Below are 144,179 nucleotides of genomic sequence, written 5' to 3'. Positions count from 1 at the left end.
TTGGGAGCTAGTCTCACACAAAATGAGTCGAAAGCATATGGGATGTTGATTTTAATCACTGGAGAAAAGGGTTTAAGTATTGAATGGGGCTTATCAATTACACTTGGACTTAAAAACTCTGAAGGAGGAATAATGACAGAAACACAACCCAACGAAACAGTGCAGGAATTAAGCTGCCCGATTTAGTTCCCTATAAAGATTTGTGCACCCTTCTTGATCAGATCAGTACAACGGATAATATTCAACTCAAAAGTCCTTCAACTCTACTGAGAGCTATTCCAGTCAAAGATGAAAAATACAATAGCGGGAGAACGGAATCTTTCTCAACATTACAATATAAAAAATAAAACAGGGTTATTATTTCAGGCCTCAAAATTTCTGTACTAGATTTAAAACATCAACCTGTACATACAGGATACTTGAGTGTAACACTCCATATTATAAATAATGGTTGATTCATCAGGCCATGGAACAATCAGACAATGTAATACAATTGCGCTTTCCGATCTCGGAGAAACAGAAGGCTTCAGTAAACCTGGTACCAATGGCAAGTTATACGCTTTACACTTACAAGATAATGTATACAAGCAGAAAGAAGTTGCATTCACAGGTAATCTAGGAGATTTAAGCGATGTCGACGTTAGCACACTCAATAAAAACACTTCATACAATCTTACTCGCAACGATGATAATAAATGTACTATGATTGAAGCAAAAATCGAGTGGCTACTGAATATCGTCATTACCCCACCATATGTGATGATGGGTAAGGCACATAATTTAACTAAGATAATAAATAGTGGGATTGTACTCGCGGCTTATATCCCCTCAAAAAGAAAAAGTGTGTTAGTCTCTCCCCTGCCAGAAAACCCAGGTCATATGTTATTTAGTCGACCGGCAGTGAAAAACGTTAGTTTAAATTTGGTTACTGAATTCAATGATATTAAAGATAAATTGAGTGCAATACCTAATTTCTCTACACTTATTATTGAAGTCTTGTTTGGAGATGCACCAGAAGATGCCTTCGAAATATTACCAGGTCTATCGATTAAAGCATGAAGTATCTGAAAAGATGGATACTGTTGATGGATTTCGATTACATCAAATAAGCAACATAAAACATTGAATAGAGAAGGAGAGGGAGTTGAGACTTGGATTGTATAAAAAGTACTGCAGAGCCGTGAATGCTCTCGACGGAGTTGACACTGCGCTTGTAACGGCTAGCATGGAACTCGGTGTAGCCGGTGTTGGTTTATTATCAACTATAATCGCGGCGCCTATCGTACTTGGCATGGAAATAGCTGCCGGAGTCTCAGGACTGGCAGGAATAGCGATAAAATTTATTTGTCGTAAGTTGCAAAAGAAAGCATTAAAACATGATAATATTCGGATACTCGCCGAAGCAAAGTTGAACAGCATTGAGGATCATATTTCACTGGCTGATTGTAAGATATCCGAGGATGAGTTTCGTTTAGTGCTGTCAGAACTCACCAAATACAACGCGATGAAGCAGAAAATTCGATCAAATTCTCATAACACCAGTGGTATTTGCAAAGACGAGAAAAAAAAGTTCATAGAGCGGGGGAGACAACAAGCGCGTCAATTATTCCATGCCAAAACCAAAGAACTGGTTGGATATTAAAAATAGATTGCTTACTATCGTTGGATCAAATTCAAACGAATGCTTACATAAGTATATAATAATGGAGAATTACAAACCAAAAAAGGAAGAACTCGATAAAGCTATCAAAGCATTTATGCTCAGGGACAAAATTATCAAATGGAGAAAATTACCACAAGGTATATATTATATCAGTGATATCAAACCAACCAAATACGGTCATCAATTGTTTCTTTCCAATTACCAAGAAGAGTATATAGTCTGGTCTCCTAGTAAAATGAACGAAGAACTTAGTAAAAATGTTGAATATCACTTTGTTGAAAATAATGGTATACGTATGAGTAAAAATAATAGAGAATATTTTTATTACAATTTAGTTTAATGTCATGACGATCGTTGAATCGCATCATCGCTTGTGCATAAAAAAATCCATCTGTGGTAGCAGTATAGATATATAAATCTGGCTCCAGTGGACGTGGTCCAGAACCCCTATTACCTATACTACTTGCGAGAAATAACTCGTGGCGCATGCATTGGAATTGTAAGTGAGTGAATATTTGACTGCGTGGCTGTTTGTACTAGTCCAGACTGATGCCGATTTATAGTGAGTGAGTATGGTTTTACGCCGCTTTTAACAATATTCCAACTATATCACGGTGGGGAACACCAGAAATTGGGGTTCACACATTGTACCCATGTCGTGATTCGAACGTGGGTCTTCGGTGTGACGGGCGAACGCTTCAACCACTGGGCTACCCGACCGCCCCTCCGATTTACAATGCCCACTGAGATACCATGCTGCAGTTTAACATAAATACCTCACTCAGCCACAGTATTTTAATTCCGAGCCGACCAGTCCTTGTTTAGCTCCTTAATGCCGAGCGGCAGGCAGGGTTACAACAAGCACCCTTTTGGTATGACGAGCCCCGGACCTTCCGCTCATCGGGCGGACGCTCTACCACTAGACCAAGGAGGCGGTGTTACAATTTTATGATCTATGGATATGTTCTTGCCACTTCATTCCATATCAATATTCATCTCCTCCACACGTTGCACAGAAGTGATAAATAGTTCATATCTGTATCTCTTTCCTCCAACATTGAGCTCGCGCGCCAGAATCTAACTAATAAACTAAGAAACAGTTTCAAATCGACTCTAACCCACACTGACCCACTCGCTTCCTTTGAATATTTCATCACGATTTCAACAAGACTTTCGAGATGTTTATTCATCATCAGTTATTCTGAAAAGAAATAATCAATTCAATGTAATTGCTTCCCGAATGAATAAATGCATCTTTTTTAATGCATACACTTTTTTAATATACCAATATCATTTGCGTGATAGAAGCTGTTTGCTCATAGAGTGGCGACGTACATGCGGCCCACTGATTGCAAGGGCCAGCTTAACTTGGGTTCACGTACGCTTGCGTGTTAAATACCATAACCTCCTGTGTGATTTACTGTGACATTGATGAAGGTGAAACTTGACGGATCAGTCAAAAAAAGAAGAAGTTTGATACAATTCCCTATTTTCATGTCCCCGTGTCATTTTTCAGGTGTACAAATAACATGGATTTGCATTCGGATTCGCTGAACTGTTTGCGAACACACGGTTCATGGCATAGTCAGAATCGTACAACCGACTCTGTTTTAATATATATTTCTTGTGAAGATGGAAAGGATAAGTCGTTTCTATTGTTTTGAGGACTGTTGACTTTGGACTGTGGTCTGATGATATTCACAGTAATGAGTTTGGGTAAACTATGATGTGTCAACAGTTTCCACCAGGAAATGAAGACGCTAATGTTTTAGCTATAGTGAATCTGTCACATGTGGCGACGAAAAATAATATTGAAAAAAATAGTTAAAAATGTAAATCCATGTTGTACTTGACACATTGATTGTGTGTAGACCTGCATTCCTTTGTATCAACACACAAATGAGGGTATACGTATTCTGACCATTAAAGCCGAGCGCCGGATAGGGAAACACGAAGTACTCTCTTTTTACGTCTTTTGGAATGACGCTCTCATTTCCGGTCTCGTTTTATAACCACGGAAACAGAAAGAACTATTCGTGAGCAATTTAACCCCAATAGCAGTTTCTTCGAGGGCGTTGCTAATGCTAATGCCCCTCTATAATATTCCAGCATGGCGATCCAATCCTGGTTTCCCAACAACCGAAGCCTGATGGGGCAACATAGCGGGTTGGGTGATGAGGCTCGGTGACGTGGTTCATTGCGTGCCATCATGTCCAAAAGTCGTGGGGCGTTCCTCAACATCTCAGTCACTGGTTTGTCTGATCAAGACTCAGCTATTTGTAAATATTGATAAGTGCAGAGCTAAACAACAAAACGAAATCCAACTGTTATGTTAGTTAGTTGGTATTGTAATGTACAGGGGCTGGGCCTTCGTTGGGAATGGGTTGGCTCCTCATGTTGAACGCCCGTGTTCGTTTTACCACATGGGTAAAGTGTGTGAAGCCTCTTCTGGTTTGCCCCGCCGTGGTAATGCTGGCATGTTGCCAAAGGTGTGGTATGTTGTATACAATGGAACAAATATATGTCAGATACACTTCATTGGTATTGTGCGTTATAAGAGTTGGGTTAAACGCCGCTTTTAACAGTATTACAGTTATATCGCGGCGTGTCAGTTTGGTGTCGGAGGAAAGCCCAAAGTGATGCAGGTCTCATAATCAGGCGTTTACCATTTCGGTGAAACCCACGAGCACGGGTATAGAAACATAATCGGGGGTTGCAGCGAGTGAGTGCGTTAAAATATAACGTCGCATCGGCATTGTTTCAGCCATATAGTTTATATATTCACAAGTTAGTTATTTAAAAAACAAATTTGATCAACCATATTTGGGCATAACAATATGGGCAATAACCAAATGGTGTTTGTTTGTAACATATGGGTAATATTATGTGAGGAATAGATACGTTGTAAAGATACAAGTCCAGCACATGTGTTGAGTGCCATCTTCTTCATAGAGACACACCATTCGTCATCACTCGCCCCTTACCGTAACCTGCAACAAGACTCGTCCACTATCGTTGATTGTTATGTGCGAAAATATGACAAATCAGTCAGATTCCGCGTATGACTTCAAGTACTTCGGTCAAAGAATCCCTCATGAATAATTTTTCATTTTACACGTCTTGCATTTAAGTATATACCAACGATACAGTTATATGTGTTCAATCATTCTGTAGAATACTGTAAGTCCCGATGTGTTTTCAATAGCATCTGGATATATAGGGAAATATACATGAATCATTAGTTGACAATTCTTTTAGCTATACCCGTTTGCGCTTCGGCTCTACCCAGTCGCAAAATGGCCACGAGAGGTTCACGAGTCGCTATTCGCTTGTCTCGGAAAAACACCAGTCGGTCACGAATGAGAGACACACTAAGAGCCACGTGATCATAACAGTTTACCCTAGATGAAGCCCAGATCCTCTTTATTTCCTTGTTTCGACCTCGAAACAAGGACATATAATGATCACAAATTACGCTTCTTCTCAATAGACCAAGTGAAAGCTGATCCACCACACACAGGGAAAGGACATTGTGAGTAATGGTTCATCAGTTGTATCAGCCTTTCAATGCAACTCAAGTTATGGACTTCGCTCACCTTCTTGCGAAAACCTGGTATTATCACTAATTGACAGTGATTCGGTGCCGCACAATGGAATATCTCTAAATTACCATCTCAGTGAATTAACGCAATTTGTAGTTTGCACCCTGGGGTGAGTTTGTGAATTTTAACATGTTTTTGTTTCTTGTAACACACTGAAAATGTCTCTTGTTAAATATGTTAAGAATATCATTCTTGTATTTATTCTCTCGTCATCTTGTAGGGTGAATGTCGTGTACATCAATTGCAAATATACGTTCTAAGCCATTTCTTTAATCAAAACGTCCATTTTACCATTTTGACTATTTTATGAGCATGTGTCTATCACTATCCATCTTTTCGTGAAACCAAGCATCGACACTTTTTAATAGTGATTCACAAATACATGCTTTCACTATATATTTGGCTAAGAAATGTTTTACTAGATATTTCTTAAAAGTATAAGTGGGTTTTCTTGCTTTTATGCAATGCTGCTATTATTTAAAAATGTTCATTCCAAACCATTTCAATAAATTAATGCAATCTCTTGGATTTCCAAAATAAAATGGGTTTTATTGCTTTTATGCAATGCTCCTATTTTTTAATAATCATTCCAAACAGTTTTCGGAATACATGATGTGATTCAGTGCTTTACTTCTAAAATACCATTTCAAGAAATTAATGCAATCTCTTGGGTTTCCAAAATAAAATGGGTTTTATTGCTTTTATGCAATGCTGCTTTTTTTAAATGAACATTCCAAACAGTTTTCGGAATATATTATGTGATTCAGTGCTTTATTACTAAAGTACCATTTCAATAAATTATTGCAATCTCTTGGGTTTCCAAAATAAAATGGGTTTTACTGCTTTACTCCTATTTTTTAAATGAACATTCCAAACAGTTTTCGGAATACATGATGTGATTCAGTGCTTTACTACTAAAATGCCGTTTCAATAAATTAATGCAATCTCATAGGCCCTGGGTTTGATTTCCTAAAACAGATGTCCTGTGGCACATGTTTCAATCTTTGAGTTTAGCATTTGTTTGTTTCACAGTAACACACTAGAATGTTCTCTTTTTAGATATGTTAAGAATCGCATTCTCTTGTTTATTCTCTATTCATCATTAAAGGTTTATATAGGGTACTTCAATTTTAAATAAAAACAGATTTTTACAGGTTTTACTGCCTTTATGCAAAGCTCCTATTTTTTAAAATGAACATTCCAAACAGTTTTCGGAATATATGATATGACTCAGTGCTTTACTACTAAAATACCATTTCAATGAATTAATGCTATCTCTTGGGTTTCGAAAATAAAATGGGTTTTACTGCTTTACGCCTATTTTTTAATGATCATTCAAAATAATTTCGGAATATATGATGTGATTCAGTGCTTTAATACTAAAATACCGTTTCAAGAAATTAATGCAATCTCTTGGGTTTCCAAAATAAAATGGGTTTTACTGCTTTACTCCTATTTTTTAAATGAACATTCCAAACAGTTTTCGGAATATATGATGTGATTCAGTGCTTTACTTCTAAAACACCACTTCAATAAATTAATGCAATCTCTTAGGCCCTGGGTTTGATTTCCTAAAACTGGTGTCCTGTGGCACATGTTTCAATCTTTGAGTTTAGCATTTGTTTGTTTCACAGTAACACACTAGAATGTTCTCTTTTTAGATATGTTAAGAATCGCATTCTCTTGTTTATTCTCTATTCCTCATTAAAGGTTTATATAGGGTACTTCAATTTTAAATAAAAACAGATTTTTTACAGGTTTTACTGCTTTTATATGCAATGCTCCTATTTTTTAATGATCATTCCAAACAGTTTGCGGAATATATGATGTGATTCAGTGCTTTACTTCTAAAATACCATTTCAAGAAATTAATGCAATCCCTTTGGTTTTCAAAATAAAATGGGTTTTATTGCTTTTATGCATATGCTGTTTTTTCTAAATGAACATTCCAAACAGTTTTCGGAATATATGATGTGATTCAGTGCTTTACTTCTAAAATACCATTTCAAGAAATTAATGCAATCCCTTTGGTTTTCAAAATAAAATGGGTTTTATTGCTTTTATGCATATGCTGCTTTTTCTAAATGAACATTCCAAACAGTTTTCGGAATATATGATGTGATTCAGTGCTTTACTACTAAATACCATTTCAAGAAATTAATGCAATCTCTTAGGCCCTGTGTTAGATTTCCTAAAACAGGTGTCCTGTGGCACATGTTTCAATCTTTGAGTTTAGCATATGTTTGTTTCACAGTAAACCACTAGAATTTTCTCTTTTTAGATATGTTAAGAATTGAATTCTTTTGTTTATTCTCTATTCATTATTAAAGGTTTATGTAGGATACTTCAATTTTAAATAAAAACAGATTTCTTACAGGTTTTATTGCTTTTATATGCAATGCTGTTTTTTTTCTAAATTATATTCCAAACAGTTTTCGGAATACATGATGTGATTCAGTGCTTTACTACTTAAATACCATTTCAATAAACTATTGCAATCTCTTGGGTTTCCAAAATAAAACGGGTTTTATTGCAATTATGCAATGCTGCTTTTTTAAATGAACATTCCAAACAGTTTTCGGAATATATGATGTGATTCAGTGCTTTATTACTAAAATACCATTTCAATAAATTAATGCAATCTCTTAGGCCCCGGGTTAGATTTCCTAAAACAGGTGTCCTGTGGCACATGTTTCAATCTTTGAGTTTAAGCATTTGTTTGTTTCACAGTAACACACTAGAATTTTCTCTTTTTAGATATGTTAAGAATTGAATTCTTTTGTTTATTCTTTATTCATTATTAAAGGTTTATGCGGGATACTTCAATTGTAAATAAAAACAGATTCTTTTCCATAAACAAAAGAATCAACTCTCCAAAGTCCATTGTACGATTCCGACTCTATCATAAGCACGTGTCTATAAATCTCTAGCAAATAAACTGACGTCCAAAAGAAACTTTACCAGAGTTTGAAATCACTCTTGCTCAAAATCAACAAAACATACATGCATGAAGTAAAGTGTATTGAGAAGATCAATATATCAACATAATCAACACTGAAAATGACAATCATACCGCGACCGAGAATGACGTCAGAGCCCCACAAAGTTGGGTGTGGTACAAAACTCGAGCTTTCAGGCAGGGTACATAAACAATCAATCACGTTAAATAACAAGTCATTAGTAGCGTGTGTGGCCACCAAATGCCTCAATACATGCAAAAAACTCTTTGACGCACAGAAAAAGTCAGTCGTCTGATGAGGTCACGTGGGATTTAACGTCATTCTTCTTGGAGGGCCAAGATCAGTTCTTACCGGTTGGCTGGAGAGTGTGGTCGTTGTCGAACACGACGATCCATCAAGTCCCAGAGGTGTTCTATGGGGGACATGTCGGGTGAGCATGCAGGCCACGGCAGGGCGTTGACGTTGTTGACTGCGACAATTCTGGCTGTATTGGCTCTAGCGTTGTCATGCTGATAAATGACAACACGTGGCTGTTGTTGGAAAAATGGTAGGACAACTGGACGAAGTCAAGTTTCCGTCAACGATGACCAGCGGTGTCCTCTCCTGCCCACAGATCCCTCCCCACACCATGACACTCCCTCCACCATATGGTACGACCTCCTGCACGCAACACGCCGCCGTTCGTTCACCCCTTCGGCGGTAAACACGTTGTCTTCCATCAGCCCTAAACATACAGAATCGACTTTCGTCAGTGAAGACAACCCTCTGCCAGTCACGTCGTTGCCAACGTCGTACAGTCCGGGCCCATCTCAATCGCAGACGACGATGTTGCGCTGTCAATAGCTGTCCTCTGTATGGTCTAAAAGCCCTGATTCCATGAGCCCTGAGTCTCCTGGCCACTGTCTGTCGACTAACCCTGTGACCTAAGGCATTTGTCGCCGATGACGTCACTGTCAGGAAGCGATTTCGGAGGTGCAAGGTACGCAAGAACCGGTCATCATGGGGCGTGGTCACCCTGGGTCTGCCTGTTCTTGGCCTGTAAGCGGTCCGCCCTGTCTGTCTGTAACGTTGCATCAAGTTGGAAACGGCAACACGGGAGCAACCGAAGGTTCGTGCAATATGGGCGTGGGTGGCACAAGTCTGTACCATACCCAAGGCTCGTTCGAGTTGTTCGACTGTGAGTCGTGGCATTTCTTTTGTGTTTTTTTATCACTGTGGATGTCTGACTTGCCGTTGCAATCGTTTTATACCCTTACCCGCACGTGCATTTGCAGTTGTCCGTGGTGCACGTGTTTTTCACTTTTACGCGTGTTATCTCGCAAAAATGTAACAGACGATTAACATTTTCTGCATACACTATTGTTGTATTTAGGTTATGTGTTTTAGATAGACTTCATCGAAAAAAAATTTATACTTTGTCTGAAATTTATATTTTCAGTTGGTAAACTTTCTTTTTTGACGTCAGTTTAGTTACGATGCAAGGTGTTTGCAAAACGGTGAGCGTTTCCTGCCCCAACGGTTCCACCCGTCACAAAGAAATGGAAGTAGATTGTTCGCCGGGAAAAAACCACGGGGACATATGGCACAAGTATAATTGGGAATTGCATCCGACATCAATAGTTTTTCACTGACAGCACTACTGAGGCTTTGGATGATGTAAACCTGTTTAAACAACAGTAAACATTGCTAAATCATTGATGAAAGTGTTTCAGACATTAACCTGCAATAGCTCATTCACGCTGCATGATTTACTTGAACATTTCATACATAAAAACAATCAACGTCTTAAGACATTTTACGTTTTGACTCTTGTACCCCAACTGAGTGACCGAATTGAACATAATTTAAGTTTTTTTTCGGTGATACAGACTACTGTTGTGGGAGAACCCAACTGAAGCAAGTCGGAACCATGTATATGGTAACGAACCAAGAAATGCGATTCAGCTTACATTTCATTTGTCATTGTTATGATAGTGGTGTCAATAGTTTCAGGTAAAGATCGTTTGTCTATTGAAGATTGCATACTGGTATGGAGACATTTATCCCTTTTCACAATAAATGTGTGCTTAAGAAGGAGGGAAATTATATATTTACAGGAGACACTTTAATTCGATCTCATACAGTTCTCTTTGTTTTCACCAGACGATGGTACCTCTCAGGCAAATTTCTGAATGGACTCTACTTCTTCTGATGACGATTTATGAATCTGTCGGTATGTTATTTCGGTGTTTTGTTTATACACATAACAATGTTCTGATTCAGCTAGTATGTTATATCTGTGTTATATCCATACTCCAAATCATATACTGATTCATAGATCAACTGGCATGTTAATTTATCAGTATCAATTAAATCAATACTAATGTATTATGTTACACAATTACAGTTAGTACAATTAATAATGAACCTACACATCTTTATGAAGATCATATTTACGCCAAAAGGTTCGCCAGAACTGATCTGTCCGGATGTCGGATATCTTGGTTCTCCTGCTCATCTGACGTGCATCTCACCAAGAAATATAACTTCACATGGCTATGTGGCATCGCAAGGTGAAGTTGCCGCTATCTGCAGTGTATCAAGCTCATCATGTACAACAATAGGCAACTACATGGCGTCTACCATCAACCAGACACACAGTCGCCTCACCATACCTGCAGTACAGCAAACACATGCAGGGCAGTGGAAGTGTACTATCCTACCTTCGTCTCCACTCTCCTGCAACTTAAATGTTGTGAGTAAGTACCCTAAGATAAGACACATGGATGTGAAGTCAACACCCGTAACTATAGACCCTATTCCATCACTCAGTGTGGGGGCGGTCGGGTAGCCTAGTGGTTAAAGCGTTCGCTCGTCACGCCGAAGACCCGGGTTCGATTCCCGACATGGGTACAATGTGTGAAGCCCATTTCTGGTGTCCCCCGCCGTGATATTGCTGGAATATTGCTAAAAGCGGCGTAAAACCATACTCACTCACTCACTCACTCACTCAGTGTGGATGTATGCTGTTCAACAATGGCGAACACTATCCCGTAACATGTTGCTGGTACATGTAGAGATAGCAAAATGAATGTTATTCACATGGGCGTATTGCAAGGGAGTCTGTATTGTGCTATCAACATTATAAGTGTTAACAACAGCAATTAAGGTTGTACTTGGACACACGTGAACTAGTACAGAAAGAACAGTTATGTTTTTCAAGAAATTTACAAGTTTGACGTATCAGTAACCAACAACATGTTTGATGCGATTCCCTGTTTTCACAGTGTTTGTACAGGAGAACAATTGACGTGCCTTTGTATGTATTTGGGACGGGTGTAACCGGGGAGACACGCTTACTTTTTTCCAAACACCTGGCACCATTACTGTTTGATAGTGCTTCGTATACACAAGCTCATGACATAGTCCGAACCATGCAATAAACACGGTTTAAGGTTTCTTATGATCATGGAAAGAGATTTGCCAACTTGCCTCAACATCATATTGTCATGCCACTAAATGAAGGAGTACTATCAAGTGGGGACATGGTTGACAAGATGTCATATATACTTTATACTGATAATTCCATTGTACTTGATATTTACTTATGATATATATTGAAACTATTCTTGTCAGTGATGAAAGGAAAACATCTCACGTTGAAGGTCCTTTCGGCTGAATGTCGGATCTAAATTGTGGAGACTATTTGTAATGCGACTTTGTGTTTCAGAACTCCCGACCTGCTTCATAACAAGCGATGCCGACATCACGACGCTCGACGTTGGCGAGGAGCGGTCTCTGACAGTACACATCAAGGGGTATTACTGTTCTGAGCTGGTTCAGCTGAACGTATCCACGGGAAGAACTGATCACGAATACCCCAATGAAACAGTCACTAATATAACAGATAAAACAGTTAACATCACAATCAACAAGACCAACTCCACCTTCGAGGCGGAACTGGTCTTCACCTGCGGCGGCCATAGCTCGACTCAACCTTGTAATGTAACCAACGGTGAGTACAATGGGAAAGAGGCAGTATTCAAATGTTTAAAGCATATTTCTCAGCATAAACAACGCATGTAAAGAGTTCCGTTTCAAGTAAAGTGACTTCAATGTTTGAAAAAACTTATGAATTAAAACCATGTGTAAATCTGGGTTGTGGAGTACGCCAAGCGTTTCCCTTTTTGTAAGTTTTATAATGTCAATAACAACACGACAACATATAAAAGAACAACATTTATTAAAAAATTTTGCATATGGGGATTCTCGGTATATACATATATACATGACACATAAACATAGTACATGGAAGACTTACTTCAGCCAAGTCTCTAATATCGGAGTAGCGCACTCCATACTGTTTGAGCGTACTGAGACTTGGCTGAGTATACGAACAATGGACGGTGAAGAAATATACCCGATCGGCGGGCTGTACCTCTGCCAAGTAATACAAGTAGGAGTCGCGCACCCCAAGACTTGCTCCCGAGCGCCAGGAGTACCTGGCAGAGTAGACGAATGATGAAAAAACAAAAAAGAGATGAATGTTAAATTACTTGCAGGGGGAATAGTATCCGCCTGAATTGCCCTCTGATAGAGCGGATAGATTGCCCATATTATTATTAATGATAATTGTGAAATTGAGTTGATGAGAATCCCGGATTACTTAATCGCTTCAAAGCTCCAGGATTGCTCATGAGATCTGTCAGAATATAAATGAGAAGGTAGTGATGAGTCAATGCTAAAACAAAAGGTGTATGAATCTATGTAGTGATTGCAGCTTATATTGCAGAAATACACTAAGGTGGTGGTGAGGGAGGTGGTGGGTTCAGTCAAGATCCGACCATTACGAAACGCGCTTGATTGAACCATGTGTTGTGAGCTGAACAAAGGAATTGCTGACAGCTGACTGCGCATGCGCTAAGGCATGATTAAGTTTGGGCGTGTGAGAGAAACGGAATATGATTGTGAATTGCTCGGGTTCCCAAGCCGACTTAACTACAAATAAACACCCATTGGAGTATATTACCTGATGACTAACAGTCACATCTGTATAGCACAGGTTAGCTTGTTGAATTAAACATTCGTAATGGACAATAAAAAATATAGAAAATTATCATATGGTATGGTGCATGTAATGCATAACATTCGATGACGTAACCCTTGCTATTGCCATTATAAACTCAACTCAATACCTAAGTAATAATTTATAATGTCAATAACAACACGACAACATATAAAAGAACAACATTTATTACATTTTTTGGCATATGGGGATTCTCGGTATATACATATATACATGACACATAAACATAGTACATGGAAGACTTACTTCAGCCAACTCTCTAATATCGGAGTAGCGCACTCCATACTGTTTGAGCGTACTGAGACTTCTGATAGAGCGGATAGATTGCCCATATTATTATTAATGATAATTGTGAAATTGAGTTGATGAGAATCCCGGATTACTTAATCGCTTCAAAGCTCCAGGATTGCTCATGAGATCTGTCAGAATATAAATGAGAAGGTAGTGATGAGTCAATGCTAAAACAAAAGGTGTATGAATCTATGTAGTGATTGCAGCTTATATTGCAGAAATACACTAAGGTGGTGGTGAGGGAGGTGGTGGGTTCAGTCAAGATCCGACCATTACGAAACGCGCTTGATTGAACCATGTGTTGTGAGCTGAACAAAGGAATTGCTGACAGCTGACTGCGCATGCGCTAAGGCATGATTAAGTTTGGGCGTGTGAGAGAAACGGAATATGATTGTGAATTGCTCGGGTTCCCAAGCCGACTTAACTACAAATAAACACCCATTGGAGTATATTACCTGATGACTAACAGTCACATCTGTATAGCACAGGTTAGCTTGTTGAATTAAACATTCGTAATGGACAATAAAAATTATAGAAAATTATCATATGGTATGGTGCATGTAATGCATAACATTCGATGACGTAACCCTTGCTATTGCCATTATAAACTCAACTCAATACCTAAGTAATAATTTATAATGTCAATAACAACACGACAACATATAAAAGAACAACATTTATTACATTTTTTGGCATATGGGGATTCTCGGTATATACATATATACATGACACATAAACATAGTACATGGAAGACTTACTTCAGCCAAGTCTCTAATATCGGAGTAGCGCACTCCATACTGTTTGAGCGTACTGAGACTTGGCTGAGTATACGAACAATGGACGGTGAAGAAATATACCCGATCGGCGGGCTGTACCTCTGCCAAGTAATACAAGTAGGAGTCGCGCACCCCAAGACTTGCTCCCGAGCGCCAGGAGTACCTGGCAGAGTAGACGAATGATGAAAAAACAAAAAAGAGATGAATGTTAAATTACTTGCAGGGGGAATAGTATCCGCCTGAATTGCCCTCTGATAGAGCGGATAGATTGCCCATATTATTATTAATGATAATTGTGAAATTGAGTTGATGAGAATCCCCAAAAGTAATTAGGCCGTAAGACATAAACAAGAGAACATGATAAAAAGTTACAGAGTTCCAGTTTTGTTTAATCCTATTGGAGCTGGTCACTTCTGTGCCATCGCTATCTGAGCTTTACGTATGGAGACTTGGGACGTTCTGATATAACGAGTGTAACACGCTGAGGTCCATCTACCCAATGTCTGAATCATGTGATCGGGCACGCCTTTACTTGCAGCTGATGTTGCTGCTCCTATTCTGAATGAATGTCCGTTGTAGGCTTTGTCATCGTATCCAGCCATACTTAATAAGGTTTTGAGGCACTGAATAAAGAACTTCCTGGATAAGGCACTACCACTGGGTGACACAAACAAAGGGTCATGAGGGGAAGTTCCAGATTGTTTCCTGTGATACATGTAGGTCAGCATATTGTGTACTGGACAGATGGCAGTATTCATCCGATGTAGCACAATGTTCACACCTTTGCGAAATGGATCAGTTTTCCAAGATTATAAGGTGAGGGTAAGGGATGACAAATCGTTAGCAAACACCACTGAATTGAAACACAAATTGACATGCGGGCTGAATCTATCACACGTAAATTCCCCGCATCTGAGGAATGCGAAAAAGGCCAGGCAACACACTGCTTTCAGCATAATATTGAGTGAGGAGGTGAAGACACCTTGGTCTAAAAGGTGACACAACTTGGTAAGTATAGAGCTTGTTATGGGCAACCGAACATATACTGTACAGCCTTGCTGTCTCTTCACAGCACCTACTATGGTATGCAGCCTTGTCAGGTTGCCCAGAGTCCAAGGGTTCGGCACTCCCGCTTTGAGATACATAAACCTCACACCGCATAGGTATGTCTTTATTGTTGCATACCTGAGGTTTTGATGTTTATGACAGTGTGCCACGAATCTGAGTAGCAATTCTTCCGATATGGGAGGAAGTGATGAACTCCATATACTGCTACATGTTGCGATGAAGAGGGCATAGGCCTTGAACCCTGCTTGGTAGACTTCATATGTACGATGGGAGACTGCTGATGCCCACAGGTTGTCTAACTCGTTGTCTGCCATGCTGTAGTTGGTAGTGTTCTCGGAACATCAATTCTTCCATAGGAGGACACGCAGTTGGGTGGCGACATGCTTGAGGAGCTAGGCGTCTGAATCTGGCTATCTGTAATCGAGACAAAGCATCACTGATATGGTTGTGTTTCCCTGGGACATGCCTCGCGCTGCACATGAAATTGAATTTAGCTGAGGTGAGCGTTAACTTCCTCAGGAACCTCATGATACCCGGAGATTTGGATCTGCCCTTATTGATGATGTCCACTGTGGCTTTGTTATCACAATAAAATCTAACTGATTTCTCAGCCCATTCTTTTCCCCAGACCTCTGCTGCCATAACAATCGGGTATAACTCCATCAGGGCTATAGACATGTCGTCTGCTACCAGTGTGAACAGACGCCCAGGCCACTTAGAGGCAAACCACTTTCGCTGATAATATGCGCCATAACCTATGGCTCCTGCTGCGTCTGTGTATAGCAGGAAGTCTGGAGCATCGATCCTGTCAGCTGTGAAAAGGGACACTCCATTCCATTGTTCGAGGAAACAAATCCACATGGTGAAGTCGAATCGACATTCTTGATTTAACTGTACCCTGTTCTTTAGGTCTGGAACTGAATGTGCCAATTGCAGAAGGTAGCCGATAAAGGTACGTCCTGGTTTCACCACTTGCATTGCGAAGTTCATGTGTCCCAGTACTACCAGCAAGTCTCGTTTGGTGACTTCACTCTGTTGTAGTAAGGAGTGGATGATGGTCGTCAATCTGTCTATCTTCTCCATGGGCAGTCTAGCTTCCATCTTGATGGAGTCTAGGGTGATACCGAGGTACACCAAGCAAGTCGTGGGGCCAACTGTTTTTGGTTGAGAGAGAGGGATGCCTAGGTCACCAAACATTTTCAAAAGAGACGACATGGTTCTTTGTCCTTGTTCCAAAGTCTTATTGAAGCAGATAAAGTCATCTAGCAGGTGTAATATATAGTCGATATGATAACACTGTTTGGCTATCCAACACACTGCTGCAGCGAGGGTATCAAAGATTTTGGGACTGGATCTGCAGCCAAACACCAATCGTGTGTAGTAAAAATATTCTCCTTGCCATTTGATACCGTGCAGATGCCACAATGAGGGGTGAATTGGGATAAGTTTGAAGGCATCTGTAACATCCGTTTTGCACATGAATGTTCCTCTACCTAGCTGTCTAATGCATGATATGGCATCATCGACTTTAACGTACTTCAAGGAATATTCTTCTTTATCAATCAAAGAGTTGAGACTTGGATTACCTTGGTCTTCATGTGGAGCTGACATATCTACTATAAGTCGTAATTTTTTTGAATATTTGCCCTCAACCAATCCTATGGGACTAACTCGCTGCAGAGGAAAGGGACTTGTGTGGAATGGACCCATAAGGTAACCTTTGTCCTTCTCTTCATGTATCAGTTTCGTCACCATTTTTACGTTGAGGGGTCCTCGGGTTGATAGCAAGTTTCGACATACTCGTGTGACGGTTGGTGGGTTCTTAATTCCTGTGTAGAAACCTTCTTGGAAGCCGAGGATGAGATATGCTGTCATGTTTTGGTCTGGATGCTTGGCTAAAGAAGCTCTCAGTGTCTCAATATTAACAGGAGATGGTCTGGCTTCAAGTCATTTGTCCGACTTCCCATTCTTGGACGTCTTGTCTGTGCGACATTGAAATTTCGGATGGGTCCTCTTGCATATTAAGCACACGTGCATGAACCTGAAATGTTGATGGCTGCATCCTCTGTCATTGTAATTATTGCAGATGGATTGTCCCTGATGGAAGATGATGGCTCGTCCATGGGCGTCTGTACCGTCGAAATTGTTCGTCCGTATCTGCTGCGGCTTCCTGGGTACCAGGGATGATTTCAGTTGGTCATTAAGTGACAACGGGCAGAATGCTGATGTGTGATTTAATTCGCCGCACCACTGGCATGCATTGGCTTTCCTGGACGTAAAAATCTTTATATAGAGTTCTCTGTCCAGTCTGCCCCAGTATACTGGTCGATTTAATAGTTCAATGGCTGCTGCCGCTTGTGCAGAGAACATCTTGTGGTAAGTGTAGAACGCATTGTCGTCCGTCTCGTTACTTAGTCCAATAATGATGCCTTGATATTCGTCCAACTCTGCTGACCTGTTGGGGAATTTCTCCAACATTATCTTTTTGAACCTTTCAAATGCTTTGAGGAAGTCTCTGATACCCAACACTTTCTGAAGTCTCTTGTCATTGGTAGTTTTGAGATGTAATTGACCATCGCCTATCTGAATGCTACGTGGGCCACAATGAACATCATCCGGAATTAGTAACAGAGCCAAATTAATGTCCCTACCCTCGTGAATCTGTTGCCTGAGATGTGCAGACGCTGTCTCCAGTCTTGGCAGTGTGTTGGGGTCCAGTGGTTGCGTAGCGGTGGCGGCATGGTTGGCAATTGCAGTTGACAGGGTGAATTTCCCGTTTATTCTAATTTCATCTCTGGCGGTTGATTGCTGCGGCAGAATGGAGGGACTTGTCGTTGTGTCGGTGGCGGAAGGTGACGACTGAGTATGGTGAGGCAGCAAAACTCTTGTGATAGTTTCCACTGACTGTTGAAGCGCTTGAACAGTCGCGACTAAACTCTGCAAGTCAGGCTGTGTGGGCGCCGCCATGACACTTGGTGACGTCATAGGCGGAGTCGTTCTCGGTGCTTCGTTTGGAATTTCGTTAGGTTCTCCGACATCGCGAATATCCACTGAATTAGGAATGTTTCGAAACTCTTGTCTGACTTGGCTTGTAGCTGAAGTCCGGGAGGCAGGTAGTGGCCGTATGTTCGCTGGCACATTCTTTGAGTAGAACTGAATGAGTTGACCTCGTGACATAGAATTTGGCAGGTGTAAAATTCCGATGTCCCTGGCGATGCGCTCTCGGAGTTCTGCAACGTACCAGTTGGAAGGGTCGTGAGAATGTTCGGTAGCCGCCGAGTCTGGATTAATTGACTGGTATCTCCTGCGGACGTTCGAAGAATTAGACCGAAGTCGTGTCGATACGGCCAGTCGGCCATCTTGGTTGTTTACATCGATGGCAGCTTCGCAAGTCGAATTACGTTTTCGACGAGGGGCCATAGTACTGTTACGAGACGTTACTGTATGTGACGGTTACTTTGTTACTGCGTAGGTACTTCGTTGAGAAACCGGAAATATGGCATAAAGTTCAGTCAAGATCCGACCATTACGAAACGCGCTTGATTGAACCATGTGTTGTGAGCTGAACAAAGGAATTGCTGACAGCTGACTGCGCATGCGCTAAGGCATGATTAAGTTTGGGCGTGTGAGAGAAACGGAATATGATTGTGAATTGCTCGGGTTCCCAAGCCGACTTAACTACAAATAAACACCCATTGGAGTATATTACCTGATGCCTAACAGTCACATCTGTATAGCACAGGTTAGCTTGTTGAATTAAACATTCGTAATGGACAATAAAAATTATAGAAAATTATCATATGGTATGGTGCATGTAATGCATAACATTCGATGACGTAACCCTTGCTATTGCCATTATAAACTCAACTCAATACCTGAGTAATAAATTAAGGTGAATACCGATGTGCACGTGTGACAACGCACGTGGCCTGTTATTGTTAGTATTGGAAACACAAACGCGAACCAAATCATATGTCAGGGAGACACCTATTTCCTCATAGTTGAAATTTGAAGGATACGCCATTATAACTGTTCTTATCACTAATTCCTTTATTCATTCAATGACATTTAATGGTAAATAAATTGAATTCCCTTCAGCAAGAAAGTATGATCAATGGCAGGTCTTTTTGAAGCATGTTCATTTGCAGATTTGTTATAATAACTGAAAGCAATTCACATGATCTATGAATACCTGCAGTAAAAGAGTGAAAGTAATAGCGCTCATCGGGTCCACAGAGCACTACATTTCAACAGAAAAGGCTACTGATACATCAGCGACAAGTTGCATCTTAATGGGTATTGACATCCGTTGTATATATAATATTTATTTACAGGGACGCCGTCAAGCACACTTGACCAAAATATAACACCAGGGACGCCAAACGACATCGACATAATTGAAGTAGATGAACCCGTCGTCTTAGTCATCGGGACCGTCACCGTCACCGTCACCATCATCATCATCGTCACCTATGTCTGCTTCAAAAGAAGGACCATACAGCAGAAAGCACCACCAGTGTTGGAATGCCCCGACCCGCCGTACATGGAGTTAAGGGAACCCCTTCATAACACGTACGACAGCGTGGAGGATCTCGGGGCACAGGGGTCAGGATCCAAGAAGGACACTTCACCACCTTGTACAGAAGCGCCTGCAGACACAGGGAACTATGCAGCCGTTGGCGACACCAGTGTCCCAGACACTAAAACAAGGAATGACCCGCCTGTATTGAGGGACGCGGGGGGATATTCAACTGTTGCTGACAGACGTGTTACGGACAAAGGCACACAGGGAGATGTCACAGCTAAATCTTTAGACACGGACTACTATAAAACTGTTGAGGATCAAAATGCAGCAGCACTTAGTGTAATGCAAGGAGACCTACCTCTCCCAATTGAGGCTGCAGGATATTTAACTGTCGCTTACAGACAAGCTGCAGAAACTAACCCACAGAGAGAAGACACAGCTAACCCTTTAGACACGGGCTACTATGAAATTGTTGAGGACCAAAGTGCAGCAGCACTTAGTGTAATGCAAGAAGACCTACCTCTCCCAATTGACGCTGCAGGATATTTAACTGTCGCTTACAGACAAGCTGCAGAAACTAGCCCACAGAGAGAAGATACAGCTAACCCTTTAGACACGGACTACTATGAAATAGTTGAGGACCAAAGTGCAGCAGCACCTAGTGTAATACAAGGGGACCTACCTGTCCCAATTGACGCTGCAGGATATTTAACTGTCGCTTACAGACAAGCTGCAGAAACTAGCCCACAGAGAGAAGACACAGCTAACAGTTTAGACACGGACTACTATGAAATAGTTGAGGACCAAAGTGCAGCAGCACCTAGTGTAATGCAAGGAGACCTACCTGTCCCAATTGACGATGCAGGATATTTAACTGTTGCTTACAGACAAGCTGCAGAAACTAGCCCACAGAGGGAAGACACAGCTAACCCTTTAGATACGGACTACTATGAAATTGTTGAGGGCCAAAGTGCACCAGCACCTAGTGTAATGCAAGGAGACCTACCTCTCCCAATTGATGCTGCAGGATATTCAACTGTTGCTGTCAGACATGCTGCGGACAAATGCAAAGAGGGAGATGACACAGCTAAACCTTTCGACACAGGACTCTATGTAAATGTTGATGTCAAAAGTGATGCACAACCTAATCTCCGACAAGGAGGCCTACCTGCCCTCACTGATGCTGTGGGGTATTCAACAGTTGACGATTTCAAACCATGCCCCGGTGCCGCGTCATTCAGTCACACGGGGAAGCCTGAAAGTGTCCCGAATCAGATAGGACAGAAAACCAACAGACCCCCCTGTGAACTTTATGCAGCTGTTAAAAAAAAGAGGGGCACACCTAGGTTGGCCAGTGCTGATGTAACTACCACCAGTGTTATGTGAAATATACGGCTGACATTGGTTTTAGATGATTTCCATCACTTTGGGTCATCATTAGGATGCAATTTAATAATGACTAACCTGTCCATAAAATTGATTGTTGGAAAAAGTAACTTAGATAGTGTATATAACAGTCAGACGTAATGAACATGAAAATATGTGTTATGTAAATATACTTATCATATAATGAGTAGGTTTCTCGGCAGGATAAAGCCAACGGATAAAAATGATATCCGTTGGGGTCATATGCGGATAGAGATGCAAATATCAAAGGTCAAGTAGGGACTACTTTCACTGTTCATAAACAATCATGGCGTCGCCCTCGTCATTCGGCGATCGAGTCAGAGTTAACCATCGGGAATCTGGATAAACTACAGGGATAATTGCTATATCATTATCAAAAGCACAGTCTAATATACTGAAAATATGTGTCTAACGGTGACGTAGATAAGGCATTTTATAAGTTTTGGCAACTTTGGAGATATAAATTTCGAAACAATTTTGCGAGGGCACGAGGCCTAGCCAAGCGGGATCAGTAGCCATATCTGTGCTTGGAGATCTCTGCGGCTTGAAACCTTCTTCACACACAAAAATAGTTAGATTTAGCCGAAATATATTTGAATTGTTACCTTGTTTCGTTTTGTCGCTGTGTGTACATCTGACTACACTTCTTAACGTTATGACAGGACAGACCGACTGTCAACAACGTCTGACCGTGGCCGTGACGTCTCCTAGACTAGGGTTAGAGTAGCTTCCCTTTGACAAAGGGCAGTTACTCTAGCGGACAGACCGATGGATTGCCGCGAAAGGCAATTAAAACAATTGTTGTTTTGCGTTTATGCTGCTTCGCCACTGCATAAGAAATAGATTTCAGTTGGAACTATATTGGCTACTGTCACTGTCCGACTGACACATCACTTACCCTCTGACGTAATAAATATTAATGCGCGCATTCCAGGAAAACTCGCAATGTTTCGGTAATGTTTGTGAGAGAGGGAAAGCGATTTTGAAGTACAGAATTAAAGAATGACATTATATGATAAAGAGGTTATCACCCCTGTGTGTTTGGGGGTGGTAAATATCCTGTATTAGGAATAAACACTATGTATTTAGCTCGCCAAGGCTCGCTAAATACAATGTTTATTCCTAATGCAGGATATTTACCATCCCCAAACACACTCGCGTGATAACCTCTATGTATTTATATAAGTACCGTATCTTAGCTATAATAGTTACTGAGTAAGGTTTAACGCCGAGTTTAACAGTATTCCAGTTATTTCATGGCGTGTCAGCTTAATGTGGTAGGAAAGCCTGAATTGATGTAGGAACGTTTACCACTTTTGGTGATGCCAAACCTAGAAATATAATTGGAGCGAACTCAGGCGTGCCCAAGTGCGCAATTTTACACAGCGCATAGAAGCGCCTTAGACGACTGGGCCACCCGTGCCCCCACCTGTCATAGTGGTATGTTTTCGGTTGATCTATATTCCTAGCATCTGTATATACCCTGTAATTATACCTACTTGGACGTTTTATATTTGTTTATTTTCCTTTATCTTTCTAGAATGAATTTTGTCCTTATAATAAAAAATATACATTTACAATTCCCTTTGGGTTTTATGTGTCAGAAACGATCCCCAGCTCCCTGCTGGTAGTAAGAGGCGACCAAATGGTGGTCAGGCTAGGCAACATTCATTCATTGCTTGTCATTGTAACGATGTGGATCGTTGCTCACAATATCAATCTGATTCAGACTCTGTATTTAAAGACCGTCGTCATACAGATGGAATATTGTTGAGTGCTGCATTTAACAACAAACACATTGATGTGTAATTTGCATATAAATATCTTCATAAATATTACATTTTATCCTTCACGTTCACTTCTTTCTAAATATTAATTACACATGAATTTTCGGTATGATGAAAGTGTGTGACTCTTGAATGGCCATTTTGACCAAATACTGGTTCAAGTGATATATGAAGCAGATCTTTTTTAGAAAGTTACTCGTTGCGCAGTGTGTTGGGGTGATGGGGTGGCCAAATGGTCAAAGCTTTCGCTCGTCATGCCGCAGATCCGGGTTCGATTCCCTGCATGTGTACAATGTGTGAAGTCCATTTCTGGTGTCCCCGGCCGTGATATTGCTGGAATTTTGGTAAAAGCGGCGTAAAACCTGACACCCTCACTGTGAATCACTTGTGGACATTATACATTTTCCTGTTAAGGAAACCTACACTTTTTAGCGCTAGTGCAAAACCGTTACATCACCGACATTTATGTATTCATGCCAGCCAACAGAGTAAACCCAATATCACAAAGTTCAAACAGGAAAAAAACCGACTTGTGAAACCACATGCAATGAATATGTATACAATAAAATGGTCTTTATTTGAATGTTAAGTTCGTATAAAGTTTTAAACGAAGACAGCTCACGTGGTGGAGTTTCTGTAACGTCTGAAACAGCAAGCAGATGACAGAGCAACGTACCCTATCGTGCTTTTATCAGTTTCATGTGTTAATATTAAATTTGACACATATTATAACATGTGGGGAGCAGTGTTTTTCATCTTGACTTTGAAGAGCTTAACGTATTTTATCTTTAGCGCTATACATTGCATAAATGATGTGACCAAATGGAAAATTCGACACAAGCGGGCATTCGTTATACCCGAGTTCGAGACAAAGGAGTTCAAATGTATGTTCAAATGGAACAAAATAGCATGAACTTTAATATCATATCAACCAGTGAAATCTTAGTGAAAATGAAAATGTTCATTTATTTGTAATGATATGGTTGATTAAAAAACAATTATGCATACAATATTTCTTTAATTCTTCAGTATTTTATGAATGAAAAAAAGGAACAACATACCCATGCTTGACTTCAGAGTCGACGATTACATACCGCAGGTATCCAGTTGCTAGTTTCTGCTCAAATGCGGTTTTATGTGTTCCCCAGTGGAACCGTTTTCATTTCAGTAATCATTCTCAACTCCCTGGGGAGTATGCAAACAAATTAAATTTGCCCTCATGCGCAAGAAGGTTTTTACATCCACCTCACATATCGGGTACCCATTCCCTGCTGGGTGAGCAGAGGCACATTTGAACCAAGGTTTGACACTTGTGTTTCGGGTGTATGTACGTATTCGTTTTTCCCCAATCTGGTCACCAGCCGTCGGACGAGTGGGTTCTTTTGAGTGCAGAGGGTGAATGTACTATACACTAGGGGTAGTGACAACGCTGTAAAGACCTGGAAACATTGTTGGTCCCAAGGCTGAATAACAACCCGGTCACTAGCGGGATACGATATCAGCATCTGGCTCCTGCTTGCCTGTCCATTTGGTCATCTGCCCACTCCATAGCTGGGATATTGCTGAGAGCGGCGTCACGCAACAAACCCCCATCAAACGAAGGCATTCAATAGAAGTTGCGTTATCTCCACCAGTTGATATATTCCGTGCTCTAGATGCAGACAAGCCGAAGACACGAGTTTCGACTCCAGATGGGTACAAAGTGCAAAGCCCATTTCTAGTCATGCTACAGCTGGTATGTTGTTATAAGCGGTGTAAACTCCGTTTCACACAAAACTAGACAAATCTAGAAACAAAACGAACCGGGATTCGAATCAACAATCATAGGTTTCTGGCATGCCCAAGAGACGCAACTCTGCACAGCGAATCCGGCGCACCCCGGATGGATCGGGTGATCCGACTGTGATTTAGTTGATTGCGCGTCATCGTACCTTGACTGCTTGGAGCGATACTCGCAGTATCAATCTCGTCTAGTTCTCTTTAGGTCTACCGTCATTTCGCTGGACTAATTCAAGCAACAAACAAATAAACAAAACGACGTGAAACAGATTGGACAACCGGATTGAAAACAGTTCTGATTAACATATTTGATTTTTGAAAATATGCGACAAGGTCAAGGTGTCGTCATATATTTATTATTCAAACTTGTAACTGAAATCAGTTGACTCGTTTCCGGCAAAAATCATCAACTTAAACACGGTGTTAAAGATTACACTATTCATCGCACTTCAAAATCACCATAGACACAGAATCGCTGTTGTAGATTTTGGTGCTTTCATTAATATAAAATAAGGCTTGTTACGTGTGTGAATAATTAAGTAATTAAAGCAATAATTGAATTATATGTTTTGTCTCTTTTTAACACAAAGCCGTGTCAAGATGTGGTACATGTTAAAATTTGTTTGTTTGTTTGTTTGTAGTTTACCGCCTCACTCATCGATGTTCCAGCTATATGACGGCGGTCTGTAAATAATCGAGTCTGGACTAAACAATCCAGTGATGGACATCATGAGCATCGATCCATACAAATGGGATACGATGACATGCATCAAGCAAGTCAACGAGCCTGACCCCCCGATCCATACCATACCTGCAGAACAACACCTGTCATCCACCAGACACACAACAGTCTCACCATACCTGCAGTACAACACCTGGTATCCACCAGACACACAGCAGTCTCACCCTACCTGCAGTACAACACCTGGTATCCACCAGACACACAACAGCCTCACCATACCTGCAGTACAACACCTGTCATCCACCAGACACACAACAGCCTCACCATACCTGCAGTACAACACCTGGTATCCACCAGACACACAACAGTCTCACCCTACCTGCAGTACAACACCTGGTATCCACCAGACACACCACAGCCTCACCATACCTGCAGTACAACACCTGTCATCCACCAGACACACAACAGCCTCACCTACCTGCAGTACAACATCGACCATCATCCAAACACACAGTAGCATCACTATATCTACAATACAACACCTGCCATCAACCAGACACACAACAGCCTCACCATACCTGCAGTACAACACCTGGTATCCACCAGACACACAGCAGTCTCACCATACCTGCAGTACATCGACCATCATCCAGACACACAGTACCATCACCATATCTACAATACAACACCTGCCATCAACCAGACACACAACAGTCTCACTATACCTGCAGTACAACACCTGGTATCCACCAGACACACAGCAGTCTCACCATACCTGCAGTACAACACCTGGTATCCACCAGACACACAGCAGTCTCACCCTACCCGCAGTACATCGACCATCATCCAGACACACAGTACCATCACCATATCTACAGTACAACACCTGCCATCAACCAGACACACAACAGTCTCACCCTACCTGCAGTACAACATGTAACATGAAACAGACACACAACAGTCTCACCATACCTGCAGTACAACATCAACCATCAACAAGACACACAGTACCATCACCATACCTGCAGTACAACATCTACCATCAACCCGACAGACAGTGGCCTCACCATACCTGCAGTACAACACCTGCCATCCACCGAACAGACAGCAGTCTCATCAAACCCGCAGTACAACATCTACCATAACCCAGACACACAGCAGTCTCGCCATATCCTCAGTACAACATCTACCACCAATGAGACACACAACAATATCACTGTACCTGCTTAACAACATCTACCATCAACCCAAAAAATAGTTAAAAATGAAAACCCATGTTGCACTTGATACATTGATTGTGTGTAGACCTGTATTCATTTGTATGAACACACAAGGAAGGGTATACGTATTGTGACGGACCAGGACTGGGCCGGACTGATGCCGGTTTTGTAACAGCGAAACTCTGACTCCAACATAACTACTCCCCTCCCCCTACTACCCCCCAACACACACACACACACACACACACACACACACACACACACACACACACACACACACACACACACACACACACACACACACACACACACACACACACACACACACACACACACACTCACACACACACTCACACACTCACACACACACTCACACACTCACACACCTACAAACACAATATACTGAACAGTCCTTGTTTTATACCAGTAAAGCCGAGCGCGGGATAGGGAAATACGAAGTACTCTCTTTTTACGTCTTTTGGAATGACGCTCACATTTCCGGTCAAACCACATATAGTACATCACAATGGCGGTCTCGTTTTATAACCACGGAAACAGAAAGAACTATACGTGAGCAATTTAACCTCCATTGCAGTTTCTTCGAGGGCGTTGAGAGGAATGCTGACAGTTGCTAATGCCCCTCTATAATATTCTAGCATGGCGATCCAATCCTCGTTTCCCAACAACCGAAGCCTGATGGGGCAACATAGCGGGTTGGGTGATGAGGCTCGGTGACGTGGTTCATTGCGTGCCATCATGCCTCAAAGACGTGGGGCGTTCCTCAACATCTCAGTCACTGGTTTGTCTGATCCAGACTCAGCTATTTGAAAATATTGATAAGTGCAGAGCTAAACAACTCTAAACAAAACGAAATCCAACTGTAATGTTAGTTAGTTGGTATTGTAATGTACAGGGGCTGGGGCTTCGTTGGAAATGGGTTGGCTCCTCATGTTGAACGCCCGTGTTCGTTTTACCACATGGGTAAAGTGTGTGAAGCCCCTTCTTGTTTCCCCCGCCGTAATAATGCTGGCATGTTGCTAAAGGTGTGGTATGTTGTATACAATGGAACAAATATATGTCAGATATACTTCATTGGTATTGTGCGTTATAAAAAACGGGGCGGTTGGGTAACCTGGTGGTTTAAATCGTTTTCTCGTCACGCCGAAGGCCTGGGTTCGACTGCCCACATGAGTACAATGTGTGAAGCCCAGATATTGTGTCCCCGCCGTGATATTTCAGAAATGCTGCTTAATTCGACGTAGCACTCATTCGCTCGCTCGCTCATTACCCCCATGCAGATTTCTCACTCACTCACTCACTCACTCACTCACACACACACACACACACACACACACACACACACACACACACACACACACACACACACACACACACACACACACACACACACACACACACTCACCCACCTACAAACACAGTATACTGACTGAACTGACCTTGTTTTATACACTTAAAGCTGAGCGTCGGATGGGGAAACACGAAGTAATCTCTTTTTACGTCTTTTTGAATGACGCTCTCATTTCCGGTCAAACCACATACAGTAAATCACAATGGCGGTCTCGTTTTATAACCACGGAAACAGAAAGAACTATTCGTGAGCAATTTAACCCCCATTGCAGTTTCTTCGAGGGCGTTGAGAGGAATGCTGACAGTTGCTAATGCCCCTCTATAATATTCCAGCATGGCGATCCAATCCTGGTTTCCCAACAACCGAAGCCTGATGGGGCAACATAGCGGATTGGGTGATGAGGCTCGGTGACGTGGTTCACTGCGTGCCATCATATCCCAAAGTCGTGGGGCGTTCCTCAAAATCTCAGTCACTGGTTTGTCTGATCCAGACTCAACTATTTGAAAAATATTGATAAGTGCAGAGCTAAACAACTCTAAACAAAACGAAATCCAACTGTTATGTTAGTTAGTTGGTATTGTAATGTACAGGGGCTGGGGCTTCGTGGGAAGTCGGTTGGCTCCTCATGTTGAACGCCCGTGTTCGTTTTACCACATGGGTAAAGTGTGTGAAGCCCCTTCTTGTTTCCCCCGCCGTAATAATGCTGCCATGTTGCTAAAGGTGTGGTATGTTGTATACAATGGAACAAATATATGTCAGATATACTTCATTGGTATTGTGCGTTATAAAAAACGGGGCGGTTGGGTAACCTGGTGGTTTAAATCGTTTTCTCGTCACGCCGAAGGCCTGGGTTCGACTGCCCACATGAGTACAATGTGTGAAGCCCAGATATTGTGTCCCCGCCGTGATATTTTAGAAATGCTACTTAATTCGACGTAGCACTCATTCGCTCGCTCGCTCATTACCCCAATGCAGATTTCTCACTCACTCACTCACTCACTCACTCACTCACTCACTCACTGTTATGGTGCTGACACACCTAGAAACATAATCGCCGGTTGCAGTGAGTGAGTTAAAACATAATGTCGCAACGTTTATATATTCACAAGTTAGTCATTTAAACAACAAATTTCATCAAACATATTTGGGCATAACAATATGGGCAATAACCAACTGGTGTTCGTTTGTAACATATGGGTTTTATTATGTGAGGAATAGATACGTTGTAAAGATACAAGTCCAGCACATGTAATGAGCACCATCGCCTTCATAGAGACACACCATTCGTCATCACTCGCCCCTTTCCGTAACCTGCAACAAGACTCGTCCCCTTTCGATGAATGTTACGTGAGAAAATACGACAAATCAGTCAGATTGCGCGTATGACTTCAAGTACTTCGGTCAAAGAATCCCTCATGAATAAATTTTCATTTTACACGTATTACATTTAAGTATATACCAACGATACGGTTATATGCTTTCAATCATTCTGTAGAATACTGTACGTCCCGATGTGTTTTCAATAGCATCTGGTTATATAGGGAAATATACATGAATCATTAGTTGACACTTCTTTTTTATCTATACCCGTTTGCGCTTCGGCTCTACCCAGTCGCAAAATGGCCACGAGAGGTTCACGAGTCGCTATTCGCTTGTCCCGGAATAACATGAGTCGGTCACGAATGATAGACACACTAAGAGCAACGTGATCATAACAGCTTACCCTAGATAAAGCCCAGATCCTTTTTATTTCCTTGTTTCGACCTTGAAACAAGGACATATAGTGATCACATATTACGCTCCTTCTCAATAGACCAAGTGAAAGCTGATCCACCACACACAGGGAAAGGACGTTTTGAGCGATGGTTCAATAGTTGCATTATCCTTTCAATGCAACTCAAGTTATGGACTTCGCTCACCTTCTTGCGGAAACCTGGTATTATCACTCAGTGAAAGTGATTCGGTAGCGCACAATGGAATATCTCTAAATTACCATTTCAGTGAATTAATGCAATTTGTAGTTTACACCCTGGGGTAAGTTTGTGAATTTTAACATGTTTTTGTTTCCTGGTTACACACTGAAAATGTCTCTTGTTACATATGTTAAGAATATCATTCTTGTATTTATACTCTCGTCAACTTGTAGGGTGAATGACGTGTACATCAATTGCAAATATAAGTTGTAAGGCATTTCTTTAATCAAAAAGTCCATTTTACCATTTTGACTATTTTATGAGCATGTGTCTATCACTATCTATCTTTTCAGGAAACCCAAGCATCGACACTATTTGATAGTGCTTCACAAACACATACTTTCAGTATATATTTGGCAACGTACAATGTTTCACTAGATATTTTTTTTAAATATAAGTTGGTTTTATTGCTTTTTTACCATGCTGCTATTTTTTTTTAAAATGAACTTTCCAAACAGTTTTCGGAATACATGATGTGATTCAGTGCTTTACTACTAAAATATCATTTTAATAAATGAATGCAATCTCTTAGGCCCAGGGGGAGGTTTCTTAAACAGGTGTCCTGTGGCACACGTTTCAATCTTTGAGTTTAGCATTTGTTTGTTTCACAGTAACACACTAGAATTTTCTCTTTTTAGATATGTAAAGAATCGCATTCTTTTGTTTATTCTCTATTCATCATTAAAGGTTTATGTAGGATACTTCAATCGTAAATAAAAACAGATTCTTTTCCATAACCAAAAGAGACAACTGTCCAAAGTCCATTGTACGATTCCGACTCTATCATAGGCACCTGTCTATAAATCTCTAGCAAATAGTTTCGATGCAAGGTGTTTGCAAGAATGGTGAGCGTATCCTGCCCCGACGGTCCCACCCGTCACAAAGAAATGGAAGTCAATTGTTCTCTGGGAAAAAAAACACGGGGACATATGGCACAAGTACAATCGGGAATTGCATCCGACATCAATAGTTTTACACTGAAAGCACTACTGAGGCATTGGATGATGTAACCTGTTTAAACAACAGTAAACATTGCTAAATCATTTATGAAAGTGTTTCAGACATTAACATGCAATAGCTCATTCACGCTGCATGATTTCCTCGAACATTTCGTACATAAAAACAATCAACGTCTTAAGACATTTTACGTTTTGACTCTATTACTCTAACTGAGTGACCGAATTGAACATAATTTCATAGAACAGTGTTACGGAGTACTGTTGTGGAAAAACCCAACTGAAGCAAGTCGGAACAATATATATGGTAACGAACCAAGAAATGTGATTCAGCAAACGTTTCATTTGTCATTGTTATGATAGTGGTGTCAAAATTGTTTCGGGGAAAGATCCTTTGTGTGTTGAAGATTGCACACTGGTATGGAGACATGTATCCCGTTTCACAATAAATGTGTGCTTAAGAAGGGTGGAAATTATATATTTACAGGAGACACATTAATTCGATTTCATACAGTTTCTGTTTGTGTTCCGCAGACGATGGTTCCCCTTACGCAGATTTCTGAATGGACGCTTCTTCTTCTTCTGATGATTTATGAATCTGTCGGTAAGTTATTTCGGTGCTATGTCTATACACATAACATTGTACTGATTCAGCTAGTATGTTATATCTGTGTTATGTCCATACACCAAATCATATACTGATTCATAGATCAATGTTAATTTATCAGTATCAATTAAATCAATACTTATGTATTATGTTTCACAATTACAATTAGTACAATTAATAATGAACATACACATGTTGATGAAGATCATATTTACGCCAAAAGGTTCGTCGGAACTGATCTGTCCGGATGTCGGATATCTTGGTTCTCCTGCTCAGCTGATGTGCATCCCGCCAAGTAATACAACTTCACATGGCTATGCAACACCGCAAGGTGAAGTTGCCGCTATCTGCAATGTATCAAGCTCATCATGTACACCTATAGGCAACTACATGGCGTCTACCATCAACCAGACACACAGTAGCCTCACCATACCTGCAGTACAACAAACACATGCAGGGCAGTGGAAGTGTACTATCCCACATTCGTCTCCACTATCCTGCAACATTACTGTTGTGAGTAAGTACACCAAGATAAGATACATGAATGTGAAGCCAACACTCGTAACTATAGACCCTATTCCATCGATATCACTCAGTGTGGATGTATGCTGTTCAACAATGGCGAACACTATCCCGTAACATGTACATGTTGAAATAGCAAAATGAATGTTATTCACATTGGCGTATTGCAAGGGAATCTGTATTGTGTTATCAACATTGTAAGTGTTAACAACAGTAATTTAGGTTGTACTTCGACACACGTGAACTAGTACAGGAAGAACAGTTATATTTTCCAAGCCATTGTGACATTTACAAATTTAACGTATCAGTAACCAACAACATGTTTGATGCGATTCCCTGTTTTCACAGTGTTTGTACAGGTGAACAATTGACGTGCCTTTGTATGTATTTGTGACGGGTGTTACCGGGGAGACACGCTTACATTTTCGCAAACACCTGGCACCATTACTGTTTGATAGTGCTTCGTATACACAAGCTTATGACATAGTCCGAACCATGCAATAGACAAGGTTTAAGGTTTCTTATGATCAGGGAAAGAGATTTGCCAACTTGCCTCCACATCGTACTGTCATGCCACTAAATGAAGGAGTACAAGGTTGACATGATGTCATATAGGCATTACTTTGTGCTGAGAATTTGCATTGTACTTGATGTTCTTGTCACTTATGATATATATTGAAACTATTCTTGTCAATGATGAAAGGAAAACATCTCACGTTGAAGGTCCTTCCGGATGAATGTCCTATCTAACTTGTGGAGACTATTTGTAATGCGACTTTGTGTTTCAGAACTCCCGACCTGCTTCACAACAAGTGATGTAAGCACCACGACGCTCGACGTTGGCGAGGAGCTGTTCCTGACAGTGCACATCAAGGGGTATTACTGTTCTGAGCTGGTTCAGCTGAACGTTTCCACGGGAAGAACTGATCACGAATACCTAAATGAAACAGTCACTAATATAACAGATAAAACAGTTAACATCAAAATCAACAAGATCAACACCATCTTCGAGGCAGAACTGGTCTTCACCTGCGGTGGCCATAGCACGACTCAACCTTGTAATGTAACCAACGGTGAGTACAAGGGGAAAGAGGCAGTACTAGTAGTCAAATGTTTAAAGCATATTTCTCAGCATAAACAGCGCATGTAAAGAGTTCGGTTTCAAGTAAAGTGACTTCAATGTATGAAAAAACATTGAAATAAAACCATGTGTGCACACTGTGTAAATCTGGGCTGTGGAGTATGCCAAGCGTTTCCCTTTATGTAAGTATTAAGGTGAATACCGATGTGCACATGTGACAATACACGTGGCCTGTTATTGTTAGTATTGGAAACGCAAACGCGAACCAAATTAAATGCCAGGAAACACTTGTTTCCTCAAAGTTAACATAATAAACGAAATTTATATTTCTTTATTCATTCAATGACATTCAATGGTAAATAAGTTGACTTCCGTTCAGCAGGAAAGTATGATCAATGGCAAGTCTTTTTGAAGCATGTTCATTTGTAGATTTGGGTTAATAACTGAAACCCAATTGCATGATCTATGAATCCCTGCAGTAAAAGAGCCAAATGTAAAAGCGCTTATCGGGTCCACAGAGCACCACATTTCAACAGAAAAAGCTACTGATACATCAGCGAGAAGTTGCATCTTGATGGGTATTGACATACGTTGTATATATAATATTTATTTACAGGGACGCCGTCAAGCACACTTGACCAAAATAGAAAACCACGGACGCCAAACGCCATTGGAGCCGTATTAGTCACCGTCACCGTCCCCATCACTATCACCATCATCATCATCGTCACCTGTGTTTGCTTCAAAAGGAGGACCATACAGAAGAAGGTACCACCAGTGTTGGAATGCCCCGACCCGCCGTACATGGAGTTTAAGGAACCCCTTCATAACACGTACGCCAGCGTAGAGGACCTCGGTGCACTGGGGTCAGGATCCAAGAAGGACACTTCACCACCTTGTACAGAAGCGCCTGCAGACACAGTGAACTATGCAGCCGTTGGCGACACCAGTGTCTCAGACACTAAAACAAGGAAAGATGACCTGCCTGCATTGATGGACGCGGGGGGATATTCAACTGTTGCTGACAGACGTGTTACGGGCAAAGGCACACAGGGAGATGTCACAGATAAATCCTTAGACACGGGCTACTATGAAATAGTTGAGGACCAAAGTGCAGCAGCACCTAGTGTAATGCAAGGAGACCTACCTCTCCCAATTGATGCTGCAGTATATTCAACTGTTGCTGACAGACAAACTGCAGAAACTAGCCAACAGAGAGAAGACACAGCTAAATCTTTAGACACGGGCTATTATGAAACTGTTGAGGCCCAAAGTGCAGCAGCACTTAGTGTAAGACAAGGTGACCTACCTCTCCCAATTGATGCTGCAGGATATTCAACTGTTGCTGTCAGACATGCTGCGGACAAAGGCAAACGGGGAAATGTCACAGATAAATCTTTAGACACGGGCTACTATGAAACTGTTGATGTGAAAAGTGATGCACAACCTAATCTCCGACAAGGAGACCTACCTGGCCTAACTGATGCTGTGGGGTATTCAACAGTTGACGATTTCAAACCATGCCCCGGTGCCGCGTCATTCAGTCACACGGGGAAGCCTGAAAGTGTCCCGAATCAGATAGAAGGACAGAAATCCAACAGACCTCCCTGTGAACTTTATGCAACTGTTAACAAGAAGAGGGGCACGCCTAGGTTGGCCAGTGCTGATGCAACTACCACCAGTGTAATGTGAAATATACTGAAAGTCTGACATTGGTTTTAGATGATTTCCATAACTTTGGGCTTATCATTAAGACGCAATTTTATTATGGCCAACCTGTCCATAAAATTGATTGTTGAAAAAAAGTAACTTAGATAGTGTATATAACAGTCAGACGTAATGAACATTAAAATATGTGTTATGTAAATATACGTATCTATATAAGTACCGTATCTTACCTATAATAGTTACTGAGTAAGGTTTAACGCCGAGTTTAACAGTATTCCAGTTATTTCATGGCGTGTCAGCTTAATGTGGTAGTAAAGCCCGAATTGATGTAGGAACTTTTACCACTTTTGATGATGCCAAACCTAGAAACATAATTGGAGCGAATCGGGATTCGAACCCATGCTTGCCCAAGTGACGCATTTTTACACAGTGCATAGAAGCGCCTTAGACGACAGGGCCACCCGTGCCCCCACCTGTCATAGTGGTATGTTTTTGTTGATCTATATTTCTAGCATCTGTATATACCCTGTAATTATACCTACTTGGACGTTTTATATTTGTTTATTTTCCTTTATTTCCATGAATGTATTTGTGTCCTTTTAATATATATATACATGTACAATTCCCTGTGGGTATTATGTGTCAGAAATGTTTCCCAGCTCCCTGCTGGTAGTAAGAGGAGATCCACATGGCTGTCAGGCTAGGCAACGGTCATTCATTGCTTGTCATCGTACCCCGACGATGTGGATCATTGCTCACAATATCAATCAATGGATCCAGACTCTGTATTTAAAGGATGTCGTCATACAGATGGAATATTGTTGAATGCTGCATTTAACAACATTTATGTATAATTGGCATATAAATATCTCCAATATTACATCTTATCCTTCACGTTGTTCTTCTTTCTAAATATTAATAACACATGCATTTTCGGTATGATGAAAGTGTGTGACTCTTGAATGGTCATTTTGACCAAATACTGGTTCAAGTGATATATGAAGCAGATCTTCTTTAGAAAGTTACTCGTTGCGCAGTGTGTTGGGGTGATGGGGTGGCCAAATAGTCAAAGCTTTCGCTCGTCATGCCGAAGACCCGGGTTCGATTTCCTGCATGGGTACAATGTGTAAAGTCCATTTCTGGTGTCCCCCGCCGTGATATTGCTGGAATTTTGGTAAAAACGGCGTAAAACCCAACACACTCACCGTGCGTCCCTTATAGACATTATCAATTTTCCTGTTAAGGAAACCTACACTTTTAGCGCTCGTGGCAAACAGCCATATCACGGACATTTATGTATTCATGCCAGCCAACAGAGTAAGCCCAATATCACGGAGTTGAAACAGGAAAAAAACTGACTTGTGAAACAACATGCAATCAAACGTTTACATTTAACTGGTCTTTGCTTTAATGTTAAGTTTGCATAAAGTTTAAAACGTGACAGGAAGAAGACAGCTCACGTGGTGGAGTTCCTGTAACGTCTGAAACAGCCAGCAGATGACAGAGCAACGTACCCCAACGTGCTTTTATCAGTTTCATGTGTTAATGTTTGACACACATTGTAACTTGTGGGGAGCGGTGTTTTTCATCTTGACTTTTAAGAGCCTAACCTATTTTATCTTTAGCGCTATACATTGCGTTCAAGACAACCGCGAAATACACACACCAAGTTCCGCACATCTGGATAAAAATAGTTATAAATGAAGTAAATGATGTGACCAAACGGAAAATTCGACACAAGCGGACATTCGACATACCCGAGTTCGAGACAAAGGAGTTCAAATGTATGTTCAAATGGAAAAAATAGCATGAACTTTAATATCATATCAACCAGTGAAATCTTAGTGAAAATGTAAATGTTCATTTATTTGTAATCTACAACAGCCATGATATGGTTGAGTAAAAAACAATTAGGCATACAATATTTCTTTAATTCTTCAGTATTTTATTAATGAAAAAACGGAACAACCATTTCAGTAATCATTCTCAACTCCCTGGGGAGTATACAAACAGATTAAAGTTGCCTACAGACGCAAGAAGGTTTTTACATCCACCTCACATATCGGGTACCCATTCCCTGCTGGGTGAGCAGAGGCACATTTGAACCTTAGGTGTATGTACGGCTTAACGCCGCCTTTAAGAGTATTCCAGTTATATCACGGCGTGTCAGCTTAATGTGGGAGGAAAGCCCGAAGTGATACAGGTCTCAGACGTTTACCGCTTCGGTGAAACCCACGAGCACGGGTATGGTGCTAACAAAACTAGAAACATAATCGGGGAGAACCGGGATTCGAACCAACAATCATAGGTTTCTGGCGTGCCCATGGGACGCAACTCTGCACAGCGAATCCGGCGCATCCCGGATGGATCGGGTGATCTGACTGTGATTTAGTTGATTGCGCGTCATCGAACCTTGACTGCTTGGAGCGATACTCGCAGTCCAGATTTATTTACGTCCGCCGTCATTTCGCTTGACTATAGCAAGCAAACAAACAAATAAACAAAGCGACGTGACACAGATTGGACAACCGGAATGAAAACAGTTCTGATTAACATATTTGAGTTTAAAAATATGCGACAAGGTCAGGATGTCAGATATTTATTATTCAAACTTGTAACTGAAACCAGTTGACTCGTTTCCGGCCACAAACATCAACTTACACACCGTGTTAAAGATTGCACTATTCATTGCACTTCAAAATCAAAATAGAAACAGAATTGAAATCGCTATTGAAGATTTTGGTGTTATAATTAATAATTAATTAGACTGGTTACGTGCGTGAATAATTTAGTAATTAATGCAATAATTGAATTATGTGTATTTGTCTCTTTTTAACACAAAGCTGTGTCAAGATGTGGTACATGTGAAGTTTGTTTGTTTGTAGTTTAACGCCGCACTCAGCGATGTTCCAGCTATATGACGGCGGTCTGTAAATAACCGAGTCTGGACCAGACAATCCATTGATGGACAACATGAGCATCGATCCACACAATTGTTGGTTGGTTTGTTGTTTAACGCCGGGCTCTGCAATAATCCAGCTTTATGACGGCGGTCTGTAAATAGACGAGTCCGGACCAGACAATCCAGTGATTGACATCATGAGCATCGATCCAGGTAATTGGGATACGATGACATGCATCAACCAAGTCAGCTAGCCTGACCATCCGATCCCGTTAGTCGCCTCTTACGACAAGCATACTCGCCACCAGACCAAACCAACCAACTATAAGACTAAAGTTTTATTTAGTCATGATCGTGTAATACTAATTGTTCAAGAGACATATTACAGGTGTAGGCCCTCAGTTCTCATGCCCCCCCCCCCCCCCCCCCCCTATCTAAGCTTGCCGAGGTTATTCACTCGAGGTTATGCCGTTAATTAACTTCCATGGTAATTGGTCCCAGTCGGCCTAATTTGCTGTCTTAGCATCTAACTCTTCTGTCTTGGCATAGTGTTGTTTTCAATGTCTATTGGGTCCTGATCATTTGAGTTTGCCTCTCGTTCGTTACATTTAGATCATAAAAATAATACTGTGGACTTTTATCGCCTTTTTTTAATTATTACTTCATTTTTTATTCAGTGACAGCTCCGTGTCAGTCAGGCACATACCCGTGCTCGTGGGTTTCCCCTCAGTTGCAGACGTTCTTAATTCAATTTAGCGCCGTTAAATCTACAGGTTAGCTAACTCTACATTGATAAGGGGGCACGGGTGGCCCAGTCGTCTAAGTCGCCGCGATTCGTTGTGCAGAGTTGCGTTCCTTGGGCACGCCAGAAACCTATGATTGTGGGTTCGAGTCCCGGTTCGCCCCGATTATGTTTCTAGGCTTGTCAGCACCATACCCGTGCTCGTGGGTTTCACCGAAGTGGTAAACGTCTGAGGCCTGCATCACTTCGGGCTTTCCTCCCATATTTAGCTGACACGCCGCGATATAACTGGAATACTGTTTTAAGCGGCGTTAAACACAACTCACTCACTCACTACATTGATAACACAGTATGTTCATCTCCTTCTACCATGACTAAATAAAACGCTGACACTTTGATGTCATGGGTTGAGTCCTGTGTTTTGAGTGGAGAATCACCGACAACAGACTTTAAATAGAATGCGGCGCTCTATATAGTCAAACAGGTTGTTTACACCGTACACGTCACACGAACGCATGACAGACGGGCTCGGAAAGCATGTAGAAGGGCAACTTCATTACCTAGCATGAGGTAGGTTCCCCCCCCAAAAAAATAAAATATTAATAATAATAATAAAAAAAAAAAAAAATAAAATAAATAAATAAAAAAAATAAAAAATAATGAAAAAATAAGCAAGCCTTCCAAAGTTTTCATTCTACACCGCACTTCTGATCAAACCGGCGTTAAACCTAACTCGACCACTCACTCACTACACTGTGAGCCATCTGGTCATTGTTACTCCGAGAAACACATTATATACAGTTTATGATATGCAGAAAGCTCAAACGTAAACCAACTAATTGTAATAGAGGTTTATATGTTTTTTATTCAGCTATTCCTTCATAGTGTTGCTTTAGTAATCTGAACATGTCGTAGTATGCGTTAGAAATGTACAATCAGCTATTAACATAATATGGGTCATCAAAATAATATACAGAAAGTGACGGCTCACTATATTTCTGTTTCAGCTTCCGTGATGGGGCACCTGATGACTACATGTGTGTTAAACAGGACAGAGTTGTGATGACTTTATTATGAGCCATTTCGACAAATCGACACAGGATACTTCCTGGTGACCGTTCTCCCTGTTGCTCACACATATCTGCTTTGTGTATTTTTTAAAACTGGCTTGTTTGACTGAAAATATCATCAACACATGATAGAGAAATCAATACAATCTATGTTTTCTAAATGCGCATATATATACATACAGTAAAGTACGTTTATAAGGAACACGCTTATAACGAACTGACGGATATAACGAACTGATTTTTTTGTCACGACTATTTGCTATTGTTATACTGTATATATGCTTATAACGAACTACGAACTCAAATGGACCACTAATTTTAATTCGTAATAACCGTACTTCGTTACTAGCATATACACAGCATATATACAACAAATGGCCGGGACTATAACTAAGCTCGTTATATCAATCAGTTCGTTATAAGCGTGTTCGTTATAAACGTAGTTTTACTGTATATTACACACACACATACAACACACACAACAGCACACACACAAGACACGCACACAAGACACACACACACGCGCACGCGCGCGCGCACACACACACACACACACACACACACACACACACACACACACACACACACACACACACACACACACACACACACACACACACACACACACACACACACACACACACACACACACACACACACCTCCCTGCCAGGCTGCGAAACAATAAAGATCCCTGTTTTGTAAATGTAACCTTTATTTCGGTTCCGGGGTCATGATCAGGTGGGTAGGCATGATAAGTTTGCATCATGTTTGCTTTTCATTAAAAGGGAGATAACCCCGTGTTACTTACTGGTTAACTCCACATGATACAAAGCTAATATGAACTGGTCTCATGATCAAGGACGCACGACGTGGACGAGGCCGCCATAATACCCCATTTCCCTACACACCTGTGGGTGAGAAACACATTTCAGATAACTGGTATGAACCATATGGTTGAGATCGAATTCCGCACCTGTGATTAGTTACTCCATGATGCATATGATGACTTAAGGTCATATTGTGACGGACTACTTTCCTGATCATAAGCCATTGATAAGTTACGCGCGCTCCAGTCGAATGTTCGCCTTCGTGTGTCCTGAACGTTATGGTTTTAGAGCCTCACCCCCTAGATGCAACAATGACATATTTGTCAATCCCCCTCAACTATTCAAAGTCGAGCAAGATTCAAAATATATCGCGACAACTAATACACTTCAAAGTTTTAAAATGTTCTGTGATAACATCCTCTGTCATATCAGACAAAGCAAATTATCGACATTTGTGATAAACAATTAAATCACCATTCATAGCGTTATTTAATATGTGTTTAGAATATCGGATATTTACTCGAAGAACTGAATTTCAAAAACAGCATTTTAGTGATCACAGGTATCAGTTTTTTTTATCAAATCACAAATGACAATTCGGAAACGCCAAGAATAGTTTAGAATGTTTTGGAAATACGCAAACACAAACGCCGAAGTGTACCTTCCGTCATATTGGATAGTGTTTACAAAATCACGTTTCAAGTCTGCCGGTTAGGAGACTTCTATTAGATCACATATATTTCAAACATTTTTTGAAGTTTAAACAAAGCAAAATTCAGATTTTACACTGTGTAAAATGTGCTCCTATTTTGAGAGACTAATTCGTCTTATTGTTGCACACAATGGCTCACACTTTTGAGAATGTTCCTATGAAGAGTATCGTAGCCCGAATTATGGAATTACAAATGTATACATAACAGTGATCAGGTAAATTCAACGGAAATCGAAATCGTAAAAAGCTTCCGTCCTGTGTGACGCCATGACTATCGCAAAATCACGTACAACGACGGTAGTTAGCTGCATTTCTGACTCATTATCTTGGTAACATTGAAAACATAAAACAAATAACATTACGAAGATTTTCTGATACATTTCTGTATATACGATCCCGCAGTCAACGAACATCCTCCTCTGAATAGCCCGTGTACTGTTGTCAGTGAACCCGCAATTTTGTAAAAGTGGGTCACCGTTACAAACAAATAAATGAACAAAAATGTTCTCAACATAGTGTTTTATTTCAATCCCTAAGTCAAACTAAATCTTTAAAAACGTAAGAAAATGCGAGCGTGTGTGTGGATATTGTTTATCGCAATCAGCAATATTCCAAATATATCCAGGTTAGCAGAGTGAGTGAGTGAGTGAGTTGGGTTTAACGCCGCTTTTAACAGTATTCCAGTTATATCACAGCGTGTCAGCTTAATGTGGGACGAAAGCCCGAAGTGATGCAGGTCTCAGACATTTGCCACTTCGGTGAAACCCACGAGCACGGGTATGGTGCTGACAAACCTAGAACAATAATCGGGGCGAACCGGGATTCGAACCCACAATCATAGGTTTCTGGCGTTCCCAAAGGACGCAACTCTGCACTGCGCATCGCGGCGCCTTAGACGACTGGGCCACCCGTGCCCCCGTTTTACCAACGAACACATTTTATGGTTTGCTGGCTTAAACATTTCAAGTTGGAATTCCGGAATGTCACCGTATATAATTACTCGATGCTATAGCAATATTTTGCTTGTATACTTTGCGTGCGTCACTCGCTCATTCATTTAACAACCCATGATTATAGGGGCCGTCTCAAAAGCAAGAGCACTGAGTTAACGGTGGCGAACCTGTCTGACAAGTGAACAAAGTTCAATTTCATGAATGAAACGGGTTCGGTCGTAACGTAGACTTTGAAGGAAATGACACTGTCTATCCTATTCCAACGCTTCACCGCGTCCATTCGACCAACCCTTTCACAACCACGTCGTCAGGCTGCCGTCCTAGTTTTAATAAGCAGGATCCAAGCTAACAAGACGTGTTTAAATTTAAAGGTAGGTGAAAAATAGAACGAAATGCGACAGAAACTGTGGTCATGCAGCTGAATACCGGAGGTCACCTGCAAACTGGGAAGTAAGATATATAGGCCGCTTTAGCCATGCCAGCAACCACCCAGCCCTGATATGTCACTGTGTCAGAGCAGGTTGGCCTAACCCGTAAACGTTCTTATTGAAGACACATATGCACATTTTTAGTGTCACATTCTTCATAGTATTTCATAACTTATGCTGTTTTGTGATTTCTCTTTTGTGAATTGTGTATCTTGATTGATGATTTGAAAAGAAGAAGATAGATGCACATTTATAGTGTCATTTTCTATATAGTATTTCATAAATTATATTGTTCTTTTCCCGTGATTTCTATTTTGGGAATTGTGTAGTTTGATTGAAGCAGTTTTAGCATTTGTGTGTGTGTGTGTGTGTGTGTGTGTGTGTGTGTGTGTGTGTGTGTGTGTGTGTGTGTGTGTGTGTGTGTGTGTGAGAGATTGTGTGTGTGTGTGTGTGTGAGAGAGAGATTGTGTGTGTGTGTGTGTGTGTGTGATTTTGTTTGTGTGTGTGTGTGTGTGTGTGTGTGTGTGTGTGTGTGTGTGTGTGTGTGTGTGTGTGTGTGTGTGTGTGTGTGTGTGTGTGTGTGTGTGTGTGTGTGTGTGTGTGTGTGTGTGTGTGTGTGTGTGTGTGTGTGTGTGTGTGTGTGTGCTGGATCCCCTTACCACGGGGTCACAGTTTCCGAATTCGCCATATGTGTGAATATGTAGAATGTTATTGTTAGCTGTATACAAAGCACTGTTTAGAACATCAACAACATCTATGTTAGGTTACAAGGTGTGTCCGTTTACCCAGTCTCCTGCGACACAATACATCACGCCCGATGATCAGATATTGGCTTTAATCTTATCGTTAGTTGCAGGTTTTCCTGACACGAACGTGCTCATTTCCTGTGTGTATTGAATGCAGACACTCCAATAAAAGTACAAATTCCAACTATCCGCTATTAAAAGGCTTGTATGAAAGGCTCTGTGTTAAATAAGCAAATAAGCAAGCAAACATCTTGCGACTGACGGAAGCAGAGTCATATTGATTTTACATGTCTAAATGACATTTGTGTTTGGGAAATTGGGCAACAATGTCTGGATATTATTACACAATGGTTATACAAATGTGAGTTACAGGTTGCAAGAAATTATAATTATTTCAAACCCAAAGTCAGATTGAAGGAAGGTTGAAGGGATAATCAACATCAGTGATGACACCAGGTGTTCACGAAAAAGGCAAGCACGAAAAGGCAGTATCGAGTTTGGACCGAATTCGTACTATGATCAATGATCCATGTCGTAGGGATGTGTGGTGGGTACGTGTTAGAGATGGACTGAAGAAGGTGTGTATTTTGTGTGTGTATTTTGTGTTTTGTGTGTGTATTTTGTGTGTGTATTTTGTGTGTGTGTGCGTGCGTGCGTGCATGCGTGCGTGCGTGCGTGTGCGTGCGTGTGCGTGTGTGTGTGTGTGTGTGTGTGTGTGTGTGTGTGTGTGTGTGTGTGTGTGTGTGTGTGTGTGTGTGTGTGTGTGTGTGTGTGTGTGTGTGCTGGAGATTGTGTGTGTGCCGAAGATGGTGTGTGTGTAGATGTTGGGAATGGTATGTGTATGTGTTGGCGATGAGGTGGGTGTATGTGTTGGAGATGGTGTGCGTTTATGTTTTGGCGATGAGGTGGGTGTATGTGTTGGGGATTGGGTGTGTGTATTTGCTGAAGATGGTGTGTGTGTACGGGTTGGGATGTGTGTGTGTGTATGATGGGGATGGTGTGTGTGTGTATATGTTGGGGATGATGTGTGTGTATGTGTTGGGATGGGGCGTGTGTATGTGTCGGGGATGGGGCGTGTGCATGTGTCGGGATGGGGCCGGTGTATGTGTGTGTGTTTTGGAGATCGGGTGTATGTTTTGGGGATGGTGTGTGTGTTTGTCGGGGATGGGGCGTGTGTATGTGTTGGCGATGGGGTGTGTGTATGTGTGTGTGTGTGTGTGTTTTGGGGATAGGTTGTGTAATTGTCGGGGATGGGGCGTATGTGCGTTTTGGGGATGGGGTGTGTATATGTGTTGGGGATTGGGCGTGTATATGTGTTGGGGATTGGGTGTGTGTTGGGCATGGGGCGTGTGTGTATATATGTGTTAAGGGTGGGGTGTGCATGTGTTTTTGGGATGGGGTGTGTGTATGTGTGTGTGTGTGTTTTGGGGATAGGTTGTGTAATTGTCGGGGATGGGGCGTGTGTATGTTTTGGGGATGGGATGTGTGTATGTGTGTGTTTTGGGGATATGTTGTGTGTTTGTAGGGGGTGGTGTGTGTGTATGTTTTGGGGATGTGGTGTGTGTATGTGTTGGGGATTTGGTGTGTGTGTGTGTGTGTGTAAATGATAAATATATCGAAATAATATTTTGTTAATATATGACTGTTGAACATGACTGATTGGGCACCTGTGACAAGGCCAATATGAAAACACAAACGTAATGACATATTTATCAATTGTCTGCCTGACAATATATTTCCACATAGTATCAGTATCAGTATCAGTCATGGAGATCCCGAAAAAAGGTAAAAGATGTCACGTTTATAAAAAAAAAGGTCATTACGTGCAAAATTCCTATTAGCCCGACAAATCCCTTTTGGTCCTTTCAAATCCCGTATTTCAAATCGGCTGCTTCGATGTGAAGCGCCGATTTCAGTGATCACGTATTTCGATTAATAAAAGATAAATATGACATGACAAATGCATGATCAAATTCTATAGCTTGATACAAATCTGATAAAATGTTGCCTTCAGAGGAGATATACGTATCACAGTAAACAAAAACATAACAAAAAAACAACCCTCACCAAATAACACATGGCCGTAAAAATTATCATTTTACTTCCTACTTCCTCCAAGGTGACAACGATAGCGTTAAATTGGTGTTTGATGTAAACTGTGTCTGCTTCATGTGTCAGTGATTATCATGGGGTAAACTTTTGTCTTGCCTCAACACGTTTCTGTTGTTTCTGTGAAAAATAATCTACCACAACACCATTACTTTAAGGAAGTATAATCGCATATGTATTATTCAAGGGGAGCATTTGCAATATCATTCATGTTAATACAGCTCATCTGACTGCAGATCTACTACTGTGGGTGCGGAGTATTCAGGAAAGGAGCAAGACTGGTTGACTACCTGCAACAACAGTAAGTTTATATACGCTGTAGACATGATTGCTTAATTGTCATTGACTGAAACATAAGGTACACACATCCTCATATCAAAGCCACCTTTTATAAAGGCGGAAATGATCCGACGAATATTACGTTCAGTAAATAGATCAGCAAGTGTTGTTCATGTTCTATCCACGACCTGAACGCATGTTGTTTTACGATGAATAATTAGCATTAGTCCAAACATTTAACTCTGCTTTGACAGACAGAGAAACTAGCCTATTGTGTGTCATTGAGTTTTTTTACCATAGGTCACATTGTGTGGCATTGTTGTACCTCAGAATCAGTTAAGGTTATACAGGACGTGAGGAAAGTAACATAAGTAATCACAATATGTATTGGTAACAAATGCCGTTATCATTTTTGTGTAATTCGACTTTTCACATCAGTTATGTTAACTACACAAAAGAAGTGAGGAAAATACATGAATTTCATAACAGAAAGTAAGATTCAATATATTATTCCCTTTGACGTTATGAAAAAATATTGTTATCTTTATTGGAGACGTTATCATGGTATACGTCATTGTTAAACAGGTATACGATGTGACGTCATTAACTTTTGGACGTGATTACTTACTAAGTCAACCCTGTTGTCTATATGACAACAATCACTGGTCCACACTCAATTATTTAGAGGTTGGCATCATAAAGCTAGAATATTGTGCGGCGTTAAGCAACAAACAAACCAAACGCTGTTGATCGCGTGTCTTGAATGGATTTTTAGGATATTTCTGACCTTGGCCCATGTGCATAAACAAAAAAACCTTCATTCTACAGATGGGGGTCACTGGAAAAAGTGATAGTCTCGGATTATACATCCTCCTTGGTACCCTTTTACCTCAGTTGTCCCAAGGTACGTAGAAAAGGAAAACACTTTTATTTCGAATGACTGCGACAATACTCGTACGTAGAACCGATTGCGTGTAACACATGCTCAAACTAATGTGATTTTGCTGATTGTTATGTTACTTGCAGTTAACCATATTCAAGTTACATCACTGTAAATATGTTTCTCTTGCACTGTGCAAGTACCGTGTCGTCGGGATACGATGACACGCAATCAGTACGGTCTCCGAGATTCCCCGTTGTCGCCGGTTAAAACATAATGACACTTTATTTATACATCCCAGGTGCAGCAGAGCTTGTGTGTCCAGAGGTAGGATTCTTGGACTCGCCCGCAAACCTGAGCTGCAGTGGCACAGGAAGAACACACTCCTACATCCAGCCATCAGGGGGCATTGTGACCACATGTAACATGACCACTGCAACATGTATACCTGACGTGATGGTGACAATACCTAACTCTTCCTACAGTGTCCTCACACTACCAAGGGTAAACCAGTCACACGCAGGACGCTGGACTTGCTCCATTTGGGATTATGTGACAGGTTGTTTCATGACAGTTGCAAGTAAGTATGTTACTTCAGCTCAGACCATCACCCGGTGACTGGTGACTGTCACCTCGTTGTAGCAACGGTGCCCGATCATGACAAAGCTGACAGTGCATAATTAGAATTCAACATTTCTCAGTTATTGGTATGACATCACACACACACACACACACACACACACACACACACACACACACACACACACACACACACACACACACACACACACACACACACACACACACACACACACACACACACACTGCTCTTCTCGTATGCTTTGTGTAAAAAACAAGAACAACGTTACTTTAGTTGTGTATTTCGTATTTCAGAACTCCCATCATGTGCCATATTGAGTAACCGGTCTGCAGAAGAAGTGACAGTACGTGTACAAGACTACCATTGTTCTGACTCCACTGAGCTGTATTTGAAGACTGGAAACGTCCCTGGAAGACTGTTGAATACATCACGTATTAATACCATTGTTGACATGATTGAGATCACAGTAAATGTAACAACATCCCTTGTAGAGTCAAAGACATTGGCCTTTGTCTGTGGCAATACGAGTTGGGAAATTGCTTGTCAAGGTACTGAACCTTCATATATGATGTCCTTTTTAAGTCCTGTTATTGTTTGTTTCGTGTGTCTACATCCATGCTCGTGGGTTTTACCCAAATGGTTAGAGTGTAACATTCCTTTCACTATTATTTCATTTAGGAGTTAAATATTTCGTTTCGTAAGATTTGAGTGATGTTATGCTGAATGGATGTACGGAAATGTCATTTGAACATGACGCCGTAAGGTGACGTGATGGTGACCATACCAAACTCTTCCTGCAGTGTTCTCACACTGCCAGGTATATAACTATCATACGCAGGGAAGTGGACGTAATGTGTCACGTTGTTTCATGACAGTTGCAAGTAAGTGTGTCATTTTAGTATAGACAATCACCTGGTGATCATGACTGTATACATCACGTCGTTGTAGCAACGTTGCCCGATCATGACAAGTTGTTAGTGCAACATTAGGGGTTGTATACAATTTTGCTTGCCACGTTTATAACTGAGACAATACCTATCTGAGTTATTGGTATGACGTGATACAAATGTACATATGTTACAGTCCATATGTGGGGCGGTCGGGTAGCCTACAGATTAAAGCGTTTGCTCGTCACGCCGAAGACCCGGGTTCGATTCCCGACATTGATACAATGTGTGAAGCCCATTTCTGATGTCCCCCGCCGTGATATTGCTGGAATATTGCTAGAAGCGGCGTAAAACCATATTCACTCACTACATATGTAAAATGACTGAAATGTTTAGTCTGGCATTTGCAAAACGCCACAACATTTAAACCATTTTACATTGAGTTTTCCATTTATTAGTTTGTTTGTTGTTTAACGTCGCATCTAGCAATATTCCAGCTTTATGACGGTTGTCTGTAAATAATCGTATCTGGACCGGACAATTTAGTGATTGATATCATGAGCATCAATTTGGACACGATGTCATGCATATACCAAGTCTTTCGAGCCTGGCCACCCGATCCCGTTAGTCACCTCTTAATGACAAGCATGGGTTGTTGAAGACCAATTCTAATCCGGAATCTTTCCATTTATCTTATTATGATAATTAATTCCACATATGTTTAGGATCTGTATCATCACCCAGTGATGGAAAAAAAACGAAAGTAAATGTATATTGTTGTTTTTTTGGCTCCTGATCCCAGCATATTTAGACTTTTGTGATGTTTTTAAGCCCTTTTGAACTTCTAATTAACTTTTAGTCAATCTCACGGGATAATAATTGTAAAATGACTGAAATATTTTGGCGTTTTGTATTTTGCCTAAGTGAACATTTTACACATTAATTGTAATATATATACATAGATCAGTAGGTGTAACATCGACATATAGGATATAGTAACTGTTCTCCTCGTATGTTATAAAAAACAAACAACAACAACGTTACATTAATTGTGAATTATGTATTTCAGAACCCCCATCATGTGACATATTGAGCAACCGGTCTGCAGAGGAAGTGACAGTACGTGTACAAGACTACCATTGTTCTGACTCCATTGAGCTGTATTTAAAGACTGGAAACTTTACAGGAAGACTGTTGAATACATCACGTATTAATACTACTGGTGGCATGTTTGAGATCACAGTCAATGTAACAACATCCCTTGTAGAGACAAAGACATTGGTCTTTGTCTGTGGCAATACGAGTTGGGAAATTGCTTGTCAAGGTACTGAACCTTTAATTCTGCTCTAGTTTTGATTTGAGTTGAGGATAGATGATGGATGTGTAATAAAGAGACGGGTTAATCAAGTTTAGAGAACTTTTAAATAAGTTAAGATAGGAATTGTTTTGTTTGTATTGTTATTCACAGTGGGAGAACCGACTGTTTTGTGTAGCGTGTGAAAATCCTGTGATCGTATGTTTGGTGTGTCTACAATCCTGCCGGGTTTTACCCAAACAGTTAGCGTTTAACATCCCTTTCACTATTATCATATTTTATAATTTCTTCCAAGGTATTGGGGGCGGTCGGGTAGCTTAGTGGTTAAAGCGTTCGCTCGTCACGCCGAAGACCCGGGTTCGATTCCCGACATGGGTACAATGTGTGAAGCCCATTTCTGGTGTTCGCCGCCGTGATATTGCTGGAAAATTGCTAAAAGCGGCGTAAAACCATACTCACTCACTCACTTCAAGGTATTGATATCGTAAATAATTTAATCAACTGTTTTCATACACATTTTACACTTATTTTCAGTGAAGGCGGCGAAAGAAAGTAACGGAAGCAATAGCTCTGTTGTCATCATAGCGGCTGTCGTTGCCGGAAGCGTTGTTGTCATCATCATCGTCATGCTGGTAGTGATTCTGGTGAAGATGAAGCGATCAAAACGGAAACAACAGCCAGAAACACAGACTGATAATTGTGTGAACGATTCCACTTATGACGTCATGGGACATAATACGAAATCCAATGAAGAAGTACACAAACCATCTGCTTGCTACGACAGGGTATATATAGTGCACGCTGGGTGCACAGCTTCTCCAGAAGGAGACACTTCCATCTATGATGTCGCTTCCCGTTAAGACAATTATGTAACTGCACACATATCCAATCACCATGACGGCATTGTGCAGAAAATTCCAGGTGATACATAGGGTGTTGGGTTAGCTTTGGGCCTAAAACGGTCGCGTGTCATATAAAAAACTGAGTTCGTTTAACCAAGATGAGTGTAACCTGTTTGTTCCTCCCTTCCCTCCCGGGCAAAATGTCTTGAACATAGCTTAGAGCGGCGTTATCCCTTGCTCCCTCACTCACGCACCCCATTTCTACAATGCCACACCAGCAGACAGTTGCGCTCATTACCCTCTTATATATATCACTTTGCCAGATTTTACAATTTATGTGGGTTTTTTTTGCAAATAAATGTGGGTTTTGTCAAACTCGTCATACATTTCTTTTCACGAAGGCAACAAATGTAAAAATTACAGTAAATAAGAATTTGATATTAAATCTTTTGGTATCTGTACATTTAAACATCTCCTTGGGAAACATCTGCGTGTAAAACTTGTACACTCAAAGACCCCCACTGTAAGGAGATTCTTCCTCTTTTGTGTAGATGTGGTAGATACGCTCGTATCATATTCCCTTAATTCTTACCCATCATGAACCATTAATGCCATGACATGGCATGGTGTGAAAGAATGAAAGAGCCACTTCAATCGAACACCGCAAGTTGATTTATCGAACATCATTCAACAGTCAGCATCTTGAGTTTGTATCAGTGAATTTTAAAATCGACAGAGAGTAACGCTGAACATGTGTTGTCATATTAACAGTTACATGAACATAACGGCGGCTTTACCATTTCAAGTTCAAATGTTGAAATAGTTTAAAAAGTACAAGGGCACATTCATACTGAACAATAGCTTCTTTCAGGTTGTTCGTTATTCAGGTGTCGAGCTCGAGGTTGCTATCAGGTGTTATTTGTGGAAAACAGCTCTGTCATGGAGGAAACACATGATATATTCTGCAGTTGTATTTAAGTTTGTGGTAAACTATATTCATTGAGGGAGAGTACAGACTAGACGATGTATTACCTAAGTGCACAGACACGTTCACGTATATTAACACACGCTTATTATCCAGTATCGTCATGATGTATCAAACCATTAACCCATGTCAGAGTTAATAACATTATCACCTATCCTTTTTTATATAAATGCAAGTGGTATACTGATAAAGGCTAATGCAAGATACACTGAAACATTAATGTTAAAAGTGATGCCTTTCATGTGTCCATGGTCCTTCGTTCAATAAATCAAGATATGTGCTATAATATATTCCAACACAGTGGCATCCCGTGTTGGTCTAATTACCACTTCATATTTCCTTTTGTATTCTAGATGTAAATCAAGATTAGTGCTATATGTAAATCAAGATAAGTGCTATAATATATTCCAACACAGTGGCATCCTGTGTTGGTCTAATTGCCACTTCATAGTTCCTTAGTGCTATAATATATTCCAACACAGTGGCATCCTGTGTTGGTCTAATTACCACTTCATATTTCCCTTTGTATTCTAGATGTTGTTGTGTCTTTGGTCCTTCTTTCACTAAAAAACAGAATTATCTTGAGACTGTCTAGTTATGTATTAAATTATGATCATTCCTGGCATGACTGACATGGTCGTGTACTCAAAACTCAATGCATATCTGTATACATGTACCTATATCTAAGCCTTGTCATGGTTATATGCTCGTTTGTTCTCATCACATACCATTATCACTGATTTGTCACTACCATACTGTTTTGTGGGTTTTGCAAAAGTGACACACACGTTTAAGACGTGTATTTTTCCTTCACCCCGTGATAACGTAAAACTAAAGTCTGAATAAATCAAATTTACGGCTCGACTGGGAAGCTTGGTGCCAGACGTAGACAGAGCCTATTTGATATGATCTCAGGATCTCCTCAGCACTGAATACGTCTCTCAATTGTTTCAAGAGGTACGACCATGCTTTGATAATGGTTTGGGAATAATGGATCAAAAAGATTTGCTTTCAACGTAATTAATTTCTTTAGTCTTTGTTTCACTAATACTGAAGGATAATTTAACACGTGTTATCGCGTATGATCTTTAAATAACTTGGCCTAGTCATGCATACTTTCATACCTAATCCTTGTCATGATCATATGAACGTTTGTTTAATCTCCTTATGATTATTTAAGGGGGCGGGCGGGTAGCCTATTGGATAAAGCGTTCTCTCGTCACGCCGAAGACCCGGGTTCGATTACCGACATGGGTACAATGTGTGAAGCCCATTTCTGGTGTCCCCCGCCGTGATATTTCTGGAATTATGCTAAAAGCCGGGTAAAACCATACTCACCCACACACTCACTATGATTATTTAAATAGTTTTGTCGCCTTTACTTATTATTATAATCCCGTATTATCATCACTTGTTTGCCATCACAATTGTGTGATTGACGGTTTTGCAAAAGCGACACGCACACCACACTGAAACCTTATTTCCGTATTATGCCTGTGTATGTGTTGCTGAGGTTGGCCTGACATAAATCGACATAAATCTAGTAAGCAGCTTGCAGGGCGGACCGAGGAGACTATTAGCTAAGGTCTGGGGATCTGCTCAGCATGAAAACGTCTCTCAATAAGAGGTAAGACAATGGCTTGGAATAAACTGAACTGAACTGAGAATAATTAATGTAAACGGTTCAGTTTCAGACTGTGTGGGCATACGTATAACCTGCATATCCGTAACGACACACAACATGGCGACATGGTGAAAATAATGAAAATCGATTGGTAGGGAAATTGCGTTGTTTCGAAACAATCAGTGGGCCGTAAAGGACCATAGGTATAGGTACATCTCCACATTCAAAGGTTCAGATAATTGTACCAGATATATCTTATGATTATCGAAAGGGTTTTGTCGCTTTTCGGTACAGAATAAAGTAAAACACACTGGTGATTTTGAACCTGGTTGATGTGACTCACGTTTCTCCTTTTCCACAGCTGTTGACAATATGGCGTAATAACGAATGATGCTTGGGATTAGATATAACCTGCTCACAAAATCATGCCAGTATATGGATCACACATAATCATTTCTCTGCTGGCTTAAGGTGCCATAGATTGCCAGCGGTCTTCTTTTAAATATTAATTATCATGATAAATAATATAAATATTTCTTCCTTGTTGTAATAGGTGAGATCGCATGAGAGGAGGGCCATGTATGCTGCGTATGCGCCGACGCTTCTTCTTATTACTCATCTATCACACAGTATGTACACTACACCGTCCAGGGTAGCTTGAGTTTGCTCTGTTGTTTGTATGCAGCTGTTGTACCATGGGGTACTCTATCAGCGTTTTCAAGTGTTTTTGTGTTATCTGCATTGTGTAAAGTATAACACGTTACAATTACCGACATCAGACATATATCGATTCAAAATGACTTTCAACACTAGATGTCATTAACGTCCAATAAATTCTCTTCAGTTATAATCGATAATGACTATTCTTTGGCGTTTATAGTGAATGACATTTTGCGAACATTAGGAGGTATATAAGGTTGTATCTTCAAGCCGTGTTTCTACAAGAATGTATTGTCTGTAATTGTCAGGAATTCGGACATTTACCTCTTTAACAACCGATTTGAAGAGATATTTCCCGGAAACCCTTTTGATATAGACATGACTGTATGAGTACCCATTAAGTTTGATAGTCGGTTACTTTTGAAAATATAATATCAGACCCCAAAGTCATCAAAGTATCTACAAATATAAATGTTTTTTATTTGCATGGCTTGCCGGTTGTTTAAAAAAACACACAAGTGACATCAGTTGCCAAATGATGGTAAAGGAGAAGTACAGTTAAAGTATGGGATTAATCATTTATATTGAAACAAGTATTTTGAATAAGAATCTAAATAATGTCATTATGCCAACAAAAAACTCTTAATATTTCGTTGCAATTTCGCTCAATTAGCTATCATCCAACATGATTTGTGAATAAATTAAGAGAAGCCTTTCCTGCAGATGCTAACACATACAAGCGTTTCAAATGTGAAGACTATGACGTGATTATGTGAATGTATAGGCGCCAGAACTGTGCCAAATACAAGCATGTAGATTGGTCAATTTGGATAGCCCTTGGTAATTCGTGTACATAGGTAGTTAGTTAATCTTAACACTGAATGCAAAATATATCTTCGTAACCAAGTTCTTTGAACCTGGATCTCTCTCACAGACAGATGCCTCAAATTGCAAGGAACCCAAGACGGCATGTCCTGCCAGTTTGCACTTCCTCTCTGAACGCAGACATGCTAAAACGTCGTGGTATCCAAACTTTCCTCCTCGCAAAATCGTTCTTTTCGCTTGAAAAATTGACCAAAAAAACACTTCTGTTTGGTGTACCGTGCCGTACCCAATTTCACGTCTTCAATACGTCGTGAAAAACGGAAAATCATGTCATTGTCAGCGTCAACTCGAAAGGACAGTCTCAATCTTCTGCCGAAACATACCATAATGACTGTGTTGAAGATAGTTGATGGATGTCCCATCACAACTGCATAACGGCTAATGGTATTTGACACATATAGTAAACTACGTTTATAGCGAACACCCTTATAACGAACTCAGTGAGTGTGTATGGTTTTACGCCGCTTTTAGCAATATTCCAGCAATATCACGGCGAGGGACATCAGAACCCGGGTCTTCGGCGTGACGGGCGAACGCTTTAACCACTAGGCTACCCGACCGCCCCTATAACGAACTGACGGATATTACGAATTAATAGTTTTCTCCCCGGCCATTTGCTGTATATATGCTGTACATAATTGAAAACGAACTACGGTTAAAACGAACTAAAATTGGTGGTCCTCTGGTTTCGTTATAACCGTAGTTTACTGTATGTACATTTCTGGACACACATAGTCATTAACCACTCTTGGGTGCAATTTTAACTCAAAACTTATCTTAAAATGACATTACATTAGGGATTGAATTAACTGTCTGCCATCATTCCTTCTCTGCAGGTGCTGCTGAACTGAAATGTCCAGAGTTGGGTTACATTGGCTCTGAAGCAAGCCTCACCTGCATTGGTGCAAGTACCACACATGCCTATTCCAAGCCCGGTGGAAGTACCGCTTCCACTTGCCATGTGACCAACCAACAATGTATAAATACTGGCGTGGACACTGGGACAGTCATTAATGCAACTAACACTGTTCTCACGATATCCAGTGTCAAGAAGTCAGATGCAGGCGAATGGGGGTGTACGCTCGGTTCAGAACCTATTCCGTCAAAGTGCTCCATGACCATTGCAAGTGTGTATCTATGATTCTACAGTTAAACTTATTGTGGCACAATGTATCTTGTTTGTTATGCTGGCTCGCATGAGGCTCGCATGACTTTGTTGATTCATTATGGTTCGCTGACTTGGTTGATGCATGTCATCGTATCCAAATTACGTGGATCGATGATCATGATGTCAATGGATTGTCTGGTCCATTACTCGATTATCTACAGACCACTGTCATATAACTGGAATACTGCTGAGTACGGATTTAAACAACAAACAAACGAGTACGATATTGGCAAGGTCCAACAAAACTTAATTTAATTACTGATTATGCTAATCTATTTTCAGCATTTTAGCAAAAAAATGTATCACTTTTCTATAAAGTGCAGATCAATATATATTTAAGCAGATATGGTTGAGGTTTTGAGCAGACATGTCATTTGTGACCAAGCAGTGAAACAAACTTTCCCTTTGTTTCAGAGTTGCCATCATGCAATATAACGAGTGTTCCAAGCCCTGATGACCTCCATGTGAACACGAGTGTGTCTCTGTCAGTAAACGCAACCGGGTACTACTGTTCCACGGGGATGAAACTGCAGTTAAGAACAGGGAGTAACGTAACCGAACTCAAACTGGGTAACCTGGATGCCATCACTGATGACTCATTTCAACTTCAGCTCAACTTAACTGAATCTTACTTCGGAAACGTGACGTTAGAATTCACCTGTGACAGTAAACAGAAGGATATTTCTTGCAGTGGAATTCAAAGTCTAATGCCGAGTAAGTATGCCAATTTTACCATCCCTTAACTGACTGATATCGTGCACCTTCTACAACAACAAGCTGACAGCCATTTTAATACTGTTCAACGTTGATTAAGCCGTTATCACTTCCTCATTCACTGTAAGGCTGGGAGATGATTACATGTGCGGCGCATGATAGGTCTTCTGATACCGACGTAAGCAAGGGTGACGAGTGAGGGTAGTGCTTGATTAAAAAATCCTTTGAAAGTTCGTATCCAAATAAGAAAATCACAAGATGAAAATCTACACTCGAGTTGTGGAATGCTGAGCAGATTAATCCAAACCCTTGACATTATTTTGTTAATATCTAAAACAATTTGACTTTCCTCACATACGTCAGTGTTAATATAACTGATAAATCATTCCAACAGTCAACCAATATATCAAGTGGACTTGATGTGACTTTACAAAAACAAATGGCATTTCTTCTAAGATATTCTTATCCTAGGTATGGCGATATTGCAACTGGTTACCTACATGCTTGAACCCGTGAAGATCAGGGGTAAGAATATAGGTCTTCAGCAACCCATGCTTGCCATAAAAGGCGAATATGCTTGTCGTAAGAGGACACTAACGGGATCGGGTTGTCAGGCCCGCTGACTTGGTTGATGCATGTCACCGATCCCAATTGCATGAAGCGATGCTCATGATATTAATCACTGGATTGTCTGGACCAGACTCGATTATTTACAGACCGCCGTCATATAGCTGGAATATTGCTGAGTGCGGCGTTAAACAAAAAAAACAATCCAAAACCAAAACCAAAAGCTAATTACACTTTACACTTTTTCAGATACAAGTAGCAGCACAAACATGACAAGTAGCAGCACAAACATGAGCACGGCGGTCATCATAGGCGCTGTCGTTGCGTGGCTGTTTCAATCATCGTCGTGCTGGTGGTAGTTCTTGTGAAGATGAAACACCCAAAACGGACACAACAGCCAGAACTTGAAAAGAATAATCATGTGAACGACTCCACGTATGAGGGTGATGGACAAACTATTAAAACAAATGGACATAACTGCAACCCTGTCATATCCCTCTCTGCAAGTGAATGTCGTATCCTTACTAGTCACTGCAAAGTATACGTCATGTCAATATTACGATGTAGGCTCAAGTTTTATGTGTGTTAATTAATATTGTTCATGTATATGTTTTAGAGCACATATTCTTATATGAAAAGTTTCAGATATAAGCATGCAGATATGTAAACGTGTTTATTTACAATTTAATTAATTAGCTTCGTATTTCGGATAATATATAGTAAATTATATAATTGATTTTTTCGTGAGTTCGATTTTGTAAATTGTGTATCTTGATTGATGAATGTTGTACATCTGAAGCTGGAAATAATAAACTGAATAGAAAATGTCTGCACTTGAAATTATTATTTGAATTATCGCTTCTGTTGTGGCATGGTAAGGCTACCGTTACATGCGGGTAAACCGTTAAAACACAGCGATTTGTTGTCTCGACTCTGTGTTGTTTTAATATTTCTACACGTTACAGGACCTCCATCCCTTAGTCACTGTGTAACATAGCTGGGATAGTTTCCTTTATGTGTGTCCTCCTCTGTTTCGAACACGGAAGTTGTTCTTCTAGTGACACAGCAAGGCAGGCAGGCCATTGATATCGAAAGGAAATTGAAACTAGGATAAATATGTTATTGACACATAAAATAATAATGACCTAACTATTTTCCCTTGTGGTTTCAGTGGTCCCGATAAACATGTGTCAGTTGTACTGACGTTACAGCGTTCTTCAAATCAATTCCCAAAATATATACATTGCGTTTATTTTCGTCTCATCATAATCACACATGCATGTAAATGGATATATGGTAGAACCGGATCCAGTTGTCATTTTCCTGATCACACAATGTCACAAGTTCAGTGGTCGCCATACATATTACAGAATGGTATATATGCATATAAATACACTGTTTAGTCCAGAGAGTTAGTTTTCACATTTTGCAATCCCGAAACACGAGATAAGTGCAATAGTAGATAACGTTTTGAGTATAGCACGCTGTAAGGTGTAGTGTACAATGTAGTAATCAGTGAGTGAGTGAGTGAGTTACAATGTCACTGTAGTACTGAGACACAAGTGGGGCCATAACATGAAAGAGATCTGTGCCTAATCTGATTAGCACTGGACTAAGTTTTCATGATATAATGTTCCAAATTTAAGAGAAACGATGGCCATGCTCGTTGGATTTTGCTCGAAATTTATTATCTATTTTATACTACATGTGTGAGGCAGATTTGATTTGATAGAAATACACCAGGCAATTTCCCCTTTTCAAAAGTTTGAAGCATGTTATTGTTTAATTGTTCTTAAGTGATATCAGATCACCGATCCACCAGAAACTTAAGTTAAACTTCTTGGTCAAATTACCTGTTTTGGCTTTGCCAGTCCGAGCTGAAATTCCGATTCATATGCATTAAGAAACAGAACCACAAGAAGGGGAGCACTTTGGTGCCCATAACGATGCCTTCTTCTTGCCTAAATACCTGAGAGGATGTCTTTAGGTTTTAGAGTCAAGCAAAAAGCATAGGTGAGCAGTGATCGGCCAAGACACCACTGCCCCAGACACCCCTCCCACCACACCACTACCCCAGACACCCCTCCTCCCACACCATTACCCAAGTCATCCCCCCAACCATACCATAAACACCCATGCCTCACTACCAAGCCACTACATCAGACTCCCCTCCCACGACAACACTACCCAGACACCCCTCCCACCACACCACTACCCCAGACACTCCTCCCACCTCACCATTACCCCAGACGCCCATCCAATCGCACCAATATCCCAGGCCCCCCATCACACCACACCCGTACCCCAGACACCCATCCAATCGCACAACTATCCCAGACACCCCTCCCACCACACCACTACCCCAGACACTCCTCCCACCTCACCATCACCCCAGACACCCATCCAATCGCACCAATATCCCAGGCCACCATCCCACCACACCCGTACCCCAGACACCCATCCAATCGCACAACTATCCCAGACACCCCTCTCAACACACCACTATCCCAGACACCCATACAATCGCATAACTATCCCAGACACCCCTCCCACCACACCACTATCCCAGACACCAATCTAATCGCACAACTATCCCAAACATCCCTCCCACCACACCACTACCCTAGCCACCCTTTCCACCAAACAACTACTCCAGACACCCCTCCAACAGCACCACATCCCTAGACGTCCCTTCAACCACACCACTACTCCAGACACCCCTCCAACCACACCACATCCCTAGGCGCCGCTTCCACCACACCACTACTCCAGACACCACTACTCCAGACACTCCTCCAACCACACCACATCTCTGGACGTCCCTTCAACCACACCACTACTCCAGACACCCCTCCAACCACACCACATCCCTAGGCGCCGCTTCCACCACACCACTACTCCAGACACCACTACTCCAGACACTCCTCCAACCACACCACATCTCTAGACGCCGCTTCCACCACACCACTACTCCAGACACCCCTCCAGCCACACCACATCCCTAGACGCCGCTTCCAGCACACCAATACTCCAGACATCCCTCCAACCACACGACATCCCTAGACGCCGCTTCCAGCACACCACTACTCCAGACACCCCTCCAACCACACCACATCCCTAGACGCCGCTTCCACCACACCACTACTCCAGACACTCCTCCAACCACACCACATCCCTATACACCGCTTCCACCACACCACTACTCCAGACACCCCTCCAACCACACCACATCCCTAGACACCGCCTCCACCACACCACTACTCCAGACACTCCTCCAACCACACCACATCCCTCGACGCCGCTTCCACCACACCACTACTCCAGACACCCCTCCAACCACACCACATCCCTAGATGCCGCTTCCACCACACCACTACTCCAGAAACCCCTCCAACCACACCACATCCCTAGACGCCGCTTCCACCACACCACTACTCCAGACACCCCTCCAACCACACCACATCCCTAGGCGTCCCTTCCACCACACCACTACTCCAGACACCCCTCCAACCACACCACATCCCTAGACGCCGCTTCCACCACACCACTACTCCAGACACCCCTCCAACCACACCACATCCCTAGGCGTCCCTTCCACCACACCACTACTCCAGACACTCCTCCAACCACACCACATCCCTAGACGTCCCTTCCACCACAGCACTACTCCAGACACTCCTCCAACCACACCACATCCCTAGGCGTCCCTTCCACCACACCACTACTCCAGACACCCCTCCAACCACACCACATCCCTAGGCGTCCCTTCCACCACACCACTACTCCAGACACCCCTCCAACCACACCACATCCCTAGACGCCGCTTCCACCACACCACTACTCCAGACACCCCTCCAACCACACCACATCCCTAGGCGTCCCTTCCACCACACCACTACTCCAGACACTCCTCCAACCACACCACATCCCTAGACGTCCCTTCCACCACACCACTATTCCAGACACTCCTCCAACCACACCACATCCCTAGGCGTCCCTTCCACCACACCACTACTCCAGACACCCCTCCAACCACACAACATCCCTAGACGCCGCTTCCACCACACCACTACTCCAGACACTCCTCCAACCACACCACATCCCTAGACGCCGCTTCCACCACACCACTACTCCAGACACCCCGCCACCCACACCACATCCCTAGACGCCGCTTCCACCACACCACTACTCCAGACACTCCTCCAACCACACCAAATCCCTAGACGCCGCTTCCACAGCACCACTACTCCAGACACTCCTCCAACCACACCACATCCCTATACACCGCTTCCACCACACCACTACTCCAGACACTCCTCCATCCACACCACATCCCTAGACGTCCTTTCCACCACTATCCCAGACACCCCTCCAACCACACCACATCCCTAGACGTCCCTTCCACCACACCACTACTCCAGACACCCCTCCAACCACACCACATCCCTAGACGTCCCTTCCACCTCTATCCCAGACACCTCTACCTCCACATCACTCCCCAGACACCCCCTACCCACCACATCACTACCTCAGACACCTTCCCACCACACATCCGCAGATGCATCACCCACCACCCACTACCCTACACGCCTTTCCCACCAAACCACACTCGCCGACGCCCCTCACAACACCACTACCTCTCCTACCACACCAAAGACACCCGACACCTCTCGCACCACACCAACACCCAAGACGCCTCTGCCACCACCCATAGCACCGCCGTGCTACTGTAGACGAATCAATATAATTCACTGAATATATTCAGTCCAATCGACTTTAGCTGCTGTCAACTGCCACCATCATCGATAATACACGAAGGGCAATGTGACATTGCAGCACAATCAATATATGATATTTATATGAACACGTGAATATAAATCTATGCTCATATATGAATTCTGTATTGATCCTCCGTAACGCACTGTATACTATAAGCTGTGGTAAAATTGGTTCGTGTTTTGTTAAGAATCAGGACGTCAAACAATGTGCACCTGTCGATGTGTTTTTGCATGACCTGGTTTATTTTCGTCATGGTCTGTTTATACCGCCAAGAGTGAGTTTCACTGAAACCAGACGTAAACATAGCAACAAATGAATTGATGAATAATTCATTAACGATATCTAGGCAACCAGCGTTCATCACACATGAGGCATGTAAAGGACTGCTACTGTTCGTATGGTCTTCCTTTGTACAGTTCGATGGCTGGGTGTCAGTCAGTCAGTCAGTCAGTCAGTGTGACATTCTCGCTGTATGATACAATGGACTTTATGTGCGTGAATTAAACGTAATACCCAACACACGTATGCCGCAACGAACAGGTGTTGTCTGTAAATCAATACCCATTCACAACGTAGCATAGCAACGACATCCACACGAGGTGAACTTCATTCATTTTAATGGGCCACTCCCAGCGGTCTGTCGTCGCAATTACTTCTAATGATATAGTTTAAAGATAAATAATTTGTTTTTGAACTTCTTGGCTCAAACTTGCTTGGTCTGCCATTGTCCAGCGCTCGTGTCCCTTTAATCAGATGCAAGTGATTATTGTTAGCAGTTGGTTCCCTCCCATCAGACAGACAGGCCATTTGCCATACACCTTGTTATTGCCAATCGTCATACAGTTGAGTAGGGGGTAATTAAAGCACTCACCTTAAGCTGCAATGGTATGACCCAACACTCTGAGTTAAGATCTTTGTTACTACAACAACAATGTTAAATTCATAAAGAGTGAGTTGTTGTGAACTGGTTATCGTGTGATTACTCACAAATAATTTATATGTTGTTTTAATAAATACTTTGCCCTTTGGGGTTAAAAAATATAATTCATGAATCCTATGAATGGAGACTAGAGATGTTTGAGATGACAAACTGTTTAACTGATGAGATGTATTTTGTGATCACACACATATGTATAATAATGTATCAATTGCTTTTACATCATCTGCCATCCGCTATATGTCATAGATCTCCTAAAGCCAAGATATGCAATGGCGAAGGCCAAACTAACTCTATTTCTGAGAGATGGACAGCTACTCGAACGTATATAAACAGAGCAGCCAAGGATAGAAATGAAATCATATCAATATAAGACAATAGAAATCATATCAATACAAAAACAGAAATTATGTGAACACCAAACTCACAATAGATATGTGTACCCTACTCACACACAGGAGTCCCAAAGAGGGACAGGTCAGCCGAAATTGCCTAGGCAGAAGGCGACCTCTTGAACACTTAATGCAACAACAATTTTACATCATTCACAATCATGGCTCTGCGACTTGTAGAATACTTTACGTCAGCCCGCGGTACCCGGCAGGTTCTCTTTGAAGGATACTTGTTCAACAAGAATGCAACACGACAGACAGTTTGAGAGTAATGTTTATGTCAGGTTTCTTCACATGGCCGCTCTCACTGTTATATTGATAACCCAGGCTTATATCACAGGATCACGGGCTATTAATGGTGTATGCATAACTTCCTTATGTACAGTTAGACATGCAATGTCGTTATTCATGTATGTATATGGGTGCCTTGAATGGGAATATATTTTCATTACAAATTGGTTGGAATACACTTATTGTTTATCTAATTACAGCACAATGTAATATTTGTAATAATATAAATAAAACGAAATAGGCAGTGTGTAATCATGTTACCTTTTCACCTCAAACTCCGTCTTGGACATCTTCAAACGATTGTTTTTCCCAAACCGCCTCTGTCAGGTGTGGGGGCGGTCGGGTAGCATAGTGGTCAAAGCGTTCGCTCGTCACGCCGAAGATCCGAGTTCGATTCCCACTATGGGTACAATGTGTGAGGTCCATTTCTGGTGTCCCCCGCCGTGATATTGCTGGAATATTGCTAGAAGCGGCATAAAACCACATTCACTCACTCACTCACTGTTAGGTGTGTCTGATTTGTAGCTTTTCAAAAGGCTATCATACACCAATTTTTTTTTCATTCAGTGTGAGGCCAGAAAACGTGTAATATAACAGAACAAACTAGTCAGGAACACTTGTCACTATATTTCCTTTGAAAAAACACACACACGAATTTACGCACTTTGCAGTGAACTAAAACATTTGTATCCGGATTGTGAGAAAACGAGTTGGTGCTTTCAAAGAAATTCAGTTCACACGGCTCACTGACATATCGACCCGTGAAGATCTGGGGTAGAATAGGTCTTCAGCAACCTATGCTTGCCGTAAAAGGCGACTAACGGGATCGGTTCTTCAGGCTCACTGACTTGCTTGATGCATGTCATCGCATCCCAATTACGTGGATTGATGCTCATGATGTCAATCACTGGATTGTCTGGTCCAGACGCGATCATTTACAGACTGCTGTCTTATAGCTGGACTATTACTGAGTGCGACGTTAAACAAAAACAAACAAACACTGACTTATCGATTGAGTCTGTTCGGTGTAGTGCAGCTTTATAAAACTCTACAGTATTTCAGTTATATCAAAGCTCTTTATACACGCAGGACTATAGCCCGATCTGATGCATCAGTTACAGTTTTATCGTTCAGTGTGCAGGTGTGTGAGTGCTGTCAATCTAGCATCTCGATCAGTGTGAATCATACGCCTGTATTGTCTGTGTCGCCTGCTTCCCTGAATATAAACATACACCACCGGAGTAATATATACTCATTTCCTCATGGGCGAGTGTGTATGGCTGCGTGAATGTGTTCCGTCTCTTTGTGTTCATGATAAAGTAGGGCACTTTCATACGTATTTCCGTCTCATGTGCTGTTGTCGGGCAGAACGAACATGTCATAAGGAAAATGATATCAGATTGAATATTTTATTCACATGTTAATTGCAATTGTATGAGTCTTTCTTATCATGTTCCTTTTCAAGTGATGTCAATATAAAAAGTCTTCATAGTGAATAAATTAACGTAAATCCCTTTTGACCAATTTCAAAATAAATATTATGGGGCTCGCGACTTCAGTGTGGAGATAACATGTTTAGTTCAGTGCAATTTGAATTATCAGTTTACTTGTACAGTTGGTAAGTGTTTTTAAAACATGAGTGACATATCAATGGCCTTGACCTTGACCTCAACATGACATAGGTCAACCGAATGTCCTATATATGATATAGTCATAGACTTTGAGGTAAATGAGTTATTCCCAAATAAACTGCGGAGGCGGGTAAATCATAACAAAAGCCATAAGCAGCCCCGCATTGCCTTCCGACCTTGCGTTGTATGGTCGGAAGCTCTGTCCACTGGACCAAGGAGGCGGTCACACGGGGAAAAGAAGGGTATGATGTTACAACGATTTGAATGAAATGCACATGATGAATAGTAGGTTTGATTTACATATCATGCAGTGCAACTTTTTCCTCATATGAGTGAGTCAGCGTATATCTGATACCAGGAAAATAAATAGTTAGGAATCTATATTTCTTTTTTTGAAGCGAAAGGATATAATTGATCTGTGCAAATGCAGCGCATTAAAACGCTTTGTCTTCTGTGCACGAGTCATTCAATGTACACACAGGGTCGGACAGACATTTTACCTGTTAGTAGTGACAAGAAACCTGTGTTCATTTTCATAGCGAAATAGTGTAAACATTCTGCCCGATAGAACCCTCATTTTGATTGGCATGTTCTTGCCTTTTATTCCCAAAGTAACATGTAAATCATAAAAATGCAAGCCTATTGTCTTTGGAAAACACGAAAAAGTGGACAAGCGGTTAACATTATATATTTGTCTACACTGTATTGCGTAAAAGCTCGTGAACGAATAACTAAATAATAAATCAATATAATAAGATTTATGATCATACACAAATTCGCTGGCTTTGTAATAAAATGTGCTAAAATGTTGCCTTGAAGTAAAAGATATGCATCAAAGCAAACAAAGCAAACCGACCATCTCACCAAGTAACACATTGTCCAAAAGTTAACAATTTTCCTCATTACTTCCTCCATGGTGACCACGTATCATGGTGTTATGTGTTGTTTTGTAAACTGTGTCTGCTTTGTGAGTCGATGATTATCGTGATATAAACATTGGTATTGCCTCAACACGTTTCTGTCGTTTCAATGAAACGTTGACAAACGTAATCACAACACCATTACATTAAGGACATATAACCAGCATTATCATTTAGGGGTAAAGTATTAACAGTATCGCTTGATGTAAATCTACCTCAGTGAGGCGTGGTGTTCAAGGAAGAAGCAGGACTGATTGACTACCTGCAACAACGGTAAGTTTACAAACAAGTAGACATATTTGCTTAATTGTACACAGACCCATGGGATATGATAATGATGTTCTAGATTAAAGCCAACTGTTAACAAAACCCAAAATAATCCGAAGAATATGACATTCAGTAATTAGCTAAGAGAATGAGGTTGAGGTTCTCTCCACGACCGGAGACCGAGCGCATGTTGTTTTACGATAATAAACAGCAATAGTCCAAACAAATAACGGTGTCTTTGACAGAGAAACTAGCCTATTTTGCGTCATTGTGTGTATTATCATAGTTGACATTGTGTGGCAGTATTGTAATTCTATTAGATTTTACAGGAAGTGTGGAAAGAAACAATATATAATTACAACATGTATTGGTAACAAATACCGTTATCTATCACATTTGCACATCAGTAATGTTAACTACACAATGTAAGCGAGGAAAATACATGATCCTTTAGTCCCTTATAGAATCAATAGATCATTGAAGACGGAGTTAACATGACTTTAATAGGTATTCGATGTGACATCCTTAACTTTTGAACGTCATTAAATACTACGTCAACAATACTGTCTATATGATATCAATCACTGGGTTTTCTAGTCCGGTCTCAATAATTTACACGTTGGCCTCTTAAAGCTAGGATATTGTGCAGCGTTAAACAACACACACAACGCTGTTGCTGGTGTGTCTTGAATGGATTTCTATTATTTTTCTTAACTTGACCTACATTGTATATGCATAAACAGGAACCCCTTCATTTTTACAGATGGAGTTCACTGGAAGAACGAATAGTCTCGGATTACACATCCTCCTTGGTATAATTTTGTCTAATGTTTTCCAAGGTACGTAAAAAAAAGAAAAAACACCTATATTTCGACTGATTATGACAATACTCGTACGTATGGCAAGCCGTTTTCACATTTATTACGGAATTACAGATATCTTCAATTGTTTTAAAGATATCGGTATTTTATTTAAAGATATCAATAATGTTTTTAAGATATCAAAAAATAATTAAAGATATCTTAAATTCATTTCTGATATCCATAATACAATTACTGATATCTTAAAATGTTACGGTGATATCAACAAATTAGTATGTGATATATCTAAATGTATTTAAGATATCATTAAACAATTACCATCCTAAAGTACATAAATATACTAGAAATAAATTCAAGATATCTTAAATTCAATTAAGTTTCAAGATATCAGGAATTGGATTAATGACATCATAACAAAACATGACATTTTGATATCTTTAAATCATATTTTGATATCAATAATCAAATTTAAGATTTCAGCAATTCATTTCAAGATATCTTTAAATCAATTGAAGATATCTTAAATTTTATTGCAGATATCTACAATTATCGGCATTTAAGATATCTTCAATTCCATTCAAGATATCTTCAATTCCATTCAAGATATCTTCAATTCAATTCAAGATATCTTTAAAACAATTTATTGAAGATATCTGTAATTCCGTAATAAATGTGAAAACGGCTTGCCATACGTACGTACGTTGTGAAGGAAAACATGTTTTTTTACCGACTGAGTATAATATGTATTCAAAATAATGTGTGTTTTTTTTATGGTTAGTTGGAACTGCAGTAAGCAATAGTCCATCTGGAACACTGTAAATATGGTTTTCGTGTGCAAGTACCGTGTCGTCGGGATACGATAACACATCATCAGTAAGGTCGCTGAGATTCTCCAGTGTCGCCGGTGTCAACATAATGACACTTTATTTATACATCCAAGGTGCAGCAGAGCTTGTGTGTCCAGAGATAGGATTCTTGGACTCGCCAGCAAACCTGAGCTGCATTGGCACAGGACGCACACACTCCTACATCCAGCCATCAGGTGGCCCTGTGACCACATGTGACATGAACACATCAAGATGTCTACCTGACGCGATGGTGACCATACCTAACTCTTCCTACAGTGTCCTCACACTACCAAGGGTAAACCAGTCACACGCAGGACGCTGGGCTTGCTCCATTGGGGATTATGAGTCACACTGTCTCATGACAGTTGCAAGTAAGTATGCTACTTTAGCTCAGACCATCACCTGGTGACTGTATACATCACATCGTTGTAGCAACGTTGCCCGACTTGCTTGCCACGGTTATAATTGAGACAACACCTTTCTGAGTTATTGGTATGACGTGATACAAATGTATCATGTGTATTTAGTATGTATATGTTACAGTCAATGTGCCAAATGATGGAAATTTTAGTTGAGCCATATACAAAACGACATAACATGTCATATTACAATTACTTTTCCATTTATTATTTAGTTTGTTTGTTTGTTGTTTAACCCCGCACTCAGCAATATTCCAGCTATGTGACGGCGGTCTGTAAATAATCGAGTCGGGACCCAACAATCCAGGAAGGGATCCGATGACATGCATCAACCATTCCAGCGAGCCTGACCACCCAATCCCGTTAGTCACCTCCTAACGAAAAGCATGGGTTTCTGATGACTTTCCATTGATTATATTATCATAACGAATTCCACACATATTTATGATCTATATCATCACCCAGTGTGGGAAAGCGTAATAAAATGTATATTGTATAATTGTTTTATTTGGGTGACTCATATTCCCTGTATAATTAATCTTGTGGGATTTGTAAGCCCTATCGAATTTTTTAGTAACATTCAGTCTGTCTGAATGTTAAATGACTTTATTTATACATCCAAGGTGCAGCAGAGATTGTGTGTCCAGAGATAGGATTCTTGGACTCACCAGCAAAACTGAGCTGCATTGGCACAGGACGCACACACTCCTACATCCAGCCATCAGGGGGCATTGTGACCACATGTGACATGAACACATCAAGATGTCTACCTGACGCGATGGTGACCATACCTAACTCTTCCTACAGTGTCCTCACACTACCAAGGATAAAACAGTCACATGCAGGAAACTGGACTTGCTCCATTTGGGATTATGAGTCCCACTGTCTCATGACAGTTGCAAGTAAGTATGCTACTTTAGCTCAGACCATCACCTGGTGACTGTATACATCACATCGTTGTAGCAACGTTGCCCGACTTGCTTGCCACGGTTATAATTGAGACAACACCTTTCTGAGTTATTGGTATGACGTGATACAAATGTATCATGTGTATTTAGTATGTATATGTTACAGTCAATGTGCCAAATGATGGAAATTTTAGTTGAGCCATATACAAAACGACATAACATGTCATATTACAATTACTTTTCCATTTATTATTTAGTTTGTTTGTTTGTTGTTTAACCCCGCACTCAGCAATATTCCAGCTATGTGACGGCGGTCTGTAAATAATCGAGTCGGGACCCAACAATCCAGGAGGGGATCCGATGACATGCATCAACCATTCCAGCGAGCCTGGCCACCCAATCCCGTTAGTCACCTCTTAACGAAAAGCATGGGTTTCTGATGACTTTCCATTGATTATATTATCATAACGAATTCCACACATATTTATGATCTATATCATCACCCAGTGTGGGAAAGCGAAATAAAATGTATATTGTATAATTGTTTAATTTGTGTGACTCATATTCCCAGCATAACTAATCTCTTGTGGGATTTGTAAGCCCTTTGGAATTTTTTTAGTAACATTTAGTCAGTCTGATTGTGAAATGACTTTTTGTTCCTGATGCCAGTGATTTTACACATTGCCTATAACATATACATAGATTAGTTGGTGTAACGTCGACATGTAGCATATATTCGTATGTTGTTTTTAAAAACAAAAACAAATGTTACAGTTGTTGTTCGTTGTATTTCAGAACTTCCGTCATGTGACATATTGAGCAACCGGTCTGCAGAGGAAGTGACAGTACGTGTACAAGACTACCATTGTTCTGACTCCATTGAGCTGTATTTGAAGACTGGACACTTGACAGGAAGACTGTTGAACGTACAACGTACTGCTACACCTGTTGGCATGTTTGAGATTACAGTCAATGTAGCTACATCTCTTGCAGAGACAAAGAAATTGGTCTTTGTCTGTGGCAATACGAGTTGGGACATTGCTTGTCAAGGTACTTTACCTGTATTTATGCTTGTGCATTGATTGGACTTTAGGATGTAGGTTGTTATATAATGAAGAGACACGTTAATTAAGTTTATATCACTTTAAAACAGTTAAGTAGATAGGAATTGTTTTGTTTGTAATGTTACTCACAGTGAGAGAATGGACTGTGTTATACTCTCTATGTAGCGCGTACAAGTCCTGTGATCGTTTGTTTGGTGTCTTTGCATCCTTGCTCGTGTGTTTTTCCCTCATGATTAGTGTTTAACATTACAACTATATTTTGTAATTTGATCCAAGAAGTTCGTATCCTTATTATCTTTACAATTCTTGGCTCATTGCCCATATGATATGCTTCTTATTTTTAACATGTTTGAGGTCTGAACATGTTTAACGTGTATACATTATACAAATGTTAAACATGTTTAAATGTGTTTAAATTACAAATATGTTTGGATTATGGGTATGTTGTGTTTAGATGGTGTTCAGGCTTGGGGAGGATATTACATTTCATGTGCTTTGACCCTAAACGTGTTTAGGTAGAACACACTAAATGTGTATTCCATTTAAATCCAAACATGTCTTGTATGTGTTCACATTCTAAGCGTATATTTCTATTGCCTCTTTCCTCGTATATCAAGGTTACATGACGTGATTTTACAAAAAGAATCTATTGATATATATTTCCAAAGTATTCTTATCCAAGGTAAGGCGATATTGCAATTGTTTGCAGACACACCTCACATTTTCAGAACAAGTGACGGCAGATTCAAGACGCGGGGGAAGCATAACCAGTGCGGTCGTCGTCGGCGCTGTCGTTGCAGGAAGCGTGGCTGTCACAATCATCTTCGTGCTGGTGGTTGTTCTGGTGAAGATGAAACAATCAAAACGGACCCAGAAGCCAGAAACACACAGTGGTAGAAATGTGTACGATTCTCCTAATGACGTTGATGGACAAACGGATGAAACAGCTGGACATGAATACACCACTTTGAACCGAACTCCTATTGAGGGAGGCAGTATCTATAATGTCATATCCAGTTAAGTACACTGTGTAAATACATACGTATCCAAACACCATGACGGTATTATGCTGTTGCCTCAAACATCAAAGTGATAATGGAGTTAGTTTTGGTAACCATATCTCTTTGCTGCTCCCAATCAACGATTTTGATATTGACTTGTCATTATACAGAGCTTCGGACTGTCTCACCGTGTTTTCCTCATAGATTTGCGATTTTAACGCTTTTCCCTGCTGCACATAATTATCTTCCAAACCAACGGTTTTTTTGTAGCTTTAGTTTCAAGTGTTTCAAACTCATGTATAAGTTTGTGAAAATTAAATCTAACTTGTGTCGTTCATACACTTATCATGTCATGTGACCGACCGCTCGTCCAATGGAAAAGCCGTATATCATGTAAACGTGATCGTTGCTCACAATATCAATCACTGGATTGTCTGGTCCAGGCTCACGCAGCCGTCATGTAGATGAAAAATAGCTGAGTGCGGCATTCAACATCCAACCGGCAACATTGTAAAATATACGTCATATCAGTATTACGTCATTGTTAAGTGTATATCATATCATTATGATGTCATTGTAATGTAAAGTTACATTAGAACTACGTCATTGTAAACTATACGTCATATCAGTACTACGTCACTGTACAGTATACTGTGATATCAGTAACATGTAAATATATGGGAATCATGAATTGACTTTCTGTAACACTAACTGTATATAGTACTATAAGATAAACTTTGTCACTGTTATTTTCATTAACCATTAATTCAAAAGACGTCAACCCACCACCCCTTATCAAGGGCCATGGTGCTGAAGTTATGTGACTATCAAAAGGGCCTATTGTGCCGGTGTATTTGTTAATTACCCCGTTACACCGCAAAGTGCATATAAATGAGTGAGTGAGTTTGGTTTTACGCCACTTTTAACAGTATTCCAGTTATATCGCGGCGTGTCAGCTTAATGTGGGAGGAAAGCCCAACGTGATGCAGGCCTCAGACGTTTACCACTTCGGTGAAACCCACGAGCACGGGTATGGTGCTGACAAACCTAGAAACATAATCGGGGCGAACCGGGATTCGAACCCACAATCATAGGTTTCTTGCGTGTCAAAGGGACGCAACTCTGCACAGCGAATCTCGGCGCCTTAGACGACTGGGCCACCATTGCCCCCGCAAAGTCTATATGAGTGAACCCAGGCATATTTATTGCAAATGGCGAGTTGATACATAATACAGAAATACTAGCTGTCCATTCAAAAACATCTGTGGTAAGAGGCGTTTATCAAATATCAGTTACTTTATCAAAAAAAGACTTTAGTTAAATCTGTAGCTGGGGTTTTCCTCTTGTGTACAGTTCGATAGCTGGGTGTCCGACAGTGTCTGTCAGTTGGACATTCTCGCTATATGACACAGCGAACAGGATTGTCTTATACCCAAGACACTCATTCGCCACGTAACATATAATTGGAACCTTGAATTATCACTATTGTCAATACAACGCATTATATTATAACTTGCATTCACATCTACATAAGGTAATTCCATTTTGCCTGAAAGAGGGACTATCCTCGCGGCCCATTTCCAATCTCTTTCTAGTCGTCATATGTCGACCTTTGCCATTTTTCAGAGCATCGTGTCCCTTTAATCAGAGCAATATACTTTCATGAACGGGCATTGCCAATATATCTATAACCATTAATCACGTAACATACAATTAGAACTGCATTGAAGAACGAGCACTAAAAATAATGAAGAGCTAGATTTCCTTTGATACTGAATTTCCACTATTGTACTATCGCCTAAATCATGTAGTATGTTTTAAATAGCAACCCCACATGAGTAATTGAGATTCCCTTAAACAAGGACCAGTCTCCAAAGTCTTGCGGCCCATGTCCAGCCTCTTTCTCTTTCATTTGCCGTGTTTGCGTGAAAATGATATATTTGCTTTGTGTAGTATGGATACTTGCTATAATTAAGACTTTGCTTTCATGATAAACAAAGCAATGTTTTGAGGACTTCAGTAAAACATGCTGGTATGCCATTTTCCAGAGCCACGTGTCCCTTTGATCAGATACACGTGGGTTATTATCAGCAGTTTCAGAGTAATGCTGTGTGTGTGTTTCTTCACATGACCCAAGATTTCCACTCACTGTTATATTGATCACCAAGGCTTATACTATCGCTTTGCAAAAATGTTATCAGGCACTTCATATATGCGAATATACTTGAATACATAATGCATAAAATAATAGGGGCGGTCGGGTAGCTAGTGGTTAAAGCGTTCGCTCGTCACGCCGAAGACCCGGGTTCGATTCCCGACATGGGCACACTATAGCTATGTGAAGCCCATTTCTGGTGTCCCTCGCCGTGATATTGCTGGAGTATTGCTAAAAGCGGCGTAAAACCATACTCACTCACTCACTCACTCATAAAATAATAACAGCACAGCATAACTAATTAGAGTTCGCAATGCCAGTCTTAGAATGAAAGTCATTGATATTGAAATGGTTCAAACTTTGTGAAGATAGCGGAAGGTCGGGGTCTGGATCCCCTGGCCGCGCCATATCCATAGATGTTAAAATATGGTACTTGTTGTTACCCCGCCTTGCCCTCGGCATGAAGGAGCTCAAACAAGGACTGGTCGTCTCGGAGTCAGTATACTGTGTCTGAGTAGGGTAGCCATGTTTCACTGCAGCATGCTGTCTCAGTGGACTAGCACTATAACACCAGAATGAGTATGGACTATTGTCCTTATTTCAATATGTGATGTAGCCGGGACTTCAATGTCCTTGTGTGTTTCGAACGCTGGTGGTGTCCTCTCCTGTCGCGCTATAGCGGGGCATGGCAGAAATATCACAGTAAAATTGATACCAGGATCTATATACACATTAAAGGATCTATTTTCCTTAAAACGTGGTGACACATTCATCTGTGGTCCCGATAAACACGAATGAACATAAAATGTCGATTTTACAGACGATAACACGTCGCTCAAATCAATACAGAAAATGACAGATACGTAAATAGAGTGTTGAATATTTAAAATTGGGTTAATGTTGGTTTTTTTCACTCGTGACTCACACATGAACGTAACTGGATATATCACAGAGCGAGATCCCGTTATCATTTTTCCGATCACGTGGTTGCAATTTCAGTAGTAGTCATACATGTATATGCGATATAATGTTATCGTTTGCGGCATATGACTGCTCTGTTTAGATTTGAGTGTTCACATGTCTCAGTGGCGATTCACGATTCATAATACAATACAATACAATAATACAATTAGAGTACATCTGATATTGTTGGGATTTCAACTGCAGTCGCTTTTAGACAACGTTTTCATTAAACCAATTTGATTCGCAACGTCGTTGCACAGGATTAGGTCCAACTTCCAAATCACAGGGGACAACTGGTCATGCTCGGTGACTAAATTGATTGCATGTCATCGTTCCCCACAGGCGGCGGTGATGCTCATGACATCAGTCACAGGATTGTCTGGTCCTAATTCAATTTTTTAGGCAGGGTGGGAATTTAGCTGGAATACTGCTGAGTGGGCGGTAAACAGAAAAAGAAGAAAACAACTTGTTAAATATTCATAAATATACCCACACTACACTGTCTGTACATGATAAATTATACATGATTATATTATCAAATGCGAATAAGAAAACTATCTGAAATTTGTATAATTTGATTTGACAATAAAATTACTACTTTTTTTGTACATCATGCAACTACCTGCTGATTGAAAAAGAATGAAAATTTAAAATGTTAATGTTAATATTTCACAAAAGAAACGTCAAGACAGACATACGGACAGATACAGTCTTACAGTCGTATGTTACACTGATGACAGAGATGTTGTCTATTAGAATGTGCACTGATGACGGGGATGGTGTATATTACAATAGACACGTATGACGGGGATGTTGTTTATAACTATATGCACTGATGACGGGGATGTTGTATTTAACTATATGCACTGATGAAGGGGATGTTGTATATAACTATATGCACTGATGACGGGGATGTTGTATATTACAATGTACACTGATGACGGGGGTGTTGTATATGACAAGATACACTGATGACGGGGATGTTGTATATTACTATCTACACTGATGACAGGGGATGTTGTATATTACTATCTACACTGATGACGGAGATGTTGTATATTACAAGATACACAGATGAAGGGGATGTTGTATATTACTATCTACACTGATGACGGAGATGTTGCATATTACATGATACACTAATGACGGAGATGTTGCATATTACAAGATACACTGATGACGGGGATGTTGTATATTACAATCTACACTGATGACGGGGATGTTGTGTATTACAAGATACACTGATGACGGGGATGTTGTATATTACTATCTACACTGATGACGGAGATGTTGTATATTACAAGATACACAGATGAAGGGGATGTTGTATATTAATAGATACACTGATGACGGGGATGTTGTATATTACAAGATACACAGATGAAGGGGATGTTGTATATTACTAGATACACTGATGACGGGGATGTTGTATATTACAAGATACACTGATGACGGGGATGTTGTATATTACTATCTACACTGATGACGGAGATGTTGTATATTACAAGATACACAGATGACGGGGATGTTGTATATTACTAGATACACTGATGACGGGGATGTTGTATATTACAAGATACACTGATGACGGGGATGTTGTATATTACAAGATACACTGATGACGGGGATGTTGTATATTACAATCTACACTGATGACGGGGATGTTGTGTATTACAAGATACACTGATGACGGGATGTTGTATATTACAATCTACACTGATGACGGGGATGTTGTATATAACTATATGCACTGATGACGGGGATGTTGTATATAACAAGATACACTGATGACGGGGATGTTGTATATTACAAGATACACTGATGACGGAGATGTTGTATATTACAAGATACACTGATGACGGGGATGTTGTATATTACAAGATACACTGATGACGGGGATGTTGTGTATTACAAGATACACTGATGACGGAGATGTTGTATATTAGAAGATACACAGATGACGGGGATGTTGTATTTTACAATCTACACTGATGACGGGGATGTTGTGTATTACAAGATACACTGATGACGGGATGTTGTGTATTAAAATCTACACTGATGACGGAGATGTTGTATATTACAAGATACACAGATGACGGAGATGTTGTATATTACAAGATACACAGATGAAGGGGATGTTGTATATTACTATCTACACTGATGACGGGGATGTTGTATATAACAAGATACACTGATGACGGGGATGTTGTATATTACAAGATACACTGATGACGGGGATGTTGTATATTACAAGATACACTGATGACGGGGATGCTGTATATTACAATCTACACTGATGACGGGGATGTTGTGTATTACAAGATACACTGATGACGGGATGTTGTATATTACAATCTACACTGATGACGGGGATGTTGTATATAACTATATGCACAGATGACTGGGATGTTTGTATATAACTATTTGCACTGGTGACGGGGATGTTGTATATAACAAGATACACTGATTACGGGGATGTTGTATATTACAAGATACACTGATGACGGGGATGTTGTATATCACAAGATAAACAGATGACGGGGATGTTGTAGACATCTATATGCACTGATGACGGGGATGTTGTATATAACTATATGCGCTGATGACGGGGATGTTGTATTTGACAAGATACACTGATGACGGGGATGTTGTATATTACAAGATACACTGATGACGGGGATGTTGTATATTACAAGATACACTGATGACGGGGATGTTGTATATTACAAGATACACAGATGACGGGGATGTTGTATATTACAAGATACACAGATGACGGGGATGTTGTATATTACAAGATACACTGATGACGGGGATGTTGTATATTACAAGATACACTGATGACGGGGATGTTGTATATTACAAGATACACTGATGACGGGGATGTTGTATATTACAAGATACACTGATGACAGGGGTAGTGCATATAACTATATGCACTTATAACGGGGATGTTACACATTACAATGACTGGGATGTTGTATATAACTTTTTGCACTGGTGACGGGGATGTTGTATATAACAAGATACACTGATTACGGGGATGTTGTATATTACAAGATACACTGATGACGGGGATGTTGTATATCACAAGATAAACAGATGACGGGGATGTTGTAGACATCTATATGCACTGATGACGGGGATGTTGTATATAACTATATGCGCTGATGACGGGGATGTTGTATTTGACAAGATACACTGATGACGGGGATGTTGTATATTACAAGATACACTGATGACGGGGATGTTGTATATTACAAGATACACTGATGACGGGGATGTTGTATATTACAAGATACACAGATGACGGGGATGTTGTATATTACAAGATACACAGATGACGGGGATGTTGTATATTACAAGATACACTGATGACGGGGATGTTGTATATTACAAGATACACTGATGACGGGGATGTTGTATATTACAAGATACACAGATGACGGGGATGTTGTATATTACAAGATACACAGATGACGGGGATGTTGTATATTACAAGATACACAGATGACGGGGATGTTGTATATTACAAGATACACTGATGACGGGGATGTTGTATATTACAAGATACACTGATGACGGGGATGTTGTATATTACAAGATACACTGATGACAGGGGTAGTGCATATAACTATATGCACTTATAACGGGGATGTTACACATTACAATGACTGGGATGTTGTATATAACTATTTGCACTGGATGTTGTATATCACAAGATAAACAGATGACGGGGATGTTGTAGACATCTATATGCACTGATGACGGGGATGTTGTATATAACTATATGCGCTGATGACGGGGATGTTGTATTTGACAAGATACACTGATGACGGGGATGTTGTATATTACAAGATACACTGATGACGGGGATGTTGTATATTACAAGATACACTGATGACGGGGATGTTGTATATTACAAGATACACAGATGACGGGGATGTTGTATATTACAAGATACACTGATGACGGGGATGTTGTATATTACAAGATACACTGATGACGGGGATGTTGTATATTACAAGATACACTGATGACGGGGATGTTGTATATTACAAGATACACAGATGACGGGGATGTTGTATATTACAAGATACACTGATGACAGGGGTAGTGCATATAACTATATGCACTTATAACGGGGATGTTACACATTACAATCTACACTGGTGACGGGGATGCTTTATATTAATCTACACTGATGACGGAAATGTTGTATATTACAATCTACACAGATGACGGGAATGTGGTATATTACAAAATACACTGATGACAGGGATGGTGTATATAACTATATGCACTTATGACGGGGATGTTACACATTACAATCTACACCGATGACGGGGATGTTGTATAGTACTATATGCACTGATGACGGGGATGCTGTATATTACAAGATACACTGATGACGGGGATGGTGTTTGTTACGTTATGTATTGATGATGAAAAAGTTATATATTACAATTTGCACAAATGACTTTATCACGCAGTACTCTACAATTCCACTGCATCGTGTGATTGACGCTTATGTCGGCCAAGCTGGTTGGAAGATTCACACCTATTGACCGTCAGTGTTAAAGAATACTGTCCAAAGCGGCGTTAAACACAATTCACGGACGCACTCGGTATAAAAGAAGCAGGATCCTCCAAATGGTTGAGCGCCTCGAACTGGTGTAATTGATGTTATGGTTGAGTGACTTCTGGGAAGCTGAAGATACAATATTTGAGACGTTTTGGCTGATTTGAGAGTTATCATCTAAGATGATCAGGTACACCCAAGACAATGTTGCCTGACAATGTTTTGAAACTGTGGCTACGTTAATAACAGAAGCTGAAGAAAAGACTGTAGCTTTGGCTTCTTTTTATGATATATTTTGGATTCATAGTCATATATAGAGCAAGATTTTGATGAATCAGCAATATCGCCGTCGCAGTTTGCACATTTCATTCTCATTTTTTGCAAGCAGCTTTCAGCAACCGCTGAAGCATTGGGATGGGTTTGGCACATCTACCACCGCTCCACTCACGTGTCTCCGTGCACATTAAACCAAGAGTTGACCATTTCGATGTCGAGTGGCATTCTGTGTTCGGCTTGTTCGGCCCATGACAGATATCCTGAGAAACACAGAGTTTAGAGGTCCATGGGCCACGTCCTCCTTGCATGGGACTCTTGCTAAATGATAATAAATGCCATGAGGAAAAGGTGTTTGACTTTTTGGGAAATCCAACGTGTCAATGCACAGGACTTTGCGTGGCTAACAGTATGGGGGTAACAGGCGGATAGGGAAGAAGTGATGGAGTGTATATTTACACACAGATATGCGTTCAAATGCACTGAAAAGACCTATGATGTGCCTTGATACAGACCAGGATAAAATGTAGGTATATGTTGTGGGTTTTATAAACGGTGTATTAGTAGTACACACTTCGCACTGTTAGGATGCTCAGCGAGGTAAGTAGTTGACATTTGAGTCTACATTTAATAATATGTACTTAGCAATGTTTTGCATAAATGTATTGTACATAATCAAGCGAGTGAGTGAATTGAGTTTTACGCCGCACAGTATTTAAGTCATATTACAGCGTTTCATGGGAAGAAAGGCCGACGTGATGCTTTACCACTTCGGTGAAACCCACGAGCACGGGTATGGTGCTGACAAACCTGGAAACATAATCGGGGTGAACTGGGTTTCGAACCCGCAATCATAGGTGACTAGCGTGCCAAAGGGAGGCAATTCTGCACAACATTTTCAAGAAACAATTTAACCAAAGAAGAGTATATCGCTACAATGCAAACAATGCTTGGTTAGAACAATAACAGAATAGAAACAATTACTATGTATTATAGTACTACGGTGAATAACAACAATGTTATTTCCTGTCACACCTGTTAAAAAATCACAATGTTAACGTGAGGTATGGCGTTCCATTCAACGTCAACGCCAAGATAGCGTTTGTCTTTGAGTAATGTTTTGTGATCTACAGGCTGCGACGGATGTCAAGTCAGTGGAATTATCAACAAGAGAAGATAATGAAACTGCTGCTCAGTTTAGTTTGTCTTCTTCAAGGTTAGTTTGAGTTTCTTGTTTTAGTTTTAATAGTGAGTGAGTGAGTTGTGTTTAACACCACTTTTAACAGTATTCCAGTCATATCACGGCGTGTCAACTTAATGTAGGAGGAAAGCCCCATGTGATGAAGGAGTTAAACGTGAAACCCACGAGCACGGGTATAGTGCTGAGAATCCTAGAAACATAATCGGGGCGAATCATAGGTTTCTGGCGTGCCCAAGGGACGGAACTCTGCACAACGAAATGAGGCGCCTTGGACGACTGGGCCGCCCGTGCCCCCTAGTTTTAATAGCAACATATGTTCGCATGTGCCATCGAACAAAATAGATAATTCATGATCAAGTTTATCTTGAATGACGTTGTTGTATAATCAGTGCGTGTCATTTTCAAACTCTTGCTGTGTGACATTACTTATTAAAAGAAGGTTTTACTAAAAGCCGTTATTTTTGAGAGGGGAGTGTCTAGTGAGATATCACAATAGGTGTATCTGGGCAGCGCAGAGAAACGCGAAGGCCGAACGATCGCATCCAAAAGCGGGAGAGATATGACAATCGTCATTGGGAGAAAAGGTACAGGCAATCGACGTAAGGATTGTGAAAATATGTGGGAAATACCCACCCGTGCGTAAAATGGACTCTATTGAGGGAGTCATCATTATTAAAATACGGGTAATAAGTTTTAAAGTTTGTACATTTCATCATCATCCTTAAAGAGACTGTACATAATGTTGATATCTCATATAAGAAATAAACGACTCGTGGTTGTTGTACAATAAACCACAGCTGGGAGGATGAACGCCACTCATGGTTTATTCTCCCTGCAGTGTTTTATTGTACTACAAACAACGCCCACTCGTCCTTTATTTCTTAAATACAGTAAACTACGGTTATAACGAACTCAAAGGAAACACTAATATTAGTACGTTTTAACAATAGTTCGTTATAAGCATATACAATGTATACAGCATATAAACAGCAAATGGCCGGGACCTAAACTTAAGTTCGTTATATCCGTCGATTCGTTAAAAGCGTGTGCGTTATAAACGTAGTTTACTGTATAGTACATTATCAGAGATCCTTATGTTATTGACGACTTGTTTCCATCAACACAGGTGTCAGCTCACTCAAGGTGGATTGCCCAACATTTGCGGAACTTGGTTCTTCAACACGTTTAATTTGCTTTGATATACTGTCTAACAAGTCCTTAGTTTCATGGACAAGGCATGATAATGAATTAGTTAGCAATTGCAATCGGTATGGCTGTGACGGCCTCGAAGGATATACAGTTTCGCGTGATTCTAGCCACAGTGAGCTTAAGATACTGGAAGTAGGTGAGAAAGATATCGGAACATGGACTTGCAAGAGCCGTAATGGATCACAATGTAAAATGGAGGGTTACAGTGAGTAGCATTTGATTTCACAGAAAATATAAGATTACTTACAAAAAGTGAGATTATGATGACATATTCATATCCGTACGTACTATTGGGCGTTACATGCCATTAAGCTGACCGGCTGTTGCATAACTGAAATAATCGTTGCATGATAGACCAGAGACAACATCTTTGATGACGTTGGTAGTCTCAGATTCAGGATTATGCTTGCATGTCTTAATGATGTTGCAGTACCTTACATATACATGATTAATGGCTCTATGATGGCGCATCTTGTTTCAACCTTTATCTCAACATCTCTACTCCACACAGTAATTGAATGATAGAATCTACCAATAACATCCATATACGATTGAATCTACCAATAAGATATGATCAATGTTTTGTTTGTTTGTTGTTTAACGTCGCACTCGGGAATATTCCAGCTATATGATGGCGGTCTGTAAATAATCGATTCTGGACCAGCCAAGCCAGTGATTGACATCATGAGCATCGATCTACGCAATTGGGATACGATGACATGCATCAATCAGATCAGTGGGCCTGACCACCCATTCCCGTTAGTCGACTCTTACGACAAGCACAGTCTCCAATTACGGCAAGCGTGGATTGCTGAAAATCTGTTCTTACCCGGATTTTAACGGGTCCATATGAATGAATAGCTAAAGTTATCTACAGGTATAGTGAGTGAATGAGGTTGGTTACATAACGCTTTGAACAATATGTCAGGTTTTAACTGGCATGCTGGCTTAATGATAGTGGAACGTATTATTCAAGGGACATTTATTAAATCTAATGACCATGACAATGGCACATATATAATGATAAAGATAACATCTTACTCAATGAAATTGTCTTGTCTAGTGAAACTATCACTTTCACGTGTATTCTTTATTCCCCGTTCAGAAACTCCATCATGCAACATAACCTATGATGCTGATGCTGACATGCTTGCGCTGAATGATCAACTGGTTCTCTTGGTGAACATAGATGACTATTACTGTTCTCGGGGTTCAAGCTTCACACTACAAATCGGGGATGTAACAGAGACATTGTTAGGCACTGATGGAAATAGAACGGACAAGACATTGGTCGTCAACTTGAATGTTACGGAAAGACGTTTCGGATCTGTGGAGCTGGCTTTTCTATGTCATTATAAACACATTCCTTTGACGTGCACAGGTTTAAGAGAAATTGTTGACAGTAAGTATGAAAATGTTTTGTATATATTTACCTCCTGTCGTCCTGGTTGTCGTTATTATTACTGATGACAGGAAAGAGATCAAATAGATTCCATCAGTCTCCAGCAAAAGTGAGTTTGTCGTAAGAGGAGATTTCATTTGATTGTGGACTCACTCGGTGACTGATCTGATTGCTCGTCACTATGAAGTCATCATTTACAGGATGCCGTGGCATAGCTTGAATAATACTGTAAAGTACCTGAAACATTTACAGCTAATACAACTAACAGCAACTAAAGGATTGCATAATTCAGTCAACACATACTTACATATGCTACTGTTACTGTCTATTGCTTGGACATCCTTGTCTGTATGTAACAGCAAGTTCAGCATTATGGTGTAAATTCTAGTTTGCATATATGAAGCGTTCGGTATTGAATGAAATATATTGTCCTAGGTAAGGCGATATTGCAATTGTTTGCTAACACACTTTACACTTTCAGAACGGCAGATGGAAGAAGTGATGGCAGATGTAAGAATCAGGGCAAGCATTAGTATTGGGGCCACGGTAGGCGCTGCCGTTGCAGGAAGCGTGGCTGTCACAATCAACATCGTGCTGGTGGTCGTTCTGGTGCAGATTAAACAATCAAAAAGGCCAGAAACACACAGTGGTAGAAATGTGTACGATTCTCCTAATGACGTTGATGGACAAACGGATGAAACATCTGGACATGAATACAACACTTTGTACCTAACTCCTGTTGAGGGAGACAATATCTATAATGTCATATCCACTTAAGTACACTGTGTAAATATACACGTATCCAAACACCATGACGGTATTTGCTGTTGGCCTCTAAAGTCAAAGGGATATGGGGTTAGTTTCGGTAACCATATCTCTGTGCCGCTCCCAATAAACGATTTTTATGTTGACTGTCTCTCCGTGTTTTCATAACAGATTTGCGATTTTAAAGGTTTTCCCTTCTTCACATAATTATTTTCTCAAACCAACAGGTTGTTATTTGGACCTTAAGTATCCATTGTTTTTGTCACATTTATAAGTGTGTGTAAATTAGATATAAATTATGTCGTTCAAACACTTATCATCAACGTCAATTTTACGGTCATGTGACTGACCTCTCGTCCAATGGAAAAGCTGTATATCCTGTAAACTTGATCGTTGCTCACAAAATCAATCACTGGATTGTCTGGTCCAAGGCCCAAATATTTACACGCAGCCGTCATGTAGATGAAAAATAGCTGAGTTCAACCAAAAGACAACATTGTAAAACATGCGTCATATAAGTATTACGTCATTGTTAAGTGTATATCATATTATTATGTAAAGTTACATTAGAACTACGTCATTGTAAAATATTCGCCATATCGGTACTACGTCACTGTACAGTATCATAAAATAATGTAATGTCAGTAATATGTCAATATGTAGGAATTATGAATTGAATTTCTGTAGTACTTACTGTATATAGTACTATAAAATAAACTTTGTTACTGTTATCGTTATTATTCAAGAAGTCAAAATAAGCCTACCCGCCACACCTTATCAAGGGCCATGATGCTGAAGTGATGTAACTATCAAAAGGGCCTATTGTGCTGGTGTATTTGGGCGTTACGGTGTTAATTCCTTTTCACGATTTACCCCGTTATACTGCCAAGTGTATATGAGTGAAACCAAGCATAACTATTGCAAATGCCGAGTTTATACATACTACAGAAATAATAGTTATCCATTCAAAAACAGCATCTGTTGTAACAGGCGTACTAGGTTACTTTATGGAAAAAACCTTCAGTTAAATCCGTAGCTTGGGTTTTCCTCTTGTGTACAGTTCGATGGCTGGGTGTCCGACAGTGTCTGTCAGTTGGACATTCTCGCTATATGACACAGCGAACAGGATTTTCTGCCTGTGAAATAACTGTTCTACACAAGACACTCATTCACCACGAAAAATATTTTTAGAACCTCATATAAACTCAATTGATATTGAATTCTCGCTATTGCCAATACCATGCATTGTATTATAACAAACATTAACATTTACATAAGGTAATTCCAATGTGCTCCAAAGAGGGACCACCCTCGCGGCTAATTTCCAGTCTCTTTCTAGTCGTCATATTTCGACCTTTGTCATTTTTCAGAGCATCGTGTCCCCTTATTCAGAACAATATACCTTCACGAACGGGTATTGCCAATATATCTATAACCATTAACCACGTAACATACCATTAGAACTTTATGCATTGAAGAACGGGCACTGGAACTAATCAAGAGCTAGATTTCCTTTGATACTGAATTTTCACTATTGTACTATCCCCTAAACCATGCAGTCTGTTTAAAATAGCAACCCCACATGAGTAATTGACATTCCTTTAAACAAGGACCAGTCTCTTTCTCTCACATTTGCCGTGTTTGCGTGAAAATTATATATTTGCTTCGTGTAGTATGGATACTTGCTATAATCAACTCTTTGCTTTCATGATTAGCTACCATTGCCTGACAACTACCACGCTGCCAAAAGCAGCTACCGCTGCTGGCCTAAGTCAGACTACCGCCGCCGGGCCCATATACGTGGCAATTGTTTGCCCCAACGTGTGTTATTTTACGATTCCCCGGCTGAAAAGTCGGGAAAGACAAGGTTCCCACTGAGAAGCACGTAACCACGAAAGGTTCCCGCTGAAAAGCAGATAGCCTTAAGCACGAGTATTAATTTGGAAGCAAGTTAATTTGTTACTAGCAGTGTAAAGCACCAGAGTGCTACCCCACACCCACGGCCACGCGATACGCGGAGATAGCATTGTTGCCCAGCTTGCCTATGTACTGAAAGGAAACACTAACCTGTGGAGATAACATCCATTTACTGGCGCAAAACAAGCGCCAGGGCATGCAATAAATTGTCCGTAAACACACACAGTCCTTTATCACTGAGGTGGACGCCCTCCCAGGCGTACCATGTCCTGGCGCGATAAAGTCATTTAGTAGTTAGTACTAAATGTAATTATTAGCAGTTTCAGAGTAATGCTGTGTGTGTGTTTCTTCACATGGCCCAATGTTTCCACTCACTGTTATATTGATCCCCAAGGCTTATATCACAGGCTATAGTTGATATATTTATAACTTCCTTATGCACAGTTATACAGTCAATGTGGTTATGCATTAATGAATAATATTCCTTATAGCGCAATTGTTTGTGTATAATCATTTTACGACATAAACAGAAACACTAAGTCCGTGTGGCACTGTAGAAAAGCGGAATGAAGGTGGTTCGATCCCAGGCCGCCTTATGCAAAAATACGTCCAAACAATTTCCGTATTAAACATTACGAATATGAATATCATCAGTACATTGGTGAGTGTGTGAGGTTTAAGCCGCTTTTAGAAATATTCGTCCACAAAAAATGAACTACACCCACTGTAAATTTCCAAATTTAACTTATTATTGGACGTGACGAGTGCACTCGCTGACCAGAATACTATCGCTTTGCAAAAATGTTATCAAGCACTTCATATATACGAATATACTTGAATACCTAATGCATAAAATAATAGGTGGCGGTCGGGTAGCCTAGTGGTTAAAGCGTTCGCTCGTCTCGCCGAAGACCCGGGTTCGATTCCCGACATGGGCACAATATGTGAAGCCCATTTCTGGTGTCCCCCTCCGTGATATTGCTGGAGTATTGCTAAAAGCGGCGTAAAACCATACTCACTCACTCATAAAATAATAACAGCCCAGCACAACTAATTAGAGTTCGCAATGCCAGTCTTAGAATGATAGTCATTGATATTGAATTGGTTCAAACTTTGTGAAGATAGCGGAAGGTCGGAATCTCGATCCTCTGGCCGCGCCATATCCATAGATGTTAAAATATGGTACTTGTTGTTACCCTGGCTTGCCCTCGGTATTAAGGGGCTTAGACAAGGACTGGTCGTCTCGGTGTCAGTATACTGTGTCTGAGTAGGGTAACCATGTTTCTCAGCAGCATGGGGTCTCAGTAGGCTAGCACTATAACACCAGCATGAGTATGGACTATCGTTCTTATTTCAATATGTGATGTAGCCGGGACTTCAATGTCCTTGTGTGTTTCAAACACTGGTGGTGTCCTCCTGTCGCGCTATAGCGGGGCATGGCAGAAATATCACATGGAAATTGATACCAGGATCTATATACACATGAAAGATTCTATTTTCCTGATCACGTGGTGACACATTCATCTGTGGTCCCGATAAACACGAATGAACACAATATGTCGATTTTACAGACGATAACACGTCGCTCAATCCATACAGAAAATGACAGATACGTAAAAACAGTGCTGAATATTTAAAATGAGTTTATGTTGTTGTTTTTCACTCGTGACTCACACATGAACGTAACTGGATATATCACAGAGCGAGATCCCGTTATCGTTTTCCCGATCACGTGGTTGCAATTTCAGTAGTAGTCATACATGTATATGCGATATACTGTTATCGTTTGCGGCATATAACTGCACTGTTTAGACTTGAGAATTCACATTTCTCAGGGCGATTCACGATACATAATACAATACAATACAATAATACAATTAGAGTACATCCGATACTGTTGGGATTTCAACTGCAGTCGCTTTAAGACAACGTTTTCATTACACCAATTTGATTCGCAATGTCTTTTCACAGGATTAGGTCCAACTTCCAAATCACAGGGGGTCAACTGGTCATGCTCGGTGACTAAATTGATTGCGTGTCATCGTTCCCCACAGGCGACGGTGTTGCTCATGACATCAGTCACAGGATTGGCTGGTCCTAATTCAATTACATGTATTTAGGGACAGTGGGAACTTAGCTGGAATACTGCTGAGTGGGGGGTAAACAGAAAAAGAAAAAAACCCTTGTTAAATTTTCACTGTCTGTACATGATAAATTATACATGATTATATTATCAAATGCGAAAAAGAAAACTATCTGAAATTTGTATAATTTGATTTGACAATAAAATTACTACTTTTTTGTACATCATGCAACTACCTGCTGATTGAAAAAGAATGAAATGTAAAATGTTAATGTTAATATTTCACAGAAGAAAGGTCAAGACAAACATACGGACAGATACCATTTATTAACAAAATCCAAATTGGCTACTTGTCTTACAGTCGTATGTTACACTGATGACAGAGATGTTGTTTATTAAAATGTGCACTGATGTCGGTGGTGGTGTATATTAAAATAGACACGTATGACGGGGATGTTGTATATAATTATATGCACTGATGACGGAGATGCTGTCTATTAGAATGTGTACTGATGTCGGGGGTGGTGTATATTACAATATACACGTATGACGGGGATGTTGAATATAACTATATGCACTGATGACGGGGATGTTGTCTATTAGAATGTGCACTGATGTCGGGGATGGTGTATATTACAATAGACACGTATGACGGGGATGTTGTATATAACTATATGCACTGATGACGGGGATGTTGTATATAACTATATGCACTGATGACGGGGATGTTGTATATAACTATATGCACTGATGACGGGGATGTTGTATATAACTATATGCACTGATGACGGGGATGTTGTATATCACAAGATACACTGATGACGGGGATGTTGTAGATATCTATATGCACTGATGACGGGGATGTTGTATATAACAATATACACTGATGACGGGGATGTTGTATATCACAAGATACACTGATGACGGGGATGTTGTACATAACTATATGCGCTGATGACGGGGATGTTGTATATTAAAATGTACACTGATGACGGAGATGTTGTATATTTAAGGATACACTGATGACGGGGATGTTGTATATAACTATATGCGCTGATGAGGGGGATGTTGTATATTACAATGTACACTGATGACGGGGATGTTGTATATTTTAAGATACACTGATGACGGGGATGTTGTATATTTTAAGATACACTGATGACGGGGATGTTGTATATTACAATCTACACTGATGACGGAGATGTTGTATATTACATGATACCCTTATATTATGACGGGGATGTTGTATATTAGAAGATACACTGATGACGGAGATGTTGTATATTACAAAATACACTGATGAAGGGGATGTTGTATATTACAAGATACACTAATGACGGGGATGTTGTATATTACAAAATACACTGATGACGGGGATGTTGTATATTACAAGATACACAGGTGACGGGGATGTTGTATATTACAAGATACACTGATGACGGGGATGTTGTATTTTACATTCAATCTACACTGATGACGGGGATGTTGTGTATTACAAGATACTTTGATGACGGGGATGTTGTATATTACTATATGCACTGATGACGGGGATGTTGTATATTACAATCTACACTGACGACGGGGATGTTGTATATTACTATATGCAATGATGACGGGGATGTTGTATATTACATGATACACTGATGACGGGGATGTTGTATATTACATGATACACTGATGACGGGGATGTTGTATATTACATGATACACTGATGACGGAGATGTTGTATATTACAAGATACACCGATGACGGGGATGTTGTATGTTACATGATACACTGATGACGGGGATGTTGTATATCACAAGATACACCGATGACGGGGATGTTGTATATTACATGATACACTGATGACGGAGATGTTGTATATTACAAGATACACCGATGACGGGGATGTTGTATATTACATGATACACTGATGACGGGGATGTTGTATATAACTATATGCACTGATGACGGGGATGTTGTATGTTGCAATCTACACTGATGACGGAGATGTTGTATATTTTAAGATACACTGATGACGGGGACGTTGTATATAACTATATGCGCTGATGAAGGGGGTGTTGTATATTACAATGTACACTGATGACGGGGATGTTGTATATTTTAAGATACACTGATGACGGGGATGTTGTTTATTTTAAGATACACTGATGACGGGGATGTTGTACATTACAATCTACACTGATGACGGGGATGTTGTATATTACATGATACACTTATATTATGGCGGGGATGTTGTATATTAGAAGATACACTGATGACGGAGATGTTGTATATTACAAAATACACTGATGACGGGGATGTTTTAGATATCTATATGCACAGATGACGGGGATGTTGTATATTACAAGATACACTGATGACGGGGATGTTGTATATTACATTCAATCTACACTGATGACGGGGATGTTGTGTATTACAAGATACTTTGATGACGGGGATGTTGTATATAACTATATGCACTGATGACGGGGATGTTGTATATTACAATCTACACTGATGACGGGGATGTTGTATATTACTATATGCAATGATGACGGGGATGTTGTATATTACATGATACACTGATGACGGGGATGTTGTATATTACATGATACACTGATGACAGGGATGTTGTATATTACATGATACACTGATGACGGAGATGTTGTATATTACAAGTTACATCGATGACGGGGATGTTGTATGTTACATGATACACTGATGACGGGGATGTTGTATATTACAAGATACACCGATGACGGGGATGTTGTATATTACATGATACACTGATGACGGAGATGTTGTATATTACAAGATACACCGATGACGGGGATGTTGTATATTACATGATACACTGATGACGGGGATGTTGTATATAACTATATGCACTGATGACGGTGATGTTGTATGTAACTATATGCACTGATGACGGTGATGTTGAATACTACAAGATACACTGACGATGGGGATGTTGTACATTACAAGATACCCTGATGGCGGGGATGCTTAATATTAATCTACACTAATGACGGGGATGTTGTATATTACAATCTACACAGATGACGGGAATGTGGTATATTACAAGACAACTGATGACAGGGATGGTGTATATAACTATATGCACTTATGACGGGGATGTTACACATTACAATCTACACTGATGACGGGGATGTTGTATATTACTATATGCACTGATGGCGGGGATGTTGTATATTACAAGATACACTGATGACGGGGATGTTATATATTATAGGATACACTGATGACGGGGATGTTGTATATTACTATATGCACTGATGGCGGAGATGTTGTATATTACAAGATACTCTGATGGCGGGGGTGGTGTTTGTTACGTTATTTATTGATGATGAAAAAGTCATGTATTACAATTTGCACAAATGACTTTATCCCGCAGTACTCTACAATTCCACTGCATAGTGTGATTGACGCTCATGTCCGCAAAGCTGGTTAGTAGATTCACTCCTATTGACAGTCAGTGTTAAAGAATACTGTCCAAAGCGGCGTTAAACACAACTCACGGACACACTCGGTATAAAAGAAGCAGGCTCCTCCAAATGAATGAACGCCCCGAACTGGTGTAATTAATGTTATGGTTGAGTGACTTCTGGGAAGCTAAAGATACAATATTTGAGACGTTTTGGCTGATTTGGGAGTTATCATCTAAGATGATCAGGTACACCCAAGACAATGTTGCCTTATGTTTTGAAACTCTGGTTACGTTATTAACAGAAGCTGGAGAAGAGACTGTAGCAGAACACGTAGGGGATGAGGTTGAACTATTTTCATTGGCTTCTTTTTATGATATATTTTAGATTCATGGTCATATATAGAGCAAGATTTTGATGAATCAGCAATATCGCCGTCGCAGTTTTTCACATTTCAAACTCATTTTTGCAAGCAGCTTTCAGCAACAGCTGAATTATTGGGATGGGTTTGGCACATCTACCACCACTCCACTCACGTGTCTCCGTGCACATTAAACCAAGAGTGGACCATTTCGAAGTCGAGTGGCATTCTGTGTTCGGCTGGTTCGGCCCATGACAGATAGCCTAAGAAACACAGAGTTCAGAGGTCCATGGACCACGTCCTCCTTGCATGGGACTCTTGGCTAAATGACAATAAATGCCATGAGGAAAAGGTGTTGAGGAAACAGGCGGATAGGGAAGTAGTGATGGAGTGTATATTTACACAAAGATATGCTTTTAAATGCTCTGAAAAGACCTATGATGTGCCTTGATACAGACCAGGATAAAATGTAGGTATATGTTGTGGGTTTTATAAACGGTGTATTAGTAGTACACATTTAGTACATTTTAGTACACTGTTAGGATGCTCAGCGAGGTAAGTAGTTGATATTTGAGTCTACATTTAATAATACGTACTTATAAATGTTTGGCAAATGCACAGGACATTGCGTGGCTAACAGTATGGAGGAAATAGATTGATAGGGAAGTAGTAATGGAGTAAATAATTAATTTAACATTTAATAATATGTACTTAGCAATGTTTGGCATAAATGTATTGTACATAATCAAGCGAGTGAGTGAGTTGAGTTTTTCGCCGCTTAATCTTTAAACAGTATTCAAGTCATATTACGGCGTTTCATGGGAAGAAAGGCCGAAGTGATGCTCTACCACTTTGGTGAAACCCACGAGCACGGGTATGGTGCTGACAAACCCGGAAACATTATCGGGGCGAACTGGGTTTCGAACCCGCAATCATTGGTGACTAGCGTGCCTAAGGGAGGCAAATCTGCACAACATGTTCAAGAAACAATTTAACCAAAGAAGAGTATATCGCTACAATGGAAACAACGATTGTTTAGAACAATAACAGAATAGAAACAATCACTATGTATTATAGTACTACGGTGAAAAACAACAATGTTATTTCCTGTTACAACTAGGCAAATTTACACACCTATAACGTGGTATAAAGTCGATGTCAATGTTCAAGCATCGACGGACACCAGCTGTACATTAATATAACCAGCGAATGTTAGTGCAGAAACAGACATTGTGAAAATAGCAACAATCAATGGGCATTATAGTACTTAAACCCCTATTGTGAATCACAACATCATTATTTTATGTTATATCTAGGCAAATTAACACAACTACAAGGGTGGTTTGAGGTGGAATGTTCTAGCATCAACGGACATCAGCTGAACATTCATAAAAATAAGTTTGGTAATACATCATGATAATACAACACATATTTTCCTGCTGTCAGTCTTAGCATAAACCAATACATCAAGAATAAGCTTTGTGCGTTTGTGGTGTATTAAACGTTACTTTATCTGCTGTTACCTAGCACAATTATTGACAGGCCACCTGTATAGTTTGGGAAGGAAAACCTATTTATGAATTTATTGCCATTGCTGAATGTATTATAAATGACCTCTAACACAGTCAGTGGAGTGTGATGAGGAGAAATGGGGTTTGACGTCGCGTCCAAGATTATTGCACTTATATAGCGACGTGCATGCACATGTGTGTGTGTGGCTGCTTGTACTAGTCCGGACTGATGTCGATTCATAGTGCTAGCCCACTGATATACCATGCCGCAGTTTAACATGAATACCTCACTCAGACACAGTATACTAACTCCAAGCCTACAATGCCGAGCGCAAGACAGGCTAACAACAAGTACCATCTTTTAACCTCTTTTGATATGACGCAGCCGGATTTATGAAGTTACATCATGTTTACAATAGCGTTTGTCTTTGAGTAATGTTTTGTGATCTACATGCAGCGACGGATGTCAAGTCAGTGGAATCGTCAACAAGAGAAGATAATGAAACTGCTGCTCAGTTTAGTTTCTCTTCTTCAAGGTTAGTTTGAGTTTCTTGTTTTAGTTTTAATAGTGAGTGAGTGAGTTGTGTTTTAACAGTATTCCAGTCAGATCACGGCGTGTCAACTTAATGTAGGAGGAAAGCCCCATGTGATGAAGGTGTTAGACGTGAAACCCACGAGCACGGGTATAGTGCTGAGAATCCTAGAAACATAATCGGGGCGAATCATAGGTTTCTGGCGTGCCCAAGGGACGGAACTCTGCACAACGAAATGCGGCGCCTTGGACGACTGGGCCGCCCGTGCCCCCTAGTTTTAATAGCAACATATGTTCGCATGTGCCTTCGAACAAAATAGATAATTCATGATCAAGTTGATCTTGAATGACGTTGTTGTATAATCAGTGCGTGTCATTTTCAAACTCTTGCTGTGTGACATTACTTATTAAAAGAAGGTTTTACTAAAAGCCGTTATTTTTGAGAGGGGAGTGTCTAGTGAGATATCACAATAGGTGTATCTGGGCAGCGCAGAGAAACGCGAAGGCCGAACGATCGCATCCAAAAGCGGGAGAGATATGACAATCGTCATTGGGAGAAAAGGTACAGGCAATCGACGTAAGGATTGTGAAAATATGTGGGAAATACCCACCCGTGCGTAAAATGGACTCTATTGAGGGAGTCATCATTATTAAAATACGGGTAATAAGTTTTAAAGTTTGTACATTTCATCATCATCCTTAAAGAGACTGTACATAATGTTGATATCTCATATAAGAAATAAACGACTCGTGGTTGTTGTACAATAAACCACAGCTGGGAGGATGAACGCCACTCATGGTTTATTCTCCCTGCAGTGTTTTATTGTACTACAAACAACGCCCACTCGTCCTTTATTTCTTAAATACAGTAAACTACGGTTATAACGAACTCAAAGGAAACACTAATATTAGTACGTTTTAACAATAGTTCGTTATAAGCATATACAATGTATACAGCATATAAACAGCAAATGGCCGGGACCTAAACTTAAGTTCGTTATATCCGTCGATTCGTTAAAAGCGTGTGCGTTATAAACGTAGTTTACTGTATAGTACATTATCAGAGATCCTTATGTTATTGACGACTTGTTTCCTTCAACACAGGTGTCAGCTCAATCAATTTGGATTGCCCAACATTTGCGGAACTTGGTTCTTCAACACGTTTAATTTGCTTTGAGACACACTCCAACAAGTCCTTAGTTTCATGGACAAGGCCTGATGATGAATTAGTTAGCACTTGCAATAGTCATGGCTGTGGCGGCCTCGATGGATATACAGTTTCGCGTAATTCTAGCCGCAGTGAGCTAAAGATACTTGAAGTAGGTGAGAAAGATATCGGAACATGGACTTGCAAGAGCCGTAATGGATCACAATGTAAAATGGAGGGTTACAGTGAGTAGCATTGGATTTCACAGAAAATATAAGTTTACTTTAAAAAAAAGTGAGATCATGATGACATATTCATATCCGTACGTACTGTTGGGCGATACATGCCATTAAGCTGACCGGCTGTTGCATAACTGAAATATCGTTGAATGATAGACCAGAGACAACAAATAATCGAGTCTGGGCCAGCCAAGCCAGTGATTGGCTTCATAAGCATCGATCGTCGCAATTGGGATACGATGACGTGCATCAATCAGATCAGCGAGCCAGACCACCCATTCCCGTTAGTCGACTCTTACGACAAGCACAGTCGCCTAATATACGCCAAGCGTATATTACTGAAAATCTGTTCTTACCCGGATATTAACGGGTCCATATCAATGAATAGCCAAGGTTATCGACAGGTATAGTGAGTGAATGAGGTTGGTTACATGACGCTTTGAAGAATATTTTAGGTTTTAGCTGGCATGCTGGCTTAATGATAGTGTAACGTATTCTTCAAGGGATATTTATTAAATTTAATGACCATGACAATGGCACATATATAATGATAAAGATAACATCTTACTCAATCAAATTGTCTTGTCTAGTGAAACTATCACTTTCACGAGTATTCGTTATTCCCCGTTCAGAAACTCCATCATGCAACATCACCAATGATAATGATGCTGACATGCTTCCGCTGAATGATCAACTGGTTCTCTTGGTGATCATAGCTGACTATTACTGTTCTCGGGGTTCAAGCTTCACACTACAAATCGGGAATGTAACAGAGACATTGTTTGGCACTGATGGAAATAGAACGGACAAGACATTTGTCGTCAGCTTGAATGTTACGGAAAGACATTTCGGATCTGTGGAGCTGGCTTTTCTATGTCATTATAAACACATTCCTTTGACGTGCACAGGTTTAAGAGAAATTGTTCACAGTAAGTATGACAATGTGTTGTATATATTTACCTCCTGTCGTCTTGGTTGTCGTTATTATTACTGATGACAGGAAGAGATCAAATAGATTCCATCAGTCTCCAGCACAAGTGTGCTTGTCGTAAGAGGAGATTTCATTGGATTGTGGACTGACTCGGTGACTGAGCTGATTGCTCGTCACCATGAAGTCATCACTTTAAAGTACCTAAGCATTTACAGCTAATTCAACTAACAGCAACTAAAGGATTGCAGAATTCAGTCAACATATACCAAGATAAGCTACTGTTACTGTCTATTGCTTGGACATCCTTGCCTGTATGCAATAGCAAGTTCAGCATTATGGTGTAAATTCTAGTTTGCATATATGAAGCATTCGGTATTGAATGAAATATATTGTTCTTGGTAAGGCGATATTGCAATTGTTTGCTAACACACTTCACACTTTCAGAACAGCAGATGGAAGAAGTTATGGCAGATGTAAGAATCAGGGAAAGCATTAGTATTGGGGCCACGGTAGGCGCTGTCGTTGCAGGAAGCGTGACTGTCACAGTCAACATCGTGCTGGTGGTCGTTCTGGTGAAGATTAAACAATCAAAAAGGCCAGAAACACACAGTGGTAGAAATGTGTACGATTCTCCTAATGACGTTGATGGACAAACGGATGAAACATCTGGACATGAATACAACACTTTGTAACTAACTCCTGTTGAGGGAGACAATATCTATAATGTCATATCCACTTGAGTACACTGTGTAAATATACACGTATCCAAACACCATGACGGTATTATGCTGTTGGCCTCTAAAGTCAAAGGGATAAAGGGGTAATTTCGGTAACCATATCTCTGTGCCGCTCCCAATAAACGATTTTTATGTTGACTGTCTCTCCGTGTTTTCATAACAGATTTGCGATTTTAAAGGTTTTCCCTTCTTCACATAATTATTTTCTCAAACCAACGGGTTGTTATTTGGACCTTAAGTATCCATTGTTTCTGTCACATTTATAAGTTTGTCTAAATTAGATATAAATTATGTCGTTCAAACACTTATCAACGTCAATTTTGCGGTAATGTGACCGACCGCTCGTCCAATGGAAAAGCTGTATATCATGTAAACTTGATCGCTGCTCACAATGCCAATCACTGGATTGTCTGGTCCAGGCTCAAATATTTACACGCAGCCGTCATGTAGATGAAAAATAGCTGAGTTCAACCAAAAGACAACATTGTAAAACATGCGTCATATAAGTATTACGTCATTGTTAAGTGTATATCATATTATTATGTAAAGTTACATTAGAACTACGTCATTCTAAAATATACGCCATATCGGTACTACGTCACTGTACAGTATCATAAAATAATGTAATGTCAGTAATATGTCAATATGTAGGAATTATGAATTGAATTTCTGTAGTACTTACTGTATATAGTACTATAAAATAAACTTTGTTACTGTTATCGTTATTATTCAAGAAGTCAAAATAAGCCAACCCGCCACACCTTATCAAGGGCCATGATGCTGAAGTGATGTAACTATCAAAAGGGCCTATTGTGCTGGTGTATTTGGGCGTTACGGTGTTAATTCCTTTTCACGATTTACCCCGTTATACTGCCAAGTGTATATGAGTGAAACCAAGCATAACTATTGCAAATGCCGAGTTTATACATACTACAGAAATAATAGTTATCCATTCGAAAACAGCATCTGTGGTAACAGGCGTACTAGGTTACTTTATGGAAAAAACCTTCAGTTAAATCCGTAGCTTGGGTTTTCCTCTTGTGTACAGTTCGATGGCTGGGTGTCCGACAGTGTCTGTCAGTTGGACATTCTCGCTATATGACACAGCGAACAGGATTTTCTGCCTGTGAAATAACTGTTCTACACAAGACACTCATTCACCACGAAAAATATTTTTAGAACCTCATATAAACTCAATTGATATTGAATTCTCGCTATTGCCAATACCATGCATTGTATTATAACAAACATTAACATTTACATAAGGTAATTCCAATGTGCTCCAAAGAGGGACCACCCTCGCGGCTAATTTCCAGTCTCTTTCTAGTCGTCATATTTCGACCTTTGTCATTTTTCAGAGCATCGTGTCCCCTTATTCAGAACAATATACCTTCACGAACGGGTATTGCCAATATATCTATAACCATTAACCACGTAACATACCATTAGAACTGTATGCATTGAAGAACGGGCACTGGAACTAATCAAGAGCTAGATTTCCTTTGATACTGAATTTTCACTATTATCATATCGTCTAAATCATGCAGTATGTTTAAAATAGCAACCCAACATGAGTAATTGACATTCTTTTAAACAAGGACCAGTCTCTTTCTCTCACATTTGCCGTGTTTGCGTGAAAATTATATATTTGCTTAGTGTAGTATGGATACTTGCTATAATCAACACTTTGCTTTCATGATTAGCTACCATTGCCTGACAACTACCACGCTGCCAAAAGCAGCTACCGCTGCTGGCCTAAGTCAGACTACCGCCGCCGGGCCCATATACGTGGCAATTGTTTGCCCCAACGTGTGTTATTTTACGATTCCCCGGCTGAAAAGTCGGGAAAGACAAGGTTCCCACTGAGAAGCACGTAACCCCGGAAAGGTTCCTGCTGAAAAGCAGATAGCCTTAAGCACGAGTATTAATTTGGAAGCAAGTTAATTTGTTACTAGCAGTGTAAAGCACCAGAGTGCTACCCCACACCCACGGTCACGCGATGCGCGGAGATAGCATTGTTGCCCAGCTTGCCTATGTACTGAAAGGAAACACTAACCTGTGGAGATAACATCCATTTACTGGCCCAAAACAAGCGCCAGGGCATGCAATAAATTGTCCGTAAACACACACAGTCCTTTATCACTGAGGTGGACGCCCTCCCAGGCGTACCATGTCCTGGCGCGATAAAGTCATTTAGTAGTTAGTACTAAATGTAATTATTAGCAGTTTCAGAGTAATGCTGTGTGTGTGTTTCTTCACATGGCCCATTGTTTCCACTCACTGTAATATTGATCACCAAGGCTTATATCACAGGCTGTAGTTGAGATATTTATAACTTCCTTATGCACAGTTATACAGTCAATGTGGTTATGCATTCTTGAATAATATTCCTTATAGCGCAATTGATTGTGTATAATCATTATACGACAGAAACAGAAACACCACAGTCCTTGTGACACTGTAAAAGAGCGGAATGGCGGTGGTTCGATCCCAGGCCGCGTTACGCAAAAATACGTCCAAACAATTTCCGTATTAAATATTACGAACATGAATATCATTAGTACATTGGTGAGTGTGTGAGGTTTAAGCCGCTTTTAGAAATATTCGTCCACAAAAAATGAACTACACCCACTGTAAATTTCCAAATGTAACTGATTATTGGACGTGACGAGTGAACACGCTGACCAGAATACTATCGCTTTGTAAACGAGTTATCAGGCACTTCATATATGCGAATATATACTTGAATATGTAAAGGATAAAATAATAACAGCACAGCACAACTAATTAGAGTTCCCAATGTCTTAGAATGATAGTCATTGATAATGAATTGGTTCAAACTGTGTGAAGATAGCGGAAGGTCGGAATCTCGATCCTCTGGCCGCGCCATATCCATAGATGTAAAAATATGGTACTTGTTGTTACCCTGGCTTGCCCTCGGTATTAAGGGGCTTAGACAAGGACTGGTCGCCTCGGTGTCAGTATACTGTGTCTGAGTAGGGTAACCATGTTTCACTGCAGCATGGTGTCTCAGTGGGCTAGCACTATAACACCAGCATGAGTATGGACTATCGTCCTTATTTCAATATGTGATGTAGCCGGGACTTCCATGTCCTTGTGTGTTTCAAACACTGGTGGTGTCCTCCTGTCGCGCTATAGCGGGGCATGGCATAAATATCACATGGAAATTGATACCAGCATATATATACATGATCTCTCATGATATATTTTCCTGATCACGTGGTGGCACATTCATCTGTGGTCCCGATAAACACGAATGAACACAATATGACGATTTTACAGACGATAACACGTCGCTCAATTCCATACAGAAAATGACAGATACGTCAATACAGTGTTAAATATTTAAAATGAGTTAATGTTGTTGTTTTTCACTCGTGACTCACACATGAACGTAACTGGATATATCACAGAGCGAGATCCCGTTATCATTTTCCCGATCACGTGGTTACAATTTCAGTAGTAGTCATACATGTATATGCGATATAATGTTATCGTTTGCGGCATATGACTGCACTGTTTAGACTTGAGAGTTCACATTTCTCAGTGGCGATTCACGATACATAATACAATACAATACAATAATACAATTAGAGTACATCCGATACTGTTGGGATTTCAACTGCAGTCGCTTTTAGACAACGTTTTCATTACACCAATTTGAGTCACAACGTCTTTTCACACGATTAGGTCCAACTTCCAAATTACAGGGGGACAACTGGTCATGCTCGGTGACTGAATTGATTGCGTGATGTCGTTCCCCACAGGCGGTGGTGTTGCTCATGACATCAGTCACAGGATTGTCTGGTCCTAATTCAATTTTTTAGCGGCAGTGGGAATTTAGCTGGAATACTGCTGAGTGGGCGGTAAACAGAAAAAGAAAAAATCAACTTGTTAAATATTCATAAATGTACCCACGTTACACTGTATGTACATGATAAATTATATTAGATTAGGATGTATACCGTTGGTTTGTTCGTTTCTGACAATAACAGTGTTCATTTCATGAGTGAATGGAATGCAGACATTTCAAATGACGTAAAGTTCAATATACTATATTGAAAACTATCTGAAATTTGTATAATTTGATTTGACAATAAGATTACTACTTTTTTTGTACATCATGCAACTACTTGCTAATTGAAAAAGAATGAAAATTTTAATTAACCTATTTACAGAAAATGTAAACTATGTAACAAATGATATCGGAGATGAATTTCACAATATATTTAGATGTTAATATTTCACAGAAGAAAGGTCAAGACAGACATACGGACCGGACAGACACCATTTATTAACAAAATCCAAATTTGGCTACCTGTCTTACAATCGTATGTTACACTGATGACGGGGATGTTGTCTATTAGAATGTGCACTGATGTCGGTGGTGGTGTATATTACAATAGACACGTATGACGGGGATGTTGTTTATAACTATATGCACTGATGACGGGGATGTTGTATATAACTATATGCACTGATGACGGGGATGTTGTATATAACTATATGCACTGATGACGGGGATGTTGTATATAACTATATGCACTGATGACGGGGATGTTGTATATAACTATATACACTGATGACGGAGATGTTGTATATAACTATTTGCACTGATGACGGTGATGTTGTATATAACAAGATACACTGATGACGGGGATGTTGTACATAACTATATGCGCTGATGACGGGGATGTTGTATATTACAATGTACACTGATGACGGAGATGTTGTATATTTTAAGATACACTGATGACGGGGATGTTGTATATAACTATATGCGCTGATGAGGGGGATGTTGTATATTACAATGTACACTGATGAAGGGGATGTTGTATATTTTAAGATACACTGATGACGGGGATGTTGTATATTTTAAGATACACTGATGACGGGGATGTTGTATATTACAAGATACACTGATGACGGGGATGTTGTATATTACAATCTACACTGATGACGGAGATGTTGTATATTACATGATACACTTATATTATGACGGGGATGTTGTATATTAGAAGATACACTGATGACGCGGATGTTGTATATTACAAAATACACTGATGACGGGGATCTTGTATATTCCAAGATACACAGATGACGGGGATGTTGTATATTACAAGATACACTGATGACGGGGATGTTGTATATTACATTCAATCTACACTGATGACGGGGATGTTGTGTATTACAAGATACTTTGATGACGGGGATGTTGTATATAACTATATGCACTGATGACGGGGATGTTGTATATAACAAGATACACTGATGACGGGGATGTTGTATATTACAAGATACACTGATGACGGAGATGTTGTATATTACAAGATACACTGATGACGGGGATGTTGTATATTACAAGATACACAGATAAAGGGGATGTTGTATATTACTATCTACACTGATGACGGAGATGTTGTATATTACAAGATACACTGATGACGGGGATGTTGTATATTACAAGATACACTGATGACGGGGATGTTGTATATTACAAGATACACAGATAAAGGGGATGTTGTATATTACTATCTACACTGATGACGGGGATGTTGTATATTACAAGATACACTGATGACGGGGATGTTGTATATTACAAGATACACTGATGACGGGGATGTTGTATATTACAATCTACACTGATGACGGGGATGTTGTGTATTACAAGATACACTGATGACGGGATGTTGTATATTACAATCTACACTGATGACGGGGATGTTGTATATATCTATATGCACTGATGACTGGGATGTTGTATATAACAAGATACACTGATGACGGGGATGTTGTATATTACAATCTACACTGATGACGGGGATGTTGTATATCACAAGATAAACTGATGACGGGGATGTTGTAGACATCTATATGCACTGATGACGGGGATGTTGTATATAACTATATGCGCTGATGACGGGGATGTTGTATTTGACAAGATACACTGATGACGGGGATGTTGTATATTACAAGATACACTGATGACGGGGATGTTGTATATTACAAGATACACTGATGAAGGGGATGTTGTATATTACAAGATACACAGATGAAGGGGATGTTGTATATTACAAGATACACTGATGACGGGGATGTTGTATATTACAAGATACACTGATGACGGGGATGTTGTACATTACAAGATACACTGATGACAGGGATGGTGTATATAACTATATGCACTTATAACGGGGATGTTACACATAACAATCTACACAGATGACGGGAATGTGGTATATTACAAGATAAACTGATGACAGGGATGGTGTATATAACTATATGCACTTATGACGGGGATGTTACACATTACAATCTACACTGATGACGGGGATGTTGTATATTACTATATGCACTGATGACGGGGATGTTGTATATTACAAGATACACTGATGACGGGGATGTTGTATATTACTATATGCACTGACTACGGGGATGTTGTATATTACTATATGCACTGATGACGGGGATGTTGTATATTACAAGATACACTGATGACGGGGATGGTGTTTGTTACGTTATGTATTGATGATGAAAAAGTTATATATTACAATTTGCACAAATGACTTTATCCCGCAGTGCTCTACAATTCCACTGCATCGTGTGATTGACGCTTATGTCGGCCAAGCTGGTTGGTAGATTCACACCTATTGACCGTCAGTGTTAAAGAATACTGTCCAAAGCGGCGTTAAACACAATTCACGGACGCACTCGGTATAAAAGAAGCAGGATCCTCCAAATGTTGGAGCGCCCCGAACTGGTGTAATTAACGTTATTGTTAAGTGACTTCTGGGAAGCTGAAGATTTGAGAGTTATCATCTAAGATGATCAGGTACACCCAAGACAATGTTGCCTGGCAATGTTTTGAAACTGTGGTTACGTTATTAACAGAAGCTGGAAAAGCTGGACTTCTTTTTATGATATATTTTGGATTCATAGTCATATATAGAGCAAGATTTTGATGAATCAACAATATCGCCGTAGCAGTTTGCTCATTTCAAACTCATTTTTGCAGCAGCTTTCAGCAACCGCTGAAGTATTGGGATGGGTTTGGCACATCTACCACCACTCCACTCACGTGTCTCCGTGCACATTAAACCAAGAGTGGACCATTTCGAAGTCGAGTGGCATTCTGTGTTCGGCTGGTTCGGCCCATGACAGATAGCCTAAGAAACACAGAGTTCAGAGGTCCATGGACCACGTCCTCCTTGCATGGGACTCTTGGCTAAATGACAATAAATGCCATGAGGAAAAGGTGTTGAGGAAACAGGCGGATAGGGAAGTAGTGATGGAGTGTATATTTACACAATGACATGCGTTTAAATGCACTGAAAAGACCTATGATGTGCCTTGATACAGACGAGGATAAAATGTAGGTATATGTTGTGGGTTTTATAAACGGTGTATTAGTAGTACACATTTCGCACTGTTAGGATGCTCAGCGAGGTAAGTAGTTGACATTTGAGTCTACATTTAATAATATGTACTTAGCAATGTTTGGCATAAATGTATTGTACATAATCAAGCGAGTGAGTGAGTTGAATTTTACGCCGCACAGTATTTAAGTCATATTACAGTGTTTCATGGGAAGAAAGGCCGAAGTGATGCTTTACCACTTCGGTGAAACCCATGACCCCGGGTATGGTGCTGACAAACCTGGAAACATAATCGGGGTGAACTGGGTTTCGAACCCGCAATCATAGGTGACTAGCGTGCCAAAGGGGGGCAATTCTGCACTACATTTTCAAGAAACAATTTAACCAAAGAAGAGTATATCGCTACAATGCAAACAATGCTTGGTTAGAACAATAACAGAATAGAAACAATCACTATGTATTATAGTACTATGGTGAATAACAACAATGTTATTTCCTGTCACACCTAGGCAAATTTACACACCTATAACGTGGTATAAGGTGATATCAATGTTCAAGCATCGACGGAAACCAGATGTACATTAATATAACCAACGAATTTTAGCGCAGAAACAGACATTATGACAATAGCAACAATAAATATGCATTATAGTACTTAAGCCCATATTGTGAATCACAACATCATTATTTCGTGTTATATCTAGGCAAATTAACACAACTACAAGCGTGGTTTGAGGTGGAACAGGGTGACAACAAATACCATCTTTTAACCTCTTTTGATATGACGCAGCCGGATTTATGAAGTTACATCATGTTTACATAGACTGCTAGAGAGACAGTATATCCCATCAGCGTACCTTCACCTAAACTTTAAAATATTCACAATGTTAACGTGAGGTATGGCGTTCCATTCAACGTCAACGCCAAGATAGCGTTTGTCTTTGAGTAATGTTTTGTGATCTACAGGCTGCGACGGATGTCAAGTCAGTGGAATCATCAACAAGAGAAGATAATGAAACTGCTGCTCAGTTTAGTTTCTCTTCTTCAAGGTTAGTTTGAGTTTCTTGTTTTAGTTTTAATAGCGAGTGAGTGAGTTGTGTTTAACACCACTTTTAACAGTATTCCAGTCATATCACTGCGTGTCAACTTAATGTAGGAGGAAAGCTCCATGTGATGAAGGTGTTAAACGTGAAACCCACGAGCACGGGTATAGTGCTGAGAATCCTAGAAACATAATCGGGGCGAATCATAGGTTTCTGGCGTGCCCAAGGGACGCAACTCTGCACAACGAAATGAGGCGCCTTGGACGACTGGGCCGCCCGTGCCCCCTAGTTTTGATAGCAACACATGTATACATGTGCCTTCGAACAAAATAGATAATTCAGGATCAAGTTGATCTTGAATGACGTTGTTGCATAATCAGTGCGTGTCATTTTCAAACTCTTGCTGTGTGAAATTACTTATTAAAATAAGGTTTTACTGAAAGCCGACATTTTTAAGAGGGTAGTGTTAAGTGAGATATCACCATAGGTGCATCTGGGCAACGCAGAGAAACGCGATGGCAGAACGATCGCACCCAAAAAGCGGGAGAGACATGTCAATCGTCATTGGGAGAAAAGGTACAGGTAATCGACGTAAGGATTGTGAGAATATGCGGGAAATACCCACCCGAGCATAAAATGGACTCTATTGAAGGAGTCATCATTATCAAAATACGGGTCATAAGTTTTAAAACTTGTACATTTCATCATCATCCTTAAAGAGACTGTACATAATGTTGATATATCATATAAGAAATAAACGACTCGTGGTTGTTGCACAATAAACCACAGCAGGGAGAATGAACGCCACTTATGGTTTATTCTCCCTGCAGTGTTTTATTTTACGACAAACAACGCCTTATCGGCGTTTATTTCTTAAATACAGTAAACTACGGTTATAACGCACTCAAAGGAACCACTAATATTAGTACGGTTCAACAATAGTTCGTTATAAGCATATACAATGTATACAGCATATAAACAGCAAATGGCCGGGACCTAAACTTAAGTTCGTTATATCCATCGATTCATTATAAGCGTGTGCGTTATAAACGTAGTTTACTGTATAGTATATTATCAGAGATCCTTATGTTATTGACGACTTGTTTCCTTCAACACAGGTGTCAGCTCACTTAAGTTGGATTGCCCAAAACCCGTTGAACTTGGTTCTTCAACACGTTTAATTTGCTTTGAGACACAGTCTAACATGTCCTTAGTTTCATGGACAAGGCCTGATGGTGCAGCAGCTAGCTCTTGCAATCGTCTTGGGTGTGACGGCCTCGAAGGATATACAGTTTCGCGTAATTCTAGCCACAGTGAGCTAAAGATTCTGGAAGTAGGTGAGAAAGATATCGGAACTTGGACTTGCAGCACCCGCATTGGATTAGAGTGTACAGTGGAGGGTTACAGTGAGTAGAATTTGATCTTACAGAAAATTTTACTTTAAAAATTAGGGAGATCACATGTTCATAATGCGTACGTGCTATCGGTCATTTCATCCCATTAAGCTGACCGGCTTTGGTATAACTAAAGGAATCGTTGCTGGACAGTAAAGAGAGAAAATATTCGATGACGTTGGTAGTGACTGATTCAGGATTATGCTTGCATGTCTTAATGATGTTGCAGTACCTTACATATACATGAGTAATGACTCTATGACGGCGCATCTTGTTTCAATTTTCATCTCCACTAGAATTATAGTAGTTCGCATTTCCATATAAGATTGAATCTACCAATAAGATATGATCAATGTTTTGTTTGTTTGTTGTTTAACGTCGCACTCAGCAATATTCTAGTTATATGACGGCGGTCTGTAAATAATCGAATCTGGACCAGCCAAGCCAGTGATTGACTTCATGAGCATCGATCTACGCAAGTGGGATACGATGACATGCATCAATCAGATCAGTGAGCCAGATCACTCATTCCCGTTAGTCGACTCTTACGACAAGCATAGTCGCCTATTATGGTAAGCGTGGATGGCTGAAAATCTGTTTTGAATTAATGGCCAATGTTATGTAAAGGTATAGTTAGTGAATGAGGTTAGTTACATGACGCTTTGAACAATATTTCTGGTTTTAGCTGGCATGCTGGCTTAATGATAGTAGAACGTATTCTTCAAGGGACATTTATTTAATTTAATGACCATGACAATGGCACATATATAATGTGATATCTTGCTCAATGAAATTGTCTTGTCTAGTGAAACTATCACTTCCACGAGTATTCTTTATTCACCGTGCAGAAACTCCATCTTGCAACATCACCAATGATAATGATGCTGACATGCTTGCGCTGAATGATCAACTAGTTCTCTTGGTGAACATAGATGACTACTACTGTTCTCGGAGTTCAAGCTTCACACTACAAATTGGGGATGTAACAGAGACATTGTTTGGCACTGATGGAAATAGAACGGACAAGACATTTGTCGTCAACTTGAATGTTACGGAAAGACATTTCGGATCTGTGGAGCTGGCTTTTCTATGTCTTAATGAACACATTCCTTTGACGTGCACAGGTTTAAGAGAAATTGTTCACAGTAAGTATGCAAATGTTTTGTATATATTTACCTCTTGTTTTCCTGGTTGTCGTTATTATTACTGATGACAGGAAGAGATCAAATAGATTCCATCAGTCTCCAGCACAAGCGTGCTTGTCGTAAGAGGATATTTAATTGGATTGTGAACTAACTTGGTGACTGAGCTGATTGCTCGTCACCATGAAGTCATCATTTACAGGATGCCGTGGTATAGCTTGAATAATACTATAAAGTACCTGAAGCATTTACAGCTAATTCAACTAACAGCAACTAAAGGATTGCAGAATTCAGTCAACATATACCAAGATAAGCTACTGTTACTGTCTATTGCTTGGACATCCTTGTCTGTATGTAACAGCAAGTTCAGTATTATGGTGTAAATTCTAGTTTGCATATATGAATCTTTCGGTATTGAATGAAATATATTGTCCTAGGTAAGGCGATATTGCAATTGTTTGCTAACACACTTCACACTTTCAGAACGGCAGATGGAAGAAGTGATGGCAGATCTAAGAATCAGGGCAAGCATTAGTATTGGGGCCACGGTAGGCGCTGCCGTTGCAGGAAGCGTGGCTGTCACAATCAACATCGTGCTGGTGGTCGTTCTGGTGAAGATTAAACAATCAAAACGGCCAGAAACACACAGTGGTAGAAATGTGTACGATTCTCCTAATGACGTTGATGGACAAGCGGATGAAACATCTGGACATGAATACAACACTTTGTACCTAACTCCTGTTGAGGGAGACAATATCTATAATGTCATATCCACTTAAGTACACTGTGTAAATATACACGTATCCAAACACCATGACGGTATTATGCTGTTGGCCTCAAAAGTCAAAGGGATAAAGGGGTTAGTTTCGGTAACCATATCTCTGTGCCGCTCCCAATAAACGATTTTTATGTTGACTGTCTCTCCGTGTTTTCATAACAGATTTGCGATTTTAAAGGTTTTCCCTTCTTCACATAATCATTTTCTCAAACCAACGGGTTGTTATTTGGATATTACGTATCCAGTGTTTCTGTCACATTTATAAGTGTGGGTAAATTAGATATAAATTATGTCGTTCAAACACTTATATTCAACGTCATGTGACCGACCTATCGTCCAATGGAAAAGCTGTTTATCCTGTCAACTAGATCGTTGTTCACAATATCAGTCACTGGATTGTCTGGTCCAGGCTCAAATATGTACATGCAGCCGTCATGTAGATGAAAAATAGCTGAGTGCAACCAAAAGACAACATTGTAAAAAATACATCATATCAGTATTACGTCATTGTTAAGTGTATATATTATTATTATGTATGTATGTATGCAGTATGTTTAAAATAGCAACACAACATGAGCAATTGACATTCCTTTAAACAAGGACCAGTCTCTTTCTCTCACATTTGCCGTGTTTGCGTGAAAATTATATATTTGCTTAGTGTAGTATGGATACTTGCTGTAATTAACACTTTGCTTTCATGATTAGCAAAGCTATGTTTGGAGGACTTCAGTAAAACATACTGGGATTGCCATTTTCCAGAGCCACATGTCCCTTTGGTCAGAAACAAGTGGGTTATTATCCGGCGATATGTCAAGGAGAGGCACGGGCCACCGATCCGTGGATGCCCGTGCCTATAATAAAAACACAAGATGAGATTGGGTTAAATGGCCGAGGGTGTGCAGGTACTAGTGGGCTACTAAGCTGCTACTTGTGTATACCAAAATGCCAATAGCGTGGCCAACGGCGATTCGCAGCTAACGCTGCTGGCCTGAGACTGCTACCACTGTCCGGCCCCCACGGTAGCATATTTAAACGCTACCATTGCTTGGAAACTACCACGCTGCCAAAAGCAGCTACTGCTGCTGGCCTAAGTCAGACTACCGCTGCCCGGCCCCAGGTAGCCGGCCAAAGCAGATCCCACTGCCTGGCCCCATTAGCAAAACCATTATGCGACTACCGCCGCGGACCCAACTGTCAGCTACCGCTTGACAAGACGACTTCCGCCGCCGGGCCCGTATACGTGGCCATTGTTGGCCTAACGTATGTTATTTTACGATTCCCCGGCTGAAAAGACGGAAAAGACAAGGTTCCCACTGAGAAGCAGGTAACTCCGGAAAGGTTTCCGCTGAAAAGCAGAGAGCCTTAAGCACGAGTATTAATTTGGAAGCAAGTTAATTTGTTACTAGCAGTGTAGCCCACAAGAACCCCGCCACAAAGCACCAGAGTGCTACCCCACACCCACGGCCACGCGATGCGCGGAGATAGCATTGTTGCCCAGCTTGCCTATGTACTGAAAGGAAACACTAACCTGTGGAGATAATATCCTTACTGGCGCAAAACAAGCGCCAGGGCATGCAATAAATTGTCCGTAAACACACAGAGTCCTTTATCACTGAGGTGGACGCCCTCCCAGGCGTACCATGTCCTGGCGCAATAAAGTCATTTAGAAGTTAGAACTAAATGTAATTATTAGCAGTTTCAGAGTAATGCTGTGTGTGTGTTTCTTCACATGGCCCAATGTTTCCACTCACTGTTATATTGATCCCCAAGGCTTATATCACAGGCTATAGTTGAGATATTTATAACTTCCTTATGCACAGTTATACAGTCAATGTGGTTATGCATTAATGAATAATATTCCTTATAGCGCAATTGCTTGTGTATAATCATTTTACGACATAAACAGAAACACTGTGCGGCACTGTAGAAAAGCGGAATGAAGGTGGTTCGATCCCAGGCCGCCTTATGCAAAAATACGTCCAAGCAATTTCCGTATTAAACATTACGAATATGAATGTCATTAGTACATTGGTGAGTGTGTGAGGTTTAAGCCGCTTTTAGAAATATTCGTCCACAAAAAATGAACTACACCCACTGTAAATTTCCAAATTTAACTGATTATTGGACGTGACGAGTGCACTCGCTGACCAGAATACTATCGCTTTGCAAAAATGTTATCAAGCACTTCATATATACGAATATACTTGAATACCAAATTAATGCATAAAATAATAGGGGCGGTCGGGTAGCCTAGTGGTTAAAGCGTTCGCTCGTCACGCCGAAGACCCGGGTTCGATTACCGACATGGGCACAATATGTGAAGCCCATTTCTGGTGTCCCCCTCCGTGATATTGCTGGAGTATTGCTAAAAGCGGCGTAAAACCATACTCACTCACTCATAAAATAATAACAGCACAGCACAACTAATTAGAGTTCGCAATGCCAGTCTTAGAATGATAGTCATTGATATTGAATTGGTTCAAACTTTGTGAAGATAGCGGAAGGTCGGAATCTCGATCCTCTTGCCGCGCCATATCCATAGATGTTAAAATATGGTACTTGTTGTTACCCTGGCTTGCCCTCGGTATTAAGGGGCTTAGACAAGGACTGGTCGCCTCGGTGTCAGTATACTGTGTCTGAGTAGGGTAACCATGTTTCTCAGCAGCATGCGGTCTCAGTAGGCTAGCACTATAACACCAGCATGAGTATGGACTATCGTCCTTATTTCAATATGTGATGTAGCCGGGACTTCAATGTCCTTGTGTGTTTTAAACACTGGTGGTGTCCTCCTGTCGCGCTATAGCGGGGCATGGCATAAATATCACATGGAAATTGATACCAGCATACATATACATGATCTCTCATGATATATTTTTCCTGATCACGTGGTGACACATTCATCTGTGGTCCCGATAAACACGAATGAACACAATATGTCGATTTTACAGACGATAACACGTCGCTCAAATCCATACAGAAAATGACAGATACGTAAATACAGTGTTGACTATTTAAAATGAGTTAATGTTGTTTTTTTCACTCGTGACTCACACATGAACGTAACTGGATTTATCACAGAGCGAGATCCCGTTATCATTTTCCCGATCACGTGGTTACAATTTCAGTAGTAGTCATACATGTATATGCGATATAATGTTATCGTTTGCGGCATATGACTGCACTGTTTAGACTTGAGAGTTCACATTTCTCAGTGGCGTTAATGATTTAATGTTGTTTTTTTCACTCGTGACTCACACATGAACGTAACTGGATATATCACAGAGCGAAATCTCGTTTTCATTTTCCCGATCACGTGGTTACAATTTCAGTAGTAGTCATACATGTATATGCGATATAATGTTATCCTTTGCGGCATATGACTGCTCTGTTTAGATTTGAGTGTTCACATTTCTCAGTGGTGATTCACGATACATAATACAATACAATACAATAATACAATAAGAGTACATCTGATACTGTTGGGATTTCAACTGCAGTCGCTTTTAGACAACGTTTTCATTACACCAATTTGATTCGCAACGTCTTTTCACAGGATTAGGTCCAACTTCCAAATTACAGGGGGATAACTGGTCATGCTCGGTGACTAAATTGATTGCTTGTCATCGTTCCCAACAGGCGGCGGTGATGGTCATGACATCAGCCACAGGATTGTCTGGTCCTAATTCAATTATTTAGGGACAGCGGGAATGTAGCTGGAATACTGCTGAGTGGGGGGTAAACAGAAAAAGAAAAAAACAACTTGTTAAATATTCATAAATGTACCCACACTACACTGTATGTACATGATAAATTATATTAGAGTAGGATGTATACCTTTTGTCTGTTCGTTTCTGACAATAACAGTGTTCATTTCATGAGTGAATGGAATGCAGACATTTCAAATGACGTAATGTTCAATATACTATATTATCAAATGCGAATTAGAAAACTATCTGAAATTTGTGTAATTTGATTTGACAATAAGATTACTACTACTATTGCAACTACCTGCTGATTGAAAAAGAATGAAAATTTAAAATGTTAATGTTAATATTTCACAGAAGAAAGGTCACGACAAACATCCGGACAGATACCATTTATTAACAAAATCCAAATTTGGCTACTTATCTTACAGTCGTATGTTACACTGATGACAGAGATGTTGTCTATTAGAATGTGCACTGATGTCGGGGGTGATGTATATTACAATAGACACGTATGACGGGGATGTTGTATATAACTATATGCACTGATGGCGGGGATGTTGTATATAACTATATGCACTGATGACGGGGATGTTGTATATGACAAGATACACTGATGACGGGGATGTTGTATATCACAAGATACACTGATGACGGGGATGTTGTATATATCTATATGCACTGATGACGGGGATATTGTATATAACTATATGCGCTGATGACGGGGATGTTGTATAGTACAAGATACACTGATGACGGGGATGTTGTATATAACTATATGCACTGATGACGGGGATGTTGTATATAACAATCTACACTGATGACGGGGTGTTTTATATTACAAGATACACTGACGACGGGGATGTTGTACATTACAAGATACACTGATGACGGGGATGTTGTAGATATCTATATGCACTGACGACGGGGATGTTGTACATTACAAGATACACTGATGACAGGGGTAGTGCATATAACTATATGCACTTATGACGGGGATGTTACACAGTACAATCTACACTGATGACGGGGATGCTTTATATTAATCTACACTGATGACGGGGATGTTGTATATTACAATCTACACAGATGACGGGAATGTGGTATGTTACAATCTACACTGATGACGGGGATGTTGTATATTACAATCTACACTGATGACGGGGATGTTGTATATTACAATCTACACAGATGACGGGAATGTGTATGTTACAATCTACACTGATGACGGGGATGTTGTATATTACAATCTACACAGGTGACGGGGATGTTTTATATTACAAGATACACTGGTGACAGGGATGGTGTATATAACTATATGCACTTATGACGGGGATGTTACACATTACAATCTACACTGATGACGGGGATGTTGTATATTACTATATGCACTGATGACGGGGATGGTGTTTGTCCCGTTATGTATTGATGATGAAGAAGTTATATATTACAATTTGCACAAATGACTTTATCCCGCAGTACTCTACAATTCCCCTGCATCGTGTGATTGACGCTTATGTCGGCTAAGCTGGTTGGTAGATTTACATCTATTGACAGTCAGTGTTAAAGAAGAATACTGTCCAAAGCGGCGTTAAACACAACTCACGGACACACTCGGTATAAAAGAAGCAGGATCCTCCAAATGGTTGAGCGCCTCGAACTGGTGTAATTGATGTTATGGTTGAGTGACTTCTGGGAAGCTGAAGATACAATATATATTTGAGACGTTTTGGCTGATTTGAGAGTTATCATCTAAGATGATCAGGTACACCCAAGACAATGTTGCCTGACAATGTTTTGAAACTGTGGCTACGTTATTAACAGAAGCTGAAGAAAAGACTGTAGCAGAACAGGGGATGAGGTTGAACTATTTTCTTTGGCTTCTTTTTATGATATATTTTGGATTCATGGTCATATATAGAGCAAGATTTTGATGAATCAGAAATATCGCCGTCGCAGTTTGCACATTTCAAACTCATTATTGCAAGCAGCTTTCAGCAACAGCTGAAGCATTGGGATGGGTTTGGCACATCTACCACCACTCCACTCACGTGTCTCCGTGCACATTAAACCAAGAGTGGACCATTTCGAAGTCGAGTGGCATTCTGTGTTCGGCTGGTTCGGCCCATGACAGATAGCTTAAGAAACACAGAGTTCAGAGGTCCATGGACCACGTCCTCCTTGCAATGGGACTCTTGGCTAAATGACAAAAAATGCCATGAGGAAAAGGTGTTGAGGAAACAGGCGGATAGGGAAGTAGTGATGGAGTGTATATTTACACACAGATATGCTTTTAAATGCACTGAAAAGACCTATGATGCGCCTTGATACAGACCAGGATAAAATGTAGGTATATGTTGTGGGTTTTATAAACGGTGTATTAGTAGTACACATTTAGTTCATTTTAGTACACTGTTAGGATGCTCAGCGAGGTAAGTAGTTGATATTTGAGTCTACATTTAATAATACGTACTTAGAAATGTTTGGCAAATGCACAGGACATTGCGTGGCTAACAGTATGGAGGAAACAGATTGATAGGGAAGTAGTAATGGAGTTAATAATTAATTTAACATTTAATAATATGTACTTAGCAATGTTTGGCATAAATGTATTGTACATAATCAAGCGAGTGAGTGAGTTGAGTTTTTCGCCGCTTAAGCTTTAAACAGTATTCAAGTCATATTACGGCGTTTCATGGGAAGAAAGGCCGAAGTGATGCTTTACCACTTTGGTGAAACCCACGAGCACGGGTATGGTGCTGACAAACCCGGAAACATTATCGGGGCGAACTGGGTTTCGAACCCGCAATCATAGGTGACTAGCGTGCTCAAGGGAGGCAACTCTGCACAACATGTTCAAGAAACAATTTAACCAAAGAAGAGTATATCGCTACAATGGAAACAACGATTGTTTAGAACAATAACAGAATAGAAACAATCACTATGTATTATAGTACTACGGTGAATAACAACAATGTTATTTCATGTTACAACTAGGCAAATTTACACACCTATAACGTGGTATAAAGTCGATGTCAATGTTCAAGCATCGACGGACACCAGCTGTACATTAATATAAGCAACGAATGTTAGTGTAGAAACAGACATTATGAAAATAGCAACAATCAATGGGCATTATAGTACTTAAACCCCTATTGTGAATTACAACATCATTATTTTATGTTATATCTAGGCAAATTAACACAACTACAAGCGTGGTTTGAGGTGGAATGTTCTAGCATCAACGGACATCAGCTGAACATTCCTAAAAATAAGTTTGGTAATACATCATGATAATACAACACATATTTTCCTGCTGACAGTCTTAGCATAAACCAATACATCAAGAATAAGCTTTGTGCATTTGTGGTGTATTAAAAGTTACTTTATCTGCTGTATGCCTAGCACAGTTATTGACGGGCCACCTGTATAGTTTGGGAAGGAAAACCTATTTATGAATTTATTGCCATTGCTGAATGTATTATAAATGACCTCTAATACAGTCAGTGGAGTGTGATGAGGAGAAATGGGGTTTGACGTCGCGTCCAAGATTATTGCACTTATATAGCGACGTGCATGCACATGTGTGTGTGTGGCTGCTTGTACTAGTCCGGACTGATGCCGATTTATAGTGCTAGCTCACTGATATACCATGCCGCAGTTTAACATGAATACCTCACTCAGACACAGTATACTAACTCCAAGCCTACCAGTCCTTCTTTTATCCAAATAATGCCGAGCGCAAGGCAGGGTAACAGGAAGTAACATCTTTTAACGTCTTTTGATATGACGCAGCCGGATTTATGAAGTTACATCATGTTTACATAGACTGCTAGAGAGACAGTATATCCCATCAGCGTACCTTCACCTAAAATTCACAATGTTAACGTGAGGTATGGCGTTCCATTCAACGTCAACGCCAAAATAGCGTTTGTCTTTGAGTAATGTTTTGTGATCTACAGGCTGCGACGGATGTCAAGTCAGTGGAATTATCAACAAGAGAAGATAATGAAACTCGTGCTCAGTTTAGTTTGTCTTCTTCAAGGTTAGTTTGAGTTTCTTGTTTTAGTTTTAATAGCGAGTGAGAGAGTTGTGTTTAACACCACTTTTAACAGTATTCCAGTCATATCACGGCGTGTCAACTTAATGTAGGAGGAAAGCCCCATGTGATGAAGGTCTTAGACGTGAAACCCACGAGCACGGGTATAGTACTGAGAATCCTAGAAACATAATCGGGGCGAATCATAGGTTTCTGGCGTGCCCAAGGGACGGAACTCTGCACAACGAAATGCGGCGCCTTGGACGACTGGGCCGCCCGTGCCCCCTAGTTTTTATAGCAACATATGTTCGCATGTGCCTTCGAACAAAATAGATAATTCATGATCAAGTTGATCTTGAATGACGTTGTTGTATAATCAGTGCGTGTCATTTTCAAACTCTTGCTGTGTGACATTACTTGTTAAAATAAGGTTTTACTAAAAGCCGTCATTTTTGAGAGGGGAGTGTAGAGTGAGATATCCCCATAGGTGTAGCTGGGCAACGCAGAGAAACGCGATGGCCGAACGATCGCATCCAAAAGCGGGAGATATATGACAATCGTCATTGGAAGAAAAGGTACAGGCAATCGACGTAAGGATTGTGAGAATATGCGGCAAATACCCACCCGTGCGTAAAATGGACTCTATTGAGGGAGTCATCATTATTAAAATACGGGTAATAAGTTTTAAAGTTTGTACATTTCATCATCATCCTCAAAGAGACTGTACATAATGTTGATATCTCATATCAAAAAAAAAGACGTGTGGTCGTTCTGCAATAAACCATAGCAGGGAGAATGAACTCCACTTATGGTTAATTCTCCCTGCAGTGTTTTATTGTACGACAAACAACGCCCACTCGTCGGTTAATTCTTAAATACAGTAAACTACGGTTATAACAAACTCAAAGGACACCCTTATATTAGTTCGTTATAACCATATTTCGTTATAAGCATATATACAGCATATAAACAGCAAATGGCCGGGACCTAAACTTAAGTTCGTTATCTCCATCGATTCATTATAAGCGTGTTCGTTATAAACGTTGTTTACTGTATAGTACATTATCAGAGGTCCTTATGTTATTGACGACTTGTTTTTTTTCAACACAGGTGTCAGCTCACTCAGGTTGAATTGCCCAACATTTGTGGAACTTGGTTCTTCAGCACGTTTAATTTACTTTGGGACACAGTCTAACAAGACCTTAGTTTCATGGACAAGGCCTGATAATGCAGTAGTTAGCACTTGCAATCGGTATGGCTGTGACGGCCTCAAAGGATATACAGTTTCGCGTAATTCTAGCCACACTGAGCTGAAGATACTGGAAGTAGGTGAGAAAGATATCGGCAATTGGACTCGCAGCACCCGTACTGGATTACAGTGTACAGTGGAGGGTTACAGTGAGTAGCATTTGATTTCACAGAAAATATAAGTTTACTTTAAAAAAAGTGAGATCATGATGACATATTCATATCCGGACGTACTATTGGGCGTTACATGCCATTAAGCTGACCGGCTGTTGCATACTGAAATATCGTTGCATGATAGACCAGAGACAACATCTGTGATGGCGTTGGTAGTCTCAGATTCAGGATTATGCTTGCATGTCTTAATGATGTTGCAGGACCTTACATATACATGAGTAATGGCTCTATGATGGCGCATCTTGTTTCAACCATTATCTCAACATCTCTACTCCACACAGTAATAGAATGATAGAATCTACCAATGACATCCATATACGATTGAATCTACCAATAAGATATGATCAATGTTTTGTTTGTTTGTTGTTTAACGTCGCACTCGGCAATATTCCAGCTATATGACGGCGGTCTGTAAATAATCGATTCTGGACCAGCCAAGCCAGTGATTGACATCATGAGCATCGATCTACGCAATTGGGATACGATGACATGCATCAATCAGATCAGTGAGCCAGATCACCCATTCCCGTTAGTCGACTCTTACGACAAGCACAGTCTCCAATAACGGCAAGCGTGGATTGCCGAAAATCTGTTCTTACCCGGATTTTAACGGGTCCATATCAATGAATAGCCAAAGTTATCTACAGGTATAGTGAGTGAATGAGGCTGGTTGCATGACGCTTTGAACAATATATCAGGTTTTAGCTGGCATGCTGGCTTAATGATAGTTGAACGTATTATTCAAGGGACATTAATTAAATTTAATGACCATGACAATGGCACATATATAATGTGATATACGTATATATATATATATATATATATATAGGACAGCATCTTACTCAGTGAAATAAATTTCCTTGTCTAGTGAAACTATCACTTCAACGAGTATTCTTTATTAACCGTGCAGAAACTCCATCATGCAACATAACCAATGACGCTGATGCCGACATGCTTGCGCTGAATGATCAACTGGTTCTCTTGGTGAACATAGCTGACTATTACTGTTCTCGGGGTTCAAACTTCACACTACAAATCGGGAATGTAACAGAGACATCGTTTGGCACTGATGGAAATATAACGGACACGACCTTTGTCGTCAACTTGAATATTACGGAAAGACATTTCGTATCTGTGGAACTGGCATTTCTATGTCTTAATAAAGACATTCCTTTGACGTGCACAGGTTTAAGAGAAATTGTTCACAGTAAGTATGAAAATGTTTTGTACATATTTACCTCCTGTCGTCCTGGTTATCGTTAATATTACTGATGACAGGAAGAAATCAAATAGATTCCATCAGTCTTCAGCACAAGTGTGCTTGTCGTAAGAGGCGATTTAATTGGATTGTGGACTAACTCGGTGACTGATCTGATTGCTCGTCACCATGAAGTCATCATTTACAGGATGCCGTGGCATAGCTTGAATAATACTGTAAAGTACCTGAAGCATTTACAGCTAATTCAACTAACAGCAACTAAAGGATTGCATAATTCAGTCAACACATACTAACATATGCTACTGTTACTGTCTATTGCTTGGACATCCTTGTCTGTATGTAACAGCAAGTTCAGTATTATGGTGTAAATTCTAGTTTGCAAATATGAATCTTTCGGTATTCTATGAAATATATTGTCCTCGGTAAGGCGATATTGCAATTGTTTGCTAACACACTTCACACTTTCAGAACGGCAGATGGAAGAAGTGATGGCAGATCTAAGAATCAGGGCAAGCATTAGTATTGGGGCCACGGTAGGCGCTGTCGTTGCAGGAAGCGTGGCTGTCACAATCAACATCGTGCTGGTGGTCGTTCTGGTGCAGATTAAACAATCAAAACGGCCAGAAACACACAGTGGTAGAAATGTGTACGATTCTCCTCATGACGTTGATGGACAAACGGATGAAACATCTGGACATGAATACAACACTTTGTACCTAACTCCTGTTGAGGGAGACAATATCTATAATGTCATATCCACTTAAGTACACTGTGTAAATATACACGTATCCAAACACCATGACGGTATTATGCTGTTGGCCTCAAAAGTCAAAGGGATAAAGGGGTTAGTTTCGGTAACCATATCTCTGTGCCGCTCCCAATAAACGATTTTTTATGTTGACTGTCTCTCCGTGTTTTCATAACAGATTTTAAAGGTTTTCCCTTCTTCACATAATTATTTTCTCAAACCAACGGGTTGTTATTTGGACCTTAAGTATCCATTGTTTTTGTCACATTTATAAGTGTGTGTAAATTAGATATAAATTATGTCGTTCAAACACTTATCATCAACGTCAATTTTACGGTCATGTGACTGACCTCTCGTCCAATGGAAAAGCTGTATATCCTGTAAACTTGATCGCTGCTCACAATATCAATCACTGGATTGTCTGGTCCAGGCTCAAATATTTACACGCAGCCGTCATGTAGATGAAAAATAGCTGAGTTCAACCAAAAGACAACATTGTAAAACATGCGTCATATAAGTATTACGTCATTGTTAAGTGTATATCATATTATTATGTAAAGTTACATTAGAACTACGTCATTGTAAAATATACGCCATATCGGTACTACGTCACTGTACAGTATCATAAAATAATGTAATGTCAGTAATATGTCAATATGTAGGAATTATGAATTGAATTTCTGTAGTACTTACTGTATATAGTACTATAAAATAAACTTTGTTACTGTTATCGTTATTATTCAAGAAGTCAAAATAAGCCTACCCGCCACACCTTATCAAGGGCCATGATGCTGAAGTGATGTAACTATCAAAAGGGCCTATTGTGCTGGTGTATTTGGGCGTTACGGTGTTAATTCCTTTTCACGATTTACCCCGTTATACTGCCAAGTGTATATGAGTGAAACCAAGCATAACTATTGCAAATGCCGAGTTTATACATACTACAGAAATAATAGTTATCCATTCAACAACAGCATCTGTGGTAACAGGCGTACTTGGTTACTTTATGAAAAAAACCTTCAGTTAAATCTGTAGCTTGGGTTTTCCTCTTGTGTACAGTTCGATGGCTGGGTGTCCGACAGTGTCTGTCAGTTGGACATTCTCGCTATATGACACAGCGAACAGGATTTTCTGCCTGTGAAATAACTGTTCTACACAAGACACTCATTCACCACGAAAAATATTTTTAGAACCTCATATAAACTCAATTGATATTGAATTCTCGCTATTGCCAATACCATGCATTGTATTATAACAAACATTAACATTTACATAAGGTAATTCCAATGTGCTCCAAAGAGGGACCACCCTCGCGGCTAATTCCAGTCTCTTTCTAGTCGTCATATTTCGACCTTTGTCATTTTTCAGAGCATCGTGTCCCCTTATTCAGAACAATATATCTTCACGAACGGGTATTGCCAATATATCTATAACCATTAACCACGTAACATACCATTAGAACTTTATGCATTGAAGAACGGGCACTGGAACTAATCAAGAGCTAGATTTCCTTTGATACTGAATTTTCACTATTGTACTATCGCCTAAACCATGCAGTCTGTTTAAAATAGCAACCCCACATGAGTAATTGACATTCCTTTAAACAAGGACCAGTCTCTTTCTCTCACATTTGCCGTGTTTGCGAGAAAATTATATATTTGCTTAGTGTAGTATGGATACTTGCTATAATCAACACTTTGCTTTCATGATTAGCTACCATTGCCTGACAACTACCATGCTGCCAAAAGCAGCTACCGCTGCTGGCCTAAGTCAGACTACCGCCGCCGGGCCCATATACGTGGCAATTGTTTGCCCCAACTTGTGTTATTTTACGATTCCCCGGCTGAAAAGTCGGGAAAGACAAGGTTCCCACTGAGAAGCACGTAACCACGAAAGGTTCCCGCTGAAAAGCAGATAGCCTTAAGCACGAGTATTAATTTGGAAGCAAGTTAATTTGTTACTAGCAGTGTAGCCCACAAGAACCCCGCCACAAAGCACCAGAGTGCTACCCCACACCCACGGCCACGCGATACGCGGAGATAGCATTGTTGCCCAGCTTGCCTATGTACTGAAAGGAAACACTAACCTGTGGAGATAACATCCATTTACTGGCGCAAAACAAGCGCCAGGGCATGCAATAAATTGTCCGTAAACACACACAGTCCTTTATCAGGCGTACCATGTCCTGGCGCGATAAAGTCATTTAGTAGTTAGTACTAAATGTAATTATTAGCAGTTTCAGAGTAATGCTGTGTGTGTGTTTCTTCACATGGCCCAATGTTTCCACTCACTGTTATATTGATCGCCAAGGCTTATATCACAGGCTGTAGTTGAGATATTTATAACTTCCTTATGCACAGTTATACAGTCAATGTGGTTATGCATTAATGAATAATATTCCTTATAGCGCAATTGCTTGTGTATAATCATTTTACGACATAAACAGAAACACTAAGTCCGTGTGGCACTGTAGAAAAGCGGAATGAAGGTGGTTCGATCCCAGGCCGCCTTATGCAAAAATACGTCCAAACAATTTCCGTATTAAATATTACGAACATGAATATCATTAGTACATTGGTGAGTGTGTGAGGTTGAAGCCGCTTTTAGAAATATTCGTCCACAAAAAATGAACTACACCCACTGTAAATTTCCAAATGTAACTGATTATTGGACGTGACGAGTGAACACGCTGACCAGAATACTATCGCTTTGTAAACGAGTTATCAGGCACTTCATATATGCGAATATATACTTGAATATGTAAAGGATAAAATAATAACAGCATAGCACAACTAATTAGAGTTCCCAATGTCTTAGAATGATAGTCATTGATAATGAATTGGTTCAAACTGTGTGAAGATAGCGGAAGGTCGGAATCTCGATCCTCTGGCCGCGCCATATCCATAGATGTAAAAATATGGTACTTGTTGTTACCCTGGCTTGCCCTCGGCATTAAGGGGCTTAGACAAGGACTGATCGCCTCGGTGTCAGTATACTGTGTCTGAGTAGGGTAACCATGTTTCACTGCAGCATGGTGTCTTAGTGGGCTAGCACTATAACACCAGCATGAGTATGGACTATCGTCCTTATTTCAATATGTGATGTAGCCGGGACTTCAATGTCCTTGTGTGTTTTAAACACTGGTGGTGTCCTCCTGTCGCGCTATAGCGGGGCATGGCATAAATATCACATGGAAATTGATACCAGCATATATATACATGATCTCTCATGATATATTTTCCTGATCACGTGGTGACACATTCATCTGTGGTCCCGATAAACACGAATGAACACAATATGTCGATTTTACAGACGATAACACGTCGCTCAAATCCATACAGAAAATGACAGATACGTAAAAACAGTGTTGAATATTTTAAATGAGTTTATGTTGTTGTTTTTCACTCGTGACTCACACATGAACGTAACTGGATATATCACAGAGCGAGATCCCGTTATCATTTTCCCGATCACGTGGTTGCAATTTCAGTAGTAGTCATACGATATAATGTTATCGTTTGCGGCATATGACTGCACTGTTTAGACGTGAGAGTTCACATTTCTCAGTGGCGATTCACGATGCATAATACAATACAATACAATAATACAATAAGAGTACATCTGATACTGTTGGGATTTCAACTGCAGTCGCTTTAAGACAACGTTTTTATTACACCAATTTGATTCGCAACTACTTGCTGATTGAAAAAGAATGAAAATTTAAAATAACTATTAACATATGACAGAAAATGTAAACTATGTAACAGATGATATCGGAGATGAATTTCATATTATTTTTAGATGTTAATATTTCACAGAAGAAGACAAACATACGGACAGATACCATTTATTAACAAAATCCAAATTTGGCTACTTGTCTTACAGTCGTATGTTACACTGATGACAGAGATGTTGTATATTACAAGATACACTGATGACGGAGATGTTGTATATTACATGATACACTTATGACGGGGATGTTGTATATTACAAGATACACTGATGACGGGGATGTTGTGTATTACAAGATACACTGATTACGGGGATGTTGTATATTACAATCTACACTGATGACGGGGATGTTGTATATTACTATATGCACTGATGACGGGGATGTTGTATTTTACATGATACACTGATGACGGAGATGTTGTATATAACAAGATACACAGATGACGGGGATGTTGTATATTACAAGATACACTGATGACGGGGATGTTGTGTATTACAAGATACACTGATGACGGGGATGTTGTATTTTACAAGATACACTGATGACGGGGAAGTTTTATATTACAAGATACACTGACGACGGGGGTAGTGCATATAACTATATGCACTTATGACGGGGATGTTATACATTACAATCTACACTGATGACGGGGATGCTTTATATTAATCTACACTGATGACGGGGATGTTGAATATATTACAATCTACACAGATGACGGGAATGTGGTATATTACAAGATACACTGATGACAGGGATGGTGTATATAACTATATGCACTTATGACGGGGATGTTACACATTACAATCTACACTGATGACGGGGATGTTGTATATTACTATATGCACTGATGACGGGGATGTTGTATATTACAAGATACACTGATGACGGGGATGGTGTTTGTCGCGTTATGTATTGATGATGAAAAAGTTATATATTACAATTTGCACAAATGACTTTATCTCGCAGTACTCTACAATTCCACTGCATAGTGTTATTGACGCTTTTGTCGGCTAAGCTGGTTGGTAGATTTACATCTATTGACAGTCAGTGTTAAAGAAGAATACTGTCCAAAGCGGCGTTAAACACAACTCACGGACACACTCGGTATAAAGAAGCAGGATCCTCCAAATGGTTGAGCGCCCCGAACTGGTGTAATTAATGTTATCGTTGTGTGACTTCTGGGAAGCTGAAGATACAATATTTGAGACGTTTTGGCTGATTTGAGAGTTATCATCTAAGATGATCAGGTACACCCAAGACAATGTTGCCTGACAAGTTTTGAAACTGTGGTTACGTTATTAACAGAAGCTGGAGAAGAGAATGTAGCAGAACACGTAGGGGAGGAGGTTGAACTATTTTCATTGGCTTCTTTTTATGATATATTTTAGATTCATGGTCATATATAGAGCAAGATTTTGATGAATCAACAATATCGCCGTAGCAGTTTGCACATTTCAAACTCATTATTGCAAGCAGCTTTCAGCAACAGGTGAAGCATTGGGATGGGTTTGGCACATCTACCACCGCTCCACTCACGTGTCTCCGTGCACATTAAACCAAGAGTGGACCATGTCGAAGTCGAGTAGCATTCTGTGTTCGGCTGATTCGGCTCATGACAGATATCCTAAGAAACACAGAGTAGTTCAGAGGTTTATGGACCACGTCCTCCTTGCATGGGATTCTTGGCTTAATGACAATAAATGCCATGAGGAAAAAGGCGTTTGACTTTTTGGGAAATCCAAATTGTCAATGCGCAGGACATTGCATGGCTAACAGTATGGAGGAAACAGGCGGATAGGGAAGTAGTGATGGAGTGTATATTTACACAATGACATGCGTTTAAATGCACTGAAAAGCCCTTTGATGTGCTTTGATATATAACAGGAAAAAATGTAGGTATATGTTGTGGGTTTTACGAACGGCGCATTAGTCGTAATCATTTCGCACTGTAAGGGTGCTCAGCGAGGTAAGTAGTTGACATTTGAGTGTACATTTAATAATATGAACTTAGAAATGTTGGCATAAATGTATTGTACATAATCAACAGAGTGAGTGAGTTGAGTTTTACGCCGCTTAAGCTTTGAACAGTATTCAAGTCATATTACGGCGTTTCATGGGAAGAAAGGCCGAAGTGATGCTCTACCACTTTGGTAAAACCCACGAGCACGGGTATGGTGCTGACAAACCCGGAAACATTATCGGGGCGAACTGGGTTTCGAACCCGCAATCATAGGTGACTAGCGTGCCCAAAGGAGGCAACTCTGCACAACATTTTCAAGAAACAATTTAACCAAAGAAGAGTATATCGCTACAATGGAAACAACGATTGTTTAGAACAATAACAGAATAGAAACAATCACTATGTATTATAGTACTACGGTGAATAACAACAATGTTATTTCATGTTACAACTAGGCAAATTTACACACCTATAACGTGGTATAAAGTCGATGTCAATGTTCAAGCATCGACGGACACCAGCTGTACATTAATATAACCAACGAATGTTAGTGCAGAAACAGACATTATGAAAATAGCAACAATCAATGGGCATTATAGTACTTAAACCCCTATTGTGAATCACAACATCATTATTTTATGTTATATCTAGGCAAATTAACACAACTACAAGCGTGGTTAGCATTAACGGACATCAGCTGAACATTCATAAAAATAAGTTTGGTAATACATCATGATAATACAACACATATTTTCCTGCTGACAGTCTTAGCATAAACCAATACATCAAGAATAAGCTTTGTGCATTTGTGGTGTGTTAAAAGTTACTTTATCTGCTGTATGCCTAGCACAATTATTGACGGGCCACCTGTATAGTTTGGGAAGGAAAACCTATTTATGAATTTATTGCCATTGCTGAATGTATTATAAATGACCTCTAATACAGTCAGTGGAGTGTGATGAGGAGAAATGGGGTTTGACGTCGCGTCCAAGATTATTGCACTTATATAGCGACGTGCATGCACGTGTGTGTGTGGCTGCTTGTTCTAGTCCGGACTGATGTCGATTCATAGTGCTAGCCCACTGATATACCATGCCGCAGTTTAACATGAATACCTCACTCAGACACAGTATACTAACTCCAAGCCTACCAGTCCTTCTTTTATCCCATTAATGCCGAGCGCAAGGCAGGGTAACAAGTACCATCTTTTAACCTCTTTTGATATGACGCAGCCGGATTTATGAAGTTACATCATGTTTACATAGACTGCTAGAGAGACAGTATATCCCATCAGCGTACCTTCACCTAAACTTTAAAATATTCACAATGTTAACGTGAGGTATTGCGTTCCATTCAACGTCAACGCCACAATAGCGTTTGTCTTTGAGTAATGTTTTGTGATCTACATGCAGCGACGGATGTCAAGTCAGTGGAATCATCAACAAGAGAAGATAATGAAACTCATGCTCAGTTTAGTTTGTCTTCTTCAAGGTTAGTTTGAGTTTCTTGTTTTAGTTTTAATAGTGAGTGAGTGAGTTGTGTTTTAACAGTATTCCAGTCATATCACGGCGTGTCAATTTAATGTGGGAGGACAGCCCCATGTGATGAAGGTCTTAGACGTGAAACCCACGAGCACGGGTATAGTGCTGAGAATCCTAGAAACATAATCGGGGCGAATCATAGATTTCTGGCGTGCCCAAGGACGCAACTCTGCACAACGAAATGCGGCGCCTTGGACGACTGGGCCGCCCGTGCCCCCTAGTTTTAATAGCAGTATAATCAGTGCTTGTCATTTTCAAACTCTTGCTGTGTGACATTACTTATTAAAATAAGGTTTTACTGAAAGCCGTTATTTTTGAGAGGGGAGTGTAGAGTGAGATATCACCATAGGTGTATCTGGGCAACGCAGAGAAACGCGATGGCCGAACGATCGCATCCAAAAGCGGGAGAGATATGTCAATCGTCATTGGGAAAAAAGGTACAGGCAATCGACGTAAGGATTGTGAGATTGTGCGGGGAAAACTCACCCGTGCGTAAAACGGACTCTATTGAGGGAGTCATCGTTATTAAAATACGGGTAATAAGTTTTAAAGCTTGTACATTTCATCATCATCCTTAAAGAGACTGTATATAATGTTGATATCTCATGATCATTTAAGAAATAAACGACTCGTGGTCGTTGTACAATAAACCACAGCAGGGAGAATGAACGCCACTGGTTTATGTTTAATGGTTTGTTCCCCCTGCAGTGTTTTATTGTACGACAAACAACGCCAACTCGTCGTTTATTTCTTAAATACAGTAAACTACGGTTATAACGAGATCAAAGGGACCACTAATATTATTACGTTTTAACAATAGTTCTATTAACCATAATATACAATGTATACAGCATATAAACAGCAAATTGCCGGGACCTAAACTTAAGATCGTTATATCCGTCGGTTCATTATAAGCGTGCTCGTTATAAACGTAGTTTACTGTATAGTACATTGTCCGAGATCCTTATGTTATTGACGACTTGTTTCCTTCAACACAGGTGTCAGCTCACTCAAGTTGGATTGCCCAACATTAGTGGAACTTGGTTCTTCAGCACGTTTAATTTACTTTGGGACACAGTCAAACAAGTCCTTAGTTTCATGGACAAGGCATGATAATGTAGTAGCTAGCAATTGCAATCGGTATGGCTGTGACGGCCTCGATGGATATACAGTTTCGCGTAATTCTAGCCACACTGAGCTAAAGATTCTGGAAGTAGGTGAGAAAGATATCGGAACATGGACTTGCAAGAGCCGTAATGGATCACAATGTAAAATAGAGGGTTACAGTGAGTAGCATTGGATTTCACAGAAAATATAAGTTTACTTTAAAAAAAGTGAGATCATGATGACATATTCATATCCGTACGTACTATTGGGCGTTACATGCCATTAAGCTGACCTGCTGTTGCATACTGAAATACCGTTGCATGATAGACCAGAGACAACATCTTTGATGGCGTTGGTAGTCTCAGATTCAGGATTATGCTTGCATGTCTTAATGATGTTGCAGGACCTTACATATACATGAGTAATGGCTCTATGATGGCGCATCTTGTTTCAACCTTTATCTCAACATCTCTACTCCACACAGTAATTGAATGATAGAATCTACCAATAACATCCATATACGATTGAATCTACCAATAAGATATGATCAATGTTTTGTTTGTTTGTTGTTTAACGTCGCACTCGGCAATATTCCAGCTATATGACGGCGGTCTGTAAATAATCGATTCTGGACCAGCCAAGCCAGTGATTGACATCATGAGCATCGATCTATGCAATTGGGATACGATGACATGCATCAATCAGATCAGTGGGCCTGACCACCCATTCCCGTTAGTCGACTCTTACGACAAGCACAGTCTCCAATTACGGCAAGCGTGGATTGCTGGAAATCTGTTCTTACCCGGATATTAACGGGTCCATATCAATGAATAGCCAAAGTTATCTACAGGTATAGTGAGTGAATGAGGTTGGTTACATGACGCTTTGAAAAATATTTCAGGTTTCAGCTGGCATGCTGGCTTAATGATAGTAGAACGTATCATTCAAGGGACATTTATTAAATCTAATGACCATGACAATGGCACATATATAATGATAAAGATAACATCTTACTCAATGAAATTGCCTTGTCTAGTGAAACTATCACTTTCACGAGTATTCTTTATTCCCCGTGCAGAAACTCCATCATGCAACATCACCAATGATAATGATGCTGACATGCTAGCGCTGAATGATCAACTGGTTCTCTCGGTGAACATAGCTGACTATTACTGTTCTCGGAATTCAAGCTTCACACTACAAATCGGGGATGTAACAGAGACATCGTTTGGCAATGATGGATATATATCAGACAAGACCTTTGTCGTCAACTTGAATGTTACGGAAAAACATTTCGGATCTGTGGAGCTGGCTTTTCTATGTCTTAATGAACACATTCGTTTGACGTGCACAGGTTTAAGAGAAATTGTTGACAGTAAGTATGAAAATGTTTTGTATATATTTACCTCCTGTCGTCCTGGTTGTCGCTATTATAACTAAGGACAGGAAGAGATCAAATAGATTCCATCAGTCTCCAGCACAAGTTTGGATTGGATTGTGGACAAACTCGGTGACTGATCTGATTGCTCGTCACCATGAAGTCATCATTTACAGGCTGCCGTGGCATAGTTTGAATAAAACTGTGAAGTACCTGAAGCATTTACGGGAAAAAATCAACCAACAGCAACCATCAGATTGCATATTTCTGTCAACAAACATTGACATAAGCCACTGTTACTGTCTATTGTATTATGGTGTAAATTCTAGTTTGCATATATGAAGCGTTCGGTATTGAATGAAATATAATGTTTCAAATCTAGATTCGAAAACGCTCACGTGTCTCTCATGTTCATCTGATCATTCTGGTTTATTCTCTCAGCTTGAGTTTTTCACGCATATATAGCATATATACCTGTCATCAATCTGGGATAACCAAGAAGGATTATTATAATATTAATGTACTTATAGGTCCTGATTGTCTATTTGTTTTCAAACTTCACCCCAAACAACACATAGTCAGTATCAGTGTGACATCGTAAGAGATATCTTCATGCACGATCAAGACACCTGAATAGCAAGGGGAACCTGAATAGCTGCTGATTCCGTTTTGTGCTTTCAGGAACACGGGCCCAGGACCAGGCCACCACAACAGCAAGTGTTATTCTGACACCCATCACTATTACTGCAGTTGCTGCTGGGGGCATACTTCTCATTATAATCATCAGCATACAAGTGTCATGTTGCTGTGCCAAAAAGCAAAAACAGATAACTAAGTGTCTAGATACGCCTTATGTTACCATGGATTGTTCAACGGGAAGTGAATATGCTTCTGTGGTAGATATCGGTGGTCCATCTCCTCGCACAGCAAGCCTCATGAAAAGCCAAGCACCTGCATCCAGTCAGCCACCCCCGAGACAGACGGCTTCAGTGACTCCAGTCAGAGGAGATTACAAGACACCAGCTTCATCGTCAACAGAATACAATACAGAGCAAGTGAATGACCTATATGCAGCAGTACTAGTAAAGACAAAAGCCACTACAACAGAAGCATGATATGCAACATTCTTTCATAAGGATGGGGCCAGGCATGTTTGGAAGCCATCAGTTTGCTGTGCAGTCACAAGGCTATTGTGGTCATGGGTTCCAATCACACAAGTCTAAATATGGATAGTTGTGTCCTTAGCTCAATAGTGTTTTCACTAAAGTGAACGAGTGATCAGCATAACTTTGTACTTCTTGAATCATGACAACATTGCAGTTATTTAGCTGAAATACTGTTCAAACAGTGTTACACCACAAACATGTGCAGATGTTACAAAGTATTGAAGATATTTGAAAGGATCCGAACTCACTGCGTTCAATATTAAAGGTACAAGGCATGCATTCAGCAAGATTTCAGATACATGACGGCAGTCTGTGAGTAGTGGACTAGACAATCCAGTGACACCATGAGAATCGATCTGTGCAGTTGGGATACGACGACATGCATCAACTAAGTCAGCGAGTCTGACCACCTGACCCCGTTAGTCGCCTCTTACAACAAACATGGTTTGCTGAAGATCAATTCTAATCCGGACCTTTACGGGTTGAAACAGTAATGACTATTTCAATTGAATGGAAGTGTGTGCTAATTTTATCTCACCTCTCTGAATGACGTGGCGACCGCCTCCGTGGTCTAGAGGTAGAGCGTCCGCCCGGAGAGCGGAAGGTCCGGAGTTCGATCCCCGGCCGCGTCATACCAAAATACGTTAAAAGATGGCACTTGTTGTTTCCCTGTCTGAGGCTCGGCATTAAGGGGCTAAAACAAGGACTGGTCGGATCGGGGGCCAGTATACTGTGTCTGAGTGTGGTATTCATGTTAAACTGCGGCATGGTATCTCAGTGTGCTAGCACTATAAATCGGCATCAGTCCGGACTGGTACAAGCAGCCACACCCACACGTGTATGCACGTCGCTTTATAAGTGCAATCATCTTGGACGCGACGTTAAACCCAATTTCACCTCACCTCACCTGAATGTCGTAGCACGATGCATGTTGTCTGATTGTCCGTTTGGTTTTACGTATGTCGTTAACGTTATATTTTGAAATCTCCTCAGAAACTACAAGGCCAAAATCTAATCTCAAAAAGCTAATCACAGAATTCCGGTCCGACTCCCAAAATATATAGTTTGCTCATTATTCCGCCATGTTAACACGAAGCAATTACGTACAGCAAGGACATAAATCGAGTGCAGCATAGCATATTGCACATTTGTTTTTTATGCAACCTTTCATATTCATATACGCCAGCTTTTCTAGTGATCCTGCATTTTTTTACATGTCCTGTGAAAGTACAATGCCCATGGAGCTGAAACTTTGAATAAATAATGACAGGTATGGTGTTTCTAAATAGTGCTCAGAAATTTCAATCACAATTGAAACATGACTCCCAAAGTGGACATTTTGAAAAAACGAAATTTTAAGCATGTTTGTATGTATACTTATGACATTTGATATGCAGCAAATATATTGTATACGTAACCGCATATGATACAGAATGCACGCAAAATCCTTATCTGACAATAAACATGACCATCATTATTTCTTCATAGTTGAAGGGAGGCTCTATGTTTTTCAGTCCTCAATGCATATTATGTTTTAACATTCCGTGTTTTAGTTGTTTGTTTTCATCTCTGAAATGACAACCATGCTTGGTGTGAAGAACAGTAATTTCCAAACGTATGCATGCATGTTTAAAACATGGTTTAGGGAAAGGTTTCTTCATGCAATGAATCAATAATTCAAATAATAATGATTTCTCCAAACATTTATCATATATCATATTGCTGTGGGCTTCGTGTTTTTTTCCAAAGTGAAATGTAGTTAGAATCATCATTTTCCCTTTGTAAAGTGAACTAGATAACGAATTTAAACACCAATACTTTCGTTACCACAATCAGTAGAATGTCGCTATACGTGTATGTGTTTAACATTGTGTTTTAGACTTTGCTAGGGATACCATGCAGTAAGCAGAAGTACCGCAAATTTCTAGTATACTGGTCTAACTTCGGTTTTTGGTTATCTATAGCCCTTTTTATAATGTATTATTTTATATAATCATATCTGTTTTTGGTTGTTTTACTGTCCACTCTCGACAGGTCTGGTTGTAGTATAACTGTATATATTATTAATCAATAGTTATAGTCATAGTGCTTTAAAATAAAATTAATAAAACAACATCGATCATCTTTTTTTATAATCTAATGGTTTAACCATCATACACGTGTAGCCATCGTTTCACAGTTCATGGATGTCATTTATTTGACGAGTATATTATTCTGTATTTTAGATTATGCTCCTATCCTGAAGACCACTTCTACAACTATTACTTCACAGAATATGCAGTTTAAACAATCAGTACTCAATCAAAATCTATCTATACCATCCGTTTTTATGTTATGGTATCACTGAGAGAATGTGTTTGTTTTAACTGGTGTGAACAGTTTTATTGTCATATAGACATTAAGCAGTGCATGGGTGAGTACGTAACGTCCAAGGCTACTTCATCTCTCGCCGTGGCAGCGTACAGCGGGAGAAACCCCAATATGCCAATGCCGTCTGTATTGTGGATGACAACAATGACTACAGGAAGGGTGCTATCAACTCAGGAAAGTAGTCAGGGCGATGTGTGGGTACTGGCATGGCGAAGGGTGTTACTCTGCACAGATAAATTAAGTGAGTGAGTTTGGTTTGGTTTGGTTTTACGCCGCCTTTAGCAATATTTAGGCAATATCACGGCGGGGGACACCAGAAATGGGCTTCACACGTCGGGAATCGAACCCGGGTCTACGGCGTGACGAGCGAACGCTGTAATCACTAGGCTACCCGACCCCTTCAGATAAAATAAGAATACATCAATACACAAAACCGTTTCATTTTGAATGGTTAGGGTTCTAGTATCCCCCTGTACCCTTCACACACATACGACGTATATTGTTCAATGTGTACATAGGCAACGTAAATTATATAAAATTGAAGTCAGTCTTTGACAATAGTTTCAGATATTGCAATTTGTAATGCCCAATTTTAATCCTACCCTTCCAGTATAAAGGGTCTTTGTAGGTTGTCAAATGTACACAGGAAAGTCAACACACATGTTCATAGTCGAAATGTGAGAAGGAAAAATATACACCAGCTGATACGATTGTCAAACTGGTGTCAATACAATTTACACTATCTATATATTATTCAAAACAACAATTAAAATAGAAGCATTTATGACCAATATAAATGGCAATGAACAATGAATTCGTTTCACTAACCCTCGTAATAACACACACACACACACACACACACACACACACACACACACACACACACACACACACACACACACACACACACACAACCACAGACACAACCACACACACACACACACGTCACACATGTACCAACATACACACAGACAAATAAGCACAAAGACACACATGAAGCAAAAAGACACACAAGCACAGACACAAACACGTAACATTCATACATTCTCTCTCACACACAGAGAGAGAGAGAGAGAGAGAGAGAGAGAGAGAGGGAGAAACATAGAGAGAGAGAGACACCTACAAATATGTACACACAAACACAGTCATACACACATAGGCAGATACAAACACACAAATACACATAAACACACATATGCACATAAACAGATTCACACACAAACTCACACAGGCTCACCTCACCTCACCTCACCTCACCTCACCTCACCTCACCTCACCTCACCTCACTTCACCTCAGACCATCAACCCTTGACACTCCACTGGTGCAACAATCGACAAACAACTAGTACAGATAGGCATATCATACTAATGCCAAGCGTCAAATGTCAGGAAGAAGTGAAACACGTAAGGAAGAGCATTTATGGATGCAAACTTGTTTTATTGCTCTTCCCCAATACCGAACCTATTTAGGAGCTTGGATTTAGAATGGATTGGACTCAACCAATAGAGAGAAAACACTTCATTCAAGCTTTAGGTGTTTTTCATCTGATCGTCTGTGCTCGTTGTCATTACACTATCCTAACCAATAGGTAATGTGTTATTGAACTGACTTCATAAATACGTTCCACATTAATAGCGCATTTAATACATGCAAACACAAGAGGTGTAAATATACACTACACGTCAGAGAGTCACATGAGAAAATATTTTAATATGATTCATTTTATTCACTTACGATATGTATTATGTTTAGCCTTGTCAATTTGAATCACGGTAGAGGACATAAGATTGGATTTAGCACGTTCCTTCCCTATGTGGGCACATGCACCTGAATTGTAGATCGATCGACCAACATATACTTCCATAAAGCCCCAATACAGGACAATCTCGAGGCATTGAACATTGGGTGCGATCGTAATGTACTGTCGCTTGCTCGCTTTGTCCAGCAAATGTAGCACAAAATCACTGTCTAAAAACCACAATCCTTCATACAATCAAGGAAGACCGTTTTTTTTGTATTAAAAGAAATTTATTTGAGACAAGTGGAATTAATATTACGTGAGTTTTTAAAAATTTAAGGGATTTGCTGAATTTTTTCAATCTCAGAAAAGAGAGAGAGAAGGAGAGAGAGAGAGAGTTAACATAGTTAATATACACTACGCTTACACTAGAACATCGTTCTAATTACGGAATGCAAAATCATCTTAACGCATTTACAAGTTAATCGCTTGACAATCAGGAACACAAGCTGTCTGTGAGCGTGGCCGAATTAGGTTACATGTAAAAACGGAATCGTTAAATGAAATATGATTTGAAACGTATCCAATAACTATTGTGATAAAAATGTCCATCTGTCCGGCATCGCACTTACATCTATAGCATGGTACTATATCTAAGTAAATACCACTTTACAAATGGCACTGTTCGTCGTATTTAAAGCAGACACGTTGGTTAAAGTGAATCTCATTTTCCCATACCCTAAACACAGTCTCACAAATGTTCGGTCCGACTTGGCCCGGGCAGTCAAAATCAATTTAAACCTTACATGTGTATCATCAAAGGTGTTTACATCTATAGGATGGTATTATATATACCTAAATAGCACTTTTAGTGCAACAGCAAATCGAATTTAGAGAAAACTGGTATGTTGAAGCTAAGCCATTGTATTTCATTTTCCTAAGACAATCTCTGTCACATGTCTTTTCTCCAACTTGGCCCGGGTCGTTAAACATATCTAAAACCTCACGGAGTATCATCATATGTGTTTACAAATATAGGATGTTATTATATTTACCTATATGCCACTTCCTAGTGCAACAGTACATCGCATTTAAAGAGAACTGGCCCTTTAAAGTACAGCCATTGTATTTCATTTTCTTAAGAAAATCTCTGTCACATGTCTTTTCTCCGACTTCTCCGACCGGGCCGTTAAAAACACCTAAAACCTCACAGATGTATCTTCAAACGTGTTTACATATATTGACTAGTATTATATCTATCTAAATACCACTTCATATTGTGGCCAAGTCATGTTTTAAGTATTTGTACATATAAGGTAGATATTTTAGATGTTTCATTTTAGCTTTAAACTTTACATACAGTACCCTACAAATACTAAAAAACCTTTAGAGTTATACAAGCCCTCAATACAATAAGCCTATCCCTGCACCCTGCATTTAACAATAGCCACCTTACTGGGTCAGGCCAGGTTCTGACCCATGCGTGTGCACACTGCACAAGTTTCTTTTGTCTATCTGCTTTAGTTTTTCTGGTCAGCTTACTATCTACTGTGTATGTAGTTTTATAGGTTTCTGTCCGGCATATCCTGTTGGCAGTCATACACATTTATTCAAGGAGGTCACTTTGATTTATATTGGATATTTGTGTATTGAGGATTTCATTATCCAGGTTAGTTTATGTGGTCTTAGTATTTCATATACTGTGTATATGGTCTTGTACATATTGTATTTCTTAAGAGGTGTTAGATTAATGCATCAGTGTATAATTAAACCTAGCTGGTAGTTAAAGTAAAGTAGGTATTTCAACTATCATTACAGTTGGTTGTATGTAGAATATATTTCATTTCAATCAAAAATGTATCGTATTGCATCTATACAGTATGTTATCTTCTTAAATACTGCATTACTAGTATACACTTTGATAAACTAAATTATTATTTAAACATGTTCTAAAACCTATAACTGTCTGAATGTGGTATGAAATAAGAACGTATGTATGGGAAATCGGTTGTTTTTATATCTTATTGTACATGGCCATTGTTAGTATTGTCAAGGTTGTATTTCAACTTGTTATAGAATGATGTGACCGTAACCAACCTTGAACGTTGCTGCGAACCACTGAGTTAAGCTCATTGCCACACAGTGGTAAGTGGGGAACATAATTATATATATGGTTCAAACTAATAACTTGTATATTGTTATCCTTCTAAATTAATGTTTTGTGTGAATGTAATGTATTCACAAAGTATTTACAAATGGCAATTTTATATAGTTATTCAGAAATAGTTAACAACCTGCTATTTATATTAAAGGATTTATTTATGCTAGTGCTAATGTGCTAGCTGATAAGAAGAAGTCATGTAATTGTGTTTAATCTCCACGAAGGCAATATTATCATGTTCTTCAGCAAAAATACTTATGATGTTTGCTTTATATTTTCAGGGTTTACTATGATTATTATCTACTCTCTTAATAAAGATGGTTGTCATGTGAACTGACAAGTAGCGTCGTGTTATGTGTGCCCCACCAACATCCACCCCATAACCGCTACTACAATAGTGTCACAGATCTTGCTATTCAAAGCAAGCACGTTGCTCGAAGTGAAGCCCTTTTCCCTCTACATTCTCAACATAGCTTTATCAGATGTGTTTGGCCTGTGTTCAGTCCGATTTGTCCCGAGGTTACTTTATGCAATTTCATCAGAAGACGTTTAATAGGTCGCACATTTGTAAAAAACGTGACTGTATTCCTTATCCGATAATCAAAGCGTCCCGTGATCACTATATATGTCTATATCCTCAACATGTCTGGAATTGTATAAAACCCAAACATGTTCATAATCTAAACGTGTTTACAAACACATTCTGTTACGAGTAATAATATATGTTATTTAAATGTTTGTCAGTTTTGCTGAGACATTTGCCTGAAGTATTTTGCTTCGCGATGGTAACTATAAGACATCATCAATACCATCATTATCATTTGCCGAAGCCCGAGTTCTTCCATTAACTGCCCTCCACAAGAAGGCAGATGGAAAGACAGAGGGCTTCTGCAAATGAAAATGCCCTGACAAAAAGCGTTACAGTTGGATGGACAGAATTTGTCATCAAATAAAATTAAACAATAATATCGCTTTTAAAACATTTACTGTAATAAACACAAAACGAATATCACTGGCCCACTTTTACAAGTGTGAAAACGTCATAGAACAAACCAGTTGACGTAACTATTTAACATCAATATGACGTCACCTAACAACGAGCGTGATAATTGGCCCTCGTCACGCAGTATGATGCATTATAATGCCTCAAAGTGAGATTGACCAATCAGAGAGTAGAAGTACTAACCTCATGTGAGGCCGTATACCGTCAGTAAAAATCCAAGATGGTTGTTACTGACCTAATATGAGTCCGTATATCGTCAGTAAAAGTCATTTTGGATTTTCCAACGCCCACCTGACATATTTCACATGGTACAGAAATACGTCATTCGACACTGATTTGTGTTTAAATATCATCAAATGTGACGTGCAAGATGAATTTTCAAAGAAACCACATTCGTGACCTTATGAATAAAAGTTAGAGACAAAAAGCTTATAAAGGAGGAAACTGATTTACAAATAGCAACGTCAAAGAACATAATATAGGATGACGTCACAAACTGGAAACGTGACACCAATGACGTCACATAACAATATAATAGATAGCAGCCCGTCGGGAGGGGAAGGCGGACTGCTATCAAGTTGCAGTTGCCCGCAGATTTCTGTTAACACGCCGGTGTCCCGGTATAAACTCTCCCCCGTACAAATTCTCCCCCCGGAGATTTGATACCGGTACAGATTCTCCCCCGGCGAATCTGTTCTGAAATAAAATCTCCCCCGGGCGGATATATTTCGCGCCCCCGTCAGTATAAAGTCTCCCCCCTGATTATTCGGTTTGTTGCAATGTCTTTAAGTACTATATTCTTTAAATAGTTATCTTTAATGTAAGGAGGGTTACTTTAAAAAATAGATTATGAAATATGGTCATAATGAATTGATATTTCAGAATATTTTATTTGGTAACTGTACCTTCCATCCTAAAATAATTATAAGACATAATCATACCAAACAAAGGATGGGAGACATGAGTCTCTACATAACTTGTCGTTTCTAATACAGTTGTTGTTGTCTGTATACATTTTTTTAATATACCAGTTTGAGTCTACATGTGAACACAATCGATGGTTGAAATGTTAGTCTAAGAACAAAACATGAACTAATTCTAAAGAACTCTGATGTGTAAAGTTACCTTCATCTTTGATTGACTGATGTATTTTCAATCTTTATTCAGCACTGAAGAGCCCACAGGCATATAGTACGAAGCATTAAGTTTATGAATAAACTGTTATAAAGTATTCATAAAGTATCAGGGGTCATTTCAACTTGCAAAATGATTGACATAGTCCTTTATAGAGCGAGGATTGGGCTGTTTTCTCACCCGATTGACTGACATACAACATTCACATGGTTTAGAATGTTACAATGAATGGTAAAGCATGCAAATTACTCTATTACGCGATATTTCATTAGAAAATATCATATCTCCGTTAAAACATAAAACCAATATTTATGAGTCTACATATTGATATAAGACTTTATCACTGTATCCAATTCCAACATTTTAGATATAAACTTTCGGACAGTTCAGTTCAAAATTCTTCAACCTTTAATACATCACAGGGATTTGTAGCTAGACGACGGGAATCTACAGTCTTGACTGTGTGTGTGTTTTTTTATGAGAATGTTTCTCACCGACCTTATTATTTCCTGAATAAAATATTATCTACTTCAGGCATACACATATTGTTTTGTGTCATGTGACACCAGATGTTGTTATCAACCAATACTCGTAACGTAAACAACCATAGAAATGTGAAACATCAATGCTAGAGAATAACCAAGTTCGATTTTCCAACGAAAGAATTCCTTTTGGCGTGAACGTTGACAATAGCGGTACAAATATATTAATGGATCACTGAAAAGCTGTTGCCTCCGATGAATAGATGAAGTTATGCCGAAACAGTAAGCTCTTAGAAGTCTTGTTTGCCAGCTGGGACCATGTCAGTATATCAGGTATGAAATGCATTTACACGTTGAACGCATTGACAGAGAGTATTAGTTGGGGGGGGGGGTATTCTGGGGGCGAATATATTTCGTGACACCGGAACTACTGATGTAACTGATTTCAGAGATCTTATTAATCCTCGCAAACATTCGGTTTTAACACTAACTACGTAAAAACTGTCAATATATCCACGCCGTTATACTCTGATTAAAGATCTAAAATATATTCCTTAATACAGGCTACCATATGAAAATGGTATCAGTGTAATACCAGGGGCTAGAATATCATGGTGCAACCAGGTTTCTGTTAAACATACAACATCATAACTATCTAATTCAGCACTGATTAAATCTACTTTAAAATCTACTAAGACTGCGTACGTTTACATGTATAATCTTTATAAGCAAAGTAACCCAAAATATAGATAATGTGTATCATCTTCCCGAAATGATTAGCATGTAGAATAGATTCAAAAACACCTGTATTGAACAACATCAACCGGCATCGTCAAAGCAAAGTGTACATGTAATTGTTACAATGGGGCTGGCGGTGAATATTAATGAAGAACATCTTGTTAAAAAGACACACCGAAACTGATTTGCATAACTGATGACCACAACATATTGCAAAATATCAAAATAGTAAAAATGATACAGTTTAACCTCACACTGAAGAGAAAACAAGAACGACACAGAAAAGTAAAATAGTACGTCATATAGAACTGAGATAAAGAAATCTGAGAAGGGATTCATACGTTATATACAACTTAAAAATATAATATTATGAAAAACGAAAGGAAAGGTGGGACACCCCCCACCCCCCACCACACACCCCACACCCCACACAAGTAACTAAATGTATAATTCAGAAAAAATAAAGGAGATAAAAAAAAATGAATAAAAAAACACATAAACAAATTAACATTAAAACTATTGGCAACTGCATGGCAAGTATTTATAAAACGACCGGGAGAGGAAATATTCTGGGGGGAGATTTTATTTCGTAGGGTGGGGGAGAGTTTATTTCGAGAGGGGCGGAACTGTACCGGTATAAATTCGCCGGGGGGAGATTTTATTCTGGGGGCGAATATACACAGCAAAAAAAATGCAGTTTCCGGTATCCGGATACCTGCCGGATACCACCGGACACTTACCCAAAACGCGTCCGGGTATCCGGTGGCAGATACCTTGCCGGATACCAGATCCGTGGTATCCGGCATGGACACCTCACCTGAAAGTATGCCACCGGGAATCCGGGTATCCGGCACCGGATACCTCACCGGATACCTCAATCTGGGTGTCCAAGGATCCGCACCGGATACCAAGAATCCGGCACCGGATACCTCATTCTGAGTTTCCAAAAACATGTAACAATTTGGGGGTATATTTTGTTCAATTAAGTGTGAAACACCTAAATATATATTGGAAACTAACCATGAAAATTGAACATTGCTGAAGGTATCCGGCAGGTATCCGGCAGGTATCCGGATGCAATTTTTCGAGATGTCTTATTTCTGGTAAATAATGTTAGCCTGGGCATATCAGATAGCTGTAGTAATATTCTGTGTCATTTAAGTTGTAAATATCCCCTTAAAGTTGAGATCTATGGCCATGTACTTTTGGAGAAGACAATTTTTTTCAATTTCATCTATAATTCTTTTTAGATGTTAAGCTGTTTAATGAACAAACATCAGTTCTAATACATGTATGATGATATCCTTAAATTTCATGTTCAGACTTCCAGATTATTCTGAGTGAAAGTATAAACTCAGCGACTGTGTGCTCACTTGGGCCTTTGGTCCTAGTGAGATGATAATATGATTATTTGTAAAGGTACAAGTACTTGTTATGAGCATACCAGCTTCATTTAAGTTTGAAACACAATATGCCTCACTCTGAGGGTGTCATGTACCAGATTTCATCACACTACAGAGAGCTGTTCCTCAGTTACTGTGAACATTATTACTGAAAGACATTGAAAGCTAATTTGACCTTCAATATCAGTTGCGACTATTTCAAAAACAATTGTAAAGTGCTTCATTCAGTGTAATATTGACAAACATATGACAATGATATACAACTATGTGTATAAGAGTTATTTAGACTTCTGCGGGAAATAGCACATTAGAGAACAAGAGTCATCAGAAAGATGACATATCCCCCCGGCAGCTGTCTGTAAAGTAACCACTAGTGCATTTCTGTATGTAATGAGTCAACAGTTGAATGTTCTTTCAGAAGCATACATTGTTTACCCACAAAAGATCCACCATGGTCGCATCCATATGAATGCCAAGTTTCGATCAAATACATTTTTTTTTCGAATTCTGCCCCAGAAATGAACCTCATCCCCAATTGAGTCTATGTCCAACTTGATTCCATTAAAAAAAAAAAAAAAATTAGAAAAATCCCAAAATTTGAAAGGCACCACTTCAGTATGTGCATGATAGCTTTGCCAAGTTTCGATCAAATACACTGAATGGTTTTCGAATTCTGCCCCGGAAACGAACCCCATCCCCAATTGAGTCTATGTCCAACTTCATTCCATAGAAATTTAAAAAAATAAAAATTAGAAAAATCCCAAAATATCAAAAGGCACCACTTCAGTATGTGCCTGATAAGAGTTGCCAAGTTTCGATCAAATACACTGAATGGTTTGGGAATCCTGCCCCGGAAAAGGAAATGATTACAGACGGACAGACGGACAGACAGGCTGATCACTATATCCCCCGTATTATATGCCGGGGGATAAAAAGTAAGTGTATGACCTGTTGCCAACTTCTATCCCTGCCCTAAGGAAGAGTTTGGCCATTAACAATTTTTTTGTCTGGCTGTGACATTGACCTTTGACATAGCAGATCAATGTGTTATTCCAAAGATGTCCAAGCAATGCATGGTTTTATACGATAACTGTGGCTATCAAACTGAGGCAAAATATTGGAAAATCCCCATTTACACAGCTGGCTAAAGAAACAAACAACAAACAAATTATCAATTTCTTTTATTTATATGCATATATCACACATTGAACAGTGTTCATATAATGGTTCCTGATGCAGTATGCACTTTCCTCCTATTCTTCAATACTCATAACAGAGCGGGATAACTGTTCGCTTGAAAGCATCAGCAGACCATGCTCACCAGTTCAGAGTTACTTGCCCTCAAACATCCTTTTCCTTCTATATTGCCATGGAAAAACAGGAACCAGGATGAGGGGAGGCCAGATGGGCTCTATCCCTGTTGCATTGTGTTAGTAGAATTGTGAACATTCTATTTGGTGTTTGGGTCCACATTTATAGACAAGTAGTCGCAAACATCATTCCTTTCAAGTGATTACCACATGGCCAAAGACAATAATTTCTTCAACGTCCTTGAAGGATCCCACTCCGACTTGGCATTGGTTGGTCTTCTCCCATTTGCCTGACCACCCTTTGTGAGTGTGTCCCAGTGTCAATTGGCATATAACTTCTCGGTAGGCTCCCATTGAAATAACAGGACTCTCCTCATCGCTGTCTGCCAATCACTTCGGATATCTGGAAGGGTCCTTCCAGACTGTCAACCTGTCACCCGGGTATCTCAAGCTGGACTTCAGTTTCTGCAAAATTATGTATAAAGATTGTAGCAAAAGAAAAGAATTGTTGCAACATGTACTTACAGATAAAAGGCAGCAAATTCACTTAATTTATCATCTTTGAGTTTTGTTATATACCAAACATTTGAGATATATATTGTTCCATGCTGATGAGTTGAAACAATCATTAACTGACATCTCTTAAAAATGTTCCTAGCAACCTATGCTTGCCATACAAGCCAAAGTAATAGATGAGGTAGCAAGTGGGCTCATTGAAAGCTCGTAATCGTACCCAATAACATGGGATGTTGTCCATAACAGTCATCATCGGTGCGTCTGGATCGAGCTCATAACATTAATCTCTGGTATGTCTAGTTGAGATTTGAGATTTGATTAATTTATAATCCTTGTCATTTAGCTGAACTATTGCTGGATGTGGTGTTAAATGAGTGAATTGGGTTTAACGCCTCTTTGAACAGTATTCCAGTTATATCATGGCATGTAAGCTTGATGTGGAAAAGCCCGAAGTGATGCAGGTCTTACATGTTTACCACTTTGATGAAACCCACAAGCAAGTGTATGATGCTACCCTCGATTCAAACCCACGACCATCGGTTTCTGTCAAGCCCAAGAGATGCAACTATGCACAGCAAGTTGTAGTGCCTTTGATAATTAGGCCATCCATGCCAACAGGTGATAAAGAACAAGCAAACTGAAGAAATATTTGCAGAATAGCTACATGAACATGATGAACCAAACAGAATAATTTCAAATATTTACCACTCACTGCTATTCTTCTCTTGTTCCTCATTGCTTCCCTTTTTCCATTGATGCTGTGCAGATGACTGACTCATTCATTCATCCAGACATTCTGCAAACATAAGTAGCATTCACATTAGAGAAATGTCCAAACTGTACATGCTGTACATTGAATTCAATTGAAAAGGCCCCAGTTGAGTTTCCAACTTAGAACTGTCCTTATTAAAATATTTCATCCCAAACATTCAGAGAT

At 40.0% G+C, this 144,179-nt stretch overlaps 8 protein-coding genes and 3 long non-coding RNA genes across 16 annotated transcripts; 9 read left to right on the top strand and 2 right to left on the bottom strand.

Moving 5' to 3' along the window:
* The first annotated feature begins 5,171 nt into the window (after positions 1–5,171).
* On the top strand, positions 5,172–10,946 carry LOC125381475. Its single transcript, XR_007221791.1, has 3 exons — positions 5,172–5,374; positions 10,368–10,437; positions 10,670–10,946. It is a non-coding gene; the product is annotated as an uncharacterized LOC125381475 (long non-coding RNA).
* A 3,340-nt stretch (positions 10,947–14,286) lies between these two features.
* On the bottom strand, positions 14,287–15,755 carry LOC125381595. The gene is made up of 2 exons (XM_048398659.1): positions 15,209–15,755; positions 14,287–15,160 (listed from the first exon to the last, which is right to left on the bottom strand). Exons 1-2 carry the CDS (start codon positions 15,737–15,739, stop codon positions 14,765–14,767), a joined length of 927 nt encoding a protein of 308 aa, XP_048254616.1. The 5' UTR covers positions 15,740–15,755; the 3' UTR covers positions 14,287–14,764.
* Positions 15,756–15,858: 103 nt separating this feature from the next.
* Positions 15,859–16,640, bottom strand: LOC125381594. Its single transcript, XM_048398658.1, has 2 exons — positions 16,026–16,640; positions 15,859–15,897 (listed from the first exon to the last, which is right to left on the bottom strand). Exons 1-2 carry the CDS (start codon positions 16,638–16,640, stop codon positions 15,859–15,861), a joined length of 654 nt encoding a protein of 217 aa, XP_048254615.1.
* Positions 16,641–29,973: 13,333 nt separating this feature from the next.
* On the top strand, positions 29,974–35,881 carry LOC124149683. Of its 2 annotated transcripts, XM_048398163.1 has the most exons (6): positions 29,974–30,228; positions 31,658–31,727; positions 31,954–32,247; positions 33,041–33,325; positions 33,950–34,264; positions 34,301–35,881. In XM_048398163.1, the coding sequence occupies exons 2-6, from the start codon at positions 31,661–31,663 to the stop codon at positions 35,023–35,025; spliced, it is 1,686 nt and encodes a 561-aa protein (XP_048254120.1). In that variant the 5' UTR covers positions 29,974–30,228; positions 31,658–31,660; the 3' UTR covers positions 35,026–35,881. The 2 variants fall into 2 exon arrangements, with proteins under 2 accessions (XP_048254120.1, XP_046377370.2); XM_046521414.2 differs by having other exon boundaries at positions 29,975–30,228; positions 33,950–35,881.
* Positions 35,882–42,352: 6,471 nt separating this feature from the next.
* LOC124149688 lies at positions 42,353–71,513 on the top strand. Of its 5 annotated transcripts, none has more exons than XM_048398159.1 (8): positions 42,353–42,579; positions 45,728–45,792; positions 46,599–46,674; positions 46,952–47,230; positions 47,545–47,799; positions 49,208–49,462; positions 69,907–70,161; positions 70,904–71,513. In XM_048398159.1, exons 3-8 carry the CDS (start codon positions 46,599–46,601, stop codon positions 71,194–71,196), a joined length of 1,413 nt encoding a protein of 470 aa, XP_048254116.1. In that variant the 5' UTR covers positions 42,353–42,579; positions 45,728–45,792; the 3' UTR covers positions 71,197–71,513. The 5 variants fall into 5 exon arrangements, with proteins under 5 accessions (XP_048254116.1, XP_048254117.1, XP_048254115.1 ...); XM_048398160.1 differs by having other exon boundaries at positions 45,713–45,792; XM_048398162.1 differs by lacking the exon at positions 42,353–42,579 and adding an exon at positions 42,610–42,658.
* Positions 64,850–68,149, top strand: LOC124126200. The gene is made up of 3 exons (XR_007221834.1): positions 64,850–66,121; positions 66,879–66,954; positions 67,877–68,149. It is a non-coding gene; the product is annotated as an uncharacterized LOC124126200 (long non-coding RNA).
* Positions 71,514–79,722: 8,209 nt separating the features above from the next.
* Positions 79,723–83,872, top strand: LOC124149693. Its single transcript, XM_046521433.2, has 5 exons — positions 79,723–79,749; positions 80,283–80,365; positions 81,477–81,764; positions 82,665–82,961; positions 83,443–83,872. Exons 2-5 carry the CDS (start codon positions 80,293–80,295, stop codon positions 83,736–83,738), a joined length of 954 nt encoding a protein of 317 aa, XP_046377389.2. The 5' UTR covers positions 79,723–79,749; positions 80,283–80,292; the 3' UTR covers positions 83,739–83,872.
* Positions 83,873–94,608: 10,736 nt separating this feature from the next.
* Positions 94,609–96,683, top strand: LOC125381474. Its single transcript, XM_048398035.1, has 3 exons — positions 94,609–94,953; positions 95,580–95,876; positions 96,323–96,683. Exons 1-3 carry the CDS (start codon positions 94,941–94,943, stop codon positions 96,568–96,570), a joined length of 558 nt encoding a protein of 185 aa, XP_048253992.1. The 5' UTR covers positions 94,609–94,940; the 3' UTR covers positions 96,571–96,683.
* Positions 96,684–106,136: 9,453 nt separating this feature from the next.
* On the top strand, positions 106,137–108,486 carry LOC125381513. Its single transcript, XM_048398157.1, has 3 exons — positions 106,137–106,461; positions 107,298–107,594; positions 108,075–108,486. The coding sequence occupies exons 1-3, from the start codon at positions 106,260–106,262 to the stop codon at positions 108,368–108,370; spliced, it is 795 nt and encodes a 264-aa protein (XP_048254114.1). The 5' UTR covers positions 106,137–106,259; the 3' UTR covers positions 108,371–108,486.
* An 8,832-nt stretch (positions 108,487–117,318) lies between these two features.
* Positions 117,319–131,030, top strand: LOC124149691. The gene is made up of 3 exons (XM_048398156.1): positions 117,319–117,510; positions 118,445–118,741; positions 129,902–131,030. Exons 2-3 carry the CDS (start codon positions 118,486–118,488, stop codon positions 130,333–130,335), a joined length of 690 nt encoding a protein of 229 aa, XP_048254113.1. The 5' UTR covers positions 117,319–117,510; positions 118,445–118,485; the 3' UTR covers positions 130,336–131,030.
* On the top strand, positions 125,150–128,015 carry LOC125381512. Its single transcript, XR_007221833.1, has 3 exons — positions 125,150–125,200; positions 126,607–126,685; positions 127,734–128,015. It is a non-coding gene; the product is annotated as an uncharacterized LOC125381512 (long non-coding RNA).
* Positions 131,031–144,179: the final 13,149 nt, after the last annotated feature.

This window comes from Haliotis rufescens, unplaced genomic scaffold (genome assembly GCF_023055435.1).
Source record: "Haliotis rufescens isolate VD_foot unplaced genomic scaffold, xgHalRufe1.0.p SCAF_18, whole genome shotgun sequence".
NCBI classification, from domain to species: Eukaryota; Metazoa; Mollusca; class Gastropoda; order Lepetellida; family Haliotidae; genus Haliotis; species Haliotis rufescens.
This window is presented reverse-complemented; position numbering and strand designations above follow the sequence as displayed.

Bases quoted from the DNA above. Each gene is read 5' to 3' on its own strand.
- LOC125381595 (XM_048398659.1), bottom strand. From the start codon at position 15,739: ATGGCAGACAACGAGTTAGACAACCTGTGGGCATCAGCAGTCTCCCAT. The intron at 15,161-15,208 runs GTGTTTGCTAAC...TTATAATCTTGG, and splicing joins ATTTGTGTTTCAATTCAGTG to AAAACTGATCCATTTCGCAA.
- LOC125381594 (XM_048398658.1), bottom strand. From the start codon at position 16,640: ATGTCGTCTCTTTTGAAAATGTTTGGTGACCTAGGCATCCCTCTCTCT. The intron at 15,898-16,025 runs GTTAGATTTTAT...TTTCATGTGCAG, and splicing joins AAGAATGGGCTGAGAAATCA to CGCGAGGCATGTCCCAGGGA.
- LOC124149683 (XM_046521414.2), top strand. From the start codon at position 31,661: ATGGTTCCCCTTACGCAGATTTCTGAATGGACGCTTCTTCTTCTTCTG. The intron at 32,248-33,040 runs GTAAGTACACCA...TTTGTGTTTCAG, and splicing joins CTGCAACATTACTGTTGTGA to AACTCCCGACCTGCTTCACA. The intron at 33,326-33,949 runs GTGAGTACAAGG...ATTTATTTACAG, and splicing joins ACCTTGTAATGTAACCAACG to GGACGCCGTCAAGCACACTT.
- LOC124149688 (XM_048398158.1), top strand. From the start codon at position 42,621: ATGCAGCTGAATACCGGAGGTCACCTGCAAACTGGGAA. The intron at 42,659-45,727 runs GTAAGATATATA...ATCTGACTGCAG, and splicing joins GGTCACCTGCAAACTGGGAA to ATCTACTACTGTGGGTGCGG. The intron at 70,162-70,903 runs GTACTTTACCTG...TCACATTTTCAG, and splicing joins TTGGGACATTGCTTGTCAAG to AACAAGTGACGGCAGATTCA.
- LOC124149693 (XM_046521433.2), top strand. From the start codon at position 80,293: ATGTCAAGTCAGTGGAATTATCAACAAGAGAAGATAATGAAACTGCTG. The intron at 80,366-81,476 runs GTTAGTTTGAGT...CCATCAACACAG, and splicing joins TTTAGTTTGTCTTCTTCAAG to GTGTCAGCTCACTCAAGGTG. The intron at 82,962-83,442 runs GTAAGTATGAAA...TTACACTTTCAG, and splicing joins TTTAAGAGAAATTGTTGACA to AACGGCAGATGGAAGAAGTG.
- LOC125381474 (XM_048398035.1), top strand. The intron at 95,877-96,322 runs GTAAGTATGACA...TCACACTTTCAG, and splicing joins TTTAAGAGAAATTGTTCACA to AACAGCAGATGGAAGAAGTT.
- LOC125381513 (XM_048398157.1), top strand. From the start codon at position 106,260: ATGTCCTTAGTTTCATGGACAAGGCCTGATGGTGCAGCAGCTAGCTCT. The intron at 106,462-107,297 runs GTGAGTAGAATT...TTCACCGTGCAG, and splicing joins GTGTACAGTGGAGGGTTACA to AAACTCCATCTTGCAACATC. The intron at 107,595-108,074 runs GTAAGTATGCAA...TCACACTTTCAG, and splicing joins TTTAAGAGAAATTGTTCACA to AACGGCAGATGGAAGAAGTG.
- LOC124149691 (XM_048398156.1), top strand. From the start codon at position 118,486: ATGCTTGCGCTGAATGATCAACTGGTTCTCTTGGTGAACATAGCTGAC. The intron at 118,742-129,901 runs GTAAGTATGAAA...TTGTGCTTTCAG, and splicing joins TTTAAGAGAAATTGTTCACA to GAACACGGGCCCAGGACCAG.